This window comes from Helianthus annuus, chromosome 2 (genome assembly GCF_002127325.2).
Source record: "Helianthus annuus cultivar XRQ/B chromosome 2, HanXRQr2.0-SUNRISE, whole genome shotgun sequence".
Lineage (NCBI taxonomy): Eukaryota > Viridiplantae > Streptophyta > Magnoliopsida > Asterales > Asteraceae > Helianthus > Helianthus annuus.
In genome coordinates this window covers 21,941,166-22,081,493 of record NC_035434.2, presented here as the reverse complement: position 1 = coordinate 22,081,493, position 140,328 = coordinate 21,941,166, and the positions used below count along the sequence as shown (strand labels likewise).

The window sequence follows — 140,328 nt, the reverse complement described above, 5'->3', positions numbered from 1 at the left end:
TCACATGACCAAGCACAATGCCCTCTTGCACCATGAAGTGACTTTTTTCCCAACTAAGCACTAAATTTTTCTCAACACATCTTTTTAAAACTTTTTGTAATTCGTTGAGACAAGATTCAAAACTAGTGCCAAAAATGGAAAAGTCATCCATAAATACTTCAAGCGACTCTCCAACCATGTCCGAGAAGATACTCATCATACATCGTTGGAAAGTTGCCGGAGCGTTACACAAGCCAAATGGCATTCACCGAAAGGCGAAAGTGCCATATGGACAAGTGAAGGTGGTCTTGTGTTGGTCATCCGGGTGTATTGCTATTTGATTGTAACCCGAATACCCGTCCAAAAAGCAATAAAATTTTTGACCCGACAGTTTTTCAATGATTTGGTCAATAAAAGGTAACGGGAAGTGGTCCTTAGAAGTGGCGGCATTCAATTTTCTGTAGTCAATGCATACACGCCACCCGGTGACCGGTCGGGTGGCAATTTGTTCACCGTTTTTGTCTTTGACTACTTGAATGCCGGCCTTCTTAGGCACAACTTGGGTGGGACTCACCCAAGCGCTATCCGAAATCGGATAGATGATTCCCGCATCCAACCATTTTATTACCTCTTTCTTTACTACATCCCTTAGGTTCGGATTCAATCGCCTTTGAGCTTCTCGTGTCGGCTTTGCATCATCGGTGGTAATAATCTTGTGCATGACGATAGATGGACTAATTCCTTTGAGATCGGCAATCGTCCATCCAATAGCTCCCTTATTTTCTTTCAAAACTTTCAACAATGCTTGCTCTTGCACCAACTCTAAATTAGAGGCAATAATGACTGGTAGAGTGTCATTATCCCCTAAGAAAGCATACTTCAAGTGGCTCGGCAAGTCTTTAAGTTCCAACTTTGGCGGGTCCTCTAGCGATGGTTTAGTACCCGAGTCTATCTCCACCGGCAAGCTTTCAAATTGATGAGTCCATGGTGGTCGACCTTCCTTCAAGGCCATAGCATCTTTCCTTTCTTCTTCAACCCCTAGTGCACATGCATGTACCTGTTCAGAAAAATCACACAAACAAATATCTATGCCATCCTCCTCATACTCGTGCGGGTTGCATCCATCGACTAAATCTGCCATGAAACACTCATCAACACCAACATCATTAGAATTGTTAGTAAAAACATTCAAGCGCATTTTTCGATTCCCAAAAGTCATATCAACTGTACCAAATCTACAGTCGATCACAGCATGCGTGGTGCTCAAAAATGGCCGACCCAAAATAACATTTTGTTGTTGTTTTGGGTCCGCGAATGAGTAGTCCAAGACTAAAAAGTCAACCGGGTAATAGAACTCATCAATCTTCACAATCACGTTTTGAACCATCCCTCGGGGTAGCTTATGAGACAAATCGGCTAAAACAACCGTTGTCTCCACTCTTGCTAACGGACCAAAATCGTATTGGTCATATAAGCCCCCCGGTAAAATGCTTACCCTGGCTCCAAGATCGAGTAACGCCTTTGCCATTTGAAAATTACCAACTTGTATATTTATCGATGGCGTACCCGGATCCTTGAGCTTAGGGGGAAGCTCCCCGTTCAAAACCGCACTTACTTGCCCGGTCAAGTCTACCCGCTTAGGCATTTTCTTCTTTTGTTGCCTTTTTTGAGTACATAATTCTTTAAGAAATTTCGCATAAGCGGGTACTTGTTTTATTGCATCAAGTAGTGGAAGATTAATTTTTACTTGTTTGAACATGTCCCACAATTCTTCTTTTTGGGGGCCTCTTGATGCAATAAAATTTTTCCTACCCGGGTCAAGTAAGGCCGATGGAAATGGGACTTGACTCGGTTCACCCTCAACTTTTTCACTTTTCTCGTTTTCATCCAACCCCGGTTTATTAACATTTGATTCTTTATGGGTAACCGGCGAAACATCATCGTCACTTTCATTACCCGTGACATCCTCAACTACCCCCTCGACCAAACCCGGTGACAAATTGGCCTTAAATTCTTTGCCACTTCTCAAAACACTAACATGATTAATATTAACATTGTTACCTCGTGACGAACCATGCGAAGGATTTACCTTAGTGTCGCTAGGAAGTTGACCCTTGTTTTTCTTCAACTCCGCCACATTGGTCGCCAATTGACCCATTTGAGTTGTTAGTGATTGGATGCTCTTGTCACGAACTTCATCCTTTTGCATCCGAACTTCATCGAGTTGATTCCGCTTTTGCATATCCTGTTGCATAGCCCGAAGCATATCCATGACTTCATTCCCGCTTGATGAACTTTGACCCGAACCACCTTGACCCGTTTATTGGAATTGCCCTTGATAACCATAATTGCTTCCACCCTGATAATTGCCTTGATTGTATTGTTGACGAGGTGCAAAATTACCTTGAGCTCCTTGAAAGTTTGGGTTAGCTTGGTTCGCCGCGTTCCCATAGCGAAAATTCGGATGATTTCGTAACCCAGGGTGGTATGTGTTGGAGTTCATGTTGAAATTTCGACCACCCCTTCCTTGAATTGCATTAACCTCTTCTACTTGCTCATCAACCACTCCCACTACACAAACTTCCGCCATATGGCCTATTTCATTGCAATTAGTGCACACGTTATACACTTGGTTTGTGGTTTGAACATTGCCACTCTCTACTCCATGCACTTATGGCCTTTGTGTCACATGCCTTGCTCGCCTTGAAGATTGAGCTTTCCTCTTCGAGTTCACTGCCATTTGTTCTAAACATGCCCAATCAACATGTTCATAATTTGTACCGAATGTACCATTGGTGATTGACATTAGACCCCGTGCATCCTCTGAACTCAACCCTTCATGAAACGCATTCAACAATTCCCAAAGTTGGATCCCGTGATGAGGGCAATTTCGTAACATCATATTAAACCTTTCGAAGGCTTCATGAAACATTTCCCCCGATTGTTGTTGAAAACTTCTCAAACCTCTTCTAGCATCGTTGGTCTTTTGAGAAGTATAGTATTCATCTAAGAATATTTGCTGCACGTCGACCCATGTAAAAATGGACGCGGAGGGCAATGTGTGAAACCATCTCTTTGTTTTATCCACTAGGGAAAACTGGAAAGAACCAACTTGACATCATTTGCAGAAAACCCTTGACCTCCAATAGTGTTGCAAATGGAGTCATATGTCTCCAAATGAAAGTAGGGTTCTTCTGTCGCTAACCCTTTGAACTTTGGTAAACTTTGGAGAGCGGTTGTTCTAACTTCAAAAGTTCTTCCATCCGCTCGATGAGGAATCACTACCGGCGAAGGATTATTAGTGATAATGGGCCGGAAGTGAGCTTCAATTCCCCGTACTACTTCCCTTTGATGTCTTTGAGGTGCACCCAATGGTGCCCTTGGTTGACCCATTTGCCCTTGCATAGGCCCTTGAGGAGCAAACTGTGGTTGATATTGATGTTGATGCATTGGTTGTTGAATAAGCCCTTGAAATTGAGGTTGCATGTTTTGAGGCCGCACTTGATGTAGCGGTGTAGGGCGTTGCAATTGTGGCCCTTGTGGTCTAATGTGTTGCACGCCAACCGGTAGTCTACTCATATTTTGAAATTGTTGAATTGGTTGACTTTGTTGACCCGCTTCGCCTTGTAATCCCAAATATCCTCCATCACCCCCATGGTAAAAATTTTCCTCTTCATATCCCCGAAACTCCTCTATACCTATCGTCGTATCCATCCCCTTGAATTCCCGAAGATTGCCCAAAGGGAAGAGTTAAATATTGAAAACCCGATTGGTTTTGTGGTCTAAAAGATGGCGTAGCATGCACAATAGTTGAATTTGGTGCGATTGTGAAGTTAGAGGATGATTGACCCGTAGTTGAGGGAAAGAAATGGGAAAGTGGTGGGATTGTGGTAGAAGGGTTAAAGGTAATAGTGGGTTCAACTTGGGTAGTGATTGGTTGCGTGGCATTGGTTGGTGTGACTTCGGTAATGGTGTTAGGTATAGTGGTGTTTGGTGATGGTTGTATGGCAGTAGGTGTGAAAGTTGAGGTCGTTTGACCCGTTGTGGATGGTACTTGAGATTCTTGCATGATGTTTCTTGGTGTAATAGGAGAAGTAGGTGAACCAATAATTATGTTTTCTCGTAATAACACTCTTTTTTGCCTTAACGTCCTCTCGATTTCCGGATTAAACGATAGTGGTGATGACTAGTGAGAGCCTCTAGTATGCATACACCTGAAAGTACCTGCACACTAAACACAACCAGCGTAAACCCGAAAATAACAAAAACAAAACTACTAAATTAACACACGTTGCGCACTACTCCCCGGCAACGGCGCCAAAATTTGACGTGAAGTCGTAGTCAAACGCAAATTTAATCCAAATAACAACTATAGATAGTGGTAAATGGGTATCGAACTCAGCGAGTATGTGGAAAATGTGTTGATTTTATAGCGTTGCACTTAAACTAAAATTAACCTAATTTGCAGAAAGTAAAAAAATCAATAATTTGGATTGTTTGGTTTTAAAACTAAATTAACTAAATAACTCAAATCAAAGGTTGGTTGTAAAGCAGATTAGGAGAAAGCGACCATCCTAAACTTCCGGTTTGCTTATGACAATTGTGTTTAAATTCACTAGAAAGAATCACATAGACATGATTCATATATGATTGTTTGTTCGTGATAAAAGGGAACTGTTGATGCATGGAATGTTTGTTGACTACGTCTACATCAAGTCTTAGGTCAAGATTGGTCAAATTAGAAGCTAGAAAGTAAAATTCATGTATATTGTAGTAGTTTCGCTTGTATGAACATGTTAGTAGAGGTTCCGCTTATTTGTCAAGATAAGGTTTCGCTTATTAGGTTAAATGAGGTTTCGCTTATTTGGCTTGTCATTTAAGCGAAACCATAGGGACTATAAATAGGACTTAGAAGCGAAACCTGATCATTCATGCATGCACATTGAAGCGGATCTGTTGTGTGCTTTTGTTACCGAAACTCTGTCAAATTTACATCAGAAAGCAATAAAAAGAAAGGAATTGAATAGGAAAGCTGTTGTAACTTCATTTACATTGATTCCGCCTTCGTACGTGAAGATGAACGTTCTCTACTGACTATTCAGGGTCGGAACACGGTCCAACAGGAACGAAGTACTCGGATTATGAAAATGCGAGATTGTTACCCGATAACCAATTGACTAATATCCAACCCTAATCCCTCCTGTGATATCTCGATTGTCAGCGACACCAAGAACGTACGGTTTAGAATATGATCATAACATCAATCAACAATTTACAAACAAACATTCACACACCATAATAAACAAACGCATTGCAAGTCTATTATTCTAGAAATACGAATCCAAACACAAAAGTCATAGACAAACCTTCAATTTAGGATGATCACCATAAGTTTAGCCACACATAGCTTGGTGAATCATCATAACAACAAGTTTAGTGTTCATACCAATCAAAAACATAAACCGAATGTTAGAAATTGTTTGGAACCAAGTACAATCAACCAAAATCGCCCCTAAGATGCCAGAGAAACATCCAATGATGAGATAATGTGAAAAGACACCCAAAAACTGATTAAATGAGGCAATTACGGATTTCCTCGCAGCCTCCACCGTTACTTACGGTGGCCACCGTAAGTTACGGTGGACTTCATATTGTTACGGTAGAAAGAGACTGAGTTACAGTAGGCATGCACGATTTTCAGAGCCACCGTAAATTACGGTGGCCACCGTAATTTACGGTGGAGCCCTGACTTGTGTGTTTTGTTTCTTCATTCCTCCCACTCACGACCCGTTCATCTCTAAACCTTCCAAAGCTGCGTTTTATCCTTTTTAAGCTCCCGAACCGCACCTGAAACATAAGCAACCGTAGTCATCTAATTCAAGATAATTACGCGATTAAGTGAAGGATTAATTCATCTTTTAACATGATTAAGGGTTGTGTAACGAACCACCCGTCAGGGGGTCAGAGGACCGTGGAAAATATGGAAGGGGACTCTTAGGGTAGGGCGATTCCAGATTGTCTTGATTGTTTAGGGGACACGTTAGTTGAAGATATTCAAGTAGTTATTTCTCATATGAGGGGTGGTGTTGAGAATGATCCCAGATCAAATAATGATGAGGTTGGGTACCCTAACCTGGTGCGGGAGGGGGCGAGGTTAATCTGGAAGAAGACAAGACAATTCATGCAGGAGAAAGAGTAGGTTTTCAGTTAAACGGTTTCAAAGATCACGTGAGCTCTATGATTGATGGTGAACGTTGTCTAGGAGTGCATCCATGAATTTCCTTGCGATAAATCTTAGGGGGGGGGTCAAGGACTCAAGGAAGACAGAATGGATTCAGGGTCTCAAGACTTCACAAGGAGCTCACTTTCTGTACATAAAAGAAATAAAACTATCGGTAATGTTAATTTTTTTGTTAAACAAGGGGTATATCCTGTTTCGGGTTTGATTTTGTTGAAGCAGTGGGGCGGTATATCCTGTTTCGGGTTTGATTTTGTTGAAGCAGTGGGGCGATCTGGGGGCTTGTTGCCATTCTGGAACCCGACTGTGTTTAATAAAACTCGGGTTATTAAACACATACATTTTTTGGTAGTTAGTGGGAATATGTATCCATCTGGGAAGAATATAAATGTTGTAAGCGTGTATGTGTAAAATGATCCAATTGATCAAGGGGTCTAGGGGCTGAACTATTGGCGGTCAAGAACTAACTTACCGAGTTTGTGGGTATTTATGGGAGACTTTAACGACATAAGATACCCATCGGAAAGATGAATTCAGAATTTGTAGCTTTAAATGCATATCATTTTAATCGGTTTATCGACACTGCTGATTTGGTGGAGTACAATATGGGGGGTCGACATTTCACAAACCACTCGGATAACGAGATAAAACTGAGTAAGCTGGATAATTTGTGGTCAACGGCATCGGCGGTGGCCTTGTCAAATGTAGTTTCGGACCATTATCCCATTTTCTTTCCTACAGTTCCGATGGACTTTCGTCCAAAACCAACTAGAAGTTTTAATTCTTTGTTGGATATTCCATGGTGCTTGCAATATTTGGATCAATTAGGTGCATGGTTTTGTTTTAATGGGCCGACGGATTGGCTTTAACAACCAAATTAAAGTGGGTAAAATTCCGGGTCAAATACTGGGTGGCTAGTTATAAGGCAAACCAGGATGGCATGTATGGGTCCAAGTTGGATCGGCTTGATGCATTTAAAGTGGAGGCTGAGGCAAGGAATCTCTTGCCTCATGAACTCGAGGAGAGAGCGGAATGTAGAGCTTGTATTATGGAGGCATATAAGTTAAAGCTTATGGATATGAAGCAAAAGTCGAGGGTTAAGTGGGCCACAAACGGAGATGAGAATACAACTTATTTTCACGGTATTATTAATGCGAATACAAGTTGTAATCACATTAATGGTTTACATATAGGTGGGGCATGGGTGACTTTTCCTCCTTTGATTAAAGATGTAGTATATAGCTTTTTTCTTGCTAAATTTCTTGAGCCTATGGTGAATCGGCCATTCCTTGATTAAACCTTTCATCTCTCTCGAATGTTGAAGCGGACTCTCTTGTTTGTTCGTTCTCAATTATAGAAATAAAAAATGCGGTGTGGGAATGTGATGGTGATCGGGCGCCTGGGCCCGATGGAGTGAACTTCTATTTTATAAAGAAATGTTGGGGTAGTTTGTAAGGTAACTTTATAAAATTGTTTGAGGAGTTTTATTGGAAGGGGTCGTTTTGTAGTGGGTGCACATCCTCTTTTATTGCTTTGATTCCTAAACGAAGCGATCCCGGGAGTCTTGCGGACTAAAGACCCATTAGTTTGATTGGGTGTATCAATAAGGTCGTGTCAAAGGTGTTGGTAAATAGGTTGAAGACAGACAGACAGTGATCCATGGCCTCATTTCGGAATAGCAAACGGGTTTTCTCTCGAATGGGAGCATTCTAGACGAGCCTGTAATTCTTAATGAGGCCATATCAAGAGGAAGGGGCTTATCTTCAAGGTAGATATTGAGAAGGTGTATGACTTTTTGCATTGGAGATTCCTTAACTCGATTTTGGTGCAAATGATTTTTTTTGTCGAAATGGAGGATGTGGATTATGGAAATTCTATCAACTGCAAAGGCTTCGGCTCTTGTGAACGGTTCCCCAACCGAAGAGTTCTTATGTCATAGGGGCTTAAGGCAAGGGGACCCGCTATCGCCTTTTCTATTTATTTTAACAACGGAGGCGCTCACGAGTGTAATGAAAAAGGCATGCTCTATTGGTTTGTTCAAAGACATCCAAGTTCCCACACAAGGCCCAGTATTATCCCACTTCATATATGCAGATGACGTCATCTTCATTGGTGAATGGTCAACCCAAAAATGGCTTAAATTTAAATAGAATATTGCGGTGTTTCTATTTTCGGGCTTACGGGTAAATTTGGCGAAAAGTAGCATCTTTGGGGTTGGAGTGAGTCAAGTACAAGTCTAAATGATGGCCTCGGCGCTTAGGTTCAAACATGACGCATTAACCTTTAAGCATTTAGGTCTTCAAGTTGGTGCCAATATGAACTTGATAAAAAAAATTGGGACCCGGTTGTGAATGTGTTCAAGAAATGGTTAGCTCTATGGAAGGCAAAAACTCTTTCGTTCGGAGGACGTATCACATTGGTGAAGTCGGTTTTAAATGCCCTACTGATTTATACAAAATCACCCAAAGTTTACAGCAAGAAAAGAAAACAAAACATACAACTGAATTACTCCCCAAACTCAAAGTGCACCCATTTATTCTGGTCCAGTGAGTTTTGTTTAGGTATGCATTTGATCCACAAAAAAGTAGCAGCTTGAACCTCACCAAATATCGAGTCCATGTTGATGCGTTTGCTGGAGAAAATAAGTTCGTTCCTTGCCTTCCATATCACCCAACATGTCGCCAAAATGATAGTTTGAATGAATTTTTTTAAGTGCCAAGGCCGTCGAATGTTTACGAATTTCCACCAAGCCTTTCATAGTAAAGGCATATGGACGAGGCATTTTACACCAAACACTCTCTTTGTGCCATATCACCCAATAACTCTCTTTTTTGGCTTTAATAATAGAATTAAAATATACTAAAACACATGGTCGACCCTGAGGGTGGGCGGGGAGGACCAATATCACCCGATAACTCTCTTTTTTGGCTTTAATAATAGAATTAAAATATACTAAAATACATGGTCGGGCCCTAAGGGTGGGCGGGGAGGACCACCGGTCAGGGCACGTTATTTAAAAAAAATCTCCTATATATTAAAAACCAATGTTTTGAACAGTGTTTTGAACAATAGAATAATATATATAGTTTTTTTAATAAATTTTATTATCTTCTTTACTTTTTAAGTTAGATAAGCTTGTGTCAACTGGTATTGGTATCGAAAATACCAATACGGTTATCGGTACATGAAGGTAAAAACCGACACTAGCCTAGTACAGAAAACACCAAAAGTCGGTATCGAATTGATTTTGAAAATCTTTTAGTTCGGGAAATTCGGTACTGCTACCCGGTACCATTTGCTCATCCCTGATCACGGTTGTCGTACGAACAACAACGGTATCGTGCAACTTTTTTTTGTTGATTTTCTTCAACTTTTAATTTAGCCCACTTGGCATTAGGTTTATTGTGCCTAATACTAATTTGATTTTTTAAAATAATAATAAAACATTACGAAATGACACATTTTTTCGAGCTCGAACAGGGTACGTGAATTCTCAGACGTATCCGCACACAACTCAATAGGAATCTCGAACACGAGTTGCACGTCTTCGCAAAACGACTCTGGAATGATTCGAGACTATTGTTTACATAAAAGTAGTGATATGGGGCATCTTAATTTTGATTGGTTGGTTTGTGTATCTCAAAATGATTAGTTGGAATGTCAAAAGAAAGTCTTGGTACGAGCATCTCTCGTTTTGGGCCCATGACAACAAGGTATTCGGTCTTATAGCACGTAAGTGGTGGTGGTGGTCCATTGGCAAACGCTAAATCTTTAAACACCCGAGTTTAAAAGGTTTTGAGTTTAAGTCCCACAAATAATAAGGATTAAAAGAAATTTGTCATTAAAAAAGGTTATATTTTAAATAAACCGAGTAAAATAATTATTTAGCTAAAAAATTTAACCAAAATAATCATTTATGTGATTCTCGATCCCTGATATAACACTATTAAAATTCTGACTTGACATATACATAGAAGCATAGATGCATAGTTTAAAACCAAGCTATCAATAGACTATTAAAAATTTAAGGTAGTGTTTAGTTACGAGTATCAATAGACCTTTCATTCTAATATATAAAAAAAAATGTCTGGCTTAAGAATCAGGTTTAAAAATAAATATCAAACCATAAGTTTACACATAATCAGAAGTTGATATTGACTTTTCTTTTGCCGTATTAAACTTCCGCCTTGACTTAAAAATATGATTGATAATATATTTCCGTCTTGAAAACTAATTATAACTAGTTGTTTACCATGCGCGCGCGTTGCGGCGCGCTAAACCAAATCGTTCTATAAGAATGACAAAACATGTCAAATAACAAAAAGTAACTCAAACTAAAACGTCACGTATTTTCGGTACCGGTTCGGCACCGGTATTCACCGATTTTTACCCTCAAATACAACCCCCGCCCAAGGGGCCACGCCGAAACCCAAGCCCACCCGGGGTGTTGACTTGGGCGTTTGTACCCAACCCACGACACAACCCTCGCCCCATACCCCATATTCTAATATTTTCTAGATCTTTTTTTAAACACATAGCCGTTGGCCAACAGCTAGCCTAAACGGCTACTTGTCTTGGCCAATGAGATCCCGCAATGTCATCTTGATAGCCCCGCTCAACGCCCGGGCTGAAACCCCCGCCCAAGGGGCCACGCCGAAACCCAACCCACACGGGGTGGTGAATTGGGCATTTGTACCCAACCCACGCCACAACCCCCACCCCATACCCCATACCCCATATTCTAATATTTCCTAAATCTTTTTTTAAACACATAGTTGTTGGCAAACGGCTAACCCAAATGGCTACTTGTCTTGGCCAATGAGATCCAACCATGTCATTTTGATAGCCCCGCCCAACGCCCGGGCTGAAACCCCCGCCCAAGGAGCCACGCCGAAACCCAAGCTCACCCGGGGTGATGACTTGGGCGTTTGTACCCAACCCACGACACAACCCCCGCCCCATACCACATATTCTAATATTTCATAGATTTTTTTAAACACATAGTCGTTGGCAAACGGCTACTTATCTTGGCCAATGAGATCACGCCATGTCATCTTGATAGCCCCGCCCAACGCCCGGGCTGAAACCCCCGCCTAAGGGGCCACGCCGAAACCCAAGCCCACCCGAGGTGGTAACTTGGGCGTTTATACCCAACCCACGTCACAACCTCGCCCCATACCCCATATTCTTATATTTCCTAAATTACTATTTAATTAATATATTCACTGTTCATTCAGTTGAATTATATAATTACGAGTAATATGAAAAAAAAAATTGCGAACAATTAACAAAATTGGTGTATATTCTTTTATTTATGAGAGAGAAACTAAGTAAGAATATAATTAAATTCACACATTATAAATGAGATATTAAGAATGTATTCAATCTTTATTTCGGTGATTAAATTACATTCTAGCTTATTCTTTATTGACTTGTTAAACCCGGTACGAATCCAAAACACAACATTAAAAGAAAATTGGAAAAAAAAAAACAAATAACAATCAAACTCTTCACAAATAATTATTACTTGAATATTTGTTGAAAGCATAACAAAGAGATCTAAATAAAAACAAGCTACATTAGCTAGCCTCCAAATTTCACCTTTCAAAAAAATGCTAGCCTCCATATTTAGTTTCTGATAATATTTTTTTAGTAAATAAAAAAAACAAATTAGTGTGTGATTACGGGCATTTGGGTAATCCATCCTGGGTCAGCCTGTCTCTATAACAAGGACACTCATCTTTGTTTCCAAAAGTTCCAGAAGGAACACATAAACATTTTTCACAACAGCTTATGCATACATCCATGCAATTTCCCGGATGATGTGTTGTAGAACATCTAACCGAACATGCAGATGGACATTCTACAAAAAAAATAAAGTAAAACAGTTAACTTCCAATATTTATATATATATACACACAGGGGCGGACCTAGCTTAACGCCCAGACGGTAATATAAATTTTAGAAAATATTGATGTTTTTTCGATTTCATTATCACTTTTTTTTTAATGTTGTCCCCATAAGAATTTTCTAGATCCGCCACTTTATACACAGACATAATATAATTTATATAATGGTATTTACCTTCAACAGGCACTGAACCTTCTTCTCCGGCCTGAGATAAATAAATAAAGAATAATAAGTAGTGTTAACAAGTATAAAACTAAAATCTATACAACTTAAGTGAATTAACCATAGCTAATTGTGTACTTACAGTTGAAAGTTGCATTATTGCCAAGGATGCTACAAGAAAAACAAAAAAGAAAATTTGAAATCTTCCCATTTTGTAAGATTTTAGAGTAGAGTAGAGTGAAATCCAGTGTATGAAAACCATACTCATATATATACACAAACATTATGCGTTTTTATTTTAAGCAATTAGTTAGTGGCTATTAAGCATAATTAATATTCATTTATCAGAATTTACGTTTTATGAATGTATTTCCTTATAAATTAGAAACCGTTAAAAATGGAGGGTCAACGAATGGTTTACAAAAACTTACAATTTTAAGGGGTTGTTTGACAACTTCTGAATGGTTAAGTGCTGAACTAGTAAGAGGTCTGAACTATTAATTGTTGAACCAGTAAGAGGTCTGAACCATTAAGAGGCTGTATAATGCTTAACCATTCATAGGCAAATGTCTGACCAATTCAGATTAGAGGTCTTAACCATTCAGACTCTGTATAAAACTTAACCATTCAGAGGCAAATGTCTGAAACATTCAGACATCTACTCATGAAACAAACAGTCTGAATCATTAAGTGTTGAACAAGTAAAAGGTCTGTACCATTAAGAGCCTATTAAGAGGTAAACAAAGAACCCTAAGTAATTTTAGGTGATAATAAACATATTATAAAAATACAAAGAAAATTTAATTAATCAAAATATCTTACTTACGTCCTAGAAATACAAAGAAAATTTAATTAATCAAAATATCTTAAGAACGTCCTAGAAATATTAAGCACATCAATTGATTGAAGTTAATAAATAAATAAATATGTTGTATTTGTTACTAAACATTACTTTTAGTAAGATCATCAATAATAAATAAATAAATATGTTTATTAAAAAATATAAATGAAATTAGTATTTTTTAAGTATGTAATTAAAATATCAACATGTTAATTATGATATCTGTTTTAATTTTTAAAAGATTGTGTGCTAAAAAGAATATATAGCATCGTTCGGTTGTTCAAGAAAAAATCTACAAATTAAGTAATATATAATTACATTAAATGTGTTCAATGACTACAGATAAATAAAAACGTTATTTGTTACGTAACATTACTTTTAGTAAGATCATGACGAATAAAAATATATATATATATATATATATATATATACTAGGTTATCACCCGGGAATGCTTCCCGGATAGTTTTACTTTATTACTTATTAAACATGTATACTTTTTTAAAATATAATGTATTATTTCATTAAACTTTGTCAAGACATTCTTATTCTTAATTCTTAATACAATAATACGACATAGTAATGTCTTCGCTATAAGGAGTTATAAATTTTTTATAAGTTAATCACGAGTTGTGAACGTGTAATAAGACTTAAAAACTTATTGATTGTTTATGATTCGTGTTTATAAATTCCTTTGTATTAAAAATTGAAGGATTTTTTTTTAAAACAATTAAAAAATTAGTTAACATATTACACATAAAAAGTTTGTTCAAAAAATTTTAACGATAAGAAATCAATACAATACTAATAATAAGTGAATAGATGAATGAAAACATCAAACTCCGTAAATGCTATTTCGCTCCATGACCATTTAAAAACACAATAATCACCAATTGACATGTCCTCTCCTCTATCAAATCACACCAATCGATGATATTATACCTAAAGGGAACACAAAAATTATACATACGGATATATATATTTAATAAATCAATTTGTCGTATACTTAAAAAAAACTACAAACCTTGTAAACGTTAGAAGCAAGTTATTTATATTAATTAATAACAATTAATACATAATTTCAATCAAACAAACAAATTGGCATATTACATAATTGAAATTGAAAAGGTTAAATTAGTAACACTTCAACCCCACATGGTTTAAACGTCACCCAAATTGTAACATCACGCCAACCCACTTTGACCCGTTACACAACCTCAATGGCCCATCGTATTTGCCAGTATTTTATAGGTTTTCCTCTTGAAACTACCATTCATATAGATACTCAACTGAGATGTTCCTGAACAACAAAATAAAATGAAACAATAATGTACCAGTAGAAAAAAAGGGGCTCTTTACATCAAAATTTGTTCCATTGAATGCCCTTATATCCGGTTGAATGCACTTATATCCGGTTGAATGCCTCTTAGTTATCGAGATGAGACTGATGATCATCCATTGTTGGAGGTTGGAGCATGAGCAGGGGCCTACATGTAGTTGTACATTTATAACATTACTTATTTATAAGATTACAAAATACACAATATAGTGTTTGTGGATCAATCTAATACATATGCCTGTTCCAAATATTTGTAAGGAACTTCATATGACTGAAATTAAGTTAATATATTCCATTACCAGTGCTAAATAAGAAAACATAGAAAAGAAAGATAATTACAATGGGCCAGTTAATTATTTTTGGTCCTGTCTTCTCATTGAGGTCACCTTGTTGTGCCATATATAATTCGGCAAGACCAAGCAAAATTTCTGCAAAGACACAACATTAGTCTCATATAATTATTTTCTTACAATAATCGAATACAAGAAAGTAAATGCTTTTGTTTTAGTATAAAAATTCAATATAACGCGTACAATTAGCGAGACGTGCACAATTTCACATCGGCTAGCCAATTGGTGTCAGTTTCTTCAACCTAAAAATGCAAAGAACAATATTGAAACAATAAATAAAACTAAACCTTGGCGAGATGGGCAACATGGGAAGCTTTCTGTATTGAAACAGAACAAAAACTATTATACCAAAAGCAAAGAATTACGAATGCTTCCAATTTGAATGCATCCATTTAATTAGATAAATAATAAACCTAACAACCACAACATGGAGTTTGATCATCAGCCTACAAGTTATTATTACAAAAGTCAATCGCAACCAAAAAAAGCAAATTTCATGGATTTCGAGTACACATACTGATCGGCAAGAAAGAAACCATAAATCACAAAAAAAAAATATAATGTCAATTTTTTTAAGCATGAAGAAAATTAGCAGATCTGATGGTAAAAGAATCAAAAAGTGTTCGAAAGACTTAGATATCTGAATAGTCATATTTACCTTCAACCCATGGTATTAAGTGAGTCAAAAGTTTATAACTTGCACCCACATGGTATTAGGTGAGTCAAATTTGAAGTAAGAAAACAATGATTTGGTTACTGTTAGCAAACAAAAACCTTGGTGAGAAGAGCAAAACAGTTGGTGGTCCAGTTGGTGTTTAAAATGATGTGAAGATCTGAGGCGTATTCCCTCTTTTTGACACCCACAACAAACATGGGAACAACCCTACTGGATTCTATGGTTCTTGGGTTAGGAACATTTGCCCACTAAGATGAATGATTGAAGATCATGATTCTCTCCCGTTGCTAAGCTTTCTGTACTGACCTAAAGCAACAAAAAATGACCATAAATAATAATTAGATTATTATTAAAAAGTGATTTAGCGAAATGAAGTTCCCGGTATTCTGACCATCAGCTCTAAAGTAATTGTTTGAAGGATTACCATGAATACTAACAGGAATGTGCTTAGTAACATCGATTTTTGCAGCTGTCACATTGTTTGTTACTGGTGTTACAGATGGAGCAAATTGTTTAGCCTTTTGGGATGGATTTGGTGCTTCATCACTATCAAAACAAATAGCTCAACGAACTCTGGCCACCACCATTGCTCACTCATTGATTCATATTTTTCACCTTCTTAATGATCAAAACACTAACCTTGCACATAGTTTTTAACTCCATTTCAGAGACAAACAAACAAACAATATAAAATTGGCCTTAAATCTTGGATTTACCACACATCGGGAGTCTTTAATCATTCAACACCCACTAACCACTCTTAAGACTATTCTTACTGAACATTAATTCTCAATCATTTTCAAAACCAGTTTACACTTGAACGCATTAAGAATAATATTTAAAATAAATGCGTAATTGCAAGTCCTAAGATAAACAAACTAAAAAGAAATAAAAAAGAACACAAGATTACCATCTTCTCGATACAAAACACACCACCCTAAAATCCTAAAAACCAACCATTTTAAAACAATGTACCAGTATATTTTGTGTCTTTAGAAACCAGATGTAAATCACATTCCAGAAACCATAGAAGCCAGATCTACGGCCTACACAACACAGCCGAAACAGAAACGAAAACAACCTGGTTTGTGATGAAATTAACATAACGAACACAAAACAATGGTGAAATCGAAAAGAGGATAAAGAATACCAGAGAGCGAACGAACAGTGACTCGATTGAAGATATCAATCGCCAGACCCAGGGAACAATATCGGTTCAAATTATGGCTTGTCATCACGATACCGGTAGTATGAGTGATATATACCGATATAATTTCTAATACAAAAGGGCAAAAACATATCAAATACGTGAAATCAGAAGGAATAAACTGAAAAATTTCATGAATTAAAAGATGTACATATACATGAATCTATATTTAAAGAATTGTTACCTGTTTGGTGAATCATTTGGGGAAGACGATGATGGATCCAGTACAGGTTGAATGAGAGGGAGGCTAGGGTTTAGAAAAGTGAGGTTGTAAAGTAATGTTGTTTGGAAAAGACAATATATACGATCCAGTTATTTTGACCCGAATTCAGATTCCAACCCGATTTAGAACCGGATCCCGTCTCCCAATTTGCTCATATGTTTTCCCGCCCAAAAACCTATTGAGGTTGCATCACAAGCTGACACGTCAGCCCAAATATTCATGTTTATTATATATAATAGATATATATATATATATATATTTTTATTCGTCATGATCTTACTAAAAGTAATGTTACGTAACAAATAACGTTTTTATTTATCTCTAGTCATTGAACACATTTAATGTAATTATATATTACTAACGACGTTAACGTTAACTCACTATTCATCGGTTATGTTATCAACTTGAAGTGAAGATTGAAAAACAAAGTAAGAGCACATTTGTAGGGACCAACGAGTCAACTTTTTTTATTATATTTGTAGTATTATAATTCATCAATCAACATCATGCCTTTAAACAATGCATGTGGATTTGAAGTGAAGATTGAAAAACAAAGTAAGAGTACATTTTTTAGGGACACACGAGTCAACTTTTTTATTATATTTTTAGAACTGGAAGAACATTGTAGGTTTAGAAGTCTAAAACCCTATTTTCTCAAACCCCTATTTCTGATCCTTAAAAAACTATGTCCCACATGCACGCATAAATTCTGCACCCTATCTTTCACATTATTACAGTTCATACCCTCATCCTATTATTACATTACAATTATGTGTTATTTAAAAATAAACCGAACAGTACTTTTAATACTTTAATAATAAATATAGTTTTTCTAATACTTTTATTATTTTAATATTATATTATAATAATAATAATAATAAATGACTAGTATTTTTAACATTTTAATAATATATATAGTTTTTTAATACTTTTATTATTTTAATATCGTAATAATAATTACTATTTTCATTATTATTGTGGGTAAATTACATTTTTCGTCATTTATGTTTGTATCGAATTGCAATAGATATCCTTTAACTTCAATAATTACAGTCACGGTCCTTTTTTTGTAAAACTCATTACATTTTACGTCCTTTAGCACTAACCAGGTTATTTTTTTGGTTAAATATGGCATGTGCCTTGCACATGAGGGCATTTATGTCTTTTTATCCCAGTTTAATTAAATTATATATGATAATCTATAAAACTTCTATCTTATCTTTATTCTCTCTCTGGATCTCTATACACCCAAAAGTATCATCATCACCATCAACATTCATTAGATCGAAACGCTGCCACCAACCATCATAATTTTTTGTGTGCTCTTTCCTTCAGGCATAGCCATGCCTAGATGAGTGCGAAACCAGAAGCGAAGAGAGAAGGTTGAAGGGATTACGTAGGTATCTGTAATTTCACAACAGAGCAGCCGGCTGGAGGACGGATATCCACGTCTTCGTTCCCACACACGATGATGTGTGCTAAACAGACTATAAAAATTAACTAAATAAGACTCTCTAAACTAGCCACTAAAAAGCTTTAATTCTAGACTCGACCTAAAACCACACAATCGGCAAGTGTACCGATCAATGTAGTATAACCTAGGAAGTCCGGATATCGAACCACGAGACTCTATGTATCACGCAAACTAGACTCTAACAGACGCTGACAGACACGACTTAACTTGTTTATCACGCAACCTAGGAAGTCCGGATATCGAACCACGAGACTCGATGCACACGCGCCACCCCATGACCGTACGTGAAGGGATAAGCTCATTCTTTTCGTTCATGACAACGGTCATCCCCCCCCCCCTCTTGGGGACAACCTGAGTGGGACTAACCCATGGAGAATCGGAAATAGGATAGATCATCCCGGCATCTAGGAGTTTAAGAACCTCCTTCTTCACTACATCTTGCATGTTGGGGTTGAGCCTTCTTTGGGGTTGCACCACCGGTTTATAATCATCCTCCATGAGTATCCGGTGAGTGCAATAAGAAGGGCTTATACCCTTGATGTCGGACAACCTCCATGCAATGGCCACTTTGTTGGCCCTCAACACATCCAACATCCTCAATTTCTCACTTTCCTCTAACGCGGATGAAATAATAACGGGTAGCTCGGAACCCTCCCCTAAGAAAGCATACTCTAGATGAGATGGAAGTATCTTAAGCTCTAAGGGTGGGGTTTGGGTGGTGTCATCACTAACCGCTAACACATCGGGGATTAAAGGAATCCCCTCCTCTTCAACTTCATCTACACTCCTCACCTCCTCTTTTACCTTCTCTCCTACCACTAGGTTCGCACCACTAATATACTCTAAGCAATGATCGACACACGAGATGAACGAATTCAAGAAGTAGACGGAGTGGCAAGGACCACTATAGTCATCCGAACCACTCGGGTGGTTCATGGAACGGTCTATCTCAAAAGTAACTCTCTCCTCACCGACCCTAAGGGTGATCTTACCATCGTAAACATCTATGAGAGCCTTCGCGGTACGCAAAAATGGACGACCTAGTATAATGGGGACTCTCTCATCCGCTTCCATATGAAGAATTACGAAATCGGCGGGAAACACAAATTTGTCTACTTTAACCAACAAATTCTCAACTATACCCCTAGGGTATTTAATGGACCAATCGGCTAGGGACAATGTCATTCGGGTCGGTGCGAGCTCTCCTAGGTCCAGCTTCTTATAAAGAGAAAAGGGCATCAAATTGATGCTAGCACCTAAGTCGGCTAAAGCTCTAGTATTGGTATTGCTACCGAATAGACAAGGAATGGTAAAGATGCCGGGATCGGTAAGCTTTTCGGAAGCTTATTTAACACAACGGCGGAACATCCCCCATTCAACGGGACATTGGAGAACTCCCCCAATTTCTCTTTGTTCCTAAGAAGATCTTTCAAGAATTTCGATATTTAGGCATCGATTGAAGTGCCTCGATAAACGGGAGATTAATCTTCAACTGCTTGAAGATGTCTAGAAATTGCCCGTATTCCCTTGAGTATTTTTGGTTCTTAAGACGTGAGGGAAACGGGATATACGCATGGTCTACTAAAGGTGAATGTCTAACGTCTATAGGGGTTTTCTCAACTTTCTTCTCGACTTGAGACTCACCGGGCTGTGCGGTACTTGCTGGGCTTAGCCTCTTTTGCACTTTGCCGGGAGCCTCCATCTCGATCACTTCATCAATAATATCTCCATCCTCATCGACTATTCTCTCCTCTACACTCGGGTTCCCTACGGTCTTGCCACTACGGGTGGTAATGGCTTTAGCATGGGCATTAGGGTTCGGTTGGGTATTACCCGCAAACTGGCCGGGTAATCTCTCTTCTAGCTTCTTAGACATGTCTCCTACGACCCTTTGAAGGTCTTGGAAAGATGCTTGGTGGTTCTTAAGCATGAGGTCGTGGTCACTAAGGGTCTTTTGGGTAGTTTGATCCCTAACAATTAATTGACTCATCATGGATTCCATCCTTTCTAGACTACCCCCTAAATCATAGCTTGAACCTTGACCTGTTTGACCCTGATTATTTGACCCCCCATCCTTGACCTGCCCATTGAACCCCTTGTTGAACTGTCCACCTGAACCCCCACCAAAAAGTGAACCCTGACCCCTATTGGTATTTTGTGCTATTTGAAAACCAGGGGGTCCATTTGATCGAAAATTGTTATTATTATTAAAGTTGTTATTATTATTATTTCGGCAACCCGACCCAAAATTATTATTATTACCAAACCTGCTAGGTTGACCTCTACCAAAACCGCCTACAAAATCAACTTGCTCCTCTCCAACTAACAATGGGCACGCATTCGTGTCGTGTCCCCCTCGACAATACTCACATTTGTCTACTTTAGCCTTAATTTCCTTAAGTTCCTTAGACATGTTTTCCAAAACAGCGGCTAAACTAGGATCCATGGTGACATGGTTCACCCCTCGGGCGGGTGCACTAGTAGTGGTATTCGAATTACCACTTTGATACCGCTGATCGGCTCGTGACTGAGATTGAGACTGAGCAAATGCCTCAAAACGCTCTAAGCATTCAGCAACTGTAAGAATACCCATCATATGCCCCCCGCATTAGTATCGAAACGATCACGACTCTCTTGGGTGAGACCATTGTAGAATTTCTCACATAAAGCCCAATCGGAAAGACCATGCTGGGAGCAACGAGCACAAAGGTGTTGGAAACGCTCCCAAGCAAGGTAGTAGGGCTCGTCGGGCTCCATGCGGAAGGAGTGGATTTGGTCTCTAAGACGTGAGGCTTTAGCGGGCGGGAAATATTTGTTCAAAAAGGCTTGACGAAGCCCCGCCCAAGTAGTAAAGGTACCGGTTGGTTGAGAGTCCAACGAAGTAGCCGCACAGCCGGCTAATGAAAATGGGAAAAGCTGTAGGTAGGTGGCATCGTTACGGGCACCGTGGAGGCTAAAGGTAGCTAGCATACGAGAGAAACGGTTGATGTGGGCCGGGGCGTCCTCATCATCTCGGCCATGGAATTGGATGGTATTGGTGATGGCTTGCATGGCATAAGATGGAATCTGCCATGAGTTTTCGTTGACTATGGGTGGAACGGTGATGGGTGAAGCGAGGCCGGTGAAATTTTGGGTTGCTTGCTGATGGACGGTTTGCCTAGGGTTGGCCATTGGTTCTAAGTTTTCTGGATTACTAGAGGCACTAGAAGTAGGACTATCGGGTGGAGAAACCTTAGGTGAGGTTTTAGGTGAATGGTTTGGCGAAGGTGGTGGTGTAGGAGGTGGGGTGGGTAATGGGGTGGAGTCGAAATTGGGAAAACGAGAAGAGGATGAAGAAGTAACCTGAGGGCCTTGGCCCAATTGAGATGATGACTCCTTGACTGGTGGTGGCGGTCCGTGCGAGCGCAGATGTGGCATCCACTACAAGCAAAAACCTGAACACAAGAAAAGCAAACAAACACTAGTTACTAAGACTCAAGATGAATATAAAAGACACAAAACAAAGTAAACACGTAGCACGTATTTATCAATGAAGTCTATCAAAGCTAATGAACGCGATTGCCAAGAGCCCCCGGCAACGGCGCCAAAAGCTTGATGTGTGCTAAACAGACTATAAAAATTAACTAAATAAGACTCTCTAAACTAGCCACCAAAAAGCTTTAATTCTAGACTCGACCTAAAAGCACACAATCGGCAAGTGTACCGATCAATGTAGTACAACCTAGGAAGTCCGGATATCGAACCACGAGACTCTATGTATCACGCAAACTAGACTCTAACAGACGCTGACAGACACGACTTAACTTGTTTATTTGTTTTGGGGGGGGGGGGGTTACGAAAAATCTAGGAAATCTATATTAAACTATTAAATTAACTAAAACTGGACTAAAAACGAATTAAGACTGAGGACTTTCCATATATGAGAACGAGACCACCTAGACAAGAATCCTGGATCTTTTTTTTAGAGATTACCGATTAAATTAACTGCACGAATTATGGAACCGGGATCATGTGATACTAAACCTATTAAGAACCAACTAAGCCCCTCGACACTTCTCAAGGAAAAACCTGTGGAACTACCTAGGCCGTTAATCCTACCGGTTATTAGACGCCTTCCCAGTTGTCTAATTATTGTGTAAGTACCCTAAGGTTGACCTACTCTTTTCCAATCATAGATCTAGGGTAGTTTGGAGTAATTAATTTAACTTGATAGACTAATAAAACCGACAGGTAAACCAAGACATGACCTTTTCCAAGGACTATCTAAAGCAATTCGGCGAGTAAGACCTACTAATAGCCCCTCACTTTCCAGGTATTAGGACTATTGAACACTAAAACCTAGCAAATTATTATCAATTACTTCTAGGGGTTATCAGCCGATTCTCCCTAAAGAGTTAAGGTTTTCTAACGTGATATAGACACTCACCGAAATCCTAAACCCTAATATGACTCTATGTTGTGATAAAGACCATCACTAAGAATCATATGAAGCAAATAATAACAATAAACCAAATCAAAGCACGCATATACATCAAATCATTAAACCAAACTTCTTACTGAACACAATTAGTCCATAAAAAATCATGCAATTAATAAAACCGGTAAAATCTTCAAGTTAATCCATTCATCAAGTCTAGGTGGCTTAATTGTTTAGCCAAGCATACTAAAACGTGAAAACAAAACAAAGATGTCTAAACAAGAATTCATCATAAAAAGTTTCAAGAAAGGAAATCGACAAAACAAGGGATTAGAAAACCCGATATATTCTTCGATTCTTCACCCATGACTCGTACCAATGATTCCAAAGCCTTGAGATCTCCGATTGTGCGCCAAGAATGCTCCAAAGTTGCCCAAAGAAGTCTGATTTTTGAAATTAGGGTTGTGTGTTGTTTTCTTGGAAAACTCCTATAACAACCCTCGGTAAAACCGACACCCTCATAATAGTTCTGACACCCTAATATATCTTTAAATATCTCAACATGTCTTTATATGCACCCCGTATGTGAAAACCGAGCCCAATATACAATATAACATATAAAATAAATTAAAAACAATAATTATTAAGTTGAGGCGGGCCGCATAGACCTCACCTCAACTTAACGCGGGCCGCATCAGGATATAACCAAACTCCGCCAAAACCTTAAGTTCATGCGGGCCGCGTATGATCTCGCTTAAGTCCATGCGGGCCGCGAGCGACCTAGAATGTGGCGCAGCCCGGTGATGACACGTGTCATCACCGTGTCAAGTCTAGAGGGTGACCGGGCCAAGCTATACGTTGACCGGAGATTGACGCGGGCCGCGTAAGGGTTAGCCTTACTTAACGCGGGCCGCGTGAAGACGCGATTACAGCCCTATAAATAGAGGCCATCAGCCTTCAGTCTGTTCGCTCAATTCCTTTCTTTCTTTCTTAATTTTCTGTAGTGGCGTTACTATACCCGGGTATTATACCCCCTAAAATAGCGAGGTTCTGCTACGATGTAAGTATTGTAACCCCTGGAGACGTATTAGATACGCTGCCCGATTGATCTAGGGTTCCGTAACGGCTGTCGTGGTTCTGCCCGACGTAGTCGTTGGAATGCCGTCTCGGGGAGGGTATTACTAATGTTAAAATGGGTTATTATACTAACACATGTGCATTTGTGTAATTTATAGATATTCACCAGGAAACCCTAAAGAATAACCTAAGACAGCAATGTGAGTGATCCTTCTTTTTATGTACTCATTTTTGTGAGTAATCTCCTTTTTGCAAACTGTTTTTACAAAACCTTAAATATTTCTTCATGTGAAAGACAGTTATTGAGTATTTGTAAGGGTACAACTATGATGGTATATTTGGGGTTTTGTATACAAAATTTGTTACCACCTGGGGAGAGGAGTAACATGACCATAAGTCAGATGACAGTACCATGGATGTTAATTGGTATTACTTGTAAACAAATGTAATTGCGGATGCGCCCTCAAAACTGTACACTGTGAAAATGGTTTTATTAAAATGGGATTCACTCACCAGTATTTCCCACTGACAAAATGTTTTTAAAACGCGTTTCAGGTAACAAAATGTGAAAGCCAAATAGAAGCTAGCTGGACAGCACTGAAGGCTTGGAAAAGTGGCAATAAAGTTACCTAAGAATAAAATGGATGTTTTTATTAAATAAATAGGATTTATTCCTATAAAATGTGTGTACTGGAAACTTAGGTTTTACCCATATGTTTAATATTATCAAACGAGGTGGTTTACTCTGATTTAACATTTCCTAACTACGGTCCTGATGAAAATTTCCTCTGCCAAATTGAATAAATAAACCTGATACCACCAAAACTGGCTCACGGCTGCCCGTTCCCGGGAACTAGGGATCGGGGGCTGTGACAGAAGGTGGTATTAGAGCTATGCCACTGATTCAGCCACAGAAGTGTTCTGCAGACATCAAAATTCAAAGTGTTAGGAAATAAATTATGGAAATACGTGTATAATTGTATTTCTTGCTATGTGTTATCTGACTATTTGTTAGTTTACAGTATGAGTGACCAAGGACCTTCTGACGCCTATCGTCAACTGTCTGGTTCGCCTAGGAGCGAAGGCACCTCCTCTTCTCAGCCTGCCCTCTCAGGGTATTCTGCTGACACGGAAGAAGGAATCTTTGTGTTTAAGGCTCAGTCTGAAGAGCCATTTCCTCAGAAAAAGAGGGGATGGTTCAGTAGGGGAGCGCACGAGCGTAGGAAAAGAATGAAAAAGTTGCAGGAGCAGCGAGTGTTAGCCGCAGCAAAAAGAGAGACTGATGCTTATAATCAGGATATGCTCAATAGGGGTATCGCTAATATCCATATTTTAGCAACCACTGCTGCTGACCCAAACCTGGAACAAATGCTAGCACCCCAACCACAAAATCCTGACCACCCCATGGAAGTAGAAAACCAGATAGAAATGCCTGATTACAACCCGGAGGAGATACCTAGGGTACCTGCACCAGATCCCCTAGACCTAAACAACTACGACCCCTGGTGGGACGATGTTAGGGACTACGTGCAACAGAACCCAATACAGGAAAATGTGCCAATGCCCAACTTAGGAGCTTACCCAGGGTTAGATCCTCAAGATCCCTACAACATTAGTGATGCATATGTTAGGGAAATTTTAGAGAATCCATACCCGTACCAGGCCCCTATGCCTCCGTATCAGGAACCCGTACCCCAGTTTCCAAACCCAGTCCTAGAACCTGCACCCCCAATGAGTGCAGAAAATGTCCAAGAACTTAGGACTTTTGGGGAGGAAATTTTAGAAAGCAGTGAGAGAATGCGACAGGTGGGAGAACGCCTCGTATGGAAATACGATGAGCGTAATATGGATTTTTGGATGAATCCATATCAGTGAATGCGATGGCAGGAACGGTAGTAGTAATAATAATATGATATAATATAATATAATAATATATATGTGTGTATGAAAAAAAAACTACGGATGCCTACTATTAGTATTGTAGCTTTACATTTCAGTCGATATTGTAATTTAATTTTCAGTACTAGTGTGTAATGATGCATAGTATATAAATATAGTAAAAGTCGCAATGCTCGACGCTTTTGGTTAAAAGTGCGTGTCATGTGATTGTCTATATTCAAATATTATTTGTGATATTAATATTTGGTAATTGTGTAAAATTCAGATGGCCGACGAGGAAAATCAGGATAATCTGAATAACGATAACCAGAGTAACATTAACGTGGTTAATGAGAATCCGGACAACAATAACAATGGAAACCAAATGGATAATAGTGCCGTTCAACACATAGTGGCACAAGGAATTATAGATGCAATGCCATTTATTATTCAAACGGTTCAAGAAGCGAATAATAAAAGTAAGCATAGCAGTAAACGACCAAGTGAACTGGAAAACAGCGTGAACAATGGACCCGTACTTCAAGCGCCCATTCCCAAAAGAAGAAGAACCATGCCATATGGTTATTCTTACAAAGAATTCTGGTCCTGTAAACCAATAGAATTCTCGGGCAATGAAGGACCCATTGCAGCCTTACGCTGGATAGAGAAAACTGAGGCTGTTCTGAAAATAAGCAAATGTGCTGAAGAAGATAAGATAATGTTTGCTTCAAATCTGTTTAAAAACGCAGCCTTAGAATGGTGGAACACTATCCTCCAGTCAAGAGGAAGTGATAAGATTTATAACATGGAATGGGAGGAATTTAAGAACATGGTAGAAAGGAAATTCTGCCCTCCTAATGAAAAGGAACAGATAGCGAATAAGTTTCTGAATCTTAGAATGACAGGGGTAGATAGTAAGGGTTAGACTACCACATTCTTTGAATATGCTAGGATAGTACCAACCCTTGCATCACCTGAACCAGTGTTAATCTCCCGTTACATCTGGGGATTAATTGGAGAGATTAGACATGTAGTCAAGGCAGCTAGACCCCAAACCATAGAGGAAACTGTAGAACTAGCCAATACCTTGACTGATGAACTAGTGAGAACTAGAGAAGAAGACCAGAGGAGAAACCTAACCCAAAGGCTTACTCAAGAATTCCGTTCGGGGAATTCCAACCGTAGGAATATAGGTTCTACCTCTGCACCATACTGCAGAAACTGCAAGAAAAAGCATTCTGGAAGATGCTCTATTTATTGTAATTTTTGCAAGGCCCCAGGACACAAGGAAGAGAATTGCAAGAAGAAATCCAGTAATGGATTCTGCTACAACTGTGGAGAAAAAGGTCATATTAAGACAAACTGTCCAAAGTTAGCCCCAGCTGCAAACAACAAGAACACTAAAAATGCTAGAGCATTCGTTCTAACTGCAGACGAAGCTAGACTAATTCCGGACGTCATTGCTGGTACGTTTTTAGTTAATGATATATTTGCTAAAGTATTATTTGACTCTGGTGCAAACCAAAGTTTTATTAATACTTCACTTTGCAAACTCCTAAATCAATCATTAACTAAACTACCACAAGAATGTCTAGTAGAGACAGCAAATGGAGAAACCGTTAAGATTTCTGAAATCTTGCAAGGAGCAAGAATAGAAATTTTTAATCAAAAATTTATTGCAAACCTTTACCCAATGAATCTGGTAGAATTTGATGTCGTGTTAGGAATGGATTGGTTAATAGCCAATAAAGCCAATATCTTATGTGATCAAAAGTCAATTCAAGTAAAATCACCAAGAGGTGAAAATATCACAATTAAAGGAGATAAACCATCTAGATCCACTAAATTCATCTCTGTGATGAAAACTGCAAGTTATATAAGGAAAGGATCTATAGTATATATGATTTCTATAATCACTAACACTAAAGGAAAAGAGTTACAAGACATTCCAGTAGTGTCCCAGTTTTCAGATGTCTTTCCTGAAGAATTGCCAGGACTACCGCCAGACAGGGAAGTTGAATTCAGAATTCACCTGTTACCAGGGACAGCACCGATTGCCAAAGCACCGTACCGTTTGGCACCCGTGGAAATGCAAGAACTGAAGAACCAGCTAGATGAATTGTTGGAGAAAGGATTCATACAGCCAAGCTCATCGCCATGGGGAGCGCCGATTTTATTTGTTAAAAAGAAGGACGGATCAATGCGTATGTGCATTGACTACCGTGAATTAAACAAAGTCACGATTAAGAATCGGTATCCATTACCGAGGATCGATGATTTGTTCGATCAACTTCACGGAGCTCGATTTTTCTCTAAAATCGATTTAAGATCAGGGTATCATCAATTAAAGGTACAGGAAGAGGACATTCCTAAAACCGCATTCAGAACAAGGTATGGTCATTATGAATTTACTGTCATGCCATTTGGTTTAACCAATGCCCCAGCCGCATTTATGGACATGATGAACCGAATATGTAAGCCATATTTGGATAAATTCATAATTGTCTTCATAGATGATATTCTAATTTACTCTAAAAGTAAAGAGGAGCATGCAAAGCATTTGCAATTACTTTTAAGTTTATTGAGAAAAGAAAAGCTTTATGCTAAGTTTTCAAAGTGCGAATTTTGGTTAGAACAGGTGCAATTCCTCGGACATTTAGTTAACCATGAAGGAATTCATGTAGATCCAACAAAGATCGAGGCAATTACCCAATGGAAAACCCCAGAGTCACCAACTGAGGTTAGAAGTTTCTTAGGATTGGCCGGTTATTATAGAAGATTTATTCGAGATTTTTCTAGAATAGCCATTCCTTTAACTAAGTTAACCTGTAAATCTGTTAAGTTTGAATGGGGACCAAAACAAGAAGAAGCCTTTAGAATTCTTAAGCAAAGATTAACCCATACACCCATACTAGCGTTGCCAGAAGGAACTGAAGACTTTGTAGTCTTTTGTGACGCTTCTAAGTTAGGATATGGATGTGTATTAATGCAACGTCAAAAGGTTATAGCTTATGCCTCCAGAAAACTTAAGAGTCATGAAGAAAATTATTCAACCCATGATTTGGAATTAGGAGCTATAATTTTTGCCCTTAAAATTTGGAGACATTATCTTTATGGTAGTAAGTTTACCATATTCACAGATCATAAGAGTTTAAGGTATGTTTTTGGGCAAAAAGAGTTGAATATGAGACAAAGACGCTGGATGGAATTACTTAGTGATTATGATTGTGATATCCAGTATCATGCAGGAAAAGCAAATGTAGTGGCAGATGCTTTAAGTCGAAAGTATCATGAAAAGCCAAAAAGGGTATGTTCTCTTAAATTAAATCTTCAAGTAGATTTAAATGATCAGATTAGGAAAGTTCAAGAATCAGTAATCAAGGAAGACACTGAAAAATTAAAAGGAATGATTAAAGAATTAGAACAGGGAACAGATGGAATTTGGAGGTTCCATAAAAAGAGAATGTGGATACCTAAATTAGGAAATTTACGTCACCGGATATTAGAAGAAGCCCATAAGTCTATATATACAATGCATCCAGGAAGTGATAAAATGTACCAGGATTTAAGGAAAAATTTCTGGTGGATAGGAATGAAGAAGGATGTAGCAGCCTATGTTTCTAAATGTTTAACTTGCTCACAAGTTAAAGCTGAACATCAGAAACCCTCAGGATTGTTACAACAATTAGAAATGCCAGTTTGGAAATGGGAATTGATAACAATGGATTTTGTTACCAAATTACCCAAAACAAGAAAAGGTAATGATACAATCTGGGTGGTTGTAGATAGGCTAACCAAATCAGCTCATTTCTTACCAACGAAGGAAACCTTTAGTATGGAACGATTAGCCAAATTGTATGTAAAAGAAACCGTTTCTTTACATGGCATTCCTTTATCAATTGTTTCTGATAGAGATAGCCGATTTACCTCTCATTTTTGGTCAAGTTTCCAAAAAGCAATGGGACCCAGGTTAAATCTAAGCACAGCTTATCATCCTCAAACAGACGGGCAAAGTGAAAGGACAATCCAGACAATGGAAGACATGCTTAGAGCTTGTGTAATTGATTTCGGAGGTAATTGGGACGAACACTTACCTTTGATAGAATTTTCTTATAATAATAGTTATCACACAAGTATCAATGCTGCACCATTCGAAGCACTTTATGGACGAAAGTGCAGAACCCCAGTCTGTTGGGCAGAAATTGGGGAAAAACAATTATCTGGACCTGAGATAGTACAAGAAACAACTGACAAAATCATTCAAGTCAAGGAACGACTGAAAGCAGCACGTGATCGACAAAAGAGCTACGCTGATAACAGACGCAAACCATTAGAATTTCAAGTAGGAGATAGAGTATTATTAAAAGTCTCTCCTTGGAAAGGAGTGGTAAGATTCATCAAGAGAGGAAAGCTTAGTCCCAGGTATATTGGACCTTTCAAAATTCTTAAAAGAATAGGACCTGTAGCCTATCAGCTACAACTGCCAGAGGAAATGGCAGGAATACATGATGTATTTCATGTATCTAATCTCAAAAAGTGTCTAGCTGAAGAATCACTCGTAGTACCTCTCAAGGATATAGAGGTTAATGAACAACTCAAATTTGCAGAGAGGCCTCTACAGATTGAAGATAGGAAGATTAAGAATCTCAAGCATAAGAGATTAGTTCTAGTCAAAGTAAAGTGGGACTCCAAAAGAGGACCTGAATACACATGGGAGCTTGAATCAGAAATGCAAAAGAAATATCCACACTTGTTCCAGTAGATCTCGAGGACGAGCTCTAAAACAAGGTGGGGAGGATATAACAACCCTCGGTAAAACCGACACCCTCATAATAGTCCTGACACCCTAATATATCTTTAAATATCTCAACATGTCTTTATATGCACCCCGTATGTGAAAACCGAGCCCAATATACAATATAACATATAAAATAAATTAAAAACAATAATTATTAAGTTGAGGCGGGCCGCATAGACCTCACCTCAACTTAACGCGGGCCGCATCAGGATATAACCAGATTCCGCCAAAACCTTAAGTTCATGCGGGCCGCGTATGATCTCGCTTAAGTCCATGCGGGCCGCGAGCGACCTAGAATGTGGCGCAGCCCGGTGATAACACGTGTCATCACCGTGTTAAGTCTAGAGGGTGACCGGGCCAAGCTATACGTTGTCCGGAGATTGACGCGGGCCGCGTAAGGGTTAGCCTTACTTAACGCGGGCCGCGTGAAGACGCGATTACAGCCCTATAAATAGAGGCCATCAGCCTTCAGTCTGTTCGCTCAATTCCTTTCTTTCTTAATTTTCTGTAGTGGCGTTACTATACCCGGGTATTATACCCCCTAAAATAGCGAGGTTCTGCTACGATGTAAGTATTGTAACCCCTGGAGACGTATTAGATACGCTGCCCGATTGATCTAGGGTTCCGTAACGGCTGTCGTGGTTCTGCCCGACGTAGTCGTTGGAATGCCGTCTCGGGGAGGGTATTACTAATGTTAAAATGGGTTATTATACTAACACACGTGCATTTGTGTAATTTATAGATATTCACCAGGAAACCCTAAAGAATAACCTAAGACAGCAATGTGAGTGATCCTTCTTTTTATGTACTCATTTTTGTGAGTAATCTCCTTTTTGCAAACTGTTTTTACAAAACCTTAAATATTTCTTCATGTGAAAGACAGTTATTGAGTATTTGTAAGGGTACAATTATGATGGTATATTTGGGGTTTTGTATACAAAATTTGTTACCACCTGGGGAGAGGAGTAACATGACCATAAGTCAGATGACAGTACCATGGATGTTAATTGGTATTACCTGTAAACAAATGTAATTGCGGATGCGCCCTCAAAACTGTACACTGTGAAAATGGTTTTATTAAAATGGGATTCACTCACCAGTATTTCCCACTAACAAAATGTTTTTAAAACGCGTTTCAGGTAACAAAATGTGAAAGCCAAATAGAAGCCAGCTGGACAGCACTGAAGGCTTGGAAAAGTGGCAATAAAGTTACCTAAGAATAAAATGGATGTTTTTATTAAATAAATAGGATTTATTCCTATAAAATGTGTGTACTGGAAACTTGGGTTTTACCCATATGTTTAATATTATCAAACGAGGTGGTTTACTCTGATTTAACATTTCCTAACTACGGTCCTGATGAAAATTTCCGCTGCCAAATTGAATAAATAAACGTGATACCACCAAAACTGGCTCACGGCCGCCCGTTCCCGGGAACTAGGGATCGGGGGCTGTGACAACTCCCTTCAAAACCCTAGCTGCTAACAACATTTCTACGAAATAAGGGCTAGACGTGGCGCGAGGGGTCTAGGCGTCACGCGGCGCCCCCCTCTCATGAATATTTTATTATTTTCTTTTTTTCCAGCTTTCCAACTCGCGATCGAATCCCGTTTTTCCTCCAAACTGCTCGTTTGTGACTCGTTTTTCATTACTTTAAGCTACGGGACCTGAAATCAAAGCTTAACGTCAGCAGTATCGAAATTCTAACCTAAACTAGACTCAAAATAACCGAAAACTGACCAAAATATACACTAAAAACATATGTACTTTACAGTACATCACACGACACCACTACCATCATCATCACCGGCAAAGTGGAGGCCGGCCGGAGCTCTTCCATCACTCCCTCTGTCACACCCCAACCGATGGCGGAAACATCGGGCGTGGCACTGAGCGAAACAGATTGTCCAGAAGTTTCGATAACAATTATTATTACCAATTAATTTAAAGTAACATGTCCCATACCATGGCTCAAAAGGCAAACAAATTATCACACACAAAACTAGGCAAATTGTTCTGCTTCGACAACTCAGGTTTCATTAGTACAGAAAACTAGGCAATAAGTTCGACATCAATCAGCAACCAGAATACCAGTACAAGTATGTTGAAGATGCTGATAACTATGACAGAGTTAAAGTGGAAGATTGTAGTGATGAAGATCAGTCTGAGAGCGTTAACGTTGATACTTCTAGCTTTCCGACGCTTGCAGAATTCTTCAGTCAAGCAAATGAAGATGAGTTAAGAAGGAAAGTTGCAGAAAGTGTAAAGAATAAAAGTTTTCATGAAATGTCGAAAGATGAACAACGCGAAGAAAGAAAGAAATGGTTCAGAAAAGATACAGAGAGAAAGTACAAAAGACCACTGAACTATTACAAGAGAGATAGAGAAATTTCTTTGGGAGATATAATCAGTTGGGGGTATTTGCCACAAGTGAATGCTTATGTAATCAGACGAGAGTTTGGCGTTCAATACTTCGAGTACATTCAAGATATAATGTCTCTGCCATGGTGGGATGTAGAAGAACTACCCAAAGTCAGAACATTGTCTTATCTAGTCAGGGAACGCGATATGCCTACATGGGGCTTAATGAAGTTTGAAGCATTCAAAGATTTTAAACACTGGAAGCCACATTACCCGAAGAAAGTGAAGCGGGTGGATCCAGTTACAGGCATAGAAGAAACAATCTTGCAGATCAAGAAGCCCAGGGTGATAAAGAATATTCCATTGCCGAAAATGGAACATGATTTTCATAAAGGGTTCTTATGCTGGGTGTATAGTTGCATGTCGACTGAAGCAGTGATTACATACAAAGTTGAGAATGAAGCTAGATATATCCATCTGTATGATCCGATGTGGATAGTGAACTGCTCAGCGAAGGATATCGAGTGTTTATTTGTGAACAAGATTGGTTACAAGAAAGAAGATAAAGATCAAGCTTTGCAATTTCAGAAAGTTGCTACTATATGTTTTCAGAAAGGTATAAACTCTGAAAATATGTGGTCGTCAAAGTGGAGAAAGATTGAAAAACAAGAATTTCTGAAAGTTGAAAAGGAAAGAAAGAAACGTGAAGAGAAAGACAAGATTGCTCGAGCTACAGTTGTACAAAGGCTAGCTGAGGAAGTGCAAAGGGCGGTTAAAGAGAATGAAAAGCTCAGAAAGTTGTTACTGAAGAAACCAAAGCAAAGAGAGGAGAAGTTCAAGTCTCTATGAAAGGAAGTTTTTGAAGACAGGCTGACTGAAGACTGCGGCAATATCCAAGGGGGAGTTTGTTGGTGCACAATGTCTATCGCCTACGTCATCAGTCTGAGTCGTGTCAATAGCATGTAATAGTGTTTGAAAGTTAAGTTTATATGTAAATGTGCCAGTTCGCACGAAGTGGTGTTTGTAATGACCAGGTCGCACGAACTAGAAGTTGACCAGTTCGTGCGAAGTGTCTAGTTAACCCATGCGAACTGGTGTGCCTATAAATAGGCATGTTGGGTTTTTCATTTGTAACATTCTGGTGAAATCTGTCACGAAGTGCTGCCGGATTCTCTGCATGTAAAAACGTTTATTATCAATGGAAATCCAGTTTAAAGTGTATTTCTCTGCTTCTACTCCTATTCTAACATTGATTCAAGGTTACTAGTCTGTTTCCGCCTTTCTAGTGACCTAGATTTGACTCAGACCGACTCGTTTTGATCGAATCTCGATCCTACAGTTCAAGGAGGCAGAGCCGCCGTCTTCGTCAATGGAGTAATCCCGTAATCTCACAGGTTAGTTTTCCGGCCGGTAGTGTTCCAAAAATGTAAATATTGTTGGAATTTTGAGACCCCCTTTGAGGGTATTGAGCATATTGGATTCCCAATCCGCTAAAGTTTCACTTGTAAGTAAAAAGGTGGCATACCACTTCTCGAGCGACCACCCATCTATCTCATAGACTCTGCTTGCTTGATGCAAGGCAGCCAATGCAACGGTACGGGAAAGACCCACACCCACGTTTTGAGCTCGGGCCAAAAAGAGATCTAGATAATTGATAACAACATTGAAGGTGTGAGGCTTAAACCCATGTTCATCATATGCTTGACGTAATGCCGCAACCGCAAGTTGTCTGATTGTTTGAAGGGTGGGTTCGGCCTTAAGACGTTGAATGTTGGTATTTAACGAGAAACCAAATCCCCTGAGGAAATTATTGAAGTCCCATTTGTCAAAGCACAAGCTTGTAAAGTTTGATTATACATTAAAGTCGTTTCACTGAACCATGATAGCCTCTCAGCTGTGCAATCTTGTAACCTAGGACCGGCTCTACTAACGTCATTTGGAGCAATAGCAAGAAGCTCAAATTCACCAATACCAACAAAATAACAATAATGACCTTCTCCAGCCTGTTTGATCACGACTTCCTCTGCTTGAATTTCTACTCTATGCATGTGATCCAACAAATGATGAAATTGGGAGTCGGAAAGCTCTCTAAAGAGATAATCATCCTTCAAAACTCGTAAAATATGTGCTTCTTCTTCCATTTTTTATGGCCCAAAGATGGTGTCACTGACACTCGCCCAACCTCTAAAGAACTTACAATTTCTCGTTGGGGTTTAGCATACTCGTTGGGTGAGGCAAGTAACAAACATTTGGGCTTTACACATGAATCCCACTTGAGATTAAAATAAGTGGAACAAGTCGTAATAGTCTCTTTCTCGTTGTTGATTCTAGTTTATGTGGTTAATGGAGAGGTAGTTGGTGTATCCTCTGAATGATCTTGTATATCTACTGAACAAGTTTTCTCTTAGTTTTTAGTGCTAATGTTGTTGTTCATAATAAAATATGGAGTTCGCTTAAATTCGCTTTTAGCTCTATTAGATATAATATATGGAGACTGGTGAATTCGAGCAAAAAACAAACAATAGCAATATAAAATAATCATCCACCCCGGGTGAGCTTCCCCGGGGTGGTGACTCCAAATGCACACCCTTCAGATGATATCTACGGTCCTATTTATAGACCTCGAGCCTTGTCCTCTAAGCAAGCAACCACTTTATTAGAAAACCACTAAAGTCGCCACCGAGCTAATACGATATGGTTAGTAAAATATAACAATAATAATCCTAAAGTCGCTAGACCTCACACTTCACAAAGTCGTTGTATGTCTTCACTAAAGTCGTCGTAATTAATAACATCATTTTTCAATTTGACCCAACAGATGTTAAAAGAGAAGAGTGTAATATGAATGGTTGGTTTTTTCTTGTTAACATTGACGAATGTTGGCTGACTGTGATTGTAGTCGCGTTGCTTGGGAATATAGTGATTGGAACTCTTTTGAGGAAACATTTGAGAAGAAACGAAGAAGGTAACTTGTTATATAGTGATTAGAACCCTTTTTAAAAGTAGTATGTAGAAAAGTGGGGTAGATATCGTGTTTCTCAACTCCCTATCATGCCTTTTTTTATTTCTGTTTTGATTATAACAAATAGTCTAAGAGTGACTTGACCTTACTCCATGGTAGCACACTTTTTATGCGTTCTTATGTAAAAGGCATTCATAGTTGTGGGTCTTGGTTTGTTATCTTTTGTGTTTTAACTTTATATAATATATATATATATATATATAATATAGCAATTCTCACTAAAAGTCCTATTTATTATTTTAATTAGTCTAATTGGAAACCCAAATTGAGAAACCCAAGTGATTCTGCAGAAACCCTAAGATTTCCAGAACAATCAGAATCAGGATTAGGGCCCCTAAAACTCAGGGGAGGTATTTTCTAGTTACGATTATCCACAAAATAAGTTGTCAAATTCGAATTTATCCATTTTGTCGACTCAACAGGCCTAGTCCTAAACGTGGCTACCCTATAGTAAATAGGTGTCCCTTATGGACCGTAAGGGATAAGGCATACGGTCCGTAAGCATGTCCAAAAATCAGTATAAATAGAAGACATTGGCACTTGAATTCTGTCTTTAGAACGACGTCCAAACTCACTGTGTACGTCGAATTAGAGCAATAGCAGTACAATTAACACACACAAATTCACTAAGTGCTGCTACGATTCAGGGTATTAATTCGATCGCTATTATGATTCAACGTCCGATCGATTGAAACTATCCAGCGTATGATTAAGTGCTGCTCAAATTGAGCTTTATACTTTGTTATTCGTCGTGATTTCGACTTGAACATTTGAGTATTATCCAATTTCGGACTATGCTCTGTTATTCGTTGTGAATCCACTGAATTGTTAAGTATCGCACTTTGTTAATCGTTGTGAGGGTTTAATCTCGTGAATTGTCGTAAATGTTGTATTGGTTACTTACCTAATTTCGTGTGCATTAGATTATTAGGCTTATCAGTAGGCTAAACTCTATCTCATACCCTTACAATCAAAGAAGATAAGCAAACCGAGCAAAGCAAAAGCAAAGGTGAGTTCACGAACTTTCTACAAGGCACGACCATCCTCCAGAGGTAGGATGCCACTCCACTAATTTTCGCACACATGCTTGTAGGGCCGCGACACGATACGATACGATACGGATACTAACCTTCGCACACATGTCTGGGAGACCGCGATACGGGCTAGTAAGCCAGTGAACCAACCGTGAATTCACTCAACTTTGTTGTTGACTCGTTGTTACATGCCTTGCAGGTCGTTAGGTCCCTAGCTTAAGGAGCTTGCACTGGGAGGCGTGGTCGTTGTGGGAAAACTTATATTAAACTTATGTTTTGCTTCCGCTGTAAACTCAAACTATGTTTTGACACCAATTGTATTGTGTTGGTTTTTATAAATAAACTACATGTTTGTTCAATATGATTGGTGGCTATGATCCTGGGCATGTCACGCCTCCAAGGCGGGGTGGGGTTTTGGAGGGGTGTGACAGAGTGGTATCAGAGCCATTGGTTATAGTGAACTTGGTTTTAAAAAGAGAAAAGTTTTTGATAAAACCGGACTATAACCTGTACAGTACTCAATGATCCACAACGATGCTTTGCTCCAAAGTGCAAGACTCAATACTTTACTGTGTTATTTATTTTAAGTGTTACGGCTAAGGTTAAGTTTTCCCTAAGTATTTCATGTATCCAACTTTAAGAAATATCTATCTGACGAATAGTTGGTAGTACCTCTTCAAGACATATAAGTGAATGAAAAATTTAAAGATTAGTTGAGAAACCACTTTAGATAGAAGACAGGTTAAGTTTCTCGAGCATAAAAGATTAGTACTGGTATCCTTACTTATTCGAATAAATCTCGAGGACGAGATTTCTATAAGGAGGGGAGAATGTAGCAACTCTCACTAAAAGTCCTATTTATTATTTTAATTAGTCTAATTGGAAACCCAAATTGAGAAACCCAAGTGATTCTGCAGAAACCCTAAGATTTCCAGAACAATCAGAATCAGGATTAGGGCCCCTAAAACTCAGGGGGGGGTATTTTCTAGTTACGATTATCCACAAAATAAGTTGTCAAATTCGAATTTATCCATTTTGTCGACTCAGCAGGCCTAGTCCCAAACGTGGCTACCCTATAGTAAATAGGTGTCCCTTACGGACCGTAAGGGATAAGGCATACGGTCCGTAAGCATGTCCAAAAATCAGTATAAATAGAAGACATTGGCACTTGAATTTTGTCTTTAGAACGACGTCCAAACTCACTGTGTACGTCGAATTAGAGCAATAGCAGTACAATTAACACACACAAATTCACTAAGTGCTGCTACGATTCAGGGTATTAATTCGATCGCTATTACGATTCAACGTCCGATCGATTGAAACTATCCAGCGTATGATTAAGTGCTGCTCAAATTGAGCTTATACTTTGTTATTCATCGTGATTTCGACTTGAATATTTGAGTATTATCCAATTTCGGACTATGCTCTGTTATTCGTTGTGAATCCACTGAATTGTTAAGTATTGCACTTTGTTGATCGTTGTGAGGGTTTAATCTCGTGAATTGTCGTAAATGCTGTATTGGTTACTTACCTAATTTCATGTGCATTAGATTATTAGGCTTATCAGTAGGCTAAACTCTATCCCATACCCTTACAATCAAAGAAGATAAGCAAACCGAGCGAAGCAAAAGCAAAGGTGAGTTCACGAACTTTCTACAAGGCACGGCCATCCTCCAGAGGTAGGATGCCACTCCACTAATCTTCGCACACATGCCTGTAGGGCCGCGACACGATACGATACGGATACTAACCTTCGCACACATGTTTGGGAGACCGCGATACGGGCTAGTAAGCCAGTGAACCAACCGTGAATTCACTCAACTTTGTTGTTGACTCGTTGTTACATGCCTTGCAGGTCGTTAGGTCCCTAGCTTAAGGAGCTTGCACTGGGAGGCGTGGTCGTTGTGGGAAAACTTATATTAAACTTATGTTTTGCTTCCGCTGTAAACTCAAACTATGTTTTGACACCAATTGTATTGTGTTGGTTTTTATAAATAAACTACATGTTTGTTCAATATGATTGGTGGCTATGATCCTGGGCATGTCACGCCTCCAAGGCGGGGTGGGGTTTTGGAGGGGTGTGACATATAATATGTTTTATTATTTTAAATAATATGAAACTTGAAAACTAGTTTAGTATAAAAACTAAAGTTAATATAAGTATATAAAAATGATGATGTAAAAATGTAAGAACATCTTTAAAAGAGTTAGGATCGAAGAAAAAATGGATTAAAATTTAACATAATGGTTGGTTATGCACGTTTTAAGTGTTTTATGCTTTACCATTACGTATGCTCTTAAAACTTAATGGAAAAATTGTGCTTTATCTTGATCACTGCATCATGCGTGCAGTAAGGGGAGGTCGTAGATGTAAGGGTGGTTGGAAAAATACGTAGCATGCTGGATGATGGTGGGTACAATGACACTCCGGTAAGTTATCGGGGACTTAGTTTTTTGCTAGTTTTTAAAAAGAAGAGAATCGCCCTAGAGTTCATACAAAAACAAGAAGAGGTCTGGGGTGGAGTCTTTACGTCGACGTTTCTATGGGAAGGAGAACAAGTGGTAGTCGATTGGTTGGCTTGGAATAAAATCATGGGTGTTCTAATTCAGCTTCGGGATAACGATCTTTTCAACAAAATTGCAGAGTAGTTTGGTAAGTTGGTTCGGGGGCAGAGTTTTCGTGGGAGAACCCAGATAACTCGGGTGCTATTTGCGGGGTATTTTTCAGCGTCCGGTCTGAGGATAAACGAGGAGGTGGAGATTTGTTGGGAGGGGAAGTCATATTTGGCATGGGTCATGGAAATCGATCAAGTCGATTATAATTTAAACTTCCAAGAGCTTTCAATCTTAAACCGAAATTCCCCCACAGGTTCAGAGGAATCGGTGTTCAATGATACAGAGGTAATGGAAGAGAGGGAGATTAGGGAAGAAGAACCCCTGGTCACGGCGGTCGAAGCATGCTCTAATGCGGCGACAGTTCATTATCAACTGGAAACTGAAGAGACCATGCACAAGCATGGGATGCATCGGGGAAAAGAAGTTGTTGCCTAGGGATGTGGGCAAAACAGATCACGTCGAACTTCTTCCAAGAAAACCAAATGATGCATGTAGGGAGATGTTTAAGTCTAGGGTAACACATTTAATGTGTATGGGTTTTGGGCCCACTTTCAAATCTCATAAAAGGGCCCGTCAAAACAGAAGTTCAAGTCCAAAATACCAGGAGATATTTTGGGCTAATTCTATTAATAACTGCAATGCTGAGCCCAGTTTCCATTCCCTAAATCTAAATGTCCCAACGCCTATTTCAGGGGGCCAGAGGACCGTGGAAAATATGGAAGGGGACTCTCAGGGTAGGGCGATTCCAGATTGTCTTGATTGTTTAGGGGACACGTTAGTTGAAGATATTCAAGTAGTTATTTCTCATATGAGGGGTGGTATTGAGAATGATCCCAGATCGAATAATGATGAGGTTGAGTACCCTAACCTGGTGCGGGAGGGGGCCGAGGTTAATCTGGAAGCAGACAAGACAATTCATGCAGGAGAAAAAGTAGGTTTTCAGTTGAACGGTTTCAAAGATCACGTGAGCTCTATAATTGATGGTGAACGTGGTCTAGGAGTGCATCCATGAATTTCCTTGCGATAAATCTTAGGGGGGTCAAGGACTCAAGGAAGACAGAATGGATTCGGGGTCTCAAGACTTCACAAGGAGCTCACTTTCTGTACATAAAAGAAATAAAACTATAGGTAATGTTAATTTTTTTGTTAAACAATTATGGGGTATATCCTGTTTCGGGTTTGATTTTGTTGAAGCAGTGGGGCGGTATATCCTGTTTCGGGTTTGATTTTGTTGAAGCAGTGGGGCGATCTGGGGGCTTGCTACTATTCTGGAACCCGACTGTGTTTAATAAAACTCGGGTTATTAAACACATACATTTTTTGGTAGTTAGTGGGAATATGTGTCCATCTGTGGAGAATATAAATGTTGTAAGCATGTATGTGCAAAATGATCCAATTGATCAAGGGGTCAGAGGGCTGAACTATTGGCGGTCAAGAAGTAACTTACCGAGTTTGTGGGTATTTATGGGAGAATTTAACGACATAAGATACCCATCGGAAAGATGAATTCAGAATTTGTAGCTTTAAATGCATATCATTTTAATCGGTTTATCGACACTGCTGATTTGGTGGAGTACAATATGGGGGGTCGACATTTCACATACCACTCGGATAACGAGATAAAACTGAGTAAGCTGGATAGATTTTTGGTGTGTCGAGGTTTCATGAATTTGTGGTCAACGGCATCAGTGGTGTTCTTGTCAAATGTAGTTTCGGACCATTATCCTATTTTCCTTCCTACAGTTCCGATGGACTTTGGTCCAAAACCAACTAGAAGTTTTAATTCTTTGTTGGATATTCCATGGTGCTTGCAATATGTGGATCAATTAGGTGCATGGTTTTGCTTTAATGGGCCGACGGATTGGCTTTAGCAACCAAATTAAAGTGGGTAAAATTCCGGGTCAAATACTGGGTGGCTAGTTATAAGGCAAACCAGGATGGCATGTATGGGTCCAAGTTGGATCGGCTTGATGCATTTGAAGTGGAGGCTGAGGCAAGGAATCTCTTGCCTCATGAACTCGAGGAGAGAGCGGAATGTAGAGCTTGTATTATGGAGGCATATAAGTTAAAGCTTATGGATATGAAGCAAAAGTCAAGGGTTAAGTGGGCCACAAACGGAGATGAGAATACAACTTATTTTCACGGTATTATTAATGCGAATACAAGTTGTAATCGCATTAATGGTTTACATATAGGTGGGGCATGGGTGACTTTTCCTCCCTCTATTAAAGATGTAGTATATAGCTTTTTTCTTGCTAAATTTCTTGAGCCTATGGTGAATCGGCCATTCCTTGATTAAACCTTTCATCTCTCTCGAATGTTGAAGCGGACTCTCTTGTTTGTTCGTTCTCAATTATAGAAATAAAAAATGCGGTGTGGGAATGTGATGGTGATCGGGCGCCTGGGCCCGATGGAGTGAACTTCTATTTTATAAAGAAATGTTGGGGTAGTTTGCAAGGTAACTTTATAAAATTGTTTGAGGAGTTTTATTGGAAGGGGTCGTTTTGTAGTGGGTGCACATCCTCTTTTATTCCTTTGATTCCTAAACGAAGCGATCCCGGGAGTCTTGCGGACTAAAGACCCATTAGTTTGATTGGGTGTATCAATAAGGTCGTGTCAAAGGTGTTGGTAAATAGGTTGAAGACGGACAGACAGTGATCCATGGCCTCATTTTGGAATAGCAAACGGGTTTTCTCTCGAATGGGAGAATTCTAGACGAGCCTGTAATTCTTAATGAGATCATATCAAGAGGAAGGGGCTTATCTTCAAGGTAGATATTGAGAAGGCGTATGACTTTTTGCATTGGAGATTCCTTAACTCGATTTTGGTGCAAATGATTTTTTTTTGTCGAAATGGAGGACGTGGATTATGGAAATTCTATCAACTGCAAAGGCTTCGGCTCTTGTGAACGGTTCCCCAACCGAAGAGTTCTTATGTCATAGGGGCTTAAGGCAAGGGGACCCGCTATCGCCTTTTCTATTTATTTTAACAACGGAGGCGCTCACGAGTGTAATGAAAAAGGCGTGCTCTATTGGTTTGTTCAAAGGCATCCAAGTTCCCACACAAGGCCCAGTATTATCCCACTTCATATACACAGATGACGTCATCTTCATTGGTGAATGGTCAACCCAAAAATGGCTTAAATTTAAATAGAATATTGTGGTGTTTCTATTTTCGGGCTTACGGGTAAATTTGGCGAAAAGTAGCATCTCTGGGGTTGGAGTGAGTCAAGTACAAGTCCAAATGATGGCCTCGGCGCTTAGGTTCAAACCTGGCACATTAACGTTTAAGCATTTAGGTCTTCAAGTTGGTGCCAATATGAACTTGATAAAAAAATTGGGACCCGGTTGTGAATGTGTTCAAGAAATGGTTAGCTCTATGGAAGGCAAAAATTGGGACCCGGTTGTGAATGTGTTCAAGAAAAATTGGGACCCGGTTGTGAATGTGTTCAAGAAATTGTATAATAACCATGATAGGACGTGGTTGACCACTTACTAGCTTACCTGTACTTTCTGTGTATCTGCCGAGCAACCCAAGGTGAGTTCACACAGCCAAGGCATGGGGTTCCCAGGGTGGGAATGGGATTGAATGAATTATGTGTACATACTTAGTTATTAAACCTAAAGATATAGTCCTCGGGAGGGGAAGAGAAAGGATGAGATGTGGCTAGACTAGTATACCTACTTGAACTGATCTTCGCACACACGCCAGGGGTTGGCTGCGATATTATGACTGATCTTCGCACACATGCCTCAGGAAGGCTGCGAACTATACATACTAAACTTCGCACACATGCCAGGGTGGCCAGCGATACAAATATACAAAGTCTAGAATATTTGGGAATATTTCCCCTAATCTTCGCATACATGCCGAAAGGGCCCGCGATGGAAACCAATACTATACATGAACAACAAACGAACATAATGCGAGAATACTTGAGAACTTTCCCTAATCTTCGCATACATGCCTAGAGGGCTGCGATACGAACTAATACGATACATGATTAAATGAACGAACGCAATGCTTACTATACCATTACTATTATTGAACTTACTTTCTGTGAACTCACTCAACTAGTTGTTGACTCTCTGCTGCATGCCTTGCAGGACCTTAGGTATTAATGGAGCTTGCACAAGGAGGAGCAGGTCGTTGTGGGCACATGGATCGTGATTACTTATTAAACACTTATGACGTTTCAAACATTAATACTTATGTTGGGTTACACATTGATGCTTCCGCTACACTTACATACATTGGTTTTGATAAACACCTTTCGTATTGATGGATAACTTTTACTATTTATTTACATGTTCAATATGATTGGTGGCTTGATCCTGGTCATGTCACGCCTCCAAGCGGTGGTACTCCGCGGGTGGATTTTGGGGGTGTGACAGATTGGTATCAGAGCCATTGGTTATAGAGAACTCGGTTTTAATATGGGAAAACGTTTTTATTAAAACCAGACTATAACCAGAACAGTGCTCTCAACGATCCACAACGACGCTTCGCTCCACGTGCAAGACTTGACATCCTAGGTAATAAGGTTTATGTTTATTACCTGCTTGCTAGAATTATATAGAACTTTGCTCGTATTACGCTTAGACACACATGACTTTATTACATGAGAATACCTACGTGCTTACACTTTTCTGTCATCGCCCTACTCGCGAACCATTCTCACTTACGCTACTTTTACAATGAAGATCATGTCTGGACGAATTAACATGACTCAAGCCCAGCTAGAGGCTCTCGTTCAAGCTCAAGTTGCTGCGGCACTTGCAGCCGCACAAGCAGGAGGTATATCCTGTGGTTATAGCACACACTAGGATCTTTAGATCCTACACTCCTAAACTAGCCCTTGTAATTAAACTTTGTCCTATTCGTACACAATAGGTCAACCAGCATAGCAACCAGTCTGCACTTTCAAGAACTTCATGGACTGTCGTCCAAGTACATTTAGTGGCACGGAAGGGGCGGTTGGACTACTCCACTGGTTTGAAAAGCTCGAGTCTGTGTTCGAGATGTGTGAATGCCCTGAGGCTCGCAGGGTGAAATACGCCACTGGCACGCTAGAAGGAATACCACTAACTTGGTGGAACGCCCAAGTTCAGATCTTAGGGTTGGCAGCTGCTAACGCCACACCCTGGAATGATTTCAAGGAACTCATTAAGAGGGAATACTGCACGCGTGATGACATCCACAAGTTGGAGAACGAGCTTTATCACTTGAAAATGACGGGGTCAGAGATTGAAGCCTATACAAAGCGGTCAAACGAACTGGCCATTCTGTGTCCAACTATGGTGGACCCTCCAGTGAAGCGCATTGAGTTGTATCTCAAGGGACTTGCGCCAGAGATCCAGAGCCATGTTACATCGGCAAACCTCGACAACATCCAAGACATCCAGCGTCTTGCTCATCGACTCACAGATCAGGCAGTAGAACAGAACAAGCTGCCCAAACGCGTCAGTGCAACTACTACTCCAGCTGCTACTCCTGCTACACTCAGCGACAATAAACGGAAATGGGATGGGGATTCCAGCAGGGGATCAGTTTCCGTTCAGTCTCAAGCACAGCAGCGCAGGACGAATGACTACCAGAATTCGAGTCAACAATCATCTGGCAGTCAGGGGCAGGGTGGATACCGGGGAGTTCACCCACTATGTAACAAGTGTAACAGACACCACAGTGGAAGGTGTCGCAAGGAATGTTGTCAGAGATGTCTCAAGCTAGGGCACGAAGCCAAAGATTGCAGGAGCTCACGACCTGCGAACCAGAATCAGCAACTTCCGCCACCGGTTCCTCAAAACCCACAGCAGCAGCAACCACAGCGTGGAAACCGGGGATGTTTCCAGTGTGGGGCAGAAGGTCATTACAAACGCGATTGTCCTTAGTTGAACCAGAACCAGAACCGCAACAACAACAATAACCAGGGCAACGGGCACAACAACGGTGGGAACCACAACAACAATGGCAACGAGGCAAGGGGTCGAGCTTTCATGCTAGGACGAGGAGATGCAATGAACGATCCCAATGTGGTTATGGGTAAGTTTCTCCTCGACGATATTTATGTTACTGTTTTATTTGATTCGGGTGCGGATACAAGTTATATTTCTGTGAAAGCCAGTAAATTGTTAAAACGTACATCAACACCCCTAAACACCAAACACGTCGTAGAACTAGCTAATGGTAAGAGTTTAGAAGCCACGCAAATAGTCAGGGGCTGTAGTATCGTCTTAGCCGGTCAAGCTTTCTCCATCGACCTTATTCCCATAGTCTTGGGAAGTTTTGATATCGTTATTGGGATGGATTGGTTATCCCAGCATCAGGCTGAAATCTTATGCAGTGAGAAGATCATTCGCATTCCCCGTACTGGTCAAGAACCTCTCGAAGTTCAAGGTGACAAGAGTGGTGCAGTGGTCGGCATCATCTCTTTCTTGAAGGCTCAGAAATGTTTGCGGAAGGGTCACCCCGCAATCTTGGCACTCGTTTCAGATGCATCAGAGAAGGAAAAGAAACTGGAGGATATTCCAGTTGTACGCGACTACCCTCAGGTGTTTCCTGAAGATTTACCTGGATTACCGCCTCACCGTCAGGTCGAATTTCAAATCGAGCTCGCTCCAGGAGCAGCACCCATAGCTCGTGCACCATATCGTCTAGCTCCATCAGAATTGGAGGAACTGTCAAAGCAGCTACAAGAGCTCTTGGAAAAGGGCTTCATTCGTCCAAGCTCTTCGCCTTGGGGAGCTCCAGTATTGTTCGTGAGAAAGAAGGACGGTACCTTCAGGATGTGCATAGACTACCGGGAACTGAACAAGGTAACGGTGAAGAACCGTTATCCTCTTCCACGCATAGATGACTTATTCGACCAGTTGCAAGGGTCGTGTTACTACTCCAAGATAGACTTGAGGTCTGGTTATCATCAGCTGAGAGTCCGGGATGAGGACATCTCCAAGACAGCATTTCGAACTCGCTACGGTCACTACGAGTTTCTTGTCATGCCGTTCGGGTTAACGAACGCACCTGTCGTGTTTATGGACCTTATGAACAGAGTATGCAAACCCTATCTTGACAAGTTCGTCATTTTCTTCATCGACGACATTCTGATCTACTCCAAGAGTCAGGAGGAACACGAGCAGCACCTACGCCTTATTTTGGAACTCCTACGGAAGGAACAGCTGTACGCTAAGTTTTCGAAATGCGACTTCTGGCTTCGTGAAGTCCACTTTCTAGGCCACGTAGTTAACAAGGATGGGATCCATGTCGATCCATCCAAGGTAGACTCGATCAGAAACTGGCCTGCACCACGTACGCCAACGGAAATACGCCAATTCTTGGGTTTGGCAGGTTACTACAGACGGTTTATTAAAGACTTTTCAAAGATTGCCCAGCCGCTTACACTACTTACACAGAAGGGTGTCACCTACCGTTGGGGCAACACGCAGGAAACTGCTTTTCAGCACTTAAAGGATAGACTTTGCAGTGCACCTATCCTCTCATTGCCAGAGGGCACGGACGATTTCGTAGTATACTGTGATGCATCCATCCAGGGTCTTGGATGTGTGTTGATGCAGCGCGATAAGGTTATCGCTTACGCTTCGCGCCAACTTAAGATTCATGAACGAAACTACACGACGCACGACTTAGAGCTGGGAGCTGTTGTTTTCGCACTCAAGATATGGCGACACTACCTGTACGGTACCAAGTGCACAATTTACACCGATCACAGGAGTCTCGAGCATATCTTCAAGCAGGAGGAATTGAACATGCGTCAACGACGATGGGTCGAACTACTGAACGATTACGAATGCGCCATCAAGTACCATCCAGGCAAAGCCAATGTTGTGGCTGACGCCCTCAGTCGGAAAGACACTTTACCTCGACGCGTGCGAGCGCTGCAGCTTACGATTCAGTCCAGCCTTCCTGCACAAATACGAGATGCTCAGGCAGAAGCATTGAAACCAGAAAACGTCAGGGCTGAAGCCCTACGCGGCTCAAGGCAACGATTAGAACAGAAGGCAGACGGCGCCTACTATGTAACGGGGCGTATTTGGGTCCCATTTTATGGCGGTCTACGCGAGCTGGTAATGGATGAAGCTCACAAGTCTCGCTACTCGGTACATCCAGGGTCGGACAAAATGTACCACGACATCAGAACTACTTATTGGTGGCCTAGCATGAAGGCCCACATCGCTACTTACGTTGGCAAGTGCTTGACCTGTGCGAGAGTCAAGGTTGAATATCAGAAACCAGCGGGCCTACTTCAGCAACCCAAGATACCGCAATGGAAATGGGAAGAAATTTCCATGGATTTTGTTACAGGCCTACCCAGATCCCAGCGTGGGAATGATACCATATGGGTAATCGTGGATCGACTCACCAAGTCTGCACACTTCCTAGCTATAAAGGAACGGATAAGTTCTCCACTCTCGCAGACATCTACCTTAAAGAAGTTGTTTCGAGGCACGGGGTGCCCACCTCCATTATTTCGGATCGGGATGCGCGATTCACATCAGAACTATGGCAAGCGATGCACAAATCTTTCGGCTCACAATTAGACATGAGCACAGCATATCATCCTCAGACGGATGGGCAGTCTGAGCGAACGATCCAAACTCTTGAAGACATGCTTCGGGCATGTGTTATTGATTTCGGCAACGGCTGGGAAAAGCATCTCCCTTTGGTGGAGTTCTCGTACAATAACAGTTATCACACCAGCATACAAGCCGCTCCATTCGAGGCATTGTACGGACTTAAATGCCGGTCACCTCTCTGTTGGGCAGAGGTGGGGGATAGTCAGATCACGGGTCCAGAAATTGTGGTGGACGCCACAGAAAAGATTGCACAGATACGACAACGCATGGCGGCAGCACGCGACCGTCAGAAAGCCTACGCGGACAAGCGTAGAAAGCCTTTGGAATTTCAGGTCGGGGACCGGGTTTTACTCAAAGTCTCACCCTGGAAGGGTGTGGTACGTTTTGGCAAACGGGGCAAACTAAATCCGCGGTACGTCGGACCATTCGAAATCATAGAGAAAATAGGCAAGGTGGCCTACAAGCTAAACCTACCAGCTGAACTCGGTGCAGTTCACAATGTATTTCACGTGTCGAATCTGAAGAAGTTCCTGTCAGATGAGACCCTCGTAATTCCTTTTAAGGAACTCACTATCGATGAACGGTTGCAGTTTATCGAGGAACCAGTTGAAATCACGGATCGGGATGTTAAGGTCCTCAAGAACAAGAGAATCCCTCTTGTCCGAGTTCGTTGGAACTCCAAACGTGGTCCAGAGTACACCTGGGAACGCGAAGACAGGATGACAGAAAAGTACCCCCAGTTATTCGGAACCAATGCAACCACTTCTGAGGCTGAAGCTACTACTGCGGAATTTCGGGACGAAATTCCAGATCAACGGGGGGAGGATGTGAGACCCCAGGGAAAACCAGTGAACAATACAACTTACCTAGCTCCCTCAGTGAGTGCGTACCAAATTTCGGGACGAAATTTCTTTTAAGTTGGGGATAATGTGACAACTCGTAATTCGGACCTACTTTGTGTATCGTTACGTGCTTATGTGAACCTTGTGAATATATGAATGCTATGTGTTACATGAGTATGTGATTGCGAGATATAGTTACTTAAACCGAATAGTAATTCGATTACATAAAAAAAACCCACTCGGTCCATATAGTTGGACTCGAGACCATGAGGTAGCCCAAGTGGGGGTTTCGGCCCACTTCCATTCCATACGTATACATGTTCACCCACACCTTTAGGGTTTTAGTTTCACAACTTTGCAATCAAGAGAACACACACAAACCCTAGAACATACTCTCTCTCTCTCGACTCGGAACTAAGGCAGCCGAACACCCCACCTCTCTCGAAGTTTTGTTTCGGATCATTCCTCCTCTAATCCGGTTAGTGTCTTATTATCGGCTTGTATTATGTGTGATATTGTTATTAATCGGAATTCATGATCTAGGATTTTGTTAGCATGATTGTTTATGATCGTTCCTGTTGCTTTGAAATCAGTTTTGTATGTTGTTAATGTAGGTGATATATGACTGTTGATGATGTTTAATACGTGTTAACCGGCTAGGTTGCATGATAGTCAATGATTTCGGTATAAGTCTTGTATGATAATCCGATGTGCTAATGATCTTGTTGATGATAATAATATGAACACGTATGATGATGATTTGAAGGTGTTTTGAAACTGTTAATTATCAGGTTTGATCTGTTTCCGAAACTGACTAATCTGTTTGCTAAAATCACGGAATTAATTGACTAAAATTATGGAAAGTAGTTACATGCTCTGTTGCAACACAGATTGCGAGTCGATACCTTCAGTCTCGACTTGAGACCCCACACCGACACACAGCAGCACCAGCCGAGACCGAGGTTGCGGGTCCAGTTGCGACTCGAGACCGAACAGTCTCGACCGGACCATGACAACTCGAGACCAGCTCACTTGCGACTCGAGAACACCTCTGTTGCGACTCGAAACCTCCTTCGTTGCGACTCGAGATCTCAACACCAATATGACTCGAGACCGATAGTCTCAACTCGAGACCGACAATACTTGTTATTGGACCTGCACTGTTACAGCCCAACTGTTTGGGCCGAATACTTAGAATTGTTATCTGTTTTCTATTGGATTGCTGATACGTTTATGTGATTTGCCATGATCATACTTGATACAATACGTGTAGAACATACATGCTATATACGAACCTGACTTGTATAATAACCATGATAGGACGTGGTTGACCACTTACTAGCTTACCTGTACTTTCTGTGTATCTGCCGAGCAACCCAAGGTGAGTTCACACAGCCAAGGCATGGGGTTCCCAGGGTGGGAATGGGATTGAATGAATTATGCGTACATACTTAGTTATTAAACCTAAAGATATAGTCCTCGGGAGGGGAAGAGAAAGGATGAGATGTGGCTAGACTAGTATACCTACTTGAACTGATCTTCGCACACACGCCAGGGGTTGGCTGCGATATTATGACTGATCTTCGCACACATGCCTCAGGAAGGCTGCGAACTATACATACTAAACTTCGCACACATGCCAGGGTGGCCAGCGATACAAATATACAAAGTCTAGAATATTTGGGAATATTTCCCCTAATCTTCGCATACATGCCGAAAGGGCCTGCGATGGAAACCAATACTATACATGAACAACGAACGAACATAATGCGAGAATACTTGAGAACTTTCCCTAATCTTCGCATACATGCCTAGAGGGCTGCGATACGAACTAATACGATACATGATTAAATGAACGAACGCAATGCTTACTATACCATTACTATTACTGAACTTACTTTCTGTGAACTCGCTCATCTAGTTGTTGACTCTCTGCTGCATGCCTTGCAGGACCTTAGGTATTAATGGAGCTTGCACAAGGAGGAGCAGGTCGTTGTGGGCACATGGATCGTGATTACTTATTAAACACTTATGACGTTTCAAACATTAATACTTATGTTGGGTTACACATTGATGCTTCCGCTACACTTACATACATTGGTTTTGATAAACACCTTTCGTATTGATGGATAACTTTTACTATTTATTTACATGTTCAATATGATTGGTGGCTTGATCATGGTCATGTCACGCCTCCAAGCGGTGGTACTCCGCGGGTGGATTTTGGGGGTGTGACAATCACATTGGTGAAGTCGGTTTTAAATGCCCTACCGACTTATACAAAATCACCCAATGTTTACAGCAAGAAAAGAAAACAAAACATATAACTGAATTACTTCCCAAACTCAAAGTGCACCCATTTATTCTGGTCCAGTGAGTTTTGTTTAACTATGCATTTGATCCACAAAAAAAGTAGCAGCTTGAACCTCACCAAATATCGAGTCCATGTTGATGCGTTTGCTGGAGAAAATGAGTTCGTTCCTTGCCTTCCATATCACCCAACATATCGCCAAAATGATAGTTTGAATGAATTTTTTTTAAGTGCCAAGGTCGTCAAATGTTTACGAATTTCCACCAAGCCTTTCATAGTAAAGGCATATGGACGAGGCATTTTACACCAAACACTCTCTTTGTGCCATATCACCCAATAACTCTCTTTTTTGGCTTTAATAATAGAATTAAAATATACTAAAACACATGGTCGACCCTGAGGGTGGGCGGGGAGGACCAATATCACCCGATAACTCTCTTTTTTGGCTTTAATAATAGAATTAAAATATACTAAAACACATGGTCGGCCCTGAGGGTGGGCGGGGAGGACCACCGGTCAGGGCACGTTATTTTAAAAAAAAAATCTCCTATATATTAAAAACCAATGTTTGGAACAGTGTTTTGAACAATAGAATAATATATATAGTTTTTTTAATAAATTTTATTATCTTCTTTACTTTTTAAGTTAGATAAGCTTGTGTCAACTGGTATTGGTATCGAAAATACCAGTACGGTTATCGGTACATGAAGGTAAAAACCGACACTAGCCTAGTACATAAAACACCAAAAGTCGGTATCGAATTGATTTTGAAAATCTTTTAGTTCGGGAAATTCGGTACTGCTACCCGGTACCATTTGCTCATCCCTGATCACGGTTGTCGTACGAACAACGGTATCGTGCAACTTTTTTTGTTGATTTTCTTCAACTTTTAATGATTTCTTTTTTTAGTTTCAGGGGTAGGGATGAGCTCGGTGCCAATCAATACCGAATTGGTACTGGTATCGAAAATACCAGTTACGGTACCAGTATATAAAGGTAAAAAACGGTAGCGAACCGGCACCGGGAACGCCAAAAGTCGTACCGAATTGGTACTTAAGATCTTTCGGTTCGGGAAATTCGGTACCAGTACCGGTACCCAATATCATTTGCTCATTTCTGACCATAGGTTTCATACGAACAACATTATTACCATACAACTTTTTTGGTTGATTTTCTTTTGGTTATCTTTTAGTGTTTTTTTCTATATTTTCTTTTTATTCTTGTCAGCGGTTTCCGTACGCAACACGCTCGTAGTGATTTCAAAACACATGTAAACACAGACTAAACAATAGAAGACCGCCGCAACGCGGCGATAGTAAAAAACTAGTTGATATGAATATGTAAAAAAATAAATTAATAGGGTATACTCATACAAACAACAACATAGGCCTACTTACAAAACTATTTTTAAGGTTTAGATTAGTTATTAGCCCATTCTCATTAGGTTTAGACCTCTCAATACCCAATTTCGTTAAGGTCTAAGGGCACGTTTTTTCGACCTCGAACAGGGTACACGAATTCTGAGGGTCGGCCCTGCTAAAACAAATCTGCGAGCTATTAACAAAATTCTTGTATATCTTCTTTTATTAAAGAGAGAGTAATTATCTATATATTAAAAAACAAACACAATGAACAGTGATAGACAAATTAGGCTTAGGTTATGGGGAGTGGGCGTTGGTTGGGGCGGGGATGCCCTTCAACGCCAGCTGCTTCACTTCAGGTTGGCGTTGCCCCTTTGGCGTGGGTATTCAGCTAGGCGTGGGGCGGGGGGCAGGGGCAGGGTGACTTGGCTGACTTTGTTTGGCTGGTTTAATATGGCTGACTTTGGTTGGCTATTTTAACTAAAAAAAATTCACATGGTTGGCCACGCCAAGCTAAGACACGCCACACCACACTCCTCATTTTTCACCTTAAGCTTATGGATCCTACTCTCGCCACATGTCGATCAATGTCCCCAACCCAAGCCCCTCCAATCCCCGCAGCCTTAAGAAGTTGTCGTGTGGCGGTTGGCCCACTAAGAAGTTGCCACGTGACATATTTTTTTAACTTTTCTGTATGCTATATAATTAAAAAAAAACTCAATTAGTAATTTTGTTTAATTTTTTCATGCGTTTCTTTGTGCATTTTGTTTGTTTATATATGGTATATGAGTTCATGCCAGTATTGTGATGGTACCCTGACAAACCGAACCGAGTTCTATCAAATAATTGTTTTGAATCGATGTAGATCACACGTTGATATTCTTTTGGTCATATCACGATTTTATTTTTTATTTTTCCTTTTTCAGTTGCTATAACGAGCATCGGTATTGTAATATAACGAGATGAAGCGATACCAATTAAATTCCTATCGCGTAGCATGGAACTGCTACCGGCGCAACGCACCGGTTTTCATACCACTAGTTGTAAGTAATGATAGATTTAAGTTCTCACATTATAAACTAGATATTTAGAATGTATTTGATCTTTATTTTGGTGCTAAAATTAACTTTGGTCAAAAGTAAAACCGATTATAAGTCCGAAACACAACATTAAAAGGGAAAAAACAAATAACTATCAAACTTGTCACAAATAATTTTTACTTGGATATTTGTTGCAAACATAACAAAGAAATCTAATGAAAACAATCTGCATTAGCTAGGCTCCATATTTAGCTTCTGATAACGATTTTTCAGTAAAGAAACAAAAAAGATTAGCATAATTATGGACATTTGGGTAGTCCATCCTGATAACGATTTTTCAAAAGTTCAAGAAGGTACACACAAACATTTTCCACAACCGTCTTCACATACATCCACGCAATTTCCTAGATGATGTGTTGCAGAACATCTAACTGAACTTGTAGATGGACATTCTAAAAAATAAAAGTTAATTTCTAATACACACCCACACACATAATATACGTTATATAATAATATTTACCTTCAACAGATATTGAGCCTTCTTTTCCGGCCTGAGATAAGTAAATTGAGAGTAATAAGTAGTGTTAATAACTATAAAACTCAGCTACTTTTTGGGTTTGGAGGTTACCTACACAGGCTACACTTTACATGGACTTTTCTTAAATCAATCGAAATACACGTTGAATATTTTAGACCGCGCTAAGATGGTAGATGTGAAACATGCACCAACACCCTTAAGCACCAATGTTAATTGTGTGTTTGCAGGTGATCCTTTTCTAGATGCTACACATTATCGGTCAATTGAATGTGTTCTCCAATATTTAACGATCACGAGGCTTGATATTTCCTATGTTGTTAATCAAGTTAGCCAGTTTTTACATGCTCCAACCACTGCTCACTTTCAGGAGGTTAAAAGAATTTTGCGCTATCTCAAAGGGACTATTGCCTTTGGTTACATTATCGTTGTCCCACTCATACAACTCTTATTGGATACTCTAATGTGGATTGGGTTCGCTGCTTTGACACTCGATGTTCCACGTATGGATATTTTGTACTCTTGGGTGGTAATCTCATTTCTTGGAAAGTCAAAAAGCAACCAACTGTTGCACACTTCAGTTGTGAATCTAAATACAAGGCTATGGCCAACACTCCTGTGGAAATTGTCTGGCTAACTCACCTTCTACAAGAATTAAATGCTTTACCGTCTGAACGACCAACTATTCTATGTGACAATCAGAGTGCAATCTTTCTTACTCAGAATCCTATATCACATAAACGGGCAAAATATATTGATCTAGATTATCATTTTTTACGTGAACTTGTCACTGCAGGAAAGTTGATTACTAATTTGTTCCAACCAAGCTTCAGTTGACCGGCATTTTTACCAAAAGTCTCCCGAGCTCTCAATTCAACATGTTTCGGGATATGCTTTGCATAGGTCCACCACCATTCAGTTTGCCGGAGAATGTTAGATAATATAATGTTCTCTATCATTATTGTGACAACCCGAACTTCCAAGGTCGGTAACGTTTCATCCCTTGATTTTGTTTTACTTCACGTTATTTTCTTTTAGCGGTACAATAACTTAGTTTGTAATGTTCTGACCTTGGGCCGCATATTATCTGGGCCGCGACCTCACACTTTAAAGCCCGACAACGTTTCAGCCCACAACATGAATCACCGAGCCCGCTACATCCTTGTTTTAATTAGATCTCAGTGCAATGCACCATGTATTTTAGTTGGCATCGGCCCAGTGCACGTTAATATGGATTTCGGCCCACTTGGTTCCTTGGCATATTAGTATTAGATGTTATACAAAAAAAAACCACCGGCCCACTTTAGTCTATTAGTATTATATTAGGTTTTACGTGAATTCATTATATCATCATACAAACCCTACCCTTTCACCCATTGTGCGGACGGCAGTAGCGAGACCCCTCCCCTCTCGTGAGATATCATCTTGGTTAGTAATCTATGCCATATTAATTACTGATTGATTGTTCTTTAGGTGTTTGTTCTTGAATGATTTGTAATAATAATTGTCTGTACGTCTTGGTTCTTGGTTATGTGATCTAGATTGGCATGTTACATAATTAAATTTTGAATGTATAAAAATTGTATAATGATGCATGGATATGAGAGGATAAATGTTAATGACTGTTGATATAGGTGACCTTATAATGTGGCGGCCCATGTGTATGTGTACCTTGAACAAATCTTACCATGTGCACATCCTATTAGAATTGTCAGGAAAGTCAAAGATAGTAATACCATGTGAGTAAATTGATGTGATGGTGTCTTGCTTGTTGTGAATGGAATCTGAATCCATAGGGCATAGGGCATAGAGTTCACATGCTTTCCCTAATAGGGTGATGTAAGATTTAGGGTACACAAATATATACATATTAATATTGGTCCGAATATTATTTGCATGAGTAATATGATGGCATGATACATAGGGTAATGCAATTAAAGACTTAGGGTAATGCAATTAAAGACTGTCCACTAAATTCACAAACTTCAAATAACCGATTTTGATGCATCAGAAGTCTTTAAGGGGTCCAATAGATTTGAAGGTAAATGGGTTGCCAAGTTTGATAATCTAGAATAAAGAAAAGTGGCGGCCATGTGATGAATGTTTAATGAGATTCTATTGATGTCATCGGTGATAGTGAAAGTATTATGTGTGTTATCAGCTGAATCATGAGTTGGTTTAGAGTGTTACATAAATGTTAGTTAACCTTAATCATAAAGAGATCTAGATCCTTACACAAAAACCCTGTTCGTGGAATATGTATGCATGATTAACAATATGTATGCGTGATTGTGTTAATGATTGAGCCATGATAAATGTGTTGTGTAGTTGTGTATTAAAACGGTGCTTTGATGTATGGGTATAATGATATGAAATCTGTTTGAATGAAGGGCCTTAATTGTAATCGGTATGTGTATAAACTCGAGTTTCAGACGATTAGATCATAATAAGTAAATATTGAACTTTAGAATGCAGTAACATATTGTGTGATAGTTGATGTTTGAGGACTATGCATAACTGAAATATTACCTAGTTTTAGTATTGAATCAGGTTGACTTGATGTTAGTAAAAGACTTTATGTGGGCATATGATCACTAATCTAAACAACAGATTGTACACCTCGTATGGGCCTGGTGAAACAGCTGGGCCGGATTATAGGGCCTTGTCGTTCATACAACCCAGCCGGGCCGGAACCCACTGAATCTGGTGACCGAATATGGGCAAGCGAAGTCTGGGCCGGACGAAACCGCCAAGGCAGCGGGCCGCACATGATGTGGTTTGGGCCGAACCTTGAATGTTAGGACTTATTAAACATCACGGTGCACACATGTCTTTACGTTGGGTCATGCACACACTAGTCGATGTTGTAGGTATATATATATATATCAGTGGAATGTTGTGTGATTATGTGATAAGCATTCTTTGTTACCTTGAATAGGCGAATAAACTGTTATGAGTCACAGTACATGTGTGTGTTACCTGAGCAATGATTTTACTTAATGTAAACCTCGAATACGTGAGCTATATGCGAAAGATGTGATACATGTGCATGAAAAATTGACTATAACCAGTAACCCTTTTTAGGACGTGTTGATCAACTGAGTAACAAGTAACAAATTCTACCGAGCAAACCACAGGTGAGTTCACTACACTCGAGCATGCGTCCCAGTGGTTAGGGACAGTCAGTGGGTATCCCGTGGAGGGATAAGTCTTTTGGGTAAAAACGGGTATATTGGTTAATATTCTCACCTATCATTCTTGTAAGTCCCTTATTATGTTACCTGGAGGGTAACGGGTATTAGTTGGTAGCGCTACTTAGGTTTGGCACCCTCACACCGCTCCTAGATAGGACGGATGTGAACTAATGACCCAGTCGGGGCCCAGTACTAGATAGGAGTACGTGGGAAGGGCAGTCATGTATTCCAGGAGCCGTCTTGTTCGGAAATGAGATATTAACAATATTACTTGCATTGGTTATTGAAAAATTTTACATACAACTGGTAACAAATGTTTTCTAAAACTGTGAACTCGCCAGCTTTGTCTGATACACTTGTTACATGCTCGCAGGTCGTTAGGTGATTGGAACAGGAGCTTGTTGGCTGGAAAGCAAGAGTGGTCATGGTCATGCTGATGAACTTGTTTATCAAACACTTATTTATTACGTTCGTTTAGTATTTACTTTATGGTATCTTTACGCTTCCGTTGAACTTATGGTTTTGGATAACTTATGTTGGGATTTCAGTATTATTAAACAATGGAACTTCATTTTAAACTTGTGATTCAATGTAATTGGTGGCTCATTGCTAGTCGTCACACGCCTAACAGGGACACTCCCTAGGTGGTAATTTGAGGGTGTGACAATTATTGTTTAGTTTTATATACTTGAAGGATCTAAAGTGTATTCACAGTGGCGGACCCAGAAATTATTTGCTAGGGGTGCGGATGAGGTGTTCAACCATATTTTCAAGGGGTGCGGTCGGGGTTTTTGCCTAAAATATACACTAAATATTTTTTCAAGGGGTGCGACCGCCCACCCTGGCCGAAGGGTAGGTCCGCCCTTGATTATTCATGTCTATATACATGTAGTTGTATCTTCCTAACAATCATGAAAAGATCTTTTAAACAAACCTGCACAACCAGTGGCAGTTATGAATTATTATGATGTGTGGGGAGGACCTCCGCACAAGGCCCACGTTTTTCAAAAAGAAACCGAGATGTATATGTTATTTTCTTAATAGTAAACAAATACCAATTTCAATGTAGGCCCATTTACAAATCATTTTTTTATGGTTTAGAATTTAGCCCACTTGGCATTAGGTTTATTGTGCCCAATACTAATTTGATTTTTTAAAATAATAATAAAACATTACGAAATGACACATTTTTTTAATGCTCGAACAGGGTACGTGAATTCTCAGACGTATCCGCGCACAACTCAATAGGAATCTCGAACACGAGTTGCATGTCTTCGCAAAACGACTCTGGAATGATTCGAGACTATTGTTTACATAAAAGTAGTGGTATGGGGCATCTTAATTTGATTGGTTGGTTTGTGTGTATCTCAAAATGATTAGTTGGAATGTCAAAAGAAAGTCTTGGTACGAGTATCTCTCGTTTTGGGCCCATGACAACGAGGTTCGGTCTATAGCACGTAAGTGGTGGTGGTGGTCTATTGGCAAACGCTAAATCTTTAAACACCTAAGTTTGAAAGGTTTTGAGTTCAAGTCCCACAAATGATAGGGATTAAAAGAAATTTGTCATTAAAAAAGGTTATATTTTAAATAAACCGAGAAATAATTATTTAGCTAAAATATTTAACCAAAATAATCATTTATATGATTCTCCATCCCTGATATAAGACTATTAAAATTCTGACTTGACATATACATAGAAGCATAGAAGCATAGTTTAAAACCAAGCTATAAACATATTTTATAAATATTTTTATGAAATACTAGGAAAAAATATTGATATTAAGGTAGTGTTTAGTTACGAGTATCAATAGACTTTCATTCTAATATAAAAAGAATAAATATCAAACCATAAGTTTACACATAATCAGAAGTTGATATTGACTTTTCTTTTGCCGTATTAAACTTCCGCCTTGACTTAAAAATATGATTGAAAATATATTTCCGTCTTGAAAACTAATTATAATTACGAGTAATATGAAAAAAAAAATTGCGAACAATTAACAAAATTGGTGTATATTCTTTTATTTCTGAGAGAGAAACTAAGTAAGAATAGATTTAAATTCACACATTATAATTATAAATTAGATATTAAGAATGTATTCAATCTTTATTTCGGTGATTAAATTACACTCTAGCTTATTCTTTATTGACTTGTTAAACCGGGTACGAATCCAAAACACAACATTAAAAGAAAATTGAAAAAAAAAAAAAAAACAAATAACAATCAAACTCTTCACAAATAATTATTACTTGAATATTTGTTGAAAGCATAACAAAGAGATCTAAATAAAAAACAAGCTACATTAGCTAGCCTCCAAATTTCACCTTCCAAAAAAATGCTAGCCTCCATATTTAGTTTCTGATAATATTTTTTTTAGTAAATAAAAAAACAAATTAGTGTGTGATTACGGGCATTTGGGTAATCCATCCTGGGTCAGCCTGTCTCTATAACAAGGACACTCGTCTTTGTTTCCAAAAGTTCCAGAAGGAACACATAAACATTTTTCACAACACCTTATGCATACATCCATGCAATTTCCCGGATGATGTGTTGCAGAACATCTAACCGAACATGCAGATGGACATTCTACAAAAAAATAAAGTAAAACAGTTAACTTCCAATATTTATATATATATATACACACAGGGGCGGACCTAGCTTAACGCCCGGACGGTAATATAAATTTTAGAAAATATTGATGTTTTTTCGATTTCATTATCGCTTTTTTTTTAACGTTGTCCCCATAAGAATTTTCTAGATCCGCCACTTTATACACAGACATAATATAATTTATATAATGGTATTTACCTTCAACAGGCACTGAACCTTCTTCTCCGGCCTGAGATAAATAAATAAAGAATAATAAGTAGTGTTAACAAGTATAAAACTAAAATCTATACAACTTAAGTGAATTAACCATAGCTAATTGTGTACTTACAGTTGAAAGTTGCATTATTGCCAAGGATGCTACAAGAAAAACAAAAAAGAAAATTTGAAATCTTCCCATTTTGTAAGATTTTAGAGTAGAGTAGAGTGAAATCCAGTGTATGAAAACCATACTCATATATATACACAAACATTATGCGTTTTATTTTAAGCAATTAGTTAGTGGCTATTAAGCATAATTAATATTCATTTATCAGAATTTACGTTTTATGAATGTATTTCCTTATAAATTAGAAACCGTTAAAAATGGAGGGTAACGAATGGTTTACAAAAACTTACAATTTAAGGGGTTGTTTGACAACTTCTGAATGGTTAAGTGCTGAACTATTAGAGGTCTGAACCATTAATTGCTGAACCAGTAAGAGATCTGAACTATTAAGAGGTTGTATAATGCTTAACCATTCAGAGGCAAATGTCTGACCAATTCAGATTAGAGGTCTTAACCATTCAGACTCTGTATAAAACTTAACCATTCAGAGGCAAATGTCTGAACCATTCAGACATCTACTCATGAAAAAAACAGTCTGAATCATTAAGTGCGGAACCAGTAAGAGGTCTGTACCATTAAGAGCCTTATTAAGAGGTAAACAAAGAACCCCTAAGTAATTTTAGGTGATAATAAACATATTATAAAAATACAAATTAATCAAAATATCTTACGAACGTCCTAGAAATACAAAGAAAATTTAATTAATCAAAATATCTCACGAACGTCCTAGAAATATTAAGCACATCAATTGATTGAAGTTAATAAATAAATAAATATGTTGTATTTGTTACTAAACATTATTTTTAGTAAGATCATCAATAATAAATAAATAAATAAATATGTTTATTAAAAAATATAAATGAAATTAGTATTTTGTAAGTATGTAAATAAAATATCAACATGTTAATTATGATATCTGTTTTAATTTTTAAAAGATTGTGTGCTAAAAAGAATATATAGCTTCGTTCGGTTGTTCAAGAAAAAATCTACAAATTAAGTAATAAATAATTACATTAAATGTGTTCAATGACTACAGATAAAGTAAAAATGTTACACTATGGGTATGGTGGCGCTTGGGTTGGGTATTGGTTGGGCATTGGTTGACACGTGAAATGGGTAGCAGACATGGGCTAAACCCACATTCAACATGGTATGGTGGGGCGAGGGTTTGGGGCGTGAGTTTGTTGGGCTTCGCTGGGCTGACCCGCTGGGCTATTTCAATATTATTTAAAACAACAAATTTAATTTTTTTTAATATTTTTAAATAAAGAAAATTACAACAAAAAAAAAATCCTAACTTTTATATTTGTTTTTTTATCTCTTCTCTTAACGCCAAGACTAGTTCTAACTCGTCACCCTGTAGGTGATCAATCGGCTGGGATAGAATTTTCAAATCATCCCGTCTTTGTTTCAGGGCATCTCTAGCGGCATCTCTAGCGGCATCTCTAGCTTCTTTGCTCTTTCGTATTTCGGTCCTTTGTTGTTGGAATACGTTGAATGTATCCAACTTGCATGAAATGTCATCCAACTGGTCGTTGTATATTACCCTACGCGAGCCAGAACTCTCAGCTGAAGGCGATGCCCTTTCAGATCTAGATTTTTGAGCATGCCTTCTTGAGGCATTTCTTCCATGCTCATGCCGGTTTGGGCTTGGCGAGTCATCCAAAAGGTTCTCAAACTCTTGATCTCATGCATCAGATTGGGCTCGGAACGAGGCCCTTGACCTTTTGGAAGACGAGTTAGTTTCGCTACCAATGGGGATAGTCGCCCACTTTGGATGGAATTTACAAATCTCCCAACAATGCATGAAACGGAAGTCGGTCTTCATATTTGATTTGAATGTGACCACTGCATTTGTCAAAATGTCGGCTTCGGTTTCACCACTTTTAGGGTTTTGCTTTGCTTTATTTAAAAAACCACTAAATTTTGTAAGTTGAGTGCTTATCTCGCTCCACTTTGAGGATAAGCTATCGTTTTCACGATAAGTCTCCCTACCCATTTCTTCATGGAATAGTCTACTAACCGATTCCCACAGGGCGGTTCGATGTTGCGAATTTCCTATTTTAATAAAAAAAATTAATATATTACAAACTTATATAAAAAATAACCATTCTATTAATAAAAACAAAGGTTAAGAATACCTAAAGTTGAATGTTGAGATTGTTCACACCAAGCCCTCGCCAATGCAACTTCTTCATCATAGACCCATTTTTGTTGTTTTCGTTTGGCGGTTTCAACTACTTTATCCTCCTCGGTTTTTTTCTTATGACTTCTCTTTTTGATGGGTTTCGATGCGGAAGGGCCATCATTGGGTGGTTGAGTTTCGGGAACGGATTCGTTTTGTGAAAGGTCGATGGAGGTTGGTGAAAGGTCGATGGGCGATTGTGAAAACGGGGTAGGTATCGAATTGTCGGTGTGTGGGAAGTTAGTAAATAAACGATTCCCGATATACGATGCATAACCCGCTATGTCGGGCATAGGAGAGTGTATGAAAAATGGACGAGCTATTGGACGAGTGGGTGGTGGGCTAGGATTATTTTCTTGGAATCCATACGGGTTGCTCGGGTCATAAGGACGGTTGTAAGGATGCATTTTTTCGTTTTGTAGAAGGAGAATTGAAGATCTATAGAAGATGTGGTTGAATGTGGTAAAAAATGAAAGAAAAATGTGAGTTTTATAGTGAAAAAATAAAAGAAAAAAATATTTTTTTTTAATATAGCCGTTGGCCAATGGCTAGCCCAACGGCTATTTTCTTTTGGCCATACACAGCTCGCCATGTCAGCTCCCTTCCCCCGCCCCACGCCCGGCTTGAAACCCAAGCCCCAAGGGCGACACCCCAACCTAAGCCTACCCGGGGTGGTACCTTGGGCGTTTTCCCCCAACCCAAGCCCCATACCCCATAGCTTTATTTGTTACGGAACATTACTTTTAGTAAGATCATGACGAATAAAAAATAAATATATATATATATATATTTTATAAAATATAAATTAAATTGATATATAATGTACACATACAGTACGGTTGGAAAAAAAATAGGAGTGTTCATCGAATCCAATAACGAATTAATCGAATAATTATCATTTTTTGCTTGAATTTGAATTCAATTCTAATTCGATTAAAAACTGGCCAATTCGATTCGAATTCGATTCGTATTCGATTAAAAAATCAAATTCGAATAAATTTGTTTTGATGCTAAGTTAGGTTTAAGTTATGGGCTTGATAATGAGTTTGGTAATGGGCTAGTTTAAGACCCAAAATAAATTTATAGCTTAGTTTATATACTATAGCCTTAATTAAAGTTATATGTGTATTATATAAAAATAAAATTAATAAATAAATATGTATATTTTTAATTCGAATTTCGAATTTAAAATTATAAATTGTTATTCGAATTACTGGACTCGAATTGAATCGAATTCGAATTCTTGATAATCTAAGTCGAATTTCGAATTTTTTCGAATTTCATTCGAACGAGTCCAAGATAACCCGCGCGTTCCAACGGGATTTTGATTATGAATGTATTTGGTAGTACTGTATGATATGCACAAATTTTTAAGTTTATGTAAATCGCCGAGCCTACTACACCACAGTAAAACATTTTTAAGTTTACTTATCTAGCCCAATTTTGCTACACCACAGCAAATAACCCCTTTAAAGACCTAGTATTTATTCTCTAACTAGTCGCTTCGCGACGAATTTTGTCCGTAAAAGAACCGTGTGTAATATTTTAACTAATATGTTGATACACCCAACATATCCATGTACAATGACCAATTGAGTTATGACATCAACATAAGCAATTAACAACAAGCCATTTAAAAACCATATTTCAATAGCATTTATCAACATAAAGTGTCTAAACAAGAAAGTTTTTCAAAGTTTGCAGCCTCGGGTTTTGGATATGGTGGCTTCGGTGAAGGTTACTTCTTTCTTTTGGTTTAAACATCGTACTAGGTTCAAAGATGTGGTTTGGAATGATTGGGTGAAAGACCCGTTGTATTGTTTGTAAGTTTTTGTGGGCGTCCTTGTTTTGAGGACGCGCCCTTGTGTTAATGAAAGTTTATGTTCAAAAAAAACAAAAAACATAAAGTGTCTAAAATATTAGTTATTTTTGTCACTAAAAAAATACTCCCCTAAAAAATCCTTTGAATTTTAAATTCATTAAAAGCAAATAAAAAAGGAGCTACATATGTACTTGCTTAAAATTTCAAATAACTCAATCTAGTATCACTACACCTCTAAATTCTAATTATATTTTTATAACTTAATAAAATGACATAATTATTAGTTGAGTAAACTGGCCTTTTGGTCCTTGAGGTTTGTGTAGTTTTGCCATTTTAGTCCAAAACTTTCATTTTGGTCCCTGTGGTCCAAAAGTGAATTCAGCTCATATTCCTCAAATTAAATCCTTATTTTTTGTCCTTATATTCGGGGGTAAATTGGTCATTATCATTTTATTATAACTGATTATTAATTAATAATACAACTAAATAAAAAAATCTTCATCTTCCCCAAATGAGTCACAAGCAAACCCTAATCCAAACTCCAATTCTCTGCAACTATCATCTTCTCCATCTCATTCTCCTCTCTGCAACCATCATCTTTTCCACCCCATTCTCCGCCACACCCACCATGCTCCACCACCACCCACCTCCCACAGCCACCCGCCCCTAACCCAGGAGTTTGTTCCGGCACCCAAATCATCAAAATAATCATCAAACAGAGTATCATCATCATCTCTTCTCCAAACTCCTGCAACCATCATCTTCAAACAATTTACAGTTCCATGATATTCTCAAACAGACCACCACCACCACCACCACCACCACCACCACCACCACCACCACCACCACCACCACCACCACCACCACCACCACCACCACCACCACCACCACCACCACCACCACCACCACCACCACCACCACCACCACCACCACCACCACCACCACCACCACCACCACCACCACCACCACCACCACCACCACCACCACCACCACCACCACCACCACCACCACCACCACCACCACCACCACCACCACCACCACCACCACCACCACCACCACCACCACCACCACCACCACCACCACCACCACACCACCACCACCACCACCACCACCACCACCACCACCACCACCACCACCACCACCACCACCACCACCACCACCACCACCACCACCACCACCACCACCACCACCACCACCACCACCACCACCACCACCACCACCACCACCACCACCACCACCACCACCACCACCACCACCACCACCACCACCACCACCACCACCACCACCACCACCACCACCACCACCACCACCACCACCACCACCACCACCACCACCACCACCACCACCACCACCACCACCACCACCACCACCACCACCACCACCACCACCACCACCACCACCACCACCACCACACCACCACCACCACCACCACCACCACCACCACCACCACCACCACCACCACCACCACCACCACCACCACCACCACCACCACCACCACCACCACCACCACCACCACCACCACCACCACCACCACCACCACCACCACCACCACCACCACCACCACCATCAATCAATCAATCAATCAATCAATGGGGAAATACATGAGGAAACATAAATTCACCGAAAACACAATAGTTGTACTCGATGTTTCTCTCGGTGTTCGAACCAGAGCCAAAACCCTAGCGTTGCAGAAACTTCAAGCTCTCAATTCGTCCGCCGCAATGCCACCGTCTCCGGTGACGGTTACGAAACAACATACAGAATCATGTTATCTGGAACTACGCAGTCGTAGGCTGGAGAAGCCTCTGGCTCAACGATTAACGTGCTGCCGACAACAAAACCCTAACCCTAGTGGTTTGAACTCTTCTTATTCCAGCGACGAAGCCTGGTAGTTTTCTAGGGTTCCGATCCGGTGGTGGGCGATGGCGGTTAGAGGTGGTGGAGTGTTTCTGGTGGGCGATGGCTATTAGAGGTGGTGGTTGATGTTATCCGGTTGATGGTGGGTGTTTGATTAAGTTATGTGTGTGTGTGATGATAGAGTTTAGAAAGAGAGAGAGAGGGAGGGGGGGAGAGAGATTGAGTTTTAGTTTTTATAATTTAGTTTTAATAATTTTAATTGATAATCAGTTATAATAAAACGTAAATTACTAAAATACCCCTGAGGAAAAGGACAAAAGTTGAGGGTTTAATTAGGGGAATCTGGTCTGTTTTCATTTCTGAACCAAAATGGCAACAAAACTGAAACCACAGGAGCCAATTGCAAAAAGTTTCAGATTTGGACTAAAGTGGCAAAATTGACCAAACCACAGGGACCAAAATGACAATTTACTCTTATTAGTTAAAGATTTATTGGGAAAATGTCGTACTAAAACCCGTAGACCAATAGGAATTCAGAAGAAAAGTAAAAAACAAAAGAAAAAAGGAAAATGAAAACTCTGTAGAACTGATCTGATCTATGAAAAGCGTTCCTATAATTGTTATTTATATAGTATCCAAGGTTCTGTTATGTTTTAGCGTTTCGTATTTCAGTTTGAATAGGTATGTTTGTTTTTTACCTAAAAAGGGTCACTTTTTCATTTTGTATTTATAGAATTTTGAAGTGGATGTAGTTTGGGTGCAAACAAGTCGATCCACTTATGAGCTAATCAAGACGCTCGTTAAAAAACTATAACCAAGCAGAGCTTAAACAAGCTCAAGCCTGAGATAGAGCTTTTATCGAGGCTCTTTTTATAAATGAGTTCAAGCCTGAGCTTCACATATCAAGATTAAGCCGGTTCGTGAACCAGATCGGTACATTTGATGCACATCATATTTGATAAAAAAAAAAAATACTTTTCTATCTAAAACGGCATATGTAGCAAAACTTCAGGAGCCATTTTGGCCATGTACTCTTTAAGAAGTTATAAACATAAAACAAACCTAAGTTTTCTTTTTATTATTTTCAGCTATTACTGATTAAACATCATAAAACTCATGTATAACTAATAATTTGATTTTCTTGTTAAAATCACCCATGAATACAAAAAAGGAATAACATACATCAACACGCGTGTAAATATATGAATTAAATTTCCCTCTATACAAAAGTACTAACAGAAAACATCATGATACAAAACTATTTTTAACTGTACTCGCATCAAAATTTAACCATTTACATCAGTTAATAACAAGGTAAAATTTGAAACATATACCCACCACAAAAAATCCTCAAATCGGGTAAAAGAGTGAACTCGAAACAAAAAATATCTACACCACATTTGATCCTAATTACAACCAAGATGCCCATCCAGGAAACATATGACACAGGCGGTCAGGATCGATTGCATCTTGTATCAGTTGTTGAACCTACCAAGAGAAAACACAAAATTGGGTTCAAAGACAACCGAGTGTAATATAAGCATAAAGCATCCAAAATCATTTCCTTTAAAATTATAATGGATTACTATTGCAAATCTTGTATCTTACAACTAGTTATTTCTGAAAAATTAAATAATTTTAGACAAAAATCGTTTTGGGTCAATCTGATCCAGCCCGTCTTACCCTCTACAAAAAACACTAATTGAAACCCATTTACCAATAGCTCAAATATGCAAACTCAAAACAATTAGCTTAAAAACAGAACATGTTAAATGAGTAATAAAAAATAGATATATACCTGTCCATGCACACTTCTCATTTCACCTTCTTCATATCCATCAAGTTTCTGTTTAACACGCAAAAGAGCACGCGCTGCATCTTTATTTCCTTCATATTCATTTTCCGAGTCCTCCAAACTTGTCTCCAGATCATCATCGGTTTCCTAACATTATTAAAAAGGAATAAAACATCATATCTATTTGTTTAAACAAATTCACATTGTTACGTAACTATAAACTATGCTTGAAAATGCTCCTTAAGCACCTTTTGACGCTCCAAAGCCTTTAGAGGTGATAGAGCCCACTTGTATAAAGGATCATGGATAAAAACCTGCATTATATTTCAATACAGTTAAGCACCATGGATAGCCTTTATAAAATCCCACATAATCAGTTGTCGCTTTTACATGTCGGGGCTGTGTTGACCCGAAACACTTTTTATTGTCCTTATTAATTTAAAAAATATAAAGACTAGGTGTGTACGTCTAAAATGCTAAAAAATTTGTTTAGCAATATTCTTATATATACTAAAAATATGCTATTTTGTCACATCAGCCAACTTTGACCCCTCAACTTTATTAATAAACATCTTTAGCCCCTCTACATTATTAATGACTCGTTTAGCCCCTCAATTTCAATAATGACATGTTTAGTCCCTTAACTACATCAAACAACTTCAGCCCCGCAACTTTAATAATAAACAACTTTAGCCCCTCATCTTTAATAGTGACATGTTTAGCCCCTTAACACAACTTTAATAATGACAGGTTTGGCCCCTCAACTTTAATAAGACATATTTAGCTCCCATTAACTAAAACATCAAACAACTTTAACTCTCACGATTTGCTTATTTTAATCTACGTTTCGAACCCGCTGCAGAGCGCGGGTGGTAACCCACTAGTTTTTTGATAAAAACGCATTAACTTTTGGTCCCCGTTTAAGATAAGACAGCCCGTATACTAAACGGGTTAAAACTCTCAATTTTACTTTATATGACTTACTTCGATAATGGTCAGTAAGGCTTCTTTATTTGTTCGCATAACGGATAGATTTTCTTCACAACATCTTCTGAAAACTCCTTCCACACCTGTTACCCCCATACCATCGATAATGTCTCTTGTCAGCCTGAATGGGACCCGCTCAGGTGTTTTGAGCATCAAGCCTTGCTCAAAGGCGACACCAAGATCGATGTGGACTACTTCCGCCGTTGCTTGGTCGATTAAAATATTCATGGAATGTCGATCTCCAAGTCCCACAATGTAACCCACCTACATTTCAAGACAAACTTATATTTGATTTGGTTTATGATTTTATCTCTAACGGGTCAAACAAGTATTACTAAAACACTAGCTTAAAGGGAAACGGGTAAAAAGTCGTCCAATGTGTTTATTTAACGCACATAACTTGATAGATCGTTTTATTTGAAAAATTAGATTATTACTGAAATAATAGATCTTACTTGACAAATAGGTAAGGGTGAGCAGAAAACCAAATTAACCGAACCAAAACAAAAAACCAAACCGAAATTTACAGTTCGGTTACTGTTCTGCATTTTATGAAAACCGAAAAAACCGAACCGAACCGAACCTAATAACCTAAAAACATTTTTTTAATGTTTGTTATACATTGATTTAGGAATTTTTTTTTTTATTCTTGAATGTTAAGTATTTCTAATAAAAACATCAGCTTGTTTATTAGAATAACATAATTTAACATACAAAATATATAACTTTCAAAATATTATAAAACAAAAGGTCTTAATAAAAACTTTGGAGAATAATAAAAACAGATTAGAAGGTTAGGTTTATGTGAACAATAATAATTAAAAAGGTTAAATATAATAACTTAAATGTTAACATCAAAAAAAGATTCGTAAACCTTGGATTATACGTTTTATTTTTGAATCTTATGTAAACTTGTTACAGATCCGTTGCTAAAACCGAAGAAACCGAAACCGAAAAAACGAAACTGAAACCGAACAGTTTTCAAGAACTGAAAACCGACTAGCATAAAAAGACCATTTTTACACGACCCTGTTCTGACCAATTACCCAATCCGCCCATGTCCTCATTATGGTTCTTATGAAGCCACAAAATGAGAAAAATATGACATAAACTTAAGGGTTACAAATAAGTAAAACTTGAAAGAACAAAATGAATGAGACTGCTTAGATAAGAAAACAAACTACCATTGAGCTAGCTGCAACACTTCTTGTATACGCAAGTCGTTTTTCAAACCAATCAGCAGGATGTAAAAACCTCTCTAGAAAAAAGTGATGCATGACTGGTCTGCAGATAATAAGAATAATCAAAATAATAAAATACATATAAGAGAATGGCTTGAATAAGTATAGGTGATACAGATTTTACGATTCAAAATACCTGAAATTGTCACAGACTTCCTGGAACGCCTTGCGCTTGTTATTTTCCTATATAAAAACAACTATACTTCAGTTATACTGAAAAGATTATGTTTAAATGATTAAATGGAATAGGATGAAAAGCAACTTACGGTAGCCATATGTTGTCTGCATTTTGGAAATGACCAATCTCCTAAACCATAGCGTCCATGGGCACCACCACTTCTTGAACTGAAAGTTTACAATTTTCAGGTATAATAGTTTGCAGTGTTGACTGTTGACTCGAGGACTATAAAAAAACATGATTTCACTAACCTTCCAGTGAGATATTCGCCTAGAGGTAATGTGCCATTTACCCACTCGAGAACACCGGCACTTGGGGTAAAAGGAACCACCTGATTTATAAAACATCAGTATAGTTGAAAAGTTTTCAATATTTTCTTTAGAAAAGGTAAACAATGAAGACACCTTGTATGTGCGTATCCCTAATCTCCTCTTCCATGTATCCCTGTGGTTTTGTAAGAAAGTATTGACCAAAGCAAAGAACTGCTCCATTACCTGCACCACGATTAGATTAAGTTAGGACCCATGCAGTTAATGCGGTAAACAATCGGATATCGGTTGGGTATTTAGACATCTCTAGTTATATACTATGCAGGATCAGTAAAAGATTCAGAAACGATCCATACAGCATCTTGTCTGAGGTCATCATTTCCAGATTTTGCAAGCTGCCGGTATCTTTTACCATCTGAACCGAGGCACTCAACAACTTTTGGAGCATTTATGCCATTCATGATCCTGTGTATATTACAAACAAAAAACATATGTTATGGTGACAAGACACAATTACAAGACGGCATTATATTCCCACTTCCTAAACATACGTGACTGAATCGGACAAGCCTTTGAAATGTGGGAAAGATCCTTCACTATATTGGCAACTAGGGTCAACTGGAAAAGATGATGTCACTACTGGAACCTGAAAATCCAACGAAACTTAAGGAATGGATGGTAAAATTTTACATATGCAATAGAAATTCAAATTTTTTAACCTCTTTCTTAATCCACATAAAGTACACAGATGGTCCCTGTAGTTTACCAAAATTTTGGATTTGGTCCCTAGCTTTCTAAAACTACACGGACGGTCCTGTGGTTTGCACTTTGTAACGCATTAAGTCCTAGCAAATCTATAGGTTTTAGCATGTCCAAGTTAGGTACTAAATGCGTTACAGAGTGCAAACCACAGGGACCGTCCGTGTAGTTTTAGAAAGCTAGGGACCAAATCCAAAATTTTGGTAAACCATAGGGACCTTCCGTGTACTTTATCACAGAATTATTAGCAAATCAGCTTATTAGTTGTATTTCTTCATTATTCAAACATGTTGATGCGTAAACAGAACAATACTTACAAGTTCAAGTTGCCGAACACTGCGAATTTCTCTTGGTAGAGCAATCTTTTTATTGGTATCCTGTTAACATATACTAGTTAGTAAGCATATAAACCTTAAAAAATGCAGATAACAATAACTATTGTTATTGAATAGGGTTACAAGAGTCGTATATTCATAGACCATATATCCTAATAAATTTACACCAACATTTACCTCTCGTTTTGTTTCTAGTTCAGCAAGCCGGATATAGATTTCTACCATCTGTTTCATCTACAATATATACACAAACCATCATGAAAAATTATTGTAAATTTTCTTTGGCATCGGAAATAGTATATGATATTAAAACTAGAGAGGGGGGGGGGGGGGTACTTGTCGTATAACAGCTCCATGATGTGAAGAGAGTTCTTTTAAGAGGCTTTCTGCAGCATACTTTTTATCCATATCCACAACAAATGAGTTTCTACTGCGTTGTTTGTCCTTCACACGATCACCATTTGCTAGTGCCAAAAGCTAGAAGAAAACATAAAACGGGAAATAATTCAGATCTTTGCTACACTTCTATGTGAATCAAGAGGTTATACACTAGGTTAGGGTTGCAAATATACCGAATGTTCAGCGAACAGTTCATTAACCGTTTGGCAGAAAGTTCGTCTGTGTTCGTTCATTTAATAAAAGAACAAACACGAACAAGAAACTTCGTTGGTCTAGTTAAATGAACGAACATGAACAGAGACCGTGTTCATTCATTAATGTTCGTGAACGTTCGGTAACGCGTTTGTTTATGTCCATTTGTGTTCTAGTTCACTAGGGTTTCTAACTTCTATATTTTATTCAAATACTTAAATATTCTCACCAATTAAAAATTTAAGGAAATATCAGTGTATTTTACATTGTATACTACACAGTATATTACATAATATATATGTATGTTTGCGTTCGTTTTTGTTCATGAAAGCTTTTGTGTTCATGAACGCTCGTTTGTGTTAGTTACCTAAAATTGACGAACAAACACGTTCATTTACTTGAGGAACGAACACGAACATAATCATGTTCGTTAAGTGTTCATGAACAGTTCGTGAACACATTTGTTTCCTTAACGAACGAGCACGAACCTTGTGCGTGCTCGTTCGGTTCGTTTGTAGCCCCACACTAGACACTTGTATTATACTGAGCATGTCCCATTTATATGTAAACAATTCGATTCAGGTTGTCTTCGGTAACAGGTAAAATACAAAAAAAGAGTAGCAAAAGCTGAAATAATGGGTCAAAATTGTATAGCATGTATTCAGATGCTTACCATGTCCTAAATCATTTTATCATACAGCTTGTCAAGTCACATCATTACAATTTACAAATTTAAGTGGTAATGTATGTATTTGTGGGTTGGCCCCACACCCTACAACTGTGACCCGCATATAGAAAATACCACTTTTGACCCCTTAGCCAACCAGCCCAGCCGAACCTTTTGCACCTCTAATCAACACTTGTATAGAAAAACAGGGGTGCAAACGAACCAAGTGGCTCACGAGCTGCTCGAGATCGGCTCGAAAAAAAAGCTCTAAACGCCGAGCCTTATCGAGCTTGAGCCTAAAATAAAGCTCGTTTATTTACCAAGCCCGAGCTCGAGCCTGGCATGTGAAGCTCGTCGTGCCATATCGAACCTTTGTGTAATATTAGCTTATATTAACATTTAATAACTTTACCGCTTATACAAGGTTGTCTAGCAAACGAGCCGACCTTATTTATTTAAACATGTTTACAAGCTGAGCCCAAACCTAAAAATAAGCTTGTTTAGTAAACGAGCCCGAGCTTCACTTATCAAGCTCGCGAGCCTAAACGAGTCCATCATTTATATTATTTTCATTTAATATATTAATTAATAGATATAAACGAGCCGAGCCCAAGCTGAGCTCGAGCTTGAGGAACTACCTAGGAGCCGAGCTCGAGCTCAATTAACAGCTCGGCTCGTTTGCACCCCTAGGAGAAAAGCATTAAAACTACCTGAAAGATTGTGTGGTAAGGATGGTCAATTGCCATTTTCTTTAACAAAGAAACCAGGGCAAACTGCACAGAGCGTAATCTAAGCACGAAATACATAAAACTAGAAAAATGAAATGAAAAAAATAAAAATAAAAAATTGTAGAAATTCGTTAAGCTCTAACCTGAAAAGTATTAGGCCCTTGACTATCTTTTGAGCTACCTAGCCTTGAAGCAATTTGGTATACAAGCGGTATAAACTTGTAAGATTGTACCTCTTTGATTGTACTGAACATCCCATCTACAACAATTTGTCTTGTGCATAAACTAAACCAAAGAGATACAAGTCGGAAGACCTGTGACACACATTAGCCATTCAAAAATTAAAAAAAAAAAAAAAGCAACAAAATATGAACACCTTAAATTTACTGGTAACTGTAAAAAAGCAAAAAGGGTCAAAAGTAACATGTAAAAAAGCAACATGTATGGATTTGTATTGGAGATAGATTAGGTTAAGATCGTACCACTCGTACATCATACTTGTCACCAATGACTAGACATCGTTTATATCCTTCTAATGCTATACTGAGAAAATTATCCCTATCTTGCTGAAAATTGTAATAAAGTAACACAGTTAAGGCAATAGGTATTATACACACATATAAACATTATATGTAATTATGTATATATTTCTACCTGCAACTTTTCAGCCTCCTCTTTGTCCATTGCAAGTTGTTTGTGCAACTCTTGTATTTTTACTAAATAATCTGCTTTCTCTCCCTACACACATAAAAAAAGATGAAAATCGTATGTGAATAATCCATTGATGACTTCAAAAGACGTGTGTAAATATTCGCTTGCCTTGGATGAATTCTTGAATCGTCTTTGCAGTGCCTCCAGCTCTTTGGTCTACAAAATTTTCCCGTTGTAAGAGCTTGTGATTATGAATTGCTAAACGAAAACTTTCTTTTATCAAATTTAAGGTGAAAATTTCGAACCATCTACTTATAATGTGTCAATTCAGGTCATTTTTATCTCTAACAAGTCACATGTGCCAAATCATAATAATTAGGTCACATTTATGTACAAAGTTGAATTGATATAGTAATAACATAGTTTTTGTAATTATATTTAGCGCATTAATTATATATGAATGGAAAAAAGAATACTTCAGAGCCATCCCATCATGACCCATTTGGACCAGTACTAAAAGGTACTGATGCCTTGGGCGGTCCATTTCCTGAAACCTGACCCAAATTCAAAGTCAATCAAACCCGAAAAACCCGAACTGACCAACCCGAACCTTCTCTGGGTCAGTTATCGGGTCACTTCTTCCCAGCCAAAAACCCGAAAAATTCCGACCCGATAAACCAGAAACACGTAATCTGAAGAAAAAAAAAAAACCAAACATACATTGTCTTTTTTATAGATGTGTTTTGGTTTGGAATCTCTCGTATTTAGAAAATTAAATTTTGGGACTTTTGAACATTATAATATCATATTGTCGAATGATGTTTAAATTTTGATGATATTTTTTTGGTTGCAATATGAATTTTGATGATATTTTCATTTTGTAAACCAAAAAAACATTTATTTTCAATTTACATCTAAACCCGAAAACCGAGCAACCCGACCTGAACTAACCCGAATAACCAAAACCTGACCAACCCGAACTTTAAATGGGTCGGTTATAGGGTCACATTTTCCTAGCAAAAATCCCAAACAACCCGACCCAAAAAAACCAAAACCCGAAGAACACCCCTACTGATGCCCCACAAAACAAAAACTGTATAAATCACCTTATGTTTTCTCAAACGCATAGCTGCTTGCCACTCGTTAGAAGTAAGTCTTTCCTCGTAATTACGAAAAAGAGCATCAGCGTAATGAGCAAGGTGAAAATGCGTTTGGGCTTTTCTTGCAATAGACTTCTTGTCTGTGGCCTGGTTATCATTAGCAAGACTAACTGCATTTTTCAGATACTTCTCCAATATAGTCCTAGAGCTACAAAAAAAGAAAGATTTACAGTAATTTCAGAACTGTATTCACTTGGTTGTTTTGGATTATGTTTTATATCTAACAAGTCAAACAAAGAAAACTAGTGGGTCAAACTCAACATATAGATTGAAAGCGTCTAAAGTCGTGTCATTACAAACTTTTAAAATGTTATTCAAGGGGTCATTATTGTATTAAAACTTTCTTGTAATCATACTTAACACGATAAATAATTGTAGTTTTTGTTACGGAAGCGCAAGTCAACCCGAACCCCCACTTTGACCCATCCAACCTACCGATCTTGATACCTTTATTGGTGATGATGGCTATCTAGAAAAACAAGAAGTATGAAGAGAAAGTGAAAACGAACTTGCTAGAACGTGTTTCAGCCAGCCACTTGCCAACTAAACGATATACATCAGCTGCTTCCTCATTCACCTTGCAATTTTCAGATATATATTTTGCAAGATTAACTGCCATCTCATGCTGACCTTGGGCTCGCAGTAGCTTTGCTTCTTCAACCTGCCAAAATTACATAGCATTTGTCTTAAAAAATTTAGACTGTTACAATATGGTTACAGAAAGTGCTTTCAATAAGTAACATTATATGCATCAAATATTGCATGGATGGTAATCAACAGTAATGTTATAAAAATACAGAAGGCGGTTAACTGGTAAGATACAACACATACCCTTCCAAGCCAATAAACTTTAGAATCTTCTCCACCGATGCCTATGTAGAAGAACTTAAGCTCATGCAATGCAGCAGCAGCATGAGAAAATCTGTAGCCCTGCATAATGGTGCTACATATTATATTCTAAAAAGAATTAGTTTTGCGTTTATTAAATCATTACAGTATAATAACATACCTTACGAAGAATAGATGCAGATTCCAAAAGATGTTGGACCGTACAGTCCTTGCAGCTTAAAATCTGGAGCATTACTTTTCTGAATGCAATGAATGGTTCTAATAAGTTCATATGTAACTGTGCACGGTTTAGAATGCAGCTCCATTCTGTATTTAACCATGACAACTACATAAAATAATTAAAGGCATTAGATTTCTTTTAAGCTCACACACAAAAAACACATATTCATGTCTACTCAAATAAACTTTTGAAAGAACAATAGTATGTTATAAAAGGTTTAGAACAGCACTGCTAGACCTAAAATTATACAACAGTCGGATTATGGTACTGCTATAGAAAAGGCTAGTTATTGCTTATCTACTTAAAGTCACCTATTATTCAATAACTTAGATTATTACCATAATGAATATTGCTTTTGTTTGTTATTATAAACAGTCACACAACCCACCTGACCCACCCATCTTTCCACCTATACTATTAGCCTAGCTGTGTGACTATCAAATCTAGATGGTAATAAACTGTAATATTCATTTCTATAATTCTATACATAAGAGACTATATGTAAACCCTATTAGAGACGATTATATACCATTTCAATTCCTGGTTTAACTTCTATTAATAAGAGAAGTACTGTATCAGCAATTAGGGGTGAGCAGAAAACCCAAAAAAAAAACCCGAACCGAAACCGAAAAAAACAATTTAATTAAACCGCACAAAAAACCCAAAAAAAAAACGAACCGTATAACCTAAAAAATTATTTTTTTTAATGTTTGTTATATATTGATTAGGAATTATTAGTTTTATTATTGAATGTGAAGTGTTTATAATAAAAACATTAACATGTTCATTTATTTTTGAAATGATTTATCCATTGCCTACTAGAAATAACAAAATTTAACATAAAAATTAAACAATTTTCAAAATATTTAAAATAAGGGTCAGGATTTAGGGAAACGGTGAAAAGTGTGAGAACGGTGAGAACGATTTTGGGGTTGACATGTGGCGTTGATGCTAACTTACACTAAGGGTAATATTGTCAAAAAACTCACTCACATGAACTGGGTGTTCAAATAAAACGCCATAAAAACACCCACTTCAGAAAAACGCCATGAAAATACCCAGTTGAAAACGCCATAAAACACCCAGTTCAGAAAAACGCCATGAAAATACCCAGTTGAAAACGCCATAAGACACCCAGTTCAGAAAAACACCATGAAAATACCTAGTTAAAACGCCATAAAAACACCTAATTCAGAAAAATGCCATGAAAAATACCTAGTTAAAACGCCATAAAAAACACCCAGTTCAGAAAAACGCCATGAAAAATACCTAGTTAAAACGCCATAAAAAACCCAGTTCAACGCCATAAAACCCAGTTCATTTTTGTCGAAAAGTATATCGATAGTATACTCGTTGGAAAGATAAAAAAAACGTTGAGTTTTATGGTGTAAGTTTTTTAGAAAAATAATCACGTATAAAAAAGTTATTGGCGTTTAAATATGATGGGGGAAATGGCATGTGATTAGCATGTGCACCCTTGTTTGGATCTTCCAATTTTACCCCTCCTGGTAGTTATAAGGTTCCCATTATTTACAAAAATGCCACCGCATCATCTTAGCCACAAATCACAAAGATCTTATGGCTGCAAATCGTTCTCACTGTTCTCACACTTCAAATCGTTTTCTCTTGATCCCATTCCTTTAAAATAAAATGTCTTAATAAAAACTTTGAAGAAACATAAAAATAGTTTAGAAGTTAGGTTTATATGAACGCTATTAATTAAAAAGGCTACACAATAACTTAAATGTAAACATCTAAGAAAGATAATTAAATATTAGATTATACTTTTTTATTTTTTAATCTTACGTAAGTTTGAATCTTATTAGATTACACTTTTTTTATTTTTGAATCTTAAATGTAAACATCTAAGAAAGATTATTGAATCTTATTTTTGGTGTCGAGGGTCTCTCTGGAAGCAGCCTCTCTATCCTTAGGGATAGAGGTAAGGTCTGCCTACATCTCACCCTCCCCAGACCCTACCAATAGCTTTGCTATTTGTGGGATTTACTGGGTACGATTGACGTAAGTTTGTTCCAAAAACCAAAAAAACCGTTGCTAAAAACCGAAAAAACCGTTGCTAAAACCGAAAAAACCGAAACCGAACGGTTTTCAATAACCAAAAAACGAACATTTTGGTTACGGTTCGGTTTTCCCATAAACCGAACCGGGAACACCCCTATTAGCAATTGGCAAATAATACCTGGTCCATGTTGGGAGTAAATGGCCCAGATAGCATTTTGTCTCCCTCGGTTTGATTATCTTTCTTGCCATCCAATGAAGCCCATCGCAAAGACCAGGCCAGCCCAAGATGACAGAAAATCTGCGAAAGAAATAAAGAAACACAGGCTTACAGAAAAATCCGAAAAGCAGTTCACTTAAATTTATTTTTTTAACTCACGTATACTAATAATCATAGTTATGATTCAACCAGAGGCCGTATAACTTATCAACTCCGCAACAAAGATTCGAAACATTAGGTTTTTTTTTCAACTTTATAGCGAATAGTGTAAATAGCGGGATCACAGGTTTTTGTGTTTTTTTTGTTTTAAAATTTAAAGCGATAAAAAATACATATACAATAGCTGGATTTAAGGTTTTTCTTTAAAATATACATATAGAGACACCGTATTTGGATATAATATACATATAAAATATTTCTAAAAATTTCTTCTAGTGTATCACTAAGCATAAAGTAGCACCTGCTATTGCATCGATGTCGCTACGTAGCGTATAGGTTGCTTGTCGCCATCATCTGCTATTCGCAATTAACAACTATGCTAATAATGTTACCAATATTACCTCTCTCTTTCTTGTTTTTATTTAAAACAAGAGTATTTTCGTCCCTGAAGTTTGACCACTTTTGCGACTTTCGTCCCTGATGTGCCATTTTCATCCCTGAGGGCCAAATATCGAGGGATGAAAGTCGCAATAAATTGCCAAAGTCAAGGATGAAAATCGCAATAAATTACCAAACTCAAGGATGAAAATGACATTAAAACGCAAACCTGAAGGACTCAAAGGCACAAAAAAGTCATTTTGGATGGACCAAGCAAAAATTATTAAACCTCAGGGACGATTTTGGCATTTTACTCTTAAAACAATTCAAGTCAAGAATACTAACTACATGATATCTCCTTATTTTTAATAAATACTTGTTTGAACTAAAGTAAACTAATAATGGCGCCAGATTGACAGAGATGTCAACAAGCCTTAATGCTTATAGATTGAATCACAGAAAATCACATACCTGAAGCTTTACAATAGTCGAATATATATATTCCGTGCTCTCTTCACTTGCATGGTAGATAGAAAACAGCAGCTCCTTAGATGAACAAAAGTTATAAATTGAACTTCAGAAAACCGTTATTCAACCGACTACTATACAAAGTTACAAACACACCAGTACCTGCTTAGATTCTTTCAGGTTCAAGTTAAATTCATTGATATCTCCCTCCTGAAAAGCCCTCAAACAGCTAGCACCCAAGAATGTAAAACGATACAACATTTCAGAAATTAGAACATATGTGATTCAAAATTTCAACAAACAATATAGGCAAAATGATTATGCAAAAATTCTACAAGAATGTTATTTTAAACCTCTGTTCATTGAAGACAACAAAACTATTATAGACAGAGTGTTTGGCAGTTTTTTTAAAGAAGACTTGATCCTAAATACATATCTCAATGAAGTACCTAAAATTAGCATAAGAAAGTTCAATGGCTCAAATTGGCGACAATGATTGAAATCATAGACATCTGAATTTGCAAAAATATACAATCTAATTCATACCACTATTATGTTATGCAGCAAATTAAGTACGTCACTCATGGAAGGTGGATCAATCAAAAGTTAAACACGTGGAAACACGATTCACATCGCGTATTACATTTAAATATATAGAAAAATCTATACCTGTGTAGTTTTTGGTTAAAATGGTTGTGTCTGATTTGTTGATTTGGGTTAGGAGAATTAGAGCTCGTGTACAGTACAGAAAAATCCCAATTTCCTGCACGCCAAGCAGCTTCAAACTACAAAGGGTACCCCATGAAATCAGATTCAAGAAGAAAGAAGGTGAATATATCACAATACACAAATAGATGGAAATGAGAACTTTAGAAGAATAAATATCACAAGAGTAAAAATGCCATTTTCGTTCCTGGGGTTTGGCCAGTTTTGCGACTTTCGTCCAAAGGTTTGTTTTTCCGCATCTGGATCCAAAAGGTTTGAAATCTTGCCGGTTTCATTCCGTTTTTCTTCGTTGAGTCAGGGGTATTTCCGTTTTTTTTTTTTTTTTTTGTTAACTTAAAGGGCAATTCGGTCTAACGGATTCGGTCAGGGGTATTTTAAATGCTTGTACATAAAGTGAAAAAGACTGAATTGCCCTTTAAGTTACAAAAAAGACAAAAATACCTCTGACTTAACAGAGAAAAATGGATGGAGTTAACGAACTGGATCCAGATGCGGAAAGCAAACCTTTAGAAGAAAGTCGCAAAACTGGCCAAACCTCAAGGACGAAAATGGCCTTTTACTCTAAAAGAAACTATGGGCAAACCTGTAGCTCATTGAATTCCAAGTCATCCTGAATCCGACCTTTCCGATACATTAATCCTTGGGAATACATATCCAACACATGAGTGCAACCAATTTGCTGTAAAGCCTTAATCACCCCTTTGTGCGGTTTTCTTTGCCTCATTTCATCTTCTGATTTGGAGGAAGATAAAGGTATCGATGCTTCAGATCGTACTTGTAAGTCGTAATACTCTAGAGCTTTACTCCAATTACCCTCATGCTCAAATGTGATTATTTGTGATGTCAGCTACATGTCAAGAGAAGACAATTTATGATAGATTTATACAAGTGAACAAAAATGACATAGGTGGCGAATTAGGCACTTTGTTTCAGTTTATATTTTAAGTCTAATAAGTCTAAAGCATAAATAAAAAATAGCTTAAACAAAATGGGTCAGAAGTCAACAAAGTTTTATTTAATTGGAGTAAAATGTCATTTTCATCCCTTCAGGTTTGGCCAGTTTTGCGACTTTCGTCCAAAGGTATGTTTTTCTGCATCTAAATCCAAAAGGTTTAAAATTTTGCCATTTTCATCCGGCTCGTTAACTCCATCCATTTTTCCCGTTAAGTTGGGGGTATTTCCGTCTTTTTGTTAACTTAAAGGGAAATTCAGTCTTTTTCAAGGGTATTCGGTCTATTTATATATAAAGTGAAAAAGACAAAATTGCCCTTTAAGTTAACAAAAAGTCGGAAATACCCCTGACTTAACAAAGAAAAATGGATGGAGTTAACGAGCCAGATGAAAATGGCAAGATTTCAAACCTTTTGGACCCAGATGCAAAAAAACAAACCTTTGGATGAAAGTCGCAAAACTGGCCAAATCTCAGGGATGAAAATGGCATTTTACTAAATTTTATTGCATAAAGCCTCCTAAATCTTTTTATTAAAAATACATGACATTTTGTAATCAAATTCTCACGCAAACTAAAAAGAATGAACAAAAAGCATTCTCAGTCAACCCAACCTAACCTGTACCCATTACCCAAAATAACATTTTTTAACCTGTTGTCCAACCAATCCATTTGACACCTCTACTAATGAATGAGACATTAAAGATACTATTTTTAAAATAAAAGGAGTAACGCTTAAGTCTAAGAGTGATGATGATACCTTGTGTGACTGGATGATTCCATACAAACTGTCGGGTTCATTTATTTGAGTAACTGCTGAGACCAGAATTTCTATGTGGTGAGGCAGCTGATGACCATAAGGAAAAATCACTCGTGGTGAACTATAATGCATTATATGACATAATACAATTAAAAAATCTAAAAGATAATCAACTTACCATCTCTAAATGGGAAAAATCTGGACTACCTAACGTAAGGCAGTTAAAATGCTCTTGACACCAATGCTCCACATACAGCACCGCAGTGAAGTATGAGCCACAGCTCTACCAATTAATATTCGAAGCAAGTTACAAGATAGTAGTAACAAAAAGTAATGGAGTTCGTCGCACTCCATTATTTTTTTCTTAAGTGATAAGAGAATTAAACATAAGGATGCAATGCGGGTCATATGGATTAAGTCAAGTGGGGTCAACCTGCCACCACTTTTATAGTCCATACTTTTTTTAATTGTCAACAACTAATGTATGAATATTAATTATGAACTTGGATTCGAATTGCGTGATGCGCTCCGATGAGTTCCGTCCAAAAATCTGTTGCGTGATGCGCAATGCGAGTGCAACACGTATGCGATGCGCTCTTTATAAAAATAAGAAAAAAAATATTTATACATGACAACTTATTAAAAAAAACATACTTAAACTAGAACATTATACTTCAACTAGAACAACTGACGTAATAAGATTATAAGAAGACAAGAGTTGTGCTTTTTGGTTCAAATCAAGCATACTAAAATGTTTTTAGAACCACAAAAAGTGTTTAGAAACCATAATGGTCCAAATCAAGCAATCTAAGGTATTAATTATTAAAAAAACCCAGCCTATTTCATAAGATCTGAAAAAAAAAAACCATAATAAACAAAGTTGCGTGCATCGGAGCACATTATCCGAAATCGGCGCAATATTCTCGCATAAGTAAACGCAACGCATCAGCTGTGGCGATGCACTCTCATCAGTGCATGGGGCCATCATGCATTATGTGCACGCAATGCACACATTTTAAAACCAAGATTGGGACGTCGTAAGCATCTGAATAACCTACTCGACCCATCTCCTTTTTAGCTGATAAGTATTTTCCTGTTTTAACCCATTACCAAAGTACAACCCCAATGAGCCCTTTTATATGTAAACGAGTTGAAACTGCCACCTCTATAATTGATCCGTAACATAGAAACTAACTCACAATGGCTGACTTAGCGACAACAAGGTAGTCAATCGGAAGCCAATAAACCTGAGACATATATCATCAAACTGGCTTCAACAAATATTCATTATGATAACCATAAAATTTGTAGAAAAGCTGTTGACTATGTTGACCTTTTCCCAAGCCAAGGTAGATGCCGGTGGTTGAGTAGATGTTACAGTATGGTCCTTTGACTTATGTGGTGTATTACGGGATCTAGAGCTATAACCAGATGACTTTGTGTGCTGCAGAATTAAACTTTAGTAGCTAAAAAATAATGAGAGACAAGACAACTAATATCAAAATATAAAGTTTCTAGCAAAAGTTTACCTTTGCGCCTTCGGTTTTAGATGAACCAGAAGCAGCTTTCTCCATTACATGACAAAGTCGAAGTTCATTGAGCGCGTCCAAAATAACTTGAACCGATCTTGTTAAGTTGTTTGACTCAATAACTATCTCTTCCATCACCTGAATGTAAATTAAAGGCAGCATTACCATGTTATGACCATATGAGATTCATGTGCATATATTAATCTTGGTCAAATCATATTGAAATAAAAAAAAAATATGGAAAATTAAGTGAATAACCTTCACAGAGATAAGCTTGCAAAGATCAATGTCCACATTTTTCCTCTTAGCAAGATTGACCATAACATTTGACAGAAGAAGCTCTGCAACTTCGGCTTTCAGCAACACAATATCTTGACATAGCCTATTATACATAACAATTCAAATATTTATGGCCAGTTTTTAAAATGGATCATGATGAACCAGCCCTGAAATACCTTTTTCCTCTTTGAAATCTTTAAATAATCAATTGTGTTATTAAGATTAAAAAGGTATTATTAAAATTACAGGTGTATTCTTAGAATACTCCCCGTCTTGAAAATACTGTCTACACTACTTATTTTTACACACCCACAATATTCGTCCCTTCAAAATGAATAGTTAAAAATAAATTAATATTTTTGTAATACCTTTATTATAAGATCTTGACGATTTCCAAGTCAAACTGTATCTTAAATTCTTTAAGTAGAGATGTACATAAAGATCCGAATCTGAAGCCGATCCGATGGAGAAATCGGATATTTTGAAACCGGATACAATCTGGTAGGATCCACAGGATCCAATCCGAATTTCAATATTTTCAACGCTCCGGATTTTTTCCGGATCTTCTCGCATCGGATCCAATCCGGATTTTTTTGGATATGAAGATAAAACAACAGGTTTCTTATTTTTTATATGAATTTTATTGAATTTATCTTATATATATATATATAAATATATATGTTATTTATTTTGTATACTTTTTTTATCAAGTTATATTATATTACTTTTAAACATCTACAAAGTTAACTATAGTGAGTTTATTATATTTATTAATTTCTCTATGCTTTTTAACGAAGTTATGTTATATAACCAATAAAATTTTAAAAATAAATGATATATAAGTTTTTTTGAGATTAACTTATACATTTATTTGTTTTATTTTTAATCCGATTTTGGAAATTCTGATCAGGGTTTATAGGATCGAGTTTTATGGACCTTCGAGCCGGATAAAATACGATCTGAACTTTCACAATCCGGTTTTGACCATTGTTTGATTTTATCCGATCAGGTTTTTCAAAAAATCTGGTTTGTACACCTCTAGCTTTAAGGGTAAAATAAAATGCAGTCTACATTAACTATACATATCTTAAATTGTGATCTTTTTGGTTGTGGACGATAATTTTGGAACTCCACAAGTAAAACAATTTAAAAACTATGCATTTTGATTAAACCCATTTGACCATGGTTGTTAATAGCGAATAGCGACAAATAGCGACAAGGGACCTATATGCTACTTTGTGAATAGCGACAAATAGCGACCGCTATTTTATAAATAGCGATACACTAGAAAAAGATTTTTGAAAATTTTTATATGTATATTAAATCAAAATACCCTGGTATATATGCTATTTTACATGTATATTTCACAAAAACTATAAATCCAGCTATTTTATAGCTATATCTAATTGCTATTTACATCACAAAAAAAAAGATATTGTCGCTATTCACGCTATTGGTCGCTATGACCCAAATAGCGACACTTGGTCACCTCGCTACATAGTGCGCTATAGCGGTCGCTATAGCCGCTATTGACAACTATGCATTTGACCCATTAAGTGAATAAGTGAATATTATCACCCAAATTGGTACCTTAAGATTGTATCATCACAAAAATAGATAAGAGCGTAAACTAGCTGACAGATCCAGGTCTCAAATGTTTTGCCACTAGTCACCCAAGTACCACTCTTTTCAACTGAAATGTCTTGACCTGACAGTTGTAATAAATATGTTACTATATGATCAATAATAAAACGGTATACCCTTAATGCAATCATCAGAAAGAGAAATTTGTGACATGAGGACTTTACCATTAAACTTCCTCTCCAGATCCACTAAAGATTTCTGAACTAGTTCTGCGTTAACACCCTTGGAGTGAACCTACAATTTTAACGAGTGAATTTGAAATAAAAAAGTGTTCATATAGATAAACAAACAAAAAAGGAATTAAGATTAAAGCAATAAGTACTATTACCTCAAGTATAGACCTCTCGTAAGAATTAAGTGATAGTAAAGCTCGGTGACCCCTTTCAGTTGATAGTATCCCCTGGTCAAAGGCAGTGTACGTTGATGAATATATTTATAAAAGATGAAAAGAAATCAAATATTTTTTTAGCATCTCATACATGTTTTCGAAGAAGAGTACTAGATAATTTCATGTTTTAGAAGTACAAAATTGAACATCCAATCTTTTTTAAGCTAAATAATGTATACATATTATAACTATTTCAACTAAATTATTTTATTATATAACAAAATGCATCCATATTTAATTAAACTGTTTTGTTTTATTTATAAAATGCGATTATTTATAATTATACTAACTTAAAAAATTACAAAACTAAAGAGCTACTATTATAAATGCTTAATTTATATTTACTCAATTACTTACAAAACTAAAGCGCTACTATTATAAATGCTTAATTTATATTTACTCAATTACTTAAAATATTAAGTTAAAAACTTATCTATAACAAAAGAAAATGCCTAGTTGAAAAATATATAATTTATGCTCAGTCTTGAACTTCATTTAAGATCTCGATGTCATTGTTTTAATAATATGTATTATATAAAAAAACTTGTATGCAAATATATGACTTACACGTAGTGCTTGTGATGCCATCTCAATTATCTCAACTGATTCATCCATCAAATACTTCTTCAAAAGTTGCATTACCGCAATTAAGAGTTCTTCAGATAAACCTGAATCCATATGAAAACTAAAGCTGCTACCACCATCAGTATAAAGAGGCCGGCAAACATGCATCCGGTTCGAATCTCTAGGAAGATGGAAAACAACACGATGTGGGTCCCCTATACCAATCTGAAAGGCCGAATTATCAGAAAATACTTCTTTATCATTTGATGATATCTCAAAGGTGTGAGACAATGCAGCATGAAAAAAATTGAATTAAAATAAAGAGTTATGACTAATAGACTAATACCAGTGATAAAAAGTCAGAAACAAAAGGTCCAAAACTGTTTGTTGCATCTGAACTGGCCATTCGAACTAGAGTCCAAACTGCGTGTACAACTTCATTATCATATTGCCAAAACTCATCTCCAAAAAGTTGCTGTGCGTTTTTTTCACGTTGAAATCCGGAGAACATGATACTGTGCAGAGCTTTGAGACTGCAAAAATTAGCCAACAGGGTTGTACATTTATTTACCCAAGCAAGAGACATCCTTTTTACACATTTTTTTTTGTAATGAACAGGTCTACAATTAAGTTATTGTCCTTGCAAATTTAATGCAGCTAGTGGGTTACCACCCGCGCTCCGCAGCGGGTTCGAAACGTAGATAAAAATAAGTAAATCACGAGAGTTAAAGTTGTTTGGTGTTTTAGTTAAAGGGCTAAACATGTTATTATTGAAGTTGAGGGGCTAAACATGTCATTATTAAACTTGAGAAGCCAAACATGTCATCATTAAACTTGAGGGCTAAAGTTGTTTAATATTAAAGTTGAAGGGCTAAAGTTGTTTAAGTTGAGGGGCATTATCAAAGTTGAGGGGCTAAATATGTCATTATTAAAGTTTAGGGGCTAAAGTTGTTTGATGTCGTCAAAGAGGCTTAACATGTTATTATTAAAGCTGAGGGGCTAAACATGCCGTCCTTAAAGTTGAGGGGCTAAAGTTGTTTTAGTTAAGCGGCTAAACATGTCATTACTAAAGTTGAGAGGCTAAACATGTTGAGGGGCTAAAGTTGTTGATTATTAAGGTTGAGGGGCTAAAGTTGTTTGATGTAGCTAAGGGGCTAAACATGTAATTATTGAAGTTGAAGAGCTAAAGTTGTTTTTTATTAAAGTTGAGGAGCTAAAGTTGTTTTAGTTAAGCGGCTAAACATGTCATTACTAAAGTTGAGGGGCTAAACATGTCATAATCAAAGTTGAGGGGCTAAAGTTGGTTGATGTGATAAAATAGCATATTTATAGCATATATAATGAGAGAAAATCATCAAAAACTGACTACGTTTCTCAAAAACCTAACTGTTCAATTGAAATATCTCAGATAGAGAAAAAAATGACCTGCAAATAACCAACCGTGGAGGAAGATGACTAGATCTCCTAACAAACTGAAAAAAAGGAAGAAAAAATTAAAGCACTAGAACAGGTAAAACTTTGTGAAAAAGGAATGCAGAGAATAGCCAACACAAACTAGAATTAATCAACAGAAATAACAAACGACATTACACATTCTAAGATTCTCAAGACAGCGCAATTTTACCTCTAGTAAATGCTCTCTTGCAGAGTAATCATGGCAAAGTCCATGGTGGAACGCACGTATATTATCAAATGTATCGAATTCAGGAAAGGGCCCGAGTTCCTGGAATAAGATGTGAAATCTTTACAAAGTAAAGGTGGCATTGGTTTTACTCATTCACTAACAGATTAACATGATAAAATTTGGGAAAAAAAAAAAAAAAGTTAGCCAATATGAAAATGGGCAAAATGGGCTGAAGGCTGAAGCTGTCCACCAGATGGGTCGAAATTTACCATAGTGTATTCAAAATGCATAAAACCTTCCAACTCATTTATAGAGTAAATTGCCATTTTCGTCCCTGAGATTTGGCCACTTTTGCGACTTTCATCCTAAGGGTTGTTTTTCCGCATCTGGATCCTCGTGGTTTCAAAATCTTGTCATTTTCGTCCCTGAGGGCCAAACCTCAAGGGACGAAAGTCGCAATAAATTGCCAAACCTTAGGGATGAAAATGGCAAGATTTTGAAACTACAAGGACCCAAATGCGAAATAAAAACCTTTGGATGAAAATCGCAAAAGTGGCCAAACCTGAGGGACAAAGGTGACAATTTACTTCTCATTTAAAATAGAGTAAATTACAAAAATCGTCCTTTATATATGTCACTTATTGCAAATTGTGTCCTTTGTCTTCAATAATTACAGAAAACGTACTCGATGTTTGCAAACCCTTGCAAGTTAAGTCCTTTAGCCCTAACTCAGTTAATTTTTGTGGTTAAATCTGAACAAATGGACCCCACATGACAGTATTTTGTGGTTAAATCTGACCAAATAGAACCCACATGAGAGTAAAATGACCAAAATACCCTCATGTGGGGTCCATTTGGTCAGATTTAACCACAAAAAATTAACTGAGTTAGGGCTAAAGGACATAACTTGCAAGGGTTTGCAAACATCGAGTATGTTTTCTGTAATTAATGAAGATAAAGGACACAGTTTGCAATAAGTGACATACATAAAGGACGATTTTTGTAATTTACTCTTTAAAATAAAATTCGACCATTATTGTATTAGTATAGTTTTGCAATCATCTCTGACAAATAAACTTTAAAAATTCTAAAAAAATAAATGACCAAAAAAAATTGCCAGTCGGCCCAACCCGACCCATTCAACCTGCACTAAAATTATGCATTTAGCCATCTCTAATCTTAAAGCTTTCTGAGCAGCAATGACATGGATGTAATTTCGCCCCAACTAAATTAACTTACTTTGATGTGCTTATGAAGAGATGAATCAGAATCAACAACAAGCTGATGAAGCAGTGATAAAGCCTCTGACGGTTGAGTGATGGAATTTTTTAAATCAGATTTTGGGGGAATGCAGCATCCAACTAACTTAGATACCAAAAACTGCATATAAAAAATATGTAAACTTAGAAAATGATAATAGGTAATAACCACGAGAAACAAGATACGAACCTGAAGTTGTTCACTAAGAACATCAAAACCATCTTTAGATTGGTTATGCTTGAGAGTTTTGAGTAATTCAGAAATAATATGACAACACTGATCTTGCAAAGGACCACAGTCAATGAATTGGCCCACCAAGTTGAAAAGATAACTGCAGAATCATTATTCATAAAGTAGTTTTTTCAGAGTATATCGCATCGCAAATATATGATTATAGGTGGCAAAATTGACAAGTCGAGTAATGGATCAAACAGGTTTGGTTATTTCACTTTGGATCACCCCACGAGCATACTTGATCTCCATATTTTTAATAGCCAGTTAATGCGTTAAATAGGATTGCAAAAGACCCAGAAACCATGTTCTTAAATTAGTACCTAACTTTGTAAGGCAAATAGACAATAGAGAAATGATAGGTATACTCAACCAATTTGACATGTTTCCCGTTTAGCTAAATTTTTGTATGACCCATCACGAATAATCAATAACAGATATCGACCCATTCATAAGTAAACGGGTCAAAAATTCCACCACATTATAAAGCAAGGAGTAAAATGCTTTTTTCGTCCCTGAGGTTTGGCCATTTTTGCGACTTTCGTCCAAAGTTTTGTTTTTCTGCATCTAGATCCAAAAGGTTTGAAATCTTGCCATTTTTCTCTGTTAAATGAGGGCCATTTCTGTCTTTTAAGATACTTTTTATTGTAATAAAAAACACTATAAGAAATAAAGATCCACCTCTGTTGACTTTCTCCCCACCCAAACCCTTTAATCATAACAAAAAAAATGTCTAAAAAGACGAAAATCTCCCTGAATTAACGTTAAAAAAATAGATGGAATTAACGAGTTGGGTGAAAATGGCAAAATTTTAAACCTTCTGGATCCAGATGCGGAAAAACAAACCTTTGGACGAAAGTCACAAAAGTAGCCAAACCTCAGGGACGAAAAATGTCATTTACTCTAAAGCAAAAGATGTCTGAACTCACTTGGATGTGCTTGGTGCTGCAGCTCTATGCCCAAGAACATTAACAAGCACCTCGATTCCAGACAACCTATTACATCTGTGCCTATGGTGAGTAGAAGCAGTAATTTTCTGATGCATTTCAAGTATGAACTGCAAAACAACAAGACAAAATGTCAAGGTAATTGTGATTATGTAAATTACAGGAATAGTCACAAAAAATGTGAAGTTATATGATAGCATAAAAATGGTATCACCATAAACACTCTGTCGGGGCGGAAAATGTTAATTTTGTCCACTACAACTATGCTAGGAGAAGATTGTTCCCTACAAAACAAAATAGCATAATGGTTAGGCAGCATAAATTGATATTTATCTTATTATAAAATATAAGCATTTGCCACTGTTACATGTTCAAGAAACCATCAACAACTGTTTGAATAGCACGTTGAATCGTATCCTTGGAAAAGAAAGGTAATGCAGGTTCCGACAACCGAGAAGCAAGTGATAATATGTGACTGACAATAGAAACCTGCAATTCAATAATAGGATGCGTTACACTAAAGAGAGTTATAAACGTGTATGTAGTGTATGTAATATTAATTAATATTAATAAATAAACTAGATTTGATTTTAGAAAATGGATCAAAAGGGTAAAGTGGGTGAAATAATACTTTTTAAGATAATATTCAGATAAGACTTTTGTTTTTTTTTTTTTTTTGACAAAGGCATCTAAAATGGGTCAAATGGCAATTAAAAAAAAAACATATATCACCTTATGAGAATACTGGTCAAATAGGTCCAATGTCACCCAAGTTATTTTTAACAAATAAAACACCAAAATCACCATATTTAAAAAGTCATATTGTTGTTGAACTATATAGTTTTGCAATCGTAATTGACTTTACGAAATAAATAAAATTGAAAATACTTTTTAAGATGATATTCAGATTAGACTTACTTTTTTTTTTAACCAAATGAATGCATCTAAAATGGGTCAGATGATAATTAAAAAAACACATATCACCTTATGAGGAAACTAGTCATATAGGTCCAATGCCACCCAAAGTTATTTTTAACAAATAAAACACCAAAATCACTATATTCAGAAAGTCATACTTTTGTTGAGCTATAAAGTTTTGCAATCATAATTGACCAAAACAAACCTATTGGAAAATTTGTAATTGCTCCTTCGTATACAACAGCAAACCTATTGGGAAAATTGTAATTAAAAGTAAAGTGGCAAACCATGTGTTTCTTGATAAGAGTGTCACGCTCATTTTCAGATATCCCAGAGATACTTAACATTGAACTCTGAAGAACCGTGGTAGCAGATTCCCACCCAGGTCTTTTACTGCAGTGCAATGCTATGCATATAGAAAAGATAGCTACAAAGTGACTCCTAATAAGAGCTGCAGAAGGTTGACCAGCCACCTGCATAATAAAAAGTCAACTCAAATAAAACAGAAACAATTATTTAAGTTAAGAAAGCCTACCTTGGCAACCCAGTTTAAGCTGGAAATGTCATTATACAGAATCATAGCTGGAAGAAGCCAATGAGAAATATACTGAATGAAATTACTAGCTTCCACATTGAGAACAAAAAGTTCTCGTGTCTGCAAAATCAAATGAGATTATGTATAAAGTCAATAAAGCTTTAAATAAAATACTTTTAATAATATATTAATATTACCTCGACTAATGCAGCTAAGCTCACACCACACTGGACCCAGAAGAAAATAATTGGTGCAATAAGCTCTCCAATGTACTGCAGCAATTTAAATTGAAAAAAAAAATAAAATCCTCCTTCTCAATCTTTAAGTTCTTTAAACAAACGATTAAAAACACTGTCAAAAAAAACCTCTGATCTGGAGCTGTAGTGTAGTTGTCGAGATAGATTATCGAGTACTGAACCAACCAATTCCCTGGAGAAAAACCATTCAAACTTATAAAAATAGTAGTTAAGCACTTAAGCCATTATATATACTATAAATATGCTATTGTATCACATCAACCAACTTTGGCCTCTCAACTTTGGCATTAACCACCTTTAGCCCCTTAACTTTACTAATGACATGTTTAGCCCCTCAACTTTGGTAATGACATGTTTAACCCCTTAACTAAAACAACTTTAGCCCCTCAACTTTAATAATAAATATCTTTAGCCCCTCAACTTTAATAATAAGTAACTTTAGCCCCTCAACTTTAATACTGATATGTTTAGCCCCTCAACTAAAACAACTTTAGCCCTCAACTTTAATAGTGACATGTTTAGCCCCTTCACTAAGACATTAAACAACTTTAACTCTCGCGATTTGCTTGTTTTTATCTACGTTTCGAAGCCTCTGCGGAGCGCAGGTGTGAAGCCACTAGGTCCATATGAAAAAGATATAAATTACACCAAAGTAAAAGTAGAAGAAAAGTACCTCTGAGACGAATCCATTGCAGCAACAACACAGATCATAAAGACAGCCTGCATGTGCCATCACAAATTAATAAAGTCAACAGAAGCACACTTATCTACATCCATACGTAATAATCGAATCGAAAAAGTCAGTTAAAGAACTTATGGACAACCACAGGGATATATTTTCACATAAATCAAATGTTCCAAAAAGCGATTTGATAAAAGTAAATCAATTAGTACATTTCACAATTAGGTCCACTCTCTTGCCATTTTGAAACACAAAAAATAATAATTCCTTCTACTTTAATAAAAAGAAAATTAGTTTTTTTTTAAATCTAAGATAAAAATACCTCCAACTCAATTTTCTCACTATGCAGGGCCACATGCCCAAGGGTAACAATAATTGTTTCCATCATTGGTTGAGGTTGATGACCAGCAGCTAAAACTTCATTTGCTTTAACAAGCATACCCTTAAATAACACCACCAATTTTACACTAAAATTTGAGCTGCAACATGATGAAATACAATGAGTAATGTAAATCACAATTACTATAATAAGTTCCCAAAAATAAGATTAAAAAAATACACACCATTTAATATTATACAAAGCAGGAACAAGCTCTATGTACAACCAAACAACATTAAAAAGGTAATGTAGATCAGTAGCTACTGCATGACTCAATTACATGTAATTCAATATACAACATCATTCTAGTTCAATCATATGCTTCAGAGAAAATCAGATATGATAAAGTGGTATAAATGATAAATGATGTAACTATGATAAACGATGTTACTGTGTAACTCAGCATGATTACAGAAAAAAACTAAAGTAATCCACATTACTAACAAATTATGGTGCTTAAGCATCAGCTATACTTATGATGTGGTTACTTGCACCTTAAAAAACAACAGGGATGACTCAATGAGAATAATCACATGTATTCACATGTTTATAAAAATCCATCATTCATTGTTGCTTTCAGCTTAAAGATATAACAGAGCATAATAACTAGTTTGAAATTACAACTTGGTATGACAATTAAAAATATTGCATATTAATTGCCAAGAATTAATGAATCGTAAAAATTCAACTAGAAGGCGAGTAGACTAACTAGCAAATATTAGGGTAGTCAGTATATCATTAAGTATTGTTGAACAAGCAAAACGAGAAGGAGCAACTAAGAGCAATGAGAAATAATTTCAAAATGAAATGCAAAAAGAAAAAGGTGGAAATTTTGACCCATATACTTATGAAAGAGTTGGTTCTGGTGTTCTATTTCAAAGAGATCAAATAAATAAACTAGCTAAAAAAACAGGTCGAAAGTCACCGAAAATACATTTTATATGCTTACAGCCTTGCAGCCTTTCTAGATCTCGCTTTTATTTAAAAAAAATTGTACTATCGTGGTAAAATTACAATTTTAAAATCATATATGGCACATCAGTTATATAAAAAAGTTCAACGATATACACGATAACTTTTTAGTGGATCTGTTTAGACCCTCACTAAAATGATCCGTTACCAAACCCACCCAACCCGCCGTTTTGCCACATCCAGTTAAGATCACAGACCAATGCGTGCTGCCTTTAATTGTCCTAAATAATGCAAGCAATGTTACATGGCATTTGCAAAATAAATTTAAAAAACATATGTATCATACAGTATATCCTGGAAGAGCTCATCATGGCCATCCCATGTTTGGAAAAGAACACCAATTCTTCTTGCTAAAGAAAACCGAACACGGAAGTCAGGATCTCTGAGCATCAGTAGCAGCTTCTCGATCATAGTCTATTTGAAGTACACACAAATAGCACAAACAATAAGGCACTAATAGTAATATTAAGTAAAATAATTTGAGAAAAGAAAAGAAACAAGAGGTGACAACTTCAAACCATTTATTTAAGAATGGAACGCTCCAGATTGCGTTGCATCACTATCAGGTCAAAATAATGTGTCGAACACACAAAAGGTGTATTTCAATTAACTAAAGCTTCTAAAATCACCTATTCAAAGGTTATTTGTTGTTGAAATATTATATTTTTGTGATCATATACGAGACACTTGACTATTAATAAAAGAGTAGAGAATTTTGACAAAAATAGTAACTAGTACAAAAGGTACACATTTAAATCCAAACCCATTTTGACCCGTTACCCAAACCCACCAATTTTGCCACCTCATGTCCCTACCCACAGAATGCTACATGAATCAAAAGAAATATATACTTATGACAGTAATACAACCATAAGCACCTGGCTAATTTGAGGATTAAGTGATACAAAATCACATATGCAATCAACAATCTTAACACGACTGCACCAATCAAGTTGGTCATTTTCTGCAATTTTGTTAACAAGATCACCCAGCGGTACCAAACTCTGAGAATTATTTTCTAAAATTAACTCCATCGAAACTTGTGATGCGCCCTGAAAACATTAAGGACAGATTAATTGTTTATTGTATTTACATGTAAATGTTAACTATGTAGATTGGTACACGATACCTGTTCAGATAATACTGAATTAATATAACTAGCTGGATCTTTTTCCTTTCGAACTTTATTCAGGGACTTCAATGTCTGTAACAAGCCGCATATAGCAGCTAGTATCTTAGTCGGATGAAGCTTAATATCAGAAAGCATATCAACCATTTTGTCCAGTGATAAAACCTGCAAAACCATATATCAATATAAATGTTGACACGAAAAACTATCCTCATTCACAGGCATACAGAAACAGTACAGATGGCAATATGGGGTGATATTGTGATAAGGTAATTGGTATAACAGATCGAAACGAGTAACGGTTTTACGTGTTGAAAATGGTAGGGCCCGTTTGACTCTTTTGTAGACAACATCTATATAAAATAATTGTGTGTCAAATAATATTACAAAGTTTATATTGTTTTAGTTATAATTTTATTCTTGAAAGAACAATTTGACCCGTTTGTTTCCTATTTAGACCGTTTTTCAATTTTCCCTGTTAAGTGTGTCAAATATGATTACAAAATTTATATAAATTATCTGTTTTTAAATAATTTAGGAAGTTTGATGCATGAAACACATTTTGGGTGACGTATGACTAGTTCTACCATTTTTCCTTTAAAGCTCAAGTTTACGGGTGCAGACGAGCCGAGCTACTCGAACTCGGCTCGAAAAAAAAGCTTGAACGAGCCAAGCTTAAACCAGCTCGAGCCAGAGCCTAAAAACAAGCTCCTTTAGTAAACGAGCCCAAGCCCGAGCTTCGCTGATCGAACTCGAACCGGCTAGTGAGCCTAAAAGAGCCTACTATATATATCATTTTTTATTAATAATAGATACTAATCATAAAATTATGAAAAAAAAAAATAAGATTCATATAATAATTATAATTAACTGATTAATAAATAATAAATGTACCGAGCTCGAGCTTGAAAAAGTACCTACAAGCTCGAGCTTTATAAACAAAGCTCGAATTGAATCGAGCCGAGCTCGGGTTCGAGCTTTCATAAGTTAAACGAGCTCGGGCTCGGCTCAGCCCGTTTGCACCCCCTACTCATTTTTATGATTACCCAAATCGACCCATTCTAAGTAAATGGGTCAAAAATGTCATTTCAATAATCAATATCTTCATACGAAAAGTACCATGTCAGAAAATCCTTGGCAAGATGACCAGCAAGGATGTTGACACAGGTTAAGCAGAAGGCATTCCATCAGCTATACAAAAAAACCGGATATTAGATCACGGATATTACAGCAAAAAAAAATACAAATATAAGGGAAAAAATTCATATATTTATTTACAAACTTACCCTGTGATCACTTTCTATTCGAGTCAAACTGAATAAAACATCCCATGTGGCAACTGGAAGAATCGAGAAAAAGTTTGAGATTAACGATATAATATTCAGCTTCAAGTTAAAAGCAGGAGACGCTCTGGAAGTCTCTCCGGTACTAATAATATCAACGTCTTTATAATCATCATCTGCATCCAACTCCATGTCCAAAACCATTGTTTTATCGCCCTTTAACGAGTGAGATTCTTGAACAGAAATATCTGGATTAGACCAATCTGACTGAAGATTAGTTGTGTCATCAAAAAATCCTTCGTAAAGTTTAGCCAAAGCCTTCAAAAGTCTCGTGATTGATTGGATAATAGCGTTATACAACGTAGAGTCGCACTCTTGATAGGTAAATAGTGGTGAATTAATAAAACACTTTAAGGAAGTTGATACGGAGTCCATGTTATCAAAACCAACATTTGAGCCAACACAACCGGATCGAATATCACTGGAACTTTTTTCAAGTAAGGAAACAGCATGACTCAGCATTTCTAGAATGTATTGACCGGTTTCAGTGAGAAAAGAGGCTTTTTCTTCTTTCAACCTGATGAAGCGAACACCACAAAATAAAAATGCACGCCCATGATAACTTTCAATAATTTTGGTTATCTGATACGCACACTTAACGTGTTGACTTTGATTAGAAGCAACATTTATCACAAGAGTAATCTAACCGTAATAAAATAACTTTAGAGGGTGTGCACACTAAGAGAATATTTGGTCAACTTTCAAACCGTTCAACCCATTTGACCAGTTCACCATTTAAGCTATTTTTTATAGAGTAAAATGTCATTTTCGTCCTTGAGGTTTGGCCATTTTTACGACTTTCGTCCAAAGGTTTGTTTTTCCGCATCTGGATCCAAAAGGTTTAAAATCTTGCCATTTTCACCCGCCTCGTTAACTCCATCCATTTTTCTCCGTTAATTCAGGAGCATTTTCGTCTTTTTACCTACTTGTTTTTGTTTAGCAAGGATATTTTAAATACTTGTACACTATGCTAAATGTTTGTACATAAAGTGAAAAAGACCAAAATGCCCTTTAAGTTAATAAAGAATGACAGAAATACCCCTGACTTAACAGAGAAAAATGGATGGAGTTAACGAGCTGAATGAAAATAGCAAGATTTCAAACCTGCTGGATCCAGATGCGGAAAAACAAACCTTTGGACGAAAGTCGCAAAACTGGCCAAACCTCGGACGAATATGGCATTTTACTCTTTTATACTATACCCATTTGAGACAGATTACAACCCAAATCGGCACATTTAAAAGTAAACGGGTCAAATTTGCCACCTCTAGGCCACCACCATGCCCCACAGCAGTCTTCAAGTATACTAGTTGTCATATGTAAGCATTGCATGTGAATGAGAGCATTAAAACTGATATTTATGAAGGTTTGAACATACCTTAAAGCATATAAACCATACATGAAATTAGACAACAGAGCACAAATGAAGAGAACATCTGAGAGAACCATTTTTTCAATATCTTTGCTTTTGATAACTTCTAGAATGTTCAGTTCCATTTCATGAAGCAGTGAGTCCCTCAAATGATGAGGAAGACGCACCTTCTGGTAAGACAAAGATTGAGCTACCTGAAATATATTAAAATGGTAAATATTCTTTGAGGCAGCAAATGGGCTTGTTGAGTAATAGATCAAAACAGGTTCGGGTAAGGGTAAATTGGTAAATTCAAGGGTCAAAGCGTGTTGGGTTGTGAGGTTGTCACGCAAACACAGATTTGTGTCCCTTTTATTGAACATCATAAATAACGTATGTAAATAATATGAGTATGTACAATATCATTAATATGATAATATATATATTTTTAATGATAAAGCAATTTGAAACGTTGTACGCACTTAAATGCAACTCTAACATTCTTTTGTCCCTGTTATATCAAAATTATTAATGAATAACGTATTACTATGATTACAAGACTATAATAATGAAATACTGATACAAATGTTATGAATAAAGCAATTTAAAATCTTGTAGACACTTAAAACACTATTCAAGTCACTTTCAATCTATCCAATTAGATCAAAGCAGGTTCAGGTCTGATAAATTATGTTACAGGTCAACGTAGATCGGGTTGGGTTGACCGACAAACATTCTTTTGTCCCTGTTTTATAAGAATTTATTAGTATATTTTGTATACTGTATATTTGTATTAGAATTAATTACTAGACTATACCACTAAAATGCTAAGACGATTTTTTATGGATAAAGCAATTTAAAATGCATTTATGTAAAAAGAGTATATGATTAAGTGAAAGACTGAAACCTCTGCATGAGAATCAAAACAAACTTCAGCAAGCACTTCCACAGAGCAATCGAACAAATCATGTGAACCTTCCTGCTCCAGTTTTTGAATCTATAAAAGAGCTGAATATTCAGATTTGCTGATCAAAGTAGTCGAATGTTATAAGATTTTTAAAAAACTGTAAATATCTTGCTCTATTAATTAATGAACAGATACAGGTACTTAATATACAGGTGCTGAAACCCAAACATTATATAAATTCTTATCGGCTATTCTATTGCTAGTTCATATTCTAAGTTGATCTAAACTATAGTTGTTAATGGCGAATAGCGACAAATAAGGTACCTATATGCTACATAACGAATAGCGATAAATAGCGGGCGCTATTTTATAAATAGCGATACACTAGAAAGAAAATTAATTTTTTATATGTATATGATATCAAAATACCCTGGTATATACACTATTTTACATGTGTATTTAACAAAAACCTAAAATCCAGCTATTTTATGGCTATATTTAATCGCTATTTATATTTAAATATTTAAAAAATTAAAAAAATTAACTGAAATCCCGCTAGCTATTTACGGCTACATACCCTGTAGCGACCTTCGACCTATATGCTATGCTATTTGCTATAGCGACCATAGCAACCACTATTGAAAACTATGATCTAAACCTATTAATTGAACTATAAAATAATGTAAATAATTATCTGGATAAATTATAAACATACATTTTTGATGATGTGGTAAGACATATCAACATGCTGAACAAAAAAATCAATATACCTCCGGGCTGTCATCACTGGTTACAGGGATATCTACAAGAAGATAAGCCAAAGGAGATCCTTTAACACAATGTGCAAAACAAGCAGAACCGGCACAAAGTGAGAATACAGCCGCTGGCAACAATACAACCATATGCTCGTTGAACACCAAACGCTCCTGAATAAAATACTACTAGTAAGTAATCATAATAGCATTTATAGTTCAGTACAAATAAACCGGCCATTGTGAACTGTATACAATTAGTATGCAAGACCTCCTCTTGGAGCTCAAAAACTACACAAGTATATATAAATCAAATAAGTTCAGCATAAATAAACTGGCCAGCAGTACAAGTAATGGTAAATTGGTAATAGTTTAGTAAAAGTGTAAGCGAAAAAAATACACAAATACCTAGCAAGCAAAAATATCAAGAAACACATTTGATTTCATAAATCAACATACGGTAAAACATTGTAAGTATGCTTCAGTAAGTCTTATTTTAGTTGTTTTTACTTTAAAAGTACTACGGTAAAACATTTTCATGGCATGTGCATATCCACAAGGTGATTTTTATCATTTTAAGTTAATAGAACAAAATCAACATTCAATAGAAAATTCTTAGCTTCTTGAGTCCAGACAGCAACCTTAAAGATACATAAGGAAAAAGGAAACTACACAGCACGTTATAAAACACAAACCTTCCAGTTAAGCAAGCCCATAACTGTCCTTAAGAGATCTTTTCTCAAATGTAAAACGTCCCGTATATCACCCTACACAACATACAAAAGGCAGTAAGATTGCTAATGGTAAATTGACAAGTTTTACATATTAATAGAAAAATAAATTTCTATTTATCACGTGAGCATCTGAAAGTGGAAGCTATATTATGTTTGTACAATTACTTTTCCAACTGGCTTTCATCGTCATCACTTTCACAATCCCACAAATTAGTCAATTAAATATTTCTAATTAGCTAATTAAATACAAGAGTAGGTCATAAAAATTGGGAGCCAATATCAACTTTGTAATGAGCATATATAACTAATTAGCTATTATAGAATATCTTCATGTAAACCATGTAAAATGCAAAGCAGCTAGCCAGAACCACTTACATGGGATCCTTTCTTTGAAAAATAGCCTGATATGAAACGTAAAAGAGACCTGATTACCATAACAAGAAAGCAGATGAAAACATCAGATTTGACAAAATAAAATTAAAAAAAAAAACAGGGTGAAATCCAGAAGCATAAAAAAACATAATGATTCATATAAAACTTCAACTTCAGAACGAATGATAGCTGTAATAACAGATTAATAGTAGTGAAGGCTAAAACTTCTGAAATCAACGTCAAATTTGAACCATACATTTATGACTGTATGGTATTTAAAAGTTGGGATATTTTTGGTATGGGGTAATGGAATGAACAAAGGAAAAGACGAAGAAACTAAAATGGTGGTGAGTGGCGGCAGCGGTTGGTGGTGGGTGGTGGTGCATGGCAGTGGTGGGTGGCGGCAGTGGCACGTGGTGGTGGTGATGAAGGGAGAAACAGGGAATGGAATAAAATAATGCAAGCACTAAGAACATAAAATGCTGACCAAAACGGAGCGTTCCTTTGGTGATTAAAATTATGGTAAGAAATGAGCATGCTGTTGGCACAGACAAACAAAAAGAATACTAGCTAGGTACACAAACTAATAACCTACTCTGATGGAGAACTTTTAAACAAGCGCAGGTCCCACGCATCATGAGCTACAATAAAGTTGTTCAATGGGTCCTGAAAGCAAAATGCAAAACAGTAAACTCCAAAATTAGAAAAAAAAAATCCATAGATGAAAAGGTTAATAAAAGAAATGAAAAACGCTGGTTAATCAGAAGGAATTCTTACACACAAATTAATATTCCCAAGAAGTATAAGAGCAGCATCTGCCTGAATAAACCAGAAAAAAAAGATAAAGAAGGCCTTGTCACAGCACAATGACATTATTGGAATCATTAAAAAAAGTGATGAAATCATCAACTAAAAGCAAACACTTGAAATACTTACTACTGATGTTACATTACTGAACATTGGTAAACCACGTAGTAGAGCGTTCCATACTGTATGCCAACCTCTGTACAGCTGAGAATTCTACAAAACTAAGTTGATGATTAAAGACTGAAAAATCGAAGAAAAAACCATAAACATAATATTATTGGTTCCAAAGATGTAACAATATGCACCATCAACTTTTACAGAACACCCATGGACAAAGCAATGCTATATGGGATCTAAACCTTAGCAAAAAGATGGAAATACGCTAGCTGAAAAATTTATTGTTGAAGAGAATCATTGCAAAAGATCTATTGGCAAACCATATGGTTCAGAAATTAAGAGGTAATATGCAATTTTGCATCATCACTCCTTCAACAGATTCAGTTAAGTTTGAATAAAAGCACATAGCTGACATAACACAAGATTTTCACTTCTGAATTAACTTGCATCAACCCAAATGGCACAGGCAGATGTTCATGAGAAAAGAACAAAAGTAGGCAGTACCCCAACATAATAAGTATAGGTGGCAAAATGACGGGTTGGGTAACAGGTCAAATCGGATGTCTTCGTTCTTGTCGCGTCGAATTGACCCAAAACACTTTTTGTCCAAAAAATATCATTAAAGATAATTACATGTCAAACATGATTAAGAGAATCGTATTATTTCAAAAATTATCTAATGTCTTGAATGAAAAAGTGTAGCAGATCTTATGCATTAAAAACTATGCAGTTAACATCGGTGATATATCGGTGTCTAATAACGGTCTTAATATTGGTACCGATATTATCGGCGATATTGACCAATATATCACCAATATTCCTGATATCAATACCTTTCTTCTTAGTTCTACCATTCGTTAGTCTTTCTTCTTATTGTTGCTATAAGTGTTTTAAGTCATTGTTAATTGTTAGTGTTAAATGCTGGTGTTGTAAGAAGTCTTAAATCAATTCCTAGTTGCTACAATTGTTAGTGTTTTGCAAGTTGCAAAAGGTTAATTTGTTAATGGTATGAGAGTATACTGAATTGTTAGTGTTAAACTGCTATATAGATAATATCTGCATGATATTTAATTTACTAATATACCACTGTGATAACCTATATCTCAAATATCGGTATGTGATTAAAAGAAAACTAGGGGCTGAAAATGTGCAAGGGCAATAGGCCATATGGATTATGTTATTGCCTTGTTGTGCCTGGTTGACCGCGTTACCTTGCGGTGTGTATGATGCGAGAGTGTATTAACAAGAGTACACCAGATCTGGTCTACCGTTGCATTTTTTAAAAAATATATTCATGATGCAACAACAAACAGCAAACAACCAACCACACACAAACTAATTCAACAGCCTATTTCCAATGACAGTCTTCTCGCGATGATAGGTCTGAATCTGACTCTTCCCCTGAATATGGGTTGTGCCAAACACAGGACCAATCTTCTTTTTCTTCTTCATAGGTCAATGCATCCTTCAAGACTTCCGGGTGGTAATCCTCCTCTGGGTTGGAAGGGAATAGTCAGATTCGTTAAGAGGGGAAAGCTAAGCCCCAGGTATGTTGGACCTTTTGACATTATTAGAAGAATAGGACCTGTAGCCTATCAGCTACAACTGTCAGAGGAAATGGCAGGAATACATGATGTGTTTCATGTCTTGACCGATATCCGATATTTTACCGCATAAATTGCTTAGATTAAAAGTACATTTTGTGAAACAATTGGCCTGCTTTAATTTAAACACACATTTTTTACACACCAACTAAGTGGAAAGAAGCTACAACACACCTGATTATTGGTAAATTCCACTTTTCCCGAGCAATCTACTCCATAAATAGGACTCAGAAGTACCGATGATAGTCCTTGAAGACTCCTAGAATTGCAAACAGATAAATGTAAGAGATCAGAGTAAAAAAAATAAGAGCACAAAACCAGAAACAAAGATAAATGAAGACTCCTACGTGTTCGTTGCAACAGAACCAGATACAAACTTGAGTTTTGTAGTTTAAAAAATATAATAATATAACATTTTTGTTTCAAGTTTACAAAATATAAATATACAACACTTTTGTTTCATGTTTAAAAAATATAAATATACAACACTTTTATATTAGATTATCTGTGACGTGTGTATGATTCAGCTTGTTCAGTCATCTAAAAGCAACCACAAGAGTACAAATAATACGAATACCTTAGGGTCCACAGTAGGTCATCATAAGCATGCTCCATGGTTGCAGTGTTCATTATTCTACAATAAACCAAAACAGTTACCATACAAGATATATGTATATTATACTATTGGCGAAAGTGCATAAAATGTCATATATTAAGTAGCAAAAGTAGAATAAGACTGCAATTGAAAAGCGTATACATAAAAATAATGCCACCACTAATGTCAACAGTGAATGGTCAGAAGCAAAAACAGTAACATAACTAACATCATCTCCGTATGTGCTAATTTTCATTATACTCGATACATTATTTTCTTTATGAAATGAGACCATGAGAGGCAGTAGATAACATTATAATAACATTCAGTAACCTTTATATGAACTTCCAATGAGTTAATAGCGTCTCAGATATCGAGATAATATACACAATGGGAACAATAACAACATTAAATTTCAGCAACCTCTAAATGAACTTCCATTGAGTTAATAACTTGTCATATGTATGTGAATTAGAACTGCCAATATAGTATACGCACCTAAGTATAGATTTTCATACGGACTCAATTTGGTTTGATAAAGAACAGGATAAATAATGGAACAGATTAGAAATAAACAACATTTAAGCAGATTTACACTTACCTCTCAAAGTTTGTTGATAATCCTTCAAACCAGTAGATTAAATACTCGTGCTTAACACGGCTAGAGTAGTCGTGAACAAGGAAACAAAATGCTGAATTCCTGTCATAGAATCAGAACCACAAACTGTTTTAATCCACAGAAATTATCATAAACAAAAACATAAGAAAACATAAAATAAATCAATTACTTATTCAATCTTTAAAATCAATTACTATGAACAAAATGAAGCAAAAAACCAGAGAGCTGATGAACTTACCAAGACCATTTTCCTTTAATGATTTGTTCGTGTAAATAAACAACAGCATTTTCCCTTCTGGTTCGTTTATCAGTTACAGGTGCTTTACATGGAATAAGGCATGCCTGAAAAGTGTAAATCACATATCACTTTTATTAAATCCACTCGTGTAACAATGTTTGGAAAACGTTGACTCGTCTAGCCTAAACAAATGCTGGTTACCTTTTTATGTAATTAGCCCTTTCAGATATAAACGAGATTTCGATGATCATACAAAAAAAGCATGAACTAGAATCGAAGACTTCATAGACAATGACTCAAACATAAATCTGCCAATCTTATAATAACTTTTTAAGGAATTTTAAACAAAGAAAAAAAGAAAGCGACTTCTGAAAATTTTGAGTTTCGAAAGTCATAGATTACTGACCCGACAAAAGACAAAAGCTGCAAGCTCCAGCAAACTAGATTGTGAGTTTGTCAAAGTACCTCGCTTATCATCCCTGTTTGTATCATTCCTGCATAAATTGCATTATCTTAACTATAAATACAACTTCAGTAAACAGTTGGCAAATTCATTCGAATTATATTTTACCTATAATGGGTCAAATTTAGTTCAAACTAGAACAGGTCGAAACTGACCCTTAGTGTATTTCAATGCTTACAACCTCTTGCATTGGTATATTCAAAACAAACAAAGTAGCATCCTAACAACTTAGTTTTCATATCACGTTTAATAGTTACTAATCAACTCTTTATAAAGTTCGTTAATAAAGTGACAAAAATGATGTGGGTCAAACCGACTAGTAAAGATAATGGTAATGACAAAGTATTTAGAAACAGAATCTACCATGGCAGGCTGGTAGTAGATGTGTTAATGTGATCAAGTTCCTTTCCTATTATATCCAAAAGTTGCTCCAGCAAAGCACTGCCATCAGTAGCTCCTCTTGCTAACTTTAACTGTAACCTCGCATATAAAACAAGTGCATCCTGTAGAAAAAAAGAGACAGGTGAACTCATTTTATACTTGTACATGTTACCGTAAATGAAACTTTTATAACAAAACAAATATAACCTTCAGACCACGATCATGGGTAGTTACCCAAACGCGAAAAAGAAACTGATGTATGGCATCATGAATTTCTAATGATTGAGTGCCCATATTCGGACCATCCCGTATTAAATATGTATTAATACATTCAACGAGTTTCCGCAAAACCTTCCCTTCATCCCTGAACAGAACACAAAATTATGCTGTGTTATGATTTATGAATATAACGCTGAGAAAAGAATGTCAACTTCATAAGCCTAGGCCTGTAAATGAACCGAACGAACACGAACATGAATGAACCAAACGTACACGAACAGAGGCATGTTCGTGTTCGTTTGTTTAACTTTAACCGAACACAAACATTTAATCGAACACATTTTTTTGTTTGTGTTCGTTTATCAAGAAAATGGGCACTTTCGTGTTCGTTTATGGTCGTTGGTTTTAACTTTAACGTACAGTTCACGAACATAAACAAACACAATTTAACAAACAATACAATAAATACACAAATGAACATAATTTACTAAATATAAATGAACATAAAGTAATTTTATACACACACACACGCACGCACACACACACATATACATATATATTAGTGATTAATTACGATCATAGTTGTCAATAGCGATCGCTATTGTCGCTATAGCAAATAGCGTGGCTTATTGTCCATGCTCGCTATATGGTCTGTAGCGATAGATAGCGGCCTTTAATGTTTTTTAATATGAATAGCAATTAAATATAGCTATAAATAGCTGGATTTTAGGTTTTTGTTAAATATACATGTAAAATAGCGTATATACTAGGGTATCTTGATATAATGAACATATAGAAAAATTAAAAAAAAAATTCTACTGTATCACTATTTATAAAATAGTGCCCGCTATTTATCGTTATTCGCTATGTAGCATATAGGTACCTTATCGCTATTTGTCGCTATTCGTGATTAACAAATATGATTACGATAAATTCCATTGGAAACTTCATTTTTATTACTAGAAAGCCTAATTACCAGTTAATTATATTTATATAAGTAGTTAGAAAGTTCCTTTATGTTTAATATTTATATAAATATAACTACTTATGCATTTAAAGTGAAACGAACATAAACAAACAAACATAAATGAACGAGCATAAACAAATGTATATAAACGAACATAAATGAACACAAATGGACGAACATAAATGAACAAACAAAACAAGTGTTCATGTTCTTTCATTTACTAAATAAACGAACATAACTTCACGCTGAACAAGTTCACGAACAGTTCATGAACGTACGGTGCGTTTACAGGCCTACATAAGCCATACCAAATATCCATTCTTTTACCTTAAATTGGAGAATATCTCGATAAAACCTTTTGTTATTCCTTCCCGAAGATCATCAGAAAAATCTCCAGGAGGACTATCAAGAAGTGAATGAAGGGTGAGGATGCACCGAAAGACTTCCTCCTTGGGGTTTGCTTGTCCGTAACTGCGCTGCTCACTCAAGCTTATCTCAACCTTTCCCATATACAGAAGCACCAGACCTTACGAATCATGGTAAATGATGAGATTAATTTACAATTTTACGAAAACTATTTATTTAATTAGATATAGCCATATATTTACTTACTAGAGTACACACGCTTCCTCAAGTGAAACTGGAGGTGTTTAACTGCCAAAAGATGCCGTAGAATAATTCCGTACTCTGATTGGAAGCTTGGAACGTCTTTTAAAATTTCCCATATATGATTGAAAAGTAATTTTGCCACAGACAGAAGATGCAGACTCTTACCTGTCAACAGTACAAATAAAACAAGACTTTATTATACGCAATGCACTTAATAGCATCACATTCAATTTCTTACTAAACAACATCTCAGGTCAAATGATGGTATACAAACATATAGCATAACATTCATTTTCTTATTAAAATTTACCCAAAAACATACCATCTTCTGCTCGTTGTACTACAATTCTAAGAGTCTTTGCAAATGCCAATTTGGGCGGACGCTTCTTGCTCGCAGATACCTCCAACTGTATAGCTTTAGTAAGCAATTTAACAAGAAAAGGCCATGTTTCAGCTGCAACAACATAAAATTCAAGTTCAGCTCCCATTTTATTGTTCTAATATACATCCATACACCACTAATGTAATCAATAAAATTTAACTGACAAAATCCAGTCCATCAAGCTAATACCTAAAAACCATCAATTTGACAATAAGAGTTCATTGAGTCTAATGTTGGATTTCTACAAGTTTAATGCATACATTACACTAAATACTATCAATGCACAATGCTGATGATGATGATGATGAATCATAATTATCCAAATAAGCACAAACTATTGATCTTATAAATAAACCACAAGTTCTCGATGAATAAACTTTTGTTTTAATATACATCCATACAGCTCCTCTGTAATGTGCTAATATACATCCATACAGCTCTAACAAAATAAAATCCACATTCAACTCCCACTGTAATGTTCTAATATACATCCAAACACCACAAATACATGTCTAGTGTATGCATTGAACATATAGAAATCTAAAACTAGACAAAATAAACTGTCATTGATGAAATTGATACCTAATTACGGATCATAATCATCCTAATAAGCGCTAACTAGTGATCTTATGAATAAACCACAAGTTCTCGATTAATAAACTCTCGTTTTAATATACATTCATACAGCCCTAACAAAATATAATCCACAATACATCCATACAGCACAAATATATGTCTAATGTAATGTACTCAATAACGATTATTATTGACAAAATCCAGTCCATCAAACCGATACCTAAATACTCTCGCTGTACAATACTGATCATAAACTATAATTATCCTAACAACTAACAACTAATGATCATATCATTTGCAAACAAAATCACAGACTGTTCTACATTTCTATCAAATTGACAATGCATTCATCTTACCGTGTGGTATCTCATGCGGTTTGAGCATCGACGTATTCCGCCCTAAATACCGACAAAATTCGATCAACCTCTCTCCTTCTAGCCATGTATTCAACAACTTAATCCCTTCCTGTTCTCAAAACAACCACAGTAAACAAAGTATACGGTTACAGAAACAGATTCGCTAATCATTACAACCGAAATTGATAACGAAATGAACAATCGATAAACAAAATTTACTTCACGAGGTTTTGCTTTATCGGATGAGAGCTTTGAGACGATCTCGTGTACGTCTCTGGATGTCACCATCGCATGAGAGCAGATGAAGCTCGAACGATTCGAAGATAGTTGAAGATCAGTGACGGTTTGATGAGAAAAATGAAGAATCTAGGGTTTGAGTGTGTTAGTTGGACGGTTTTCAAGAGGGTTTTAGTGGCGGGAGGGTAGACTGGAGAGTGAAGACGATGTGTAAAAGAGGGTTTTAGGGACAATAATTAAAGGTCAAGTGAAAATTTAGAATCGTACACGAATGATTGGTCATCAATTCACATTGGATTAGGGATGGGATTGGTACAGTACTCGTACCTATACCGTACGAGTACCGAAAATACTGGTACTGAATTTGAACAAAACTAGGTACCAAATACCGTACCAAATATATAGGTACGGGTACGAGTACGGGTACTGGTACGGGTATTTTCGGTACAGTACCCGCTTGGTACCATTTTGTTTTTAGAGTTAACTGCCATTTCAGTCCCTGTGGTTTGGTCACTTTGGCCATTTCAGTCCATTTTTCAAAAATACGCCATTTTCGTCCCTGACATACTGGAAAGGTGCCATTTCAGTCCAAATTCTCATAACCCAGTTAAAGTCAGTTAGGTGAGTATATTTAATGAAGGGTATTTCAGTCCTTTCATAATTCTTTTATTTTCCCTTTATGTTTTTAATAACCAAAATCAGTTAAGTGCCACCAAAACCCCTCCCCTGTATAAAACCCCCAAAATTGAGTTCAACGTAACCCTAATCCCAAATTCACCCCCCAAAAATAACCCTAACCTGCTGCAACAATGGATCATGAAGACGACAACGATCCAAACTGGAGGGTTCGAGGTGTTTACTCAAATTTCGACCCTGAAATCGCATATGGTAGGTTTACATTCGTCACTTTTTTGCTTTATGAATGATTGTCTTTCTTCATCATGTATAAATTAGGACTAATGTTTGTTGTATAATCGTTTCAGAAAACGAACCTGATATGTTCACATTGAAAGTTCACCATGGAGGTGAACTCACTATGTTCCCTGATGTAACATACGAGGGGGGGATAATCGAATATGTTGATAAGGTGAATGCGGACTTTTTCTCTCGAGTAATCATTGATTCCATGATGTTGGAACTTGGTTATACGGAAGATGATCTGGATATCTTGAAATACTATTTTAGGATTCCAGGTGAAGATATGGATTTTGGCTTAAGGCCAATAGGTTCAGATGATGATATTCGTAGGTTGATTAGGCTTGCAACAAAGTGTAAGGTTATAGAGTTATATGTTGAAAAGGTTCAAAGGGTGGATTTAGGAGAGTTGACACAGCAACCATTAAATGTGATCTATCCTGAACAAGATCAACAGCCTCAAAATGATCCTGATTTAGGAGATCTAACACAGGAACCAGGTTGAGATGAAAAAAACCCAGCTAAACATTAACATCATCTTCAATCTCGTGTACTTCACTGCCATTCCTAAAGCTTGTTCTTGAAGTTGCCTAATTTCAGATGTCATCCTCGAAGCTTGTTCTTCATGATCCCTAACTTGATAAGCCAAACCCGCAAAATGACGAAATACTTCAACAGCCCTTTCACACGATGGACCCTCTGCCCAATCCACAAACCCGCAACCCCTATGTCGAGTAATGCAGCAGAAAAACTTCCTTCCAGGGTTTGCAGGGGTCCACGATGTCTTCACAATTGTTGGAGACCCACAATTAGAGCAGACAACCATCGTTGAGGGGATGGTCTTGATTCAATTTTGGAGGTGAAGTTGGGATTTAGGGTTACAGTTGCAGGTTTGGGGGTTTTATACAGGGGAGATTCGTTTTTGGTTATTAAAAACATAAAGGGAAAATAAAAGAATTATGAAAGGACTGAAATACCCTTCATTAAATATACTCACCTAACTGACTTTAACTGGGTTATGAGAATTTGGACTGAAATGGCACCTTTCCAGTATGTCAGGGACGAAAATGGCATATTTTTGAAAAATGGACTGAAATGGCCAAAGTGACCAAACCACAGGGACTGAAATGGCAGTTAACTCTTGTTTTTATTTACTTTTTAAGCACTTGTACGAGTACTAAATAGGTAAAATTGACATGAGTACCAATACAGTACGAGTACCAAATAGGTAAAATTGGTACGAGTACCAATACGATACGAGTACCATATAGGTAAAATCAATACGAGTACACTATAAATACCATAATATGAAATAAAACATAATAATAAAAAACTTTTAAAGGTATACATAGAATTCGGTACCAGTACCCATTTTTACCCGTACCCGTACCAATACCGAAAGTACTGAATACCAAAATCAATAAAACTGGGTACCGATACATGTACCAAATACCTAAAATCGGTACGGGTACAGGTACGGGTACGGTACGAGTACGAGTACGGGTATTTGGGAAAAAAAAAGCCCATCCCAACATTGGATCACTCGAAAAGAAAGTGACCGATAAAAAAAAATCAGTTTCTCAGGGCTGTTCATAAAGCTCGCGACTCGTAGCTCGCTCGAAAGAAGCTCGAGAAAAACTAGTTAAAAAATCTCAATTTGAGATGACGTGAACCAAGTTGGCTCATTTTATAACCAAGCCCAACTCGAGCTAAGCTCGGCTCGTTGGCTCGTTCTTAGGCTCGTTTAACTCCGACGTAAAGCTCAAGCCAAGTTTAACCGCCTGAATTAATCACATCTACTTCAATATATAGGAATAACAAGGTGTTAAAACATATCTACTTAAAAAATTACATATAAAAAGATGTGTGCATATTCATATAAAACTGAAATTTACATATAAAATCTCAATTTAATTAATCCTTATTAATCTCAATTAATCGCTAGCCGATACCTAACCGGCCAACTAATGTGACAACTGGCACCAAACCGGTAATCTTCGTACACTTAATTATTATTTAATGACTGAAATTATGTGCTTAAATGTCAACATTGTCGGGGGGGAGGGGGGATAGTGCACAGTCCTCCCAACCGCCGAAGTGATCTCACTCCGGGAGCCGCTACCCGACCAAGCTAGCTCCGCGGTGACTTCCCCATGCCGAGTTCTTACCCTGGGCGACATATGCCACTCCCAAGACTCGAACCCGGTACCTCTGGGAAGAGGTGGGTGTCGGTGGCCAACTGGGCTACCCAGTTGGTGTGTCAACATTGTCTGATTACATACCATACAAGTGAATTCATGCACGTTTTATACTACAAGAATTACTTTATGCATTAATGAACAACGTTGCGTCCGAAATACTAGTAAACTCACCGGTAAGACACATTGTGTCAGCAAATCTGCAGAAAGCAGTCAAACAATAGAATTGAGGCCTAGGAGTAGGTCCAACGTCTAAAATACATTAAAACCCAAGAATGTATACAATGGTTAACGTATAGATTTTCCGGAAGCTAAAATACGCACTGAAAAGCACCCGAAACTTACTTTAAATGCAGAAAACTACACAATTCAGCTATAAATCAGCTATAATCAGCTCTTTAACACCTTAATACCATGTAGAATTTATGTTTTATGGCCTAGAATAACTTACAGAGTGTCGGGAATTAAAACTGTCATAAAAAGTGCTTTTTACCTAGTGAAACTGCGCAATTCAGCACTTTAACGAACTGTAACGAACCGAACAACCCGACAATAACTGGGACATCAAAATTTGACTAGAAGTAATGTTTTTATGATATTAAACTAGTATTGATCCTAGAACACCTTAAAAATAATAAAAACACCTAAACACACTTATACTAACTTAAACCTTCTAGTTTGCACTTTAAACCTCCATCTTCCAAAAATTTACATTTTTACCCCCTCCCCTCCACCAAATCCGGCCCCAAGAGGGCCCACACATCTTTTAGAATATCTTATTAGATCTTGTCCCCCAAAGGTTATGCAAATAAATCTATGAGAAAGATTATGTTGGGATTTGTTTTATAAATAACCATGAGTTAGATAACATATCCACCATTTCTTATTTTCAGCTTCATCTTCTTCCCTTCTCCTCCTCTAACTCTCGGCCTCACCTCCACCATCATACCCCCTCACTTTTGAGCATCATACATTCATTCCAAGGTCATTACAAGGTGTATGGAGACCATCTAAGAAGACTTGAGGTGTCGGAACTTGAAGGACCTCTTCGTGGACACTCACTTTCTTCCTTGATCATCATCTCCATATTTGTGCCACTTCCCTAGCCATTAGAGCTAGTAGTAAGCCTCTTGATCACTAAAATAAGTCATGTTTATGTTTTGTACAAGTTTCACCATCTAAACAACTTAACTTCTAATGTTAAAAAGAAAAAAAAATCTAACATATTCATGAAGAAAGTAAGTGATTACATGAATTTTTAGTGTATGTAATGAAGTTGTTGTTGATATATCTTGAGTTATGTTTAGATCAAGTATGTTAAAGCTTAGATCTAACAAGTTTAAGCATGGATCTTGAAGGATCCATGGTTAATCTTGAAGATGAACATATGAAGTATGATGTGAACTTGAAATGTGAATTCTTATGCATAAACTTGTAATCTTAAAGTAATAAAGTGTGTGTATAACTAATTTTTGAAACTATCACTCATGGAAAGTTTGTTAAAAATGTAACGTAAAGCTTGTTTTTGAAGGATCTAAAAATATTAGGCATGGATCTTGAAAGATCCATGGTTAAACATGATGATCTTTATAATAAACATAAAAGTGGTTTTAGAAACATGATTTACAAACTTTAAAACCATTAAACTCGTGGATAAGTTGGTTAGTAAAATAAAGCCTTGTAAAAAGTTGGTTAAAAATTTGCAAGAACACTTATTTTGGAAAGATCATCTTATGTAAAGTGTAGATCTAAAAGACTACACACTTTTAACAAGAAACAAGTTCACCATGACGTTTCATATGGAAAAACTGGTGTATGTTGTTAATGATTATTGTTGGAAATTTGTTTTGGTGTTGAAAAGAAAATAAACACATGTTTTGAAAACATAGGAAACCTCCATTTTTAGGGGAAACTATGCCAAAATTTTTATAAATTTTGACACTTAGAAAAATATAAGTTTTTGAGAAACTTATTCCCTAAAAATGTATCTAAAAATATTTACCAAGGTTTTCCTAATTTTTGTGTTAAGAAATGATAATTTCTTCAAGATTAAAATTTATATTAAGTATGTATATTCTTGAGAAAAATATATATATTTATTGATCACCAAATTTTGTGCTAAGTGTATGTAGTATGTATTATATGTGATAGTGTATTAGGACTTGAAAATACACTAAATACTCCTAAGGAGTGAAGATACAAAATATACATACAACATACTTAGACAAATACAAGAGAATATATTTATGAAAATATATTACTTGAGAGAATAAATAACTTGGACAAGTTATGAACATGAAATGAAGTTCTGGACAGAATACGTAATTCGGGTGAAAAATACAAGATACTTATATTTATTGTTAAGAAAATAATATAAGTAAGACACATAGTTAAAAATATAAATTATTTTTAACACAAGAACATATACATAAAAGATGGTGACTTGTACTTGTGCGATACAAGTCTAGTGACTAACGTTAATAAAACATGTTTAGGTCACGACGCTAGATAAGCAAATCCGGTGAAGTTTACGACGCAGGAATGCAAAGTTGTGAGTTCATGCTCCCCCTTTTATTTTAACTGTTTTCAGTTTTATAACTTCGGGGGTGAAATACATGTTACAAATATTACAATGTTTACAAATGGTATGATGGATATAAAAACAAGAAGCACTCTTGGTGATAACTAGTACCAAGTATGATGCGTGTTAAGGAATGATACGAGAAATCGTGTCACGAATAGGGTACCATATGTAACACCCCGTGTTACCGAATGTCAAAGTCAAAGTCCAAGTCAAGTTTGACTCCTTTGACTGTAATTAGTCTATTTTATGTTTATTAATTGTATTATGTGGAGTAAGTGTTGTTAATCAAAGTAATCGAACGAATCGAATGTTTAATCGACGCGAAACGCTTTACGACTGTGAATAGTAGGAAGTAGCAATGCGATATAGTTAATCAATCAATAATCAAGCTAATCGAATCGTCAATCGAACTCGAAACTCGAACCATGCGAATTTGGTGTTATATTACGTGTATGTGGGCCTTACGTGTTACCTGTGCGTGTTTACTTTATGTTATGTGTGGTGATCAATCGAATCGAAACTCAAAACTCAATCGAACTCAATCGAACTCAATCGAAATCGAATTATGATGAATGGTAGCGAGAGGATAGTGTGAAATATAGATGCTTGTATGTAGATATAGTGGTTGGGACTAAAAGTAATTTGAATTGGAAACTCTATCGTAATCGTATCGCCTTCAATCGAAACCGAAATATCAGAAATCGTCGCACCGAACGCTCAAAGCAGGCTGTGGATCGATCAGGCTCCTAGCTGATCGAACAGCCCAGCCGATCGGACGGACTGTCTGATCGAACAGGCTGTCCGATCGGGATGCCTGGCCGATCGGCCAGCTCTTTCCTCTTTGGGAAGCCTATAAATAGGCCTGTCATTGTCATTCTTTCCACTTTTGGAAACCTCTGACCGACCAACTCGCTTTCTTCACTATTTCTCAGATTTCTCTCAATCCCGGTAAGATTTCATCCTAAATCTTGTACGTTTTTTATCTATGCACACTCCTACACCTTTCTATCTTTCAGATCTTGATTTCTAACCGTGAAATCATCAAGATTTAAGTGTTATATGATGATGTCATCATGGGGTTTTTCAAGAACTTCCTGTTTTGGCCTCAATCCACCAAGAATCACTTGGATCTAGCCGATTTCCACATAAACAAACTAAGATCTATTACAGATCTGAACATTTACATGGTGTGAAGGATTGAAAGAAGGATTTCCAACTTTCTTTCAACTCTTTTACACTCAATGTCTTCAAACCGGTAGAAACAGAGCTTGAACCAACTCACTAAACATTCTAATGGTTGGGTGGTTCAAGATTTGGATTCTATCTACGAGGTTCACCGACTTCGGGTTAAACGTTAAACTACCGTTCCAAAACGTTCACCAACCGGACTTGGGTGACTCCTGTCCGAGCAGGGGAAACAAGTAAGAACGAAGGTGGCATGGTTCGGCTCGTTGTCAAAATACCTCGATATGACGTCAAACAATCAGAACAGCCAAGTGTTAGACGAACAGGCCGACTAGGTCAGGATGTTGACCGATCGAACAGGCTGTTCAAACGAACAGCCCAACCGATCGGACATGTCAGCCGATCGGTTAGCACATGGCCCCACACTTTAACAATTTCATGAAATCTAGTATTGAACGAAGTGCTGTTCGATCGAACTACGGTTTGGGTTGAATTACTCTTCGGATCATGAGATATTATGCTTCAACACTTAATCGATTTTCCAACTCGTTCGATGTATTTGAGTGCCACCCGATCGAACATGTTGTCCGATCAGGTGACATCCTGCTGAGGACCCACTACTGGAGTGTCTAACCGATCGGTTAGGCCGGCCGATCGAACAGATCGTTCGATCGATCGACCTGAAAGGTAAGAACACTTCAATGTTCTCGAATACTACAACGAAAACTTCAAAAAGAAAAGCCATCATACACAAACACATCCTACTCAAAGGAAGAAACAATCCACTCGAACAGTCCAACCGATCGAGCCTACCGGCCGATCGAACAGGCTGTTCGAACGGATTGTCCAACCGAACGAACAACCCATTCGATCGAACCTACAGTTCGATCGACCAGGCTGTTCGACCCATCATCACTTATTTCCATTTAGCGTGTTACTCATCATTATGCTATCGAACTATTCAGGCTAACCCTACTCTCAAGCGCTCCCTTCAATCCATCAATCGATCGCTGTGAGTATATTCGAACCCTTTTTTGCTTTAGCACTTTTGGGTGTTACATACGTTACCTATCAAAAATCACAATCGAACACACTACTCAATTATTTTAACGTATGTGACAGGCAATTAGGATGCTTATCTGCTAGGAAGGCGAGCTTAAAATAAGCGTCTAGAGTATAGTTGTCTGTAGATCTTGCAGATCGAGTCTCTAGAGGCAATTGAACAATTTTTATTTTTATATTTAAATCTGAGTTGTCGGAACAGAATATTTGACTAGTTGTTATCTGTAATAATTTGTTTTACTATTTGGGATACGGTATGGGACGTATTAATTAAACTAAATAGTAATGATAGTTGTTGTGGAAACTTCTGGACAGTCTGTTTCGCTCAGTGCCATGCCCCGATGATTCCGCCATCGGTTGGCGTGTGACAGATTGGTATCAGAGCCATAACTATAGGGAATTAGGCTAGACACGACCTAGTCCGGGTCGCTGTCTTAGAGACCTAGACTATAGTTAGGAACCAACAGACCAAGCTTATGTGATGTATTCTGCATCTCTTCGCTATCACTGCACTCGAATTTTCGAATAGAGTCAAGCGATTTAGTCAGGATTAGGTTTGAAAACCGCAAACTCTCGACTAAATTGCTTGGTCAATGCTGATTTTACCGCTTTATCAATGATTTCCTCATGATTTTGAATAAAAAACGAAGAGAATTATACCAAATCAGGAGTGAAATCCATATTTTGATGAATAATCTCCTCAATTCTACCAAAACAAGGAAGAAGTTGCTAAGCTAGGGGTGAAACCCTAACCTTGACAACTTGTTCCGGATTTTATATTCCTCACCAAAGCTTCGACGGACTCCAACGAACTGAACTCACAAGTATGACCTAGGGAATACGTGTGGAATGCCCAAGAATCGTGGCAGCAACGCAAACCCGAAAGTCAAAAGTGACGACAAGTCCACTGCGAATAGTCGAATCGCTTTGGGTAGTCGATGTCTAGTAGCCGCAAACAATCTATTCCCTGATTTTATGTGTTTCGATTCTGAGCCTGCAACTGCCAACTCTGATAACTCGGTGATTTTATGTGTTTTAAGTGTACTTGTCTGTTTACGTGTTTTGATTTTGGATTTTTTTTTTCGATTTTGCTATCACTTCAATCGACACAAACGACTCGTATTGCTATTCTATCTCAAGACGCTAACAAGTCACTGCAATTTTAGACAATATTGTGCTACGATTATACTATACTACTCGACACGTTATACGACTATACTATACTACTCGATGTGCTATAATCGAACGACACGCGAACTTGGAAGGATAGGTTTCTGTATTCTGACCGCATCTGTGATTAAATGCGTAGGTGTTTATGTGCTACTACGCTTCTGTGCTCTATGTGTTTCTGTGCTTCTGTGATTACGTGAATCTGTGACTATGTGCTTATGTGTTTCTGTGATACGTGATTCGACGTGTTCCTGTGCTTTAGTAAGTAGTAGACGTGTGGGGTGAGATTCGATTTGTTGTGTCTGAGACCTACGACAATGTCCGTTGCAGACCATGTCGTCATCTGGACACCGAACCCCTCTTACCCGCCAAGAAAAGAGAGACAAGCGTCTTGCTGCTATCATCGCCAAGCAAGTGGCAAAAGCTGTAAGCGAGGTGTACGAATACGTCAGCAAATCATCTGAGGAGTCGCGAACCGATGCTCCTAAAGATGCTAACAAGACCGTTTTCAGTTTCAAACAGTTTAAGGCATGCGGACCAAAAGAGTTTACCGGAGAAGATGGCCCTACCGCCATGTTTCAATGGTTTGATTCGGTTGAAGTCACTCTGCGCCAAAGCGGCTGTCCTGAAAATCTTCGTACCCTAAATGCAACCGGCGTCTTCCAGTCCCGAGCTCTAGACTGGTGGACGGCCGAACGAAACAAACGCGGGAACGATGCAGCTTATGAGCTGACTTGGGAAGAGCTGAAGGCCATCATGATGGACGAATTCTGCCCTCCCCATGAACGCCAAAAGCTGGAGGACGAGTTTTGGAACATCAAGCAGAAGGACGGAGACGACGCTGCTTTAACTGCTCGCTTCAAGCAGCTTAGCATTATCTGTCCCGATCAAGTCAAGACGCCAGACATGGCCATCAAGAAGTACATTCGAGCTCTACCTGATTGTGTTGCCGACTTTGTTTACGCCGCCAAGACATCATCAATCGAGGAAACTTACTTGCTTGCCACCGAGATCAATGACAAGCGGGTAAAGTCTGGTTTCTGGGATAAGCCATCCAAGTCTCTGCATCAAGCTACTACTACACCAACCACCGACTCCACTGCTCAACTATCCAAGTCATCACACCAAAAGAAGAAGCGCAACAACAGCAGCTCCAGCAACAAGAACTGTGCTGTCACAACAACTGCTGCCCCTCTGCAAGCCGTACCGGCTCAGCAGCAGTCTCATCACCGACCAGCTCCAGTGACCAGTGCGCCGCCAGCAAAGCGTACTTACATAGGTCCCCACCCGCTCTGCCCAACATGCTCATACCATCATCCGGTGGGAATCGCATGTCGTTTCTACGCTCACTGCAACCTCTACGGTCATTTCACTGCGAATTGCCGCTATGGTCCCCGTAATACCGCAGCTCCTGCCGCCGCTCATCAAGCTCTACACCCAGCCCCTCAAGGCCAACCCGCAGCTCAAGCACCCGCGGTCAATGCTCGAGTCTTCTTTGCATGTGGTGACCCTAACCATTTTGCAAACATGTGCCCGAACAGGGTGGTGAAACAAGAGCCCCAACAGCAGCAGCAGTAGCAGCCTCAGCAGCAAGCAGCCCGTGCCAGAACCTTCAACATCAACGCCCGTCAAGCCCAGGCTGACAACAACGTGGTTAATGGTACGTTCCTTGTGAATGGTATTTATGCATCATGTTTGTTTGATACTGGAGCCGATAACTGCTTTGTGTCGTTTGAATTCGAGAAGCTCCTTAGTCGTAAGCGCTCTTATCTCCCCTCGTCATTCGAAGTCGAAGTCGCTACTGGAAGAACTGTCACCGTTAATTCTGTTCTCCGTGATTGTACCCTCGAGCTCAACAATCACATCTTCCCTATCGACCTTACTCCCATGCAACTCGGAAGCTTCGATGTCATAGTAGGCATGGATTTTCTTCGCGAAAACCATGCTGAAGTTGTGTGCTTTGATAAAATGATTCGATTCTCGCTCACGAATGGTGATCTATTATGTGTGTACGGTGAAACAGCTTCGAAAGGTCTCAAGCTCATGACATGCATCCAAGCTAGCAAGTATCTCCGCAAGGAATACAGAGCTTTCTTGGCCAATATTGTAGTAGCGGAGAAGGAAAAGAAAAGGAAGGCCGAAGTCAAAGACGTTCCAGTGGTCCGAGAATTTCCTCAGGCATTCCCTGATGATCTTCCTGGACTACCGCCAAGTCGTGATATCGACGTTCGTATCGACCTTATTCCTGGAGCTAACCCTGTAGCCAAAGCCCCTTATCGACTTGCTCCATCCGAAATGCGGGAACTTTCGAACCAACTCCAGGAGTTACTTGAAAAAGGCTTTATTCGCCCGAGCACCTCTCCTTGGGGCGCACCAGTCCTTTTCGTTAAAAAGAAGGATGGGTCGTTCAGGATGTGCATCAATTATCGGGAGTTGAATAAGTTAACCATCAAGAACCGTTACCCTTTGCCACGAATCGATGACTTATTTGATCAGCTGCAAGGTGCCAAGTGTTTCTCGAAGATCGACCTACGTTCAGGCTATCATCAATTGCGTATTCAAGAGGAAGACATCCCTAAAACCGCTTTTCGAACTCGATACGGCCATTATGAATTCGTTGTTATGCCTTTTGGTTTAACCAACGCACCCGCGGTTTTCATGGATCTGATGAATCGCGTGTGTAAGCCATTTCTAGACCGTTTCGTCATCGTGTTCATCGACGATGTCTTGATCTATTCCAAGTCGAAAGCCGAACACGCGCAACATCTACGTTTGGTTCTCGAGTTACTTCAGGGGAATCAACTCTATGCCAAGTTCTCCAAGTGCGAATTCTGGCTAGAGGAGGTTCAATTTCTGGGTCACATCGTTAATAGTCAAGGTATTCATGTCGATCCCGTGAAGATTGAAGCAGTTAAGAGCTGGATTACGCCTAAGAACCCGTCCGAAGTTCGTTCTTTTCTCGGATTAGCGGGCTATTATCGACGATTTATCGAAGGATTCTCTAAGATCGATGTGCCGCTTACCGCCCTTACTCATAAAGACAAGCCTTTTGTTTGGGGAACTGAACAAGAGTCTGCTTTTCAAGCCCTCAAGCTTATGCTTTGCAATGCTCCTGTTCTCACATTGCCCGACGGAAACATCGATTTCGTTGTCTATTGTGATGCTTCCAACCTTGGTCTTGGCTGTGTTCTCATGCAACGGGACAAGGTTATAGCTTACGCATCTCGTCAGCTCAAAATCCACGAGAAGAACTATACAACCCATGATCTCGAGCTAGGCGTAGTTGTTTTTGCATTGAAGATTTGGCGACACTACCTGTATGGTACCAAGTGTAAGATCTTCACCGATCACAGGAGTTTACAACACATCTTCAACCAGAAAGAACTTAACATGCGTCAACGCCGATGGGTAGAACTTCTTAACGATTACGACTGTGAGATTCGTTATCACCCGGGCAAAGAATGTTGTTGCCGACGCGCTCAGCAGACGGAGTTATTTGCTCAGTATTCGCAATACCCAAGCCCAGCATGATCTCGAAACCCTCATCCGCGAAGCCCAGCATGTTTGCTTTAATGAACGCATTTTGAAGAAAGAGAGGATCTATCACGATGGAGCTCAGCTTGTAAGCAAAGCAAATGGGATTTTCTATTATCTGGACCGAATTTGGATCCCTAAGCGGACCGATTTGCGAAAGATTATAATGGACAAAGCCCACAAATCCCGATATTCTATTCATCCCGGTGCCGATAAAATGTACCAGGATCTTCGCTATAAGTACTGGTGGCTGGGCATGAAATGGGATATCGCTCTTTATGTTGGAGGTTGCCTGACTTGTGCGAGAGTTAAGGCTGAACATCAACGACCTTCTGGCTTACTCGAACAACCTCCAATACCCATATGGAAGTGGGAGAGTATAGCTATGGATTTCATAACCAAACTTCCGCCCACGCCATCAGGTCACGACAGCATTTGGGTGATAGTTGATCGTCTGACCAAATCCGCCCACTTTTTACCAATACAGGAAGACTACAAGGTAGAACGACTAGGCCGAATCTACATCGACGAGATTATTTGTAATCGTGGTACGCCTCGTGACATCATTTCAGATCGTGATGCTCGGTTTACTTCACGATTGTGGGAAACGTTTCAAGCAGCTCTTGGTACGACGCTTAACTTGAGTACCGCATTCCATCCTCAAACCGACGGACAGACTGAAAGAACGATCCGTACTCTTGAAGACATGCTCCGTGCATGTGTCATAGACTTCGTGGTAGTTGGAACAAATACCTACCGTTAGTTGAATTCTCGTACTACAACAGCTATCATGCCAGCATACAAATGGCACCATTCGAGGCCTTATATGGAAGAAGATGTCGTTCGCCTATTGTGTGGCACGAGATCGGTCACTCGCAATTAACCGGTCCCGAGTTACTGCAAGAAACGACTGACAAAATCCTACAGATTCGAGACAACTTGTCGAAAGCTAGGGATAGACAGAAAAGTTACGCCGGTAGAAGAAGCATGCCCCTTGAATTTGACGTTGGCGACTATGTACTCCTAAAGGTATCACCTTGGAAGGGTGTGGTCAGATTCGGCAAGAAAGGGAAACTAGCGCCTCGAAATGTTGGACCTTTTAAGATTCTGGAAAGGATCGGAAAAGTCGCCTACAGGCTCGAACTACCGGGGGAACTTAGTAACGTCCACCCAACGTTCCATGTGTCAAACCTCCGAAAATGCCTAGCTGACCATGATCTAATAGTACCTCTCGACGACCTTCAGGTCAACGAAACGCTACACTTCGTGGAGAAGCCTGTCAAAATCATGGATCGCCAAACCAAGCAACTTAGACGCTCGCGCATCCCTATCGTGAAAGTTCGATAGGAAGGCAAACGAGGCGTGGAGTTTACTTGGGAACTCGAAAGCGACATGAAGGCTAAGTACCCGCAGTTGTTTAAATGAAGATCTGAAGCAAGAAATTGGTAAAACATTCACAGTGCTGTGCAGCTTCCAGCCTAATTTCGGGACAAAATTCCCTAAACAAGGGGAGGCTATAACACCCCGTGTTACCGAATGTCAAAGTCAAAGTCAAAGTCCAAGTCAAGTTTGACTCCTTTGACTGTAATTAGTCTATTTTATGTTTATTAATTGTATTATGTGGAGTAAGTGTTGTTAATCAAAGTAATCGAACGAATCGAATGTTTAATCGACGCGAAACGCTTTACGACTGTGAATAGTAGGAAGTAGCAATGCGATAAAGTTAATCAATCAATAATCAAGCTAATCGAATCGTCAATCAAACTCGAAACTCGAACCATGCGAATTTGGTGTTATATTACGTGTATGTGGGCCTTACGTGTTACCTATGCGTGTTTACTTTATGTTATGTGTGGTGATCAATCGAATCGAAACTCAAAACTCAATCGAACTCAATCGAAATCGAATTATGATGAATGGTAGCGAGAGGATAGTGTGAAATATAGATGCTTGTATGTAGATATAGTGGTTGGGACTAAAAGTAATTTGAATAGGAAACTCTATCGTAATCGTATCGCCTTCAATCGAAATCGAAATATCAGAAATCGTCGCACCGAACGCTCAAAGCAGGCTGTGGATCGATCAGGCTCCTAGCCGATCGAACAGCCCAGTCGATCGGACGGACTGTCCGATCGAGCAGGCTGTCCGATCGGGATGCCTGGCCAATCGGCCAACTCTTTCCTCTTTGGGAAGCCTATAAATAGGCCTGTCATTGTCATTCTTTCCACTTTTGGAAACCTCTGACCGACCAGCTCGTGTTCTTCACTATTTCTCAGATTTCTCTCAATCCCGGTAAGATTTCATCCTAAATCTTGTACGTTTTTTATCTAGGCACACTCCTACACCTTTCTATCTTTCAAATCTTGATTTCTAACCGTGAAATCATCAAGATTTAAGTGTTCTAGGATGATGTCATCATGGTGTTCTTCAAGAACTTCCTGTTTTGGCCTCAATCCACCAAGAATCACTTGGATCTAGCCGATTTCCACATAAACAAACTAAGATCTATCACAGATCTGAACATTTACATGGTGTGAAGGATTGAAAGAAGGATTTCCAACTTTCTTTCAACTCATTTACACTCAATGCCTTCAAACCGGTAGAAACGGAGCTTGAACCAACTCACTAAACATTCTAATGGTTGGGTGGTTCAAGATTCGGATTCTATCTACGAGGTTCACCGACTTCGGGTTAAACATTAAACTACCGTTCCAAAACGTTCACCGACCGGACTTGGGTGATTCCTGTCCGAGCAGGGGAAACAAGTAAGAACGAAGGTGCCATGGTTCGGCTCGTTGTCAAAATACCTCGATATGACGTCAAACAATAAGAACAGCCAAGTGTTAGACGAACAGGCCTACCAGGTCAGGATGCTGACCGATCGAATAGGCTGTTCGAACGAACAACCCAACCGATCGGACATGTCAGTCGATCGACCAGGCCAACCGATCGGTTAGCATATGGCCCCACACTTCAACAATTTCATGAAGTCTAGTATTGAACGAAGTGCTGTTCGATCGAACTACGGTTTGGGTTGAATTACTCTTCGGATCATGAGATACTATGCTTCAACACTTAATCGATTTTCCAACTCGTTCGATGTATTGGAGTACCACCCGATCGAACATGCTGTCCGATTAGGTGACATCCTGCTGAGGACCCACTACTGGAGTGTCTAACCGATCGGTTAGGCCAGCCGATCGAACAGACCGTTCGATTGATCGACCTGAAAGGTAAGAACACTTCAATGTTCTCGAATACTACAACGAAAACTTCAAAAAGACAAGCCATCATACACAAACACATCCTACTCAAAGGAAGAAACAATCCACTCGAACAGTCCAACCGATCGAGCCTACCGGCCGATCGAACAGGCTGTTCGAACGGATTGTCCAACCGAACGAACAACCCATTCGATCGAACCTACAGTTCGATCGACAGGCTGTTCGACCCATCATCACTTATTTCCATTTAGCGTGTTACTCATCGTTATGCTATCGAACTATTCAGGCTAACCCTACTCTCAAGCGCTCCCTTCAATCCATCAATCAATCGCTGTGAGTATATTCGAACCCTTTTTTGCTTTAGCACTTTTGGGTGTTACATACGTTACCTATCAAAAATCACAATCGAACACACTACTCAATTATTTTAACGCTAACCGTTCTGCATGTATTACGTGACTAAATGAATGCTTGTTGTTATGTTTACACGTGGAATGCTGTCTACCTGCCCTAACGACGTAGTACTATAGTTTGGACTCAGCACCCGTTCACACGGGGGTTGTTAAGGACAATTACTTGCATGGATTATAGTGGTAATCATGTATTGCGAACTGTCTCGGACAGTCAACCCGCAGTCATTGGTATCGATAGATCCATATCGATAATTAACATGCTTCGTTTTCCTCTGTGTACGTGCTGGTTATGCGTAAACTATTCGAACTCCATATGCTATTATCAAACTTGTATGCTCACCTTTATACTTTATGTATTGACTTCATTTTAACGTATGTGACAGGCAATTAGGATGCTTATCTGCTAGGAAGGCGAGCTTAAAATAAGCGTCTAGAGTATAGTTGTCTGTAGATCTTGCAGATCGAGTCTCTAGAGGCAATTGAACAATTTTTATTTTTATATTTAAATCTGAGTTGTCGGAACAGAATATTTGACTAGTTGTTATCTGTAATAATTTGTTTTACTATTTGGGATACGGTATGGGACGTATTAATTAAACAAAATAGTAATGATAGTTGTTGTGGAAACTTCTGGACAATCTGTTTCGCTCAGTGCCATGCCCCGATGATTCCGCCATCGGTTGGGGTGTGACACCATAAGCACCATTAATCGTGTACATACCTAGACCGCAGAACAAAATGTTAGATCTAATGGGTTTCCGGGCAGCCCCACTCTTGGTGATAACTAGTACCGAGTAGTGTTTTTGTGTCTCCGTCGTGAATCGACAACTAGAAAAATGCCTATGGTTTGGTTGCTTCCTATGTCGTGTCACATGTTAATGGCCTTGCAACCCATTAACAACATGATACATACAGGAATACTTGATTTATACAAGAATACTTGATTTATACAAGATACATACCATGTTTTTCAAACAAAGTATACAAACGTTCAATACAAGAACTGCATGAATTCACACCAACATTATGTTGACGTTTTTCCAAAATCACATGTATTTCAGGTAACTAAAAGTGGATGTGCGCACGGTCCTACTCTTGCTCGTGGATGTCGTTTATGTTTACTTTTGAATAAAGTTGTAAACTTTCAGACAATATTCTGTCTCGTGATGTAAACACTTAATCTAAGTTTTCAGTAATGTAATGTTTTGGGTATTTGAAGTTATTTTTACGAGCATGTAGTATGTTTACCTTTCGTATGCAATGAGAACCTTTCATGATCACACCTCGTGCTTCCGCCTAAGAAAGGGGTGTGACAACTAATGCCTAGCTATTCTTACAACACTGTTTTTCTAGAAGGGTATTTCGTGAAGCGGCAGGAACAATCATTGTAAGTTTGTAATATGCTATCATTACTGGCACTTAACCATGGAAGGTGCTGACATTACTGGTTATACTCGAAGGTTCCATGATCTGTCAAGGGTGATCTCCTATATGGTGACTCCTGAATTTAAGCGCGTTGAACGCTACATCTAGGGATTGGCTCCGGAGTTTCGCAGCTTGGTAACTTCGGCCAAACCCGCAACAATCACTGAGGCTGTAACTCTGGCTGTCAGCCTTACTAAAGATGCTGTTCGAATGAAGAAGTTATCGTTGAACCCAACGGAAAAGATCGAGACGCATGCTGAGTCGTCCGGCGACAAGAAAAGGAAACATGCAAACCTGAATCAATCAACTCGTAACAACAAAGGTTCCAACAAGAAGCGTGACACTAACCCGCCTCAGGAGGCGAAAACTCTTGCAACCATGAATGACGCTCCTGCCAGAAGGTACCTGGGCACTCTGCCCATTTGCAACAATTTCAAGCGTCATCACGAAGGAGTTTGTCGCATTCCAAAATGCGAAAAGTGTGGAAAGCTGGGTCACCATGCTGAGGATTGTTGCGGAAAAGGAAAAAACGGGAATGGAAACCGCAACGGTGTTGGTAATAGGAACGGTGGTGGAAATGGAAATGGCAATGGTAACAGGAATTGTAACGGGAATGGGCGGAACCAAGGATGCTTCAGTTGTGGAAGCAAGTATCATTTCGTGAAAGATTGCCCAGGGGAAACAACGCTCAGGCTCGAGCATTTGTGATTGGAGCAAGGAACGCACGGGAGGACCCTAACGTGGTCACCGGTACGTTTCTCGTTAACAACCACTTTGCATCCATATTTTTTGACACTGGTGCCGACTATAGTTTCATGTCTGTGGAATTTAAACGCATGCTTGGAATAGAATCTAGCAGATTAGATATTCCTTATTCTATAGAGCTAGCCAATGGTAAACTTGTTGAATCGGGCGAAGTTGTTAGAAGTTGCACATTAGAACTTGGTGAACGAAGATTTAGCATCGACCTCTTACCTATTCAATTGGGTTGTTTCGATGTAGTGGTCGGAATGGACTGGTTGTCCAAGAACAAAGCTGAAGTTATTTGTCATGAGAAAATCATTTGCATCCCGTTGGCGAATGATGAAACTCTCATCGTACACGGAGAAAAACGAGACGCGCCCCTACGAATCATCAGTTGTATGAAGGCACAGAAGTGCTTAAGGAAAGGATGTGTTGCATTCCTAGCGCACGTTGTAGACAGGAAGGCTGAGGAGCCGAAACTCGAAGACATTCCTGTGGTGAAGGAATTCCCTGCTGTTTTTCCCGAAGATCTGCCAGGATTACCTCCGCAACGACAGGTCGAATTCCGTATAGACTTGGTTCCAGGAGCCGCACCTGTAGCCAAGGCACCTTATCGGCTTGCACCATACGAAATGCAAGAACTATCTACATAACTCCAGGAGTTGTTGGATAAAGGATTCGTAAGGCCAAGCTTCTCACCTTGGGGAGCTCCGGTATTGTTCGTGAAGAAGAAGGATGGAACACTGCGGATGTGTATCGATTACAGAGAATTGAACAAGCTCACTATCAAGAATCAGTACCCACTACCAAGAATTGATGACTTATTTGATCAGTTGGAAGGATCAAGCTACTATTCCAAGATCGATCTTCGATCTGGATACCATCAGTTAAGAATCCAAGAGGAAAGCATACCAAAGACTGCATTCAGAACACGTTATGGGCACTACGAGTTTCTTGTGATACCATTTGGACTGACGAACGCGCCAGCGGTATTTATGGACCCGATGAACCGCGTATGCAAACCATATCTCGATAAATTCGTGATTGTATTTATCGATGATATCCTGATTTATTCCCGAACGAAAGAAGAACACGAGCAACACCTCAGAACTATTCTGGAACTACTGAAGAAAGAAAAACTTTTCGCAAAGTTCTCAAAGTGCGAATTTTGGATTCGCGAAGTGCAGTTTCTGGGTCACGTTGTGAACGAGAAGGGCATTCATGTAGACCCATCCAAGATTGAAGCAATAAAGAATTAGGAATCCCCCAAAACCCCGACTGAAGTTCAACAATTTTTGGGCTTAGCGGGGCTATTACCGACGGTTTATTGAGAATTTCTCCAAGATAGCTCAACCGCTAATTGCCCTTACGCAGAAAGACAAGAAGTACGACTGGGGTGATAAACAGGAAGAAGCCTTCCAATTGCTCAAAAATAAGCTATGCGATGCACCGATACTATCCTTACCCGAAGGCACTGAAGACTTCGTGGTATACTGCGACACTTCACAACAAGGTTTGGGTTGTGTGCTCATGCAACGCCAAAAAGTCATCGCTTACGCTTCAAGACAATTGAAGGTGCATGAAAGGAATTACACCACGCACGACTTGGAGCTAGGTGCGGTGCTATTCGCCTTGAAGATTTGGCGACACTATTTATATGGTACTCGATGTGCAATCTTCACGGATCACAAAAGCCTACAACACATATTTGACCAGAAGGAATTAAACATGCCTCAGCGTCGGTGGGTCGAGCTGCTGAACGATTATGACTATGAGATTAAGTACCGTCCTGGAAAGGCAAACGTCGTAGCAGACGCATTAAGTCGAAAAGAAAGGGTTAAGACCCTAAAGGTTCGAGTGGAAATGACTATTCAAACGAACCTCACTACGCGCATTCGTGACACACAACAAGAAGCCCTTAAGGAAGAAAATGCTAGAGCTGAATACCTTCGGGGTATGTTGAAACATATGGTGCCTAATGAAGAGGGAACCTTGTACTTTAAGAAGCGCATTTGGGTGCCGCTCTACGGTGGCATACGAGAAGTCATCCTTGATGAAGCGCACAAATCGAGATACTCGATCCATCCAGGATCGAACAAGATGTATCAAGACTTGAAAGATTATTATTGGTGGCCGAGACTCAAGAGCGATGTTGCTATTTATGTTGGAAAATGCCTAACCTGTGCTAAGGTTAAGGCTGAATATCAGAAACCGTCTGGCCTACTGCAACAACCAGAGATACCCATGTGGAAATGGGAGCAAATCTCGATGGACTTCATAACAAAATTACCCAAGACCCTGAAAGGGCACGATATGATAAGGGTGATAGTAGATCGATTGACGAAATCTGCACATTTCCTACCAATCCGAGAGAAGGATAGCACTGGAAAGCTTGCTGAGATATACTTAAAGGAAATCATGGCACGTCATGGAGTGCCGATCTCAATTATTTCAGACAGAGATGGACGCTTTGTCTCAAGAATCTGGCAATCCTTTCAGGAAGCCTTCGGATCTCAGCTAGACCTAAGCACGACCTTCCATCCGCAAACAGACGGCCAGAGCGAACGGACTATACAAACGCTGGAAGATATGCTTCGCGCATGTGTTATGGACTTAGGCGGAAGCTGGGATACTCATCTACCCATAGTTGAGTTCTCCTACAATAACAGTTATCATACAAGTATAAAAGCCGCACCGTTCGAAGCTCTGTATGGCCGCAAGTGCCATTCACCCTTATGTTGGGCAGACGCTGGAGACAAACGTATGGTTGGTCCTGAACTAGTACAAGAGACAACCGACAAGATTATGCAGATCCGAGAGCGCATTAAGGCGGCTCGAGATCGACAAAAGAGCTACGTTGATCGAAGACGAAAACCATTAGAATTCGAGGTGGGAGACAAAGTTTTGCTGAAGGTCTCACCTTGGAAGGGCGCAGTAAGATTTGGAAAACGTGGGAAGCTGAATCCCCGATACATCGGACCATTCAAGATCTTAGAAAGAATTGGTACCGTGGCATACAAGTTGGAGTTACCGGAAGAGCTTAATGGAGTACATGATACGTTCATGTATGCAACCTTAATAAGAGTCCAACACAAGAAGACGTGATCATCCCTGCGGATGAAGTGCATATAGATGACGCCCTACGATTTACAGAACAACCCGTTGAGGTTACCGACTGGAAAGTCAACAAGACCAGGAGGAGCACTGTCAAACTTGTCAAGGTACGTTGGAACTCTAAGCACGGACCCGAGTACACGTGGGAACGTGAAGGCCAGTTCAAAGAAAAGTACCCCCACTTGTTCAAGAAAACTCCTGCGAGAGATAGATCAGCCTGAATTTCGGGACGAAATTCTTTTAACGGGGGGAGACTGTGACAACTGGCACCAAACCGGTAATTTCCGTACACTTTAATTATTATTTAATGACTGAAATTATATGCTTAAATGTCAACATTGTTTGATTACATACCATACAAGTGAATTCATGCACGTTTTATACTACAAGAATTACTTTATGCATTAATGAACAGCGTTGCGTCAGAAATACTAGTAAACTCACCGGTAAGACACATTGTGTCAGCAAATCTGCAGAAAGCAGTCAAACAATAGAATTGAGGCCTAGGAGTAGGTCCAACGTCTAAAATACATTAAAACCCAAGAATGTATACAAGGGTTAATGCATAGACTTTCCGGAAGCCAAAATACGCACTGAAAAGCACCCGAAACTTACTTTAAATGCAGAAAACTGCACAATTCAGCTATAAATCAGCTATAATCAGCTCTTTAACACCTTAATACCATGTAGAATTTATGTTTTATGGCCTAGAATAACTTACAGAGTGTCGGGAATTAAAACTGCCATAAAAAGTGCTTTTTACCTAGTAAAACTGCGCAATTCAGCACTTTAACGAATTGTAACGAACCGAACAACCGGACAATAACTCGGACATCAAAATTTGACTAGAAGTAATGTTTTTATGATATTAAACTAGTATTGATCCTAGAACACCTTAAAAATAATAAAAACACCTAAACACACTTATACTAACTTAAACCTTCTAGTTTGCACTTTAAACCTCCATCTTCCAAAAATTTACATTTTTACCCCCTCCCCTCCACCAAATCCGGCCCCAAGAGGGCCCACACATCTTTTAGAATATCTTATTAGATCTTGTCCCCCAAAGGTTATGCAAATAAATCTATGAGAAAGATTATGTTGGGATTTGTTTTATAAATAACCATGAGTTAGATAACATATCCACCATTTCTTATTTTCAACTTCATCTTCTTCCCTTCTCCTCCTCTAACTCTCGGCCTCACCTCCACCATCATACCCCCTCACTTTTGAGCATCATACATTCATTCCAAGGTCATTACAAGGTGTATGGAGACCATCTAAGAAGACTTGAGGTGTCGGAACTTGAAGGACCTCTTCGTGGACACTCACTTTCTTCCTTGATCATCATCTCCATATTTGTGCCACTTCCCTAGCCATTAGAGCTAGTAGTAAGCCTCTTGATCACTAAAATAAGTCATGTTTATGTTTTGTACAAGTTTCACCATCTAAACAACTTAACTTCTAATGTTAAAAAGAAAAAAAAATCTAACATATTCATGAAGAAAGTAAGTGATTACATGAATTTTTAGTGTATGTAACGAAGTTGTTGTTGATATATCTTGAGTTATGTTTAGATCAAGTATGTTAAAGCTTAGATCTAACAAGTTTAAGCATGGATCTTGAAGGATCCATGGTTAAACTTGAAGATGAACATATGAAGTATGATGTGAACTTGAAATGTGAATTCTTATGCATAAACTTGAATCTTAAAGTAATAAAGTGTGTGTATAACTAATTTTTGAAACTATTACTCATGGAAAGTTTGTTAAAAATGTAACGTAAAGCTTGTTTTTGAAGGATCTAAAAATATTAGGCATGGATCTTGAAAGATCCATGGTTAAACATGATGATCTTTATAATAAACATAAAAGTGGTTTTAGAAACATGATTTACAAACTTTAAAACCATTAAACTCGTGGATAAGTTGGTTAGTAAAATAAAGCCTTGTAAAAAGTTGGTTAAAAATTTGCAAGAACACTTATTTTGGAAAGATCATCTTTTGTAAAGTGTAGATCTAAAAGACTACACACTTTCAACAAGAAACAAGTTCACCATGATGTTTAATATGGAAAAATTGGTGTATGTTGTTAATGATTATTGTTGGAAATTTGTTTTGGTGTTGAAAAGAAAATAAACACATGTTTTGAAAACATGGGAAACCTCCATTTTTAGGGGAAACTATGCCAAAATTTTTATAAATTTTGACACTTAGAAAAATATAAGTTTTTGAGAAACTTATTCCGTAAAAATGTATCTAAAAATATTTACCAAGGTTTCCCTAATTTTTGTATTAAGAAATGATGATTTCTTCAAGATTAAAATTTATATTAAGTATGTATATTTTTGAGAAAAATATATATATTTATTGATCACCAAATTTTGTGCTAAGTGTATGTAGTATGTATTATATGTGATAGTGTATTAGGACTTGAAAATACACTAAATACTCCTAAGGAGTGAAGATACAAAATATACATACAACATACTTAGACAAATACAAGAGAATATATTTATGAAAATATATTACTTGAAAGAATAAATAACTTGGACCAGTTATGAACATGAAATGAAGTTCTGGACAAAATACGTAATTCGGGTGAAAAATACAAGATACTTATATTTATTGTTGAGAAAATAATATAAGTAAGACACATAGTTATAAATATAAATTATTTTTAACACAAGAACAAATACATAAAAGATGGTGACTTGTACTTGTGCGATACAAGTCTAGTGACTAACGTTAATAAAACACGTTTAGGTCACGACGCTAGATAAGCAAATCCGATGAAGTTTACGACGCAGGAACGCAAAGTTGTGAGTTCATGCTCCCCCTTTTCTTTTAACTGTTTTCAGTTTTATAACTTCGGGGGTGAAATACATGTTACAAATATTACAATGTTTACAAATGGTATGATGGATATAAAAACAAGAAGCACTCTTGGTGATAACTAGTACCAAGTATGATGCGTGTTAAGGAATGATACGAGAAATCGTGTCACGAAATAGGGTACCATATGTAACACCCCGTGTTACCGAATGTCAAAGTCAAAGTCAAAGTCAAAGTCCAAGTCAAGTTTGACTCCTTTGACTGTAATTAGTCTATTGTATGTTTATTAATTGTATTATGTGGAGTAAGTGTTGTTAATCAAAGTAATCGAACGAATCGAATGTTTAATCGACGCGAAACGCTTTACGACTGTGAATAGTATGAAGTAGCAATGCGATAAAGTTAATCAATCAATAATCAAGCTAATCGAATCGTCAATCGAACTCGAAACTCGATCCATGCGAATGGTTTGGTTGCTTCCTATGTCATGTCACGTGTTAATGGCCTTGCAACCCATTAACAACATGATACATACAGGAATACTTGATTTATACAAGAATACTTGATTTATACAAGAATACGTGATTTATACAAGAATACTTGATTTATACAAGAATACTTGAATTATACAGGAATACTTGATTTATACAAGATACATACCATGTTTTTCATACAAAGTATACAAACGTTCAATACAAGAACTGCATGAATTCACACCAACATTATGTTGACGTTTTTCCAAAACTCACATGTATTTCAGGTAACTAAAAGTGGATGTGCGCACGGTCCTACTCTTGCTCGTGGATGTCGTTTATGTCGTTTATGTTTACTTTTGAATAAAGTTGTAATCTTTCAGACAATATGATGTCTCGTGATGTAAACACTTAATCTATGTTTTCAGTAATGTAATGTTTTGGGTATTTGAAGTTATTTTTACGAGCATGTAGTATGTTTACCTTTCGTATGCAATGAGAACCTTTCATGATCACACCTCGTGCTTCCGCCTAAGAAAGGGGTGTGACAACTAATGCCTAGCTATTCTTACAACACTGTTTTTCTAAAAGGGTATTTCGTGAAGCGGCAGGAACAATCATTGTAAGTTTGTAATATGCTATCATTTTTTTAAACTAAAAAGCGACAGTAATATGATAATCAAATTAAAGAGAATAAAATATTTTGTTTTTCATGTAAAAATTTTTAAAGAGTATTAATGTATGAAAAGGCCAAGGTCATTTAAAAATCGTTAGGTAATTGTTTAAAATTTAATAATTACCATATATTAAAAACAGAAGTTTATGAACAGTGCTTTGTCCACATGGTAAAACACCATTGAATGTCTATTTTTTATTTCAAACATCAGCCAAAAGTATGGTATTTATACATTTTGAATTTATTTACATGTGTAATAATGCTTTTGGTGGAGTGGTTTGTGTTAGGTGCTTCTAGCTCCTGCATCCGGGTTCGAAACCCTTGCCTTACAGTTTTTTGTTTTGCTTCACATTTTCCAGAGATTAGGTTCACGTTCCTTCCCCCACCCCTTCTCTCCACAGTTATGCAGAGATTAGTTTCCACCTCATCAATGACCTCTTACGTCTCTACATCCTTTCCACCACCCTCTTTCTGTTGTGCATGCCAGACAATCGCCTGCGGCTGAAATGGTCGCAGCAGGTGGTGGTCACACTAGTTTTAGGTTTCAGGAGGATGGTGGTGATTCGATCAGTGATGGTAGGGTATGACCACTAACGGTGGTTGCATGTTCCAATTTCTTACTAGTCGAACCCTAACTATTCAATCCACCCGCTTTCTTACTTTCTCTCTGTCATCAAAACACAACTTCTATTTGTTCTTTCTGCTATAAATTCAAACAAAGCTCACAAGGATGGAAAAGATCAGGAGTTCATCGGACGCAAGATGGCTTTAAAACCACTCCAATGATCGTAAGTTCTCTTGAGTTTCATACTCATGACCGATTAATTATTCTGATAATCCCCTTTTATTTACCCTAATTTCGTGTTGGTGGTTGTCACCAGAGGCGACGATTGAAGCCGTCAACAACTTCTATTTGTAATTTATTTTCTACCTGATGTAAAGGAAATTAGGGTTTAGTTTGTCGATTATTTTTTCTTTGATTTCATTTTTCTTTCCCCCTTCCCCAGTTAAATGAGATTCAGGAACAAAGTGTTAATGTGAAGTCTATGTTCTTCTTTGTTTGATCAGGTGGTGGTATGACTCAATCTTCTTTCGACTCGACCAACTCGAATTCCTTTTTGCGGTAGACAAAGGAGTTACAATCGGTCGACGGTTTCTAGGTAAGTCAATTCTTGGCTTTAAATTGGTTTTCTTTCTACTAGCTTTGCGGTAGGAAAAATAGATTGGTTGGATTTTGGTTCAACATATTTGTTATGAATAAGGGTTGTAGTTATTATGTTTTTCATAGTTGAACTCATTATAGGCCTTAAATTATCATATTGATTTCATTTATGTTGCATATCTGATTGTTGTACTCATTTATAGCTGTATAAGAATAGCTCTCTTAAAAGATGTTTGATTTCATAAGTTGTTTATAATCATATGAATCAAGAAAACAAGAAACAAGAAGTAGTACTGTAAGTCTGCCTAATTTTCATGTAATTATTACGAATTTTATTTCAGAAAGTTTATGTTATGTAATTCTCAAGCAATATGTTGTGGATTATGATATCGTGTACGCATATTCGATTAGGTTTGTTGAAATTGTTGCGACGCGTCTTTATTTTGATGCTCTTCGTGCTTTAATTCAGCATGCAAAACTAATTTGAGATCAAATATGTTTCTAGATGATGATCAATGTAGGATGGGCTCTACTAGCGGTGATTTAGGGCGAAATCGCAAACCGTTAGGGGTGATAGTCAGTAATCAAGGCGGTGATAGGCGATGAAGCTGGCGCCAGGCGAGGGTGGTCGAGGCATGGTACACAATATCCATCCGAGCTGGCTGTAAGCATAATGATCTTGGTGATGTTGGTGAAGACACCTATCATCACACCTTCTTTGAGATGCTTGGTATCTGGTCATTTGGTGATTATTATAAAGAAGCCATTGAATGGGCATGGGAGCTTCTCACAAAGGTACTGCCATTATTTCTTTTCTTATATTATCATGACTCTCTTTCTCATGTTATTTTCAGTAATTTCGTATTTTTTTCTGGTTGCTATACAGGTTTATAAGCTACCTACTGATCAAGGCAAAGGAAGTTACCGACCAAATCTCAAGTCAGTTAACAAATTCTGGTTCATGTAGTTTGTTTGCTAACAAGTAGTTATGTTCTAGGTTTTAGTTCTATTTAATGATAGGTTAAGCTTATGTTTGCATCTGTAGTTTTCCATCCATGAATGAAATCAATAATACTACAACCATATTATATTATATTATAGTGCAACTTATGTTGGTTGGTTCTTAATATTGTTTGTTAAATATTTTCCATTCATGAACTAGCTATTTATTTTAATAAAGAAAAATTGGACAAGCCTCGATAAACATTGAATGAGCTCATCGTGAGGTTTTTGAAACATAATTGTTTTTACCTTTGATATTTTATGATTTCAATCATTTATTTATGTTTTTCTCCAAATGGACCTGTTTTGACTTTGAACTTATTTTCACTATAACCCGTTTTGACCAGAGCCTGTTTTGATTAAAACCGCATTTTGACCCAAACCATATTGAATATGTTTTTAAGCTACCCATTCTTACCCGTTACCTAAACTGACCTTCTTGCGGCTTCGTGTGCATTCATGTCGATACCCAATCAGAATGTTATTGGTATGCAAAACACGTGTGTGCTTCCTAATTAATATAAAACAATTCGGTTTAGCGCGGCGCAACGCGCCGCCGGGTTAAACCCTAGTATGTTTAAAGAACGGTATCATATTTTTAAATTTAAACTCTCAAAATTATGTTTTTTTAATGAACGGTCAACGAATTCTCCAAATAGGATATTAGCGACATTCACCACATTAGGATACACTCGCCTTCGGACCGGGGGAAACTCTCACCTAGGGTCAAAGCCCGTGAACACTCGCCCTAAGACACGACAGTGCACTGAGGTAAACCATGCTCAGTTCAAGGATCGAACTAGCGATCGTCGCCTACTCGACTAGTCTCCCATCATCACCAGGTGTCACCGAAACTAAATGGTATCAGGCGGAAATCGAAGCTGGATCACTTGGAACAACGGGTCTCTCCGTTGCCACTCTACCATTAGCTCATTGGCGATAAACAAATATAAACTCTAAAAATTATGTTAAATTATTTTTTTCTTACATGTGTTATAATCTAATATAGATTAACAAATTTGTTAAAACTTATAAGTACGTTTAAATGTTTCCATAGAACATGATGTGGTGATAAAATATTTTCCCTTTACGTAAGAGGTAAGGTTTTTAAATTATTTTAGTTTAAAGAGTGTATGATTTAATAGTTTTGTAATTTTTGAAGAGTCAACTATAAAAAGATACCTTTTTTTCGTTTTGCATAAATAAACTTGTGTTTACAAATAAGTTGAGAGTGAGAATAACCCGTTTGAATAAACTTTTAAAGTTTTTTTTTATTTTATTTTCTTGTATACGAGTAGTTGTTACTATGTTATTTGTCACTTGTAAAGTTTTACTGTTATTTAAGGCTTGTATAGAAAAAAATAAAAATAAAAATCATCAAAATTTAAGAAACGTGTCAACTTATCATGACACAAATTGACTCGAGTTAAATATTGTCCAATGCGAGCTCAATTACCCACTTTGATTAAATATTACAAGTCAAGCCGACTCAAATTGCATCGTTATGGGCTCGAGCCAAATTCAATCTTTACTTTGTTAGGTTCGCTTGTTGAACAATTCAAAATGACGAAGTAGCAGGGAGCTTTTAGCTTTTAGCTTTAAGCTTTTAAAAAAAGAAAAACTCATACTCAATAAAAAGTCTTTTTTTGTTGAAGGAACTTGAAACTTTTAGGTTAGGAGCTTGAAGCTTTTGGTTGAACGCTCATACTAGCAGCGTTTAGAATGAGCTACAAGCTTTTAGGGAAAAAAGATTATTTTAACATCTAAAGATAATAAAGATAATGAACTTTTAATGCACAAACTTTTTAAATTTTTAATTGTGTTTATTTTGGTCATTTTATAGATTTTATTAAAAACTTCAGCTACTATGTCAAACACCAAATATATCTAAAATGTTACAACTATTAGCTACCAGCTATCAGCTTCTAACCACCAGCCACCAGCCCCTGCTACTTTTGCCAAACATACCCGTACTACTACTATTATATAATAGTATAATTTACAACATAGTTAGGCTATATGTGGTTGTACTTTAAGCTTAAATTGTGTTATCTGCAGTTTGGTGTTGCATGATATGTTAATTTGGTTGTAACTAGTATCCATTTACATACCCATTTATTCCTAGCTAAACACACACATGTAGAGAGAGAAAATGGGAGAAACCGAGAGGCAGCGTGGCCAGCCCACCTTCTGCGGTGGCGGATCCACGGCGGAGCGATAATGGAGTCACGGCGGAGATGTGGTGGAGTCACGGCGGAGCTGTGGTGGAGTCATGGCGGAGCTGTTGCGGCGCCCCCTCATTCGATTACATCGATTACCGGTGAAGCTCAGGCGACTTCTCCAGCCACCGATATGGGTCTGTATGTAAATACATCTTACGGTCGATTACTGTGTGATTGTTAGTGCCCTGACTTCTCTGTTTTTTCTATGGCAACCCTTTTGCTCGATTAGGTTTCACGAAAGGGTTGTGATGAGTTTGAGGGTCTGAGAAAAGATTACTGAAGATCTCACCTCGGCGTGGCAGGGTTGCAGGATGGTAGGTGAACCCCTGCAACCATGGTGGTTTCCCTATTTCGCAAACTCTGAGCCTAACTGGCCCAAAAGAGTGACGGTATGAAGGTGTCGAACTGTGTGAGGTAGACCGTCTTGCGGGCTCAAAGAGGTTTCTTCTACGTCTCTGAGGTTCTTCGCTCCTCGTGCTGGAAGGAGCTCGCATGTTCGAAGGTCCGGCCTCATGATCATTATGAGTAGCGATCGGCCCTTTGCCTCTTCCTCCTCTTCTAATTGCTGGTGGCATATTTCCTGCTTAACAGATCTTTAAATCACAATAAACAATAAAAGACAAACTGGAATAACAATTCGAATTTGTCCTATGTTCTTGTCTAGACTCAAGTATGTGCAATTGTGTCAGTGAGATTAAACACAAAAGACTAGTGTTTAATTCACTCAATGTTGGCTCTGATACCAACCTGTCACACCCCGATTTCCACGTGTATCACCGGTGGGCCCGGTGGGGGATTACCGTGACGTAGTTGGCAACAATATAGTCAAACAACAATATTTAAATGCACAGCGGAAGCATAAAGATAAATTATATTTCAACCACTGATTGTAATATCCAAGTATTACGAGTAGTCGAAACAAATCCACAGGGGATCAAAATAGATAGAAAATAATTGTTCAACAGATATTGGCATCCCAAGCTTGCGAGACTCTAACGATGCTAAGGAGTGGCCAGCCTATTACGCGTAGAACCTGCATTAA

The 140,328-nt window shown here is 37.9% G+C and overlaps 2 protein-coding genes and 2 long non-coding RNA genes across 16 annotated transcripts; 2 read left to right on the top strand and 2 right to left on the bottom strand.

Annotated features, from left to right (window-relative positions):
• Positions 1–14,162: 14,162 nt before the first annotated feature.
• LOC110912567 lies at positions 14,163–16,994 on the bottom strand. 12 transcript variants are annotated; one of them, XR_002578017.2, is made up of 8 exons: positions 16,885–16,994; positions 16,644–16,769; positions 15,918–16,539; positions 15,592–15,799; positions 15,166–15,230; positions 15,001–15,059; positions 14,807–14,895; positions 14,163–14,615 (listed from the first exon to the last, which is right to left on the bottom strand). It is a non-coding gene; the product is annotated as an uncharacterized LOC110912567 (long non-coding RNA). The 12 variants fall into 12 exon arrangements; XR_004872431.1 differs by having other exon boundaries at positions 15,001–15,799; positions 15,918–16,132; positions 16,469–16,574; XR_004872428.1 differs by having other exon boundaries at positions 15,001–15,799; positions 15,918–16,127; positions 16,469–16,574.
• Positions 16,995–55,646: 38,652 nt separating this feature from the next.
• On the top strand, positions 55,647–58,049 carry LOC110902610. The gene is made up of 3 exons (XR_002571269.2): positions 55,647–55,708; positions 57,365–57,417; positions 57,848–58,049. It is a non-coding gene; the product is annotated as an uncharacterized LOC110902610 (long non-coding RNA).
• A 9,416-nt stretch (positions 58,050–67,465) lies between these two features.
• On the bottom strand, positions 67,466–109,576 carry LOC110912584 (serine/threonine-protein kinase ATM). Of its 2 annotated transcripts, XM_022157356.2 has the most exons (77): positions 109,333–109,574; positions 109,114–109,222; positions 108,122–108,253; positions 107,803–107,964; positions 107,518–107,716; positions 106,212–106,368; positions 105,987–106,126; positions 105,567–105,654; positions 105,161–105,264; positions 104,905–105,003; positions 104,286–104,342; positions 103,883–103,967; positions 102,117–102,200; positions 101,958–101,999; positions 101,776–101,846; positions 101,184–101,232; positions 100,770–100,841; positions 100,093–100,248; positions 99,323–99,412; positions 98,443–98,630; positions 97,008–97,581; positions 96,841–96,912; positions 95,722–95,886; positions 95,471–95,644; positions 94,879–95,006; positions 93,564–93,720; positions 93,233–93,279; positions 92,668–92,731; positions 92,500–92,574; positions 92,303–92,422; positions 92,055–92,240; positions 91,217–91,338; positions 91,064–91,133; positions 90,832–90,959; positions 89,861–90,002; positions 89,651–89,791; positions 88,412–88,510; positions 88,213–88,259; positions 87,134–87,320; positions 86,791–87,012; positions 86,164–86,235; positions 86,000–86,069; positions 85,782–85,899; positions 84,171–84,294; positions 83,913–84,050; positions 83,717–83,827; positions 83,583–83,630; positions 82,562–82,666; positions 82,384–82,470; positions 81,258–81,521; positions 80,618–80,733; positions 80,111–80,177; positions 79,952–80,026; positions 78,905–79,024; positions 76,645–76,809; positions 76,467–76,565; positions 76,145–76,296; positions 75,582–75,783; positions 74,644–74,691; positions 74,479–74,562; positions 74,307–74,390; positions 73,968–74,138; positions 73,807–73,869; positions 72,175–72,315; positions 72,016–72,072; positions 71,821–71,880; positions 71,296–71,390; positions 71,101–71,209; positions 70,880–70,969; positions 70,727–70,806; positions 70,564–70,642; positions 70,434–70,480; positions 70,241–70,340; positions 69,054–69,320; positions 68,318–68,383; positions 68,073–68,216; positions 67,466–67,762 (listed from the first exon to the last, which is right to left on the bottom strand). In XM_022157356.2, the coding sequence occupies exons 1-77, from the start codon at positions 109,399–109,401 to the stop codon at positions 67,685–67,687; spliced, it is 9,069 nt and encodes a 3,022-aa protein (XP_022013048.1). In that variant the 5' UTR covers positions 109,402–109,574; the 3' UTR covers positions 67,466–67,684. The 2 variants fall into 2 exon arrangements, with proteins under 2 accessions (XP_022013048.1, XP_022013056.1); XM_022157364.2 differs by lacking the exons at positions 67,466–67,762; positions 68,073–68,216; positions 68,318–68,383; ... (8 more) ...; positions 71,821–71,880; positions 72,016–72,072 and having other exon boundaries at positions 73,807–73,885; positions 109,333–109,576.
• A 17,694-nt stretch (positions 109,577–127,270) lies between these two features.
• LOC110887716 (probable WRKY transcription factor protein 1) lies at positions 127,271–127,768 on the top strand. The gene has a single exon (XM_022135291.1). It carries the CDS (start codon positions 127,271–127,273, stop codon positions 127,766–127,768), a length of 498 nt encoding a protein of 165 aa, XP_021990983.1.
• Positions 127,769–140,328: the final 12,560 nt, after the last annotated feature.

What these genes read in the sequence shown, in the direction of transcription:
- LOC110912584 (XM_022157356.2), bottom strand. Translation starts at nt 109,401, where the DNA reads ATGGTGACATCCAGAGACGTACACGAGATCGTCTCAAAGCTCTCATCC. An exon ending in TTATCAACAAACTTTGAGAG is followed by an intron (nt 104,343 to 104,904) that starts GTAAGTGTAAAT and finishes GGTTTATTGTAG; the next exon opens with AATAATGAACACTGCAACCA. An exon ending in CTCTTATCAAGAAACACATG is followed by an intron (nt 91,339 to 92,054) that starts GTTTGCCACTTT and finishes ATTGAATTGCAG; the next exon opens with GTTTCTATTGTCAGTCACAT.
- LOC110887716 (XM_022135291.1), top strand. Translation starts at nt 127,271, where the DNA reads ATGAAGAAGTTATCGTTGAACCCAACGGAAAAGATCGAGACGCATGCT.